The sequence below is a fragment of the Clavelina lepadiformis genome, chromosome 5 (assembly GCF_947623445.1).
Source record: "Clavelina lepadiformis chromosome 5, kaClaLepa1.1, whole genome shotgun sequence".
NCBI classification, from domain to species: Eukaryota; Metazoa; Chordata; class Ascidiacea; order Aplousobranchia; family Clavelinidae; genus Clavelina; species Clavelina lepadiformis.
The window spans coordinates 23236836-23381014 of NC_135244.1; the positions used below are offsets into that span (position 1 = coordinate 23236836).

A 144179-nucleotide genomic window follows, 5' to 3' on the forward strand; every position below is an offset into this window, starting at 1 on the left:
GCATCACAATAGGCCTTCCCTGCTGGTGATAAATCTCAATAAGCTTTTGTATTGTCCCATCACAATAGGCAATTAAGCAAATGTTCAAGCCTATTTCAAAAAGCAATGATAAACAGCAAAAATTTTTTTAAAACTCGTACTTTATGTTGCAAATTTCGAAGTTCTCACGGACCAACTGAAAACGTTTCGCGGACCACCAGGGGTCCGCGGACCACCGGTTGAGAACCAGTGAGTAGACTTTGTATTTGTGGTACTATTTAAAATAGTAGCGGTAAGGGAGCCGCTACAACAAGTTCGAAAAAATCGCTTGATAATTTCATAAACCCATAAAACTTTTTGAGACCTAATATAAAGCAAACGATCGCATTTATAAGTAAAATTGACTGTCTGTTTTGAGATTTATAGTTTCGGTCAGAATGTTAAAATATTTTCCACCCTGACCGCGATGTGCGATGTTTACCCTCTTTATGCATTGACCCTATGGACTTGGCGTTACGCCAACAAAAGTTTACACTACCCATAATGACATCACACAGATGTGACGTCCAACACAACAGAGAAGCGACGCTTTAATTGCCGTGAAAAATACTTTATGGCGGGAACAACTTTGTGCTCGGCTGTTGTGTTTTTATTCACAGTTGGGAGACAAACAATTGTTTGATGTTAGACTAATACTGTATGTGCGAAGTTACAAAATAATATATTTAAGCTTAATAAATAATATAAAATAATATATTGTCGATCAAAGCATGGTCAGATCGTCAATATAATCTTTGAACTGTGGTGGTATCAATTACATCGCACGTCACTAAACATCACACACCTGAACAACAAAAGTGTACCACTAACACACTCACACCACACCACTAACCTCACACACCTGAATAGCGAAGATATTAGTTCATCTAGGGACGACAATGGCGTGACGAAGGCATCTTTTGTAAACGAAATATGTTCTATTCTTTATCACGGTCTGTTGTAATCAGTTTCTGAGGCTGTAGGTTGTCTACGGATGTAGATTTTCTTGTAAATATTTGAAACATCAAACTATTTCCTTTTGTTTGTTTGTCTCGTAAGTTTTAGACATTTACAGCCTAGATTTTAATATCTGTTTTTTCTTGCTCAGCTTGTTAAATTGACTACGTCATCGCAACAACATGGCATCACCATCGGTAAGTGAAATCATGACGTCAATTATATTTGCGAAGTGTGGATGTATTTCTTAATTTGATGATGTCACAAAGATTGATATGGCTTCGCGAAATTTGTAATCTTCAAATTGTGAATAGGTGTGAAATTAGTTACTTATAAATCATTTTAATTTTTTGTTAATTGTTTGTCACTTGTTAATTTGTTTGTTTGATTATTATTGTTTGTTATTACTGTACTATTTAGTTATTGTTGATTATTATTGATTGACCATTTACTATGGCAGTTTTAACTTTTAAACTTTGACCAACTTTAATTTAACCACGTTTATTAACTGCTGCTGATATATTCAAGAAATGTCGAACACAACACACAAATGCTTTCATGATTCTCAGTAAATTGCAATCGGGATTAAAGCAGAGATTTTTTTAGTTTATTTCCTGAAATTGATTTCAACACCAGGCATCAGATCATAGCGAGGTAGATGGATTGTCCTTTATAAAAGATTTCCTGTTATTGTGTCCGTGTGTCCGCTTCTATTCGGCACCGGTTCAACTTACACAGCTTAACTAATTTCTATTGTTTACATCTTTTTTTGATTCTGTTCATTCAAAAGTTCGACAGTTTTTTACGAGTCACTTCGTTGTGACGTATGAATTCCTCTTGTACTTTTGTGAATCATTTGGTCGGTTAAGACTTCAATGAATTGTCAAGATCATTAAGATCTTTAGTAAATGATTTCGATCAATCTTTTGTGGTTCGGTGAGAAATGCGGTCAAACCCTCTTGATTCGCATATTATTGTGAGGATTTGGTTGTTTATAACCTTCATATTGTCTATGCAACATCATATCACAAACTTTTACGTTTGTTTGCTTAGTTATTTCGTGACGTAGCCTACACGAACCTTCAACCCAAGCAAGAAAAAATTAAGAAACATCTCCTTACATAAGCATTGGGTTGTCATTGGGAATAGCGTTAAAATTTGATTTTCTTTGTAGTAGAAATCTTGTCTTTGTAGACTTCCAGCCCAAGCAAGCACATCATGATCAGCTACAACTGGAGTGACTCGAAGGAGTTGGCGCATAAGGTGGGTTGTGCCCAGTTATGTTGCGATGTCTTGAAAATTTATATCAACTGTTGCTCGATGAATCTTCCTCGAGGGGGAGTCATATTTATTTAACCAATTGCGTGGAATCGTTTTGCTTTTTTATACATTCGATTATTATCATTGCCCAGTGACCAAGTTTAATTAAGTGGGGGCAAATCCAAAAACAAACTTGTATTAAATCAAGTATTAGTTGTGATTAAATATACTGGTGAAAGGATTTGTGCTGATATACTGTAGTGATTAAGCAGTTATTGCCACAAATCAATGGTAAACGCCGCCTAGTTCTTGCTTATTGTGACGTAGATGGCGGCCATTATAGTATTACGTCACAATAAAAAAATCAACGGGTATAACTGAGATATTTAAATCAAGTATCAACAGAATATTTTATGTTACTGACAAACAAAATAAGGCATCATAATAGATTGCTTTGTAACAGGAATGTTTTTCGTGATATAAGGCGAAGCGAACTTACAGCTTAATCTTCATTTTTGTTGCTACCCTAGTCCAGTAGCGATAACTGTGGTGTGGTCACATTATGATGTGATCAGCGAAACATGCGACGTGAAATGCGTAAACGTTTGCGTGGTATCTGCGCAACATTACAAAAGGAATTTTAACTTTCATTTCAAAAAAATGTAAAATACGAGACCAGTAGTAAATATAAACTGAATCGCTTTTTACACGCGCCACAGATAACATGCAAACATTTACTCATTTGACGTCGCACGCTTCGCTGATCATGCAGACGTCATATCGAACTAGCCCAGTGCGTAGGATTTAAAGCATAAAAACATACAAACTGGGAAAACGTTTTTCAATACTTTCGGCACGACCTGCTTCACAGAACGCTTGTACACTTGTATAAAAAGAATAAAAGCAGCAGGACAATTAGCATTGTTACGTAAACGCCATTGAAAACAAATTTACATTCAAACCTTAACTCGGTGAGAGTCTGGTCCGTTCAATACGCTTTAGCTAGCCTAGCACTACTATAGTATACCACACTTAATTCAAACCCTATTCATGGAGCATACATCTGCCTTCTCCATCATACCAGTAGGCCGACATTGCGACATAAATTTGGCAATAACTGCTCAACTACTACGTATTATTGAACATTCTTTCTGCAGCATTCTTACTGACAACTATTCACCCTTTCCCAAATACCGTCGAAGAGGCAAAATATTTTCGATCGCTTATACTTAACAATGAAAATTATCAACTCGCTTTGATTCATTTTTAAGTTGTAAGCGTTTTTGTATTCGGACTGTAAAGATTAAGCCGCCCAGTTGGGCAGCATATGCATTCATATACAGGACGAAAAAAATATTGAAAAGATGCTGTTCAGTTTTTATTTCACAGTAATTTAAATCTTACGTACTGTACTGGGCAAGTTCGATACGAAGTCACGTTACGTGGTCAGCAAAGCACGTGAAGTGAATACGTAAGAGATTTGTTGCTTCATCAACTTGACATGGATTGTTCTAGATCCATGATCGTTTGTCTGATGCTGGGTACCAGGTTTGGATCAACAAGGGACAGATGAAAGGAAATATCTATGAGAAAATGGGGCAAGCAGTTGAGAATGCTCACGTGGTTCTGATGTTCCTTTCTCCTAACTACGAGACCAGCGAAAATTGTATAAGGGAATCTTCGCTCACAACTGATTTGGCAAAAAGGATCGTCCCAATTCGAGTCCTTCCTGATGAATACCAGCTTTCAACCAGGCTTCGTGAGTATGATATTCTACGATATATGTAGATCTATAATCTATGATAATCTATAGGAATATCATCAATCGTAATAAGCTGCCTGAACCTGTCCATCTAAGCAATAAATTCTTGCCTTTTTTTCCACATAACTAAAGATGGCGTTTAATTGTTCTAATAGTTTTATTTTGTTCCCTTGTTGACCTCATTTCTGAGGAGAAATTAATGTGGTCGCCTTTAATTAGGAGTTAGTTATCCCTAAAGTTTTTGGTCAGCTTTTTCTTGTTAGTTTTATGAGTGCAACGTTGCCATAAGTTGCTCATTTCAACATTTTGCTGTTATACCAATGTTGATAATTGCAGGTTTGCTGACACAAGGCTTGACCTACTACAACTTCAACAATGGATCCTTTGATGACAATTTCAACCAACTTCTTCATGAGATAGGTGGGTTTCGCCTTGAAATATTACTTTCTTCAAATTTCCCAGATACTTTGTCCATATTGCCAACTGAAAACCCCAACTTCTTGTGGATTTATTTAAATTGTATATGGAGGACACTACGACCTAAACTGTAAATTGTCGTTGTAGATTAATCAATCATCGACTCGGTATAGATGTTGATAATAGCAGAATAATAATATTTGTGCATGTGTATACTATTATTTGATGATCAGTGGATGACTACTTCTATCAGTATATGCTTGAAAATATACATCAACTACTTTGGTTAAGGTTTGTTTTTATTTTTTGTTTTGTTTTAGAATCCATTCCTGGTATAGAAATGACAAGAAAAGTGGAAACTAAACTTCGTAAAATGAAAATTGCAGAAGTTCCCGGTAATAAGTTATTTTTTAACATGGTAACAACATTTTTAAGTTATTACTTCTGTTAACAACTAAATAACTAAAACTCAAACTGATTCACCAACAAATAGAAACAAAATCCTTTATTGTTTGTGAATAAATTTCATTGATATCTCAAATCAAAGGTGAATACTTACTCTACATCTTAATTGCTGTCCCCAGAGAGTGAAATCTAAATCATCATGTACAAAATTTTCAATCAAGATAACAAAGTTCGACAAAAAGCGACTAAACTAATCCAGACTTTTTTCTAAAACGGTTTAATGTCGATTGCTTGTTTAGGCTGCATTAGTGTTCATTAAAAAACAGTTCTATCGAACTCTTTTTTTGTTTTTGTGTTTACTTAAATTGAATTATTTCGGTTTCCTTTCAACTTCAACCACTACACAGACACTGGCTGTTGTATATTAGATTGTTAACTTTATGCAAGATTTTTTTACCTTTGTTACGAATCAGGAATAACAAATCAATCAAGAAGCTGTAAAAGAAAATGTGCTATTTAATCTCCCTCCTTATTGTCAAGCATTATGTTGATGACGCAATAAAGGATGCTAGATTTGACGCAAATATCGATTTGATAAAATAATCTTTCCTTCCCGTGTTCTGAAAAATCATTCGCGTATCGACTTTATGATAAAAGTTTCATATGCGCCTGTGTTAAACTCACTAATGCTGCAAAGGTGGAAACCATGAGGAGATATTTAATGAAAACTCCAACCGTGGTTATAATATTTGGTCACAACCAATGCCATCACGTCACTATTGGGAACATATTGACCGCGTTCTTGACGTTGATAATGACAAGAGGAAAAATAAGCTTATTCTACACAGTACTTCGAGTTAAACAAATTTAAGTTCGTGACCTAGTGAGATCCGAGTTAATGATCTTTCAGTGTTTGCTGTAATTTCTTTAACAGATCAGTCTGATGAGATACTTGTCATTGGTAGATCGGGTTGTCCACAAAGTGTTGTCAAGTTCAACACCAAGACAAAGCAGTGGAGTAAAATGCCGGTATGTTTGCGTTTTAAATGCTTTGGTTTACAACAAGCGAAGTCTTTATACTGTCATAGACATACGTCCTTTTTTCACAGCATTGTGGCACTTACAAAAAAGTTAAATGCCAACAATGTTCATCTGTTTGGTCATGACCAATTCTAACCTTAGAATAGGTGGCGTCTTTTTATCAAAAACACCTGGCACAGAAAGATGTCACCAACAAGAATTAAAACTAAAATAAACCAGTTTTCCAAAAGTTTGAAAAATGGCGAGAATTCTCGAATTTGAATGCAAAGTTCCAAGTGAAGCGACTGTGTGGAGGAAAACCCATGTTGCTGTTTGTAGCAGATCCATTGACCCCAACATGCCACTCAGGCATTTCCACTTTAAATTTACGTTTTGTTGCGTGTTTGATTTTATCGCTGCATCAAGACATGTTTTCTTTTCAACTTTGCTATTTTATTATCTTTACCATTTCACTTATTACTAGGTCACCTATGTCCAACCCAAATACCTTAGTGGAATTAATTAAAAAACAAAACCAAAATGGAAAACCGTCGAAATGGCTCAGAGAAAGCAAAACTCCACCTCGCTCCACTCTGCTCGTCTTGCTCTTGCCATTGTGAGAAATGGAGCAAAGTCTAAGATCATTTATTTGTCACAATGTCTTTTGTTACAAATAAATGTAAATGACATTTGGTGACCGGCAAGATGCTCATGCACCTTCAAATTTTGCCTCCTTACTCGAGTATGAACTTAATTGGGGCAAAATAGAATTGCCGAAACAACAATAATATACGTTACCACGTTAAAGTGTTTTAATTATCGCGAATAACCATTTTATTTTAAAAGCACAAAATTCATTTATGAGTTGGCAAGCTGCTAAGAAGAGTGGATGTTAAAGTTATGAGCTAACAAACATTCTTTGCGGTCGTGGAATGTCGTGGATTGTTGTTTCTTGCTCGAATCGATTGTTATGAATTGTCGCCTGCAGAAAGTTTATACCTGTGTTGTTATGTGCCACTGTACAATCCCCTCAACCACATAACTTTATTGACCATGTCCATTGGCCATCATTTATTCATGTTGTGTTGTTACCTGCAGATAGTTTTTGTACCAAGCCATCTCCACTAATAACATCATATCCAGTATTTAGTTGATATTGTTAGTAAATTCACTTCAGTTGATGTTGACTTTATGCAATAATGTTTCATCATACAGGATACAAACACTGCTCGGAGATATCCATCTGCTGTAAATTACAATCAACAAATTATATTGATGGCTGGTGGTAAAGGAATGATTAGTACTTACTACAACTCTGTTGAGATGTTGGACTTGAATGATGAGAATCCAAAGTGGGATAGCAACTTGCCTGCTATGGGAAAAAAGCGATGTAACTTTGCATCAGCTTTATTGAATGGTAAGTTATTAAACTATCATAACAATAATATAGTTAATAAGTTATTATGGCGTGCAAGTTCAAGTTCCTGGAAGTTATAGACAGTGATGGTGGGCAACCTCTCTTGTCTCTCACGCTCTCCCTCGCTGAAAAAAGGCTTTTATTCGCGCTTATCTTCTTTTATAAAGAAAAGAACTCGTTTTGTCGCTCACGTTTCCGCTCTTTTTGGCGATTAAAAATATTTTCACTCCGGCTCGTTTCAAGACACCAATCGCATTCGTATGTTGCAAACATCGTATTTGCTTTGTAAAATGTGTGTCCAACTGCAGCTGTAATTGCCTATCATTTATTTGTTGTAAATGGCCTAGGAAATTTGATGGAATCACATGCTGAAGAGTTTTCGGGCACACTTGCCGTAAATGATTAATAGACGATTTGAGTTTTAAGACGCTTCAACGATTGTAGATGCCGATGTTTAACAAATTAACCTTCTACACTTTCAAACAGTGTTGCGCTTAATTGACAATAAGTAAAACACTTATGTAATTACGTAACGGAGCTGCTGTTACGAACGTTTGTTACATGTTATTAAATTTCGTTAATACGCGAGGAATTAGGCGAGGATCCGTCGTCTTCCTCCAGTCACTCAGCTTGTCTTTTTACGTTTGCTGATTAATTTGTTTTAAATTTTAAATTTTATTTTTATTTGGTCTGGATTTGAAATTGATCACCAGAACCACTGAACAGGAGCAAGCTTACTTAAATGCCTTGCCCAAGGAGATTACTATGGTAGGATAGCGCCATCGAGTGTCGAACCAGGCGCATAATTGCGATTCTGTGCTCCACCACTCACTAATCTTGTGAGATAATCAACAAAGTTTTTGACAAAATACTTCAGTTTAGACTTCATTGGTTCAATAATTATGATGTCATAGAAGGATGTAACAAAAACCTTCTCGTATAGATATTCACCTGATTGTGTCTTGTAGGTCTTGTTTATTGTGCTGGTGGTTGGAATGACACTGGTCGTCTATCATCATGTGAAAGTTACAATCCTGAAGAGAGGAAATGGTCTTCGATAAGGAACATGAATATAAAGCGAAGTTGGCTTGCGTTGGTCAGTGCACGAGGTGAGTTTATGATTTTGATGTTTCAGGTAAAGTAAAGTGTTTAAAGTAAACTTTTGTCAAAGTTGTCGAAGTAAATTGAGAGATCACCAATGGTTCGTTTCCACATTGATAAAACTATACCGGCACCTGCCCGGTGATCGCAGTATACGTGAAACAGATACTCACGTTCTTATTCGCACATTTTTTTTGATATCGTTCATTTTTACGATACAGGTCCACTTAAAAACGCAAAAAGGTGCACATAGTTGCTGTTTTCTTATTCTCATTCGTGTTCATGTCCGTGTTGTAACTCCTTGATATTCGTTCTTACGAGAACATGGCCCTCAGAGGAATCCAGACATTTGGATATACTCCTAAAAGTTTAACTAAACATAGCTACTTGGCGTTCATCATCACCATCAAATAGTTTGGTGGCAATAACACTTTTTACTTCTTAGCGCTGTTAAGCGAGTTCAACTCGTTTCATGAGCGCACTTCTCTCAAGTGTTTCCAACTCGGGTTTTCCCCAACCCGAAACCCGGATTTTTCTACCCTTTTCTACGACACGAAACCTGGGTTTCAAAATGTAAACATCCGGACTTTTAGACAAATCCAGGAAAACTTTGGCGTTCACAATTTTCAAACAAAATGGCGTCGCTGTATACTATTTACGCAATTTATTGTTTGGTATTAGGCAATTGTTTCATCACAATATTTAGTTTGCGCAATATTTGTACTGGTTACCTTGATATTAATTTGTAAATAATAATTTGATGCATTGATCGAGAAAGTTTTCTCATGTCTTTAGGATGCTGAGGTTACGCAAAGTTCATGAGAAAATTGGACAACCAAAATGATTGTTGTAAAATAAAATTGCCGAACTAATGAAATTACGTAAAGCCGATATAACCGAAAATGAAAACATGAAAATATTCACAGTTCTGCCGGGATCAACAAAAATGTATTAATGAATTGAACGGATACGAATTACAAAAATTCGACTGTATTACAATAATGTTGATTTTACCTTAATATTGAGTTAGTTTTCACAAAAACATCCGCTTTTCTCAAAACCTTAAAAAACAACCAGGTTTGTCACTTACACCGGGAACCCGGGTTTTGAAATTTCGTCCCTAATTTGAAAAACTACTTTTCTCTCGTTTAAAACGTTTTAACAAAAAAAAAATTCAAAGCGAGTTCACGCTGCCTGGTCGTGTCAAGTGAACTCGTTGACGAGCTTGGAAACCTGTTGAGACATTTTATGCCAATACCACAAAATATTAATATCTCGATTGGTTTTATGGAAACGGAAAATTCATGCATAGGCTTAATCACTTACTTGAGATAGTATTTTAAAAAGATTTAAATAAGTTGCCCTAACCCAGTAGCCTTCATATCGCATTGCGTGTACTCATTTTTGCGTAGGTCGTTGTTCTGACACGCGTCGCTGACTTAGCTCAACTCACTTAGGCTTACTCATGTAAAAAGGTTGATGACGTGTCACAAAGAAAAGCGCAGAAACAAACGATGTGGTCTTTTGTGTTCAAGAGTTTAATCGATGCAAAATTCAGCTCAGAGTTTAATCGCAGCTCAGAGAATAGAAAATCAAGCTGTTGGTCACGTGTTAAATGTTGTATGATTTCAAATGACAGTCTGTGTGACGTCACAGATACCGTGCTTTCCAGAAATTTCTAAATTTGGCGTCTGGAATCATATTCCATGTATTTTGAAACAAATTTATAAAAATCAACAAAAGATAAAATAATTGAGCAACGGAAATTGGTCCTAGAAAATTTCACAACTGCGAAGGATTTGACTTTCCTTCATAAAGTGCTGGAGCAATAATGCTCGAATTTCAAGCACAAGTGACGTGTTTAATTGATAGATGGTTGATTTTGAAAGGTTTGCTTTATGCGCTTGGGGGATGGGATGGTAATACAACAAACACAGCAGAATGTTATGATCCACGAAACGGAAAGTGGGAATATATTCCACCGATGAAAACCTGCATATATGGATTAACTGCTGTTGTATTAAACAACGAAATATACGCGATAGGTGAGTCTTGCTGCAAGTGCAAATATCTTTCAAATTTTAAGGATATTTATGACTTGTCATGTTCTTTAAATGAATTAAATCAGGTGGATATGACGGTTCAAATCGTCTCTCTTCTGTTGAAAAATACAACCTGGACACGAAAACTTGGATTGATGTTCCATCTATGACTGAGGAAAGATGTGGTGGATCAGCTTGTGTAGTGGCTGGCCTTATATGGGTGTTTGGAGGGTGAGTAATTATAGGTATACATAATCACATTATTTTAAATTTATATCATTTAATTTATATATTATAATACCATATTATAATGTCTGCTGCAGTAATTGCCTACCTGGAGTCTATGAACCACTAGACTAGATGAAGGTGAATGTCATGATGAGTTTTGGGAAATGAATTTAAAAAATTTGTTTCATTAATATGCTCAGTTAATCTATGGCTCGAACAATGACAGTTTAAAATTCCAGTGATAATTTTCTCAGTAACAATTTCTTAATGTAAATTACAACTGGTGGGGCCGCTCAATTACCAGTGTTTTAAAATACGGTTTCAACAGTGAAATAATTATCACATAAAAAGTGATAACTAAAATTGTCAATTGTTAGCTGATAATGAGATTGATTTTATAAAAGTTTGTAATAGCACTCCAGCATGCAGAACAGATCATTCGTAGTTAGAGACATGGAGAGTGACAGTTCTTCAAGCAGCGAGGAAGAATGTTTAGCGGTAATAGCTGTTGCTCTGACATACAGACAAATAAAGCACAGAGTGTGGGTTAGAAATGTGTTGAATAAAAAAGATATCAGCAGCTACAAGTTTATTGAAGAACTCGCTATTGGGTATAGAGAAACGTACATTAGATATATGAGAAGGACCTTTAGTCGTTCTAGTTATCTAGTTTTTAGAAAAAAAACCAGCACCAATACGAATTTTTAAATCTTTACCGAAAAATCCAGTGATAGTTATAAATTACTACCTGTGGAGCCATAACTTTATAGTGGCAATAGCAGGCTTCGGAAATGTTTTAATTGGTCACAAAGCCGATCTTGTGAAATGTTTTTTGGTCATTATGACATCATAAAGCATATTAACAATTGTATTATTGCTTTACCAGCAAATGCAAACTTCGCATAACAAGCGAAGGGGTTTTTACCTTGGCAGACGTAGCTTGTAATTGTCTGATTGTGAATAGTTAGACAGTCTGGTATGATTCGGCAGAAGATTTGCTGTAGTAGCTTTTCACCAATTTGGTTTCTAACTTAATCTCAGCCCCAGAATAATTCAAATTACGTGATAAAAAAACTAACTAAACATTATTGGCCCGATGAGATTGTGTGTCGTTTCTTTTATACGATTGTTTTGCGTTTATGTCAAATGTTTGAGTTCTGCAGAAATTGTAACTATAGACACCGATAAAAAATTGGATACGATAAATGGTCACAGTGATTGACCTAAACTTCGGTGGCAGCTGGTGGCGAGGTATCAAGTTGGCGTGAAGCCTGGATCACATTGTTTTGTAATCGTCTATTCCGAAGTGGATTACGTAATTTATTTATTATGATTAGTATATTCGGGATAACATGCTTCCAATTATTAACCTATATACAACCTGGTTCAGCTTTAATTTTGATTGACTCATCGTTTGTAATTTGTGTACATTTTGTGTTTTAAAGAGTTTACTTTATATATTTTATAGGTGTGATGGCAAAACAGTTGAGTTCTATGATCCAGCCACCAACAAATGGCAAGTATCGACCAACATGGACAGACAACGATGGTGTCCTTGCGTCCTTTCCATCTGAAGTTGATACTAAATGATCAATCAATGTTTTCTAATTTGTATAGAAGTACAATGCAATAGTTCATAAAGATATTTCCTTTCAATTAAATGTTGAGAAAATTATCAAGTTTATGAATTCATGGAATGTACGTAATGTTACCGGCCTTTTCTTATGCTGGTTCGAATAGACCTGCAGTTAAACTGTAGAATTGTATTTGATAAAATAAAGGGTAAAAACAGGCACGTCTGCTCACAGCTCAGGCAACGGTAAAACTGACACGTTCGCCAACTATCAAGGCGCAATTACAAACATCAGCGCCTCCGGCCGAAGGCAGAAACACAAGGCACAAACACGTCAACCGAGCATAACACACGTAACACTCCTCCCCCTCCAATAAATTTCTCTTCGACATTAGCATAACTGGCTATAAGCTAATATATGGAAAATAAAACGACAAATTGCAATATAATCACGAAGCAACCTCTATACTTCTGTTACCCAGATAATGTGTTAATCTTGAAGAAAATTGTCGACCACGTATGCCACAGTGGGCCACAAAAAAAAACTTTACAAAAACGATTCCTCAAACACAGCAAAACGGTGCAGTAGCGAAAAAATTATGATTATCACACCAATAAAAACAAACGGAAATCAAGGTAAAGCATTTCTATGTAAATAATATAAATACAAACATTACATTGAAAACCACAGCAAAATTTTAAATAACTTGTCATAAAAGAAATTCAAACATTTTTTGACTATACCAAAACAATAGTACAAACACAATAAAGGTGGGTTACAAATAATCCTTCATGCCAATAACACAACAAAAGGTATAAAAACGTGAGATTGATAGCTAAATTAGACGATATATAACAGATCCGAAATAAAATACCATCATACTTGGTATATGTGAAACTGTGGTATATATAAAACACAAATCATAGGAAAGTAGTCAACAACATAGCATCAAGCATCACACAATAAACAATTAATACGTTTCGACGTCTGGGTAATGAATAGTGCGACGTGGGCTTCGGCGAAGTCGACCGTTATTTCGGGAGTTGCAAACGTTATTAAAATTGTTACTCTCGTGATGATTTGCATTTGATCGGTTAGGCCTATTAAAAAAGTAAGCTCCAGTCAAGGGCATGTCTAGTTGCTGGGGGACATCTTCTGGGCAACTAGCTTGATTATAGGAAGGCATCCCTGTATGATGGTCTCCTCTGCTTAGCTTTAGCCTGTTAAAATGTACTCTTAACGTACGTTCGTGGTTGCGAATCAGATAATTTACCGGCGGAAAAGTCTCAACAATTTCGTAGGGTCCTGAATAAGGGAGGTGAAACTTTCGCTTTTCATCTTTTGATATGACAGTGTTTCGCAGCATGACCTTATCTCCTACTTGAAACTCAGCTTGTCTCGATACCGACTTGTCGTAACGTTCTTTCATGGATTGCCGACGTTGGTCGAGTCTCGTTTTCACGACTTCGTGGACAAGTCGCATACGGTCTTGTAAATCGAACATTGCCGATGATGATGGACGACTTGAAGGCTGTCCAGTCATCAAATCTGCTGGTAATCTCAATTCTCGTCCAGTCAGAAGGAAATGTGGAGAAACACCTGTCTCTTCGTGTCGACTGGCGTTATAGGTTGCACAAATTGAGGAGAGGGATTTATCCCAGGATAGTGGATCGCGCTGGACATAATTCTTCATGATGGAAAGGATGGTTCTGTTGGCTCTTTCAACCGCTCCGTTTCCAGAAGGGTGGTATGCTGTAGTTCTTGACTTCTTGCAGCCGAGAAGATCAATAAGCTCTTTAAACAACTGGCTCTCAAAGTTTCCTCCTCGGTCGCTGTGAATCCGCTCCGGAACACCATGAATCGTCATCCAGTTATGATAGAGAACAAATGCTGTTTCTTGGGCTGTCTGTGATGGCATAGACCAAGCCTGCATATATTTAGTGTACATATCAGTGGCTACCAGTATGTAACGATTTCCTGAATGTGTCACAGGAAGTCCTCCAAGGACGTCAATCTCTATTCTTTGCATCGGCTCCAACTCCTCGGAAGGTACCAAGGGCGCTCTTGGTGTTTTAGAAGGAGCTTTACGTAAATCACAGAGTGTGCAACGCTCACAATACTCACGGACATCCGTTTTCCAGCGTGGCCAGTAAAATCGTCTTGAAACTCTTTCAGCTGTTCTATCAACACCCATGTGTCCTCCTCCATGTGATGCGTCATGTAACTCTTTCAGGACTCTCGGACGCATTTCTTTAGGAACCAGTAGCTGAAGACGTTTTCCTTCCAGTGTGTCTTCCAGACTGCGGTACAAGCACTGGTGTACTAAAAAAAACTCTCCAAACAAAGACCAGTAATGTCGAACCTCACTGCTCAACTTCTTAATTTTCTTAAAAGGGGGTCTTGCACCGGATCTAATCCAACCTAGTACTACGAAAAGATGTTCGTCGGACATTTGAGCTTGTGAAATTTGATCAGGAGTCCAACCGAAACCCTCACGAAGATCAATACTTAAAACACTTTCCGTTGAGGTCTTACAGGTTTCAAAGTTTTCTTCAAATTCAAACGGATACCTCTCAGGATTCACTTCGACGCTATTAGAATCACTTGTTTTGCTGCTCTGTGGCCTTCTGCTAAGTGCGTCTGCATTGGAGTGCTTTGATCCAGAGCGATGTATTAATTTAAAATCAAAATCAGCCAATATTTCAAACCAGCGCGCACATTGACCGTATGTCTCTTTTGCTGTCCACAGCCACCATAACGAAGCGTGGTCCGTGCGAAGAAGAAAAGGTGTGCCAAGATAACAACGAAATTTCTGCACCCCATAAACAATTGCCAGAAGTTCCTTCCTCGTGGTGGAATAATTTCTTTCTGCTTTCGTTAAAGACCTACTTGCGTATGAAACTGGGTGCTCTTCACCATCTACAATCTGTGACAAAACACAGCCGAGCGAAAAATTTGAAGCATCTGTATCGAGGATGAACTGCTGCGTAAAGTCCGGGTATCTCAATACTGGGTTTGTCACGAGTGCGTCTTTCAACAAGTTGAATGAGTGTAAACATTTATCATTCCAGCCGAACTGTTTTTGAGGCTTCGTCAAATCGTACAGTGGGGCCGCAATTTTGGAAAAATCTCTGACAAACTTGCGATAGTATGATGCGAGTCCCAAAAACTGCCTTACATCCTTTATCGACGAGGGCACAGGCCAATTGGAAACCGCAGAGATTTTCTCCGGATCGCAGGATACACCAGATTTTGAAACTACATGACCCAAGAATCTAACTTCTTCTTTGAACAAATTGCATTTAGTCGGTTTAAGTTTGAGGCCACCTGCAACTAATCGGGAAAGCACGTCGTCCAAGTTGCGCAGATGATCTTGAAAGGTGCGTGCATATATAATGATGTCATCCAGGTAAGCCAATGCACCATTCCATTCAACCCCATCGAGCACAATCCGCATCAAGTGCTGAAACGTGGCAGGTGCGTTTGCTAGTCCGAACGGCATAACATTAAAATCGAATAAACCTCGATGACAAGTAAACGCTGTTTTTTCACGGTCGCCTTCACTCATCGGTATTTGCCAGTAACCAGATTTAAGGTCTAGTGTGGTGAAATATTTGCACTCCGAGAGTTGATCCAAACTGTCATCGATCCGTGGCAAAGGAAAACTATGCTTCTTAGTGCAATTATTGACAGCCCTGTAGTCAATGCAAAACCTCGTATTACCGTCCTTCTTTTTTACCAACACAACTGGGCTAGACCAAGGCGATTGTGAGTGACTAATAACGTTATCATTTAACATGTCCTTTAGCAACTCATCTACCTTTCGTTTGTTTTCTTCTGACATTCTTCTCGGGTGTTGGCGTATGGGTGCAGCGTCTCCCGTGTCGATACTGTGAGTAAGAATATTGGTTTTGCCAAGATCACGTTTAGAGAGTGAAAACGCAGCTTTCCGTCTTCGAATTACTTCGATTACAGCTTCCCGCTCAACATCGGACAAATTAAGATCATTTAGATGCAGTTGTTCAACGAGAGACGACACGTCATCATCGGTCGCTGGCTTGTCAACCTCTTCCGATATACAACATAATGAGTAGGCATTAATGTACGAAACATTTTCGCCAACAATTGGTATTAAATCTGCAACAGTTGTCCCAGCCGGAATGCATTTGCTTTTATTCGTAAAATTGGCAAGTCTAACTGGCACCAAATTTTCCTTAGTTTTTGTTACGTAGTTTGCGCCTAAGATTTCGTATTTGTCTAGTAGGCTTTCAGATCTCTGTATAAAAACGTTGTTAGACTTGGACTTTGTCGGGCGTTTAACACTACAGGGCAGCACAACCTCAGTAAACGCGGGGATAAGCAGTGACTCAATTAATGCAATCGATGAACTGTGCAAAATACCTGGTTCTCTCAATAGTGGTAATGTTCCTCCACCAGCCTTGAGTGTCATCACATCATAGTCAACGATGCAACCATGGTCTTGAAGAAAATCCAAACCCAGAATGCAAGACTCCGACAAGTTTTCCGCAACAAAAACGTCGCGAGTGGCCTCTATTCCGGCAACGGTGAAGTTTAGCTTTGCTTTTCCTGCCATCGCGATAACGGTTCCGCTTGCGCCAATAAATCGAACATTTGAAGGGCAGTCATTTAAATCTTGAGCGGAACATTGTTGGAAAGCCAAATGGGATATGACGGTAATTGATGCACCAGTGTCAACAAGCGCAAACAAGGGCTTACCATTAATGATAACGTTAACGTACCTATGTTGTTCTGCAGAGACGGTATGTAGGTTGTAAGTGACCAATTCTCGTTCTGGCTGTGGTGATGGATTCAGGGGCGGACACCTGTGCCCGCCCCGTTGGCGTTTCCCTGGCGGTTGCGTTGAAGACAATATCGACTGATGTGTCCTCTTTCTCCGCATGTAAAACACGTGCGTGATTCCCGGGGGCGAAAGGGATGATTGTGGTTAAGACGAGACCTCCGCGATATCTCCGATAGTGATTCACGCAAGGTGTCAACTTCCTGCCGCAGACCCTGGATCATTTGCTTCATTTCCTCGCAAGCTGATGGGACCTGCTCGATTGGCTGTATTTTGGAAACGTGTTGTTGCACATGCGCTGGTTCCATCATCAATAGCTTTTTGACAGCATCTAAAAACTTTGGACACTGCACCTCCATGTTGCACGTGACCAGCCTTTCTGCTTCATGTTTGTTACGCAGTCCAGCTATTAAAGCGTTATACAAGACGTCATTCTTCGTACCTTCATCTTCCGGTTTCGGGTATGCAATTGCTCCGAAATTGACAAGGGCGTTGACGTAACTTCGATTAGTTTCGCCGAGAGCTTGGGCTCTTTGTATAAGCTGCTGTTTAGCCTTGTTACGTCGAAGCGAGCAACAAGTAACTTCCTCAGCTTTGGACTTTAGTTCTTCATAGTTCATGGTGCCTAACCGTGCACCGTTGCATATCATTTCCAGCTTAACATCTTCAGGTAAACTCACCATAAAAGCATGTTTTCGAGCAGCTGCTGTTGCGTCCACACTGTCGCAGAAACTTTCAAACGTTGATAAAAACGAGATAAAACTTTCTCCAAGTTCAAACTTCGAAGGAGAGCAAAAAAAATTCATCTTGGATAAAACTCGGTCACCCTCTTGCTTCACGTTTTTTAACTGCAGGTCCTGCCGTGCTCGCCAAATGTTACCGGCCTTTTCTTATGCTGGTTCGAATAGACCTGCAGTTAAACTGTAAAATTGTATTTGATAAAATAAAGGGTAAAAACAGGCACGTCTGCTCACAGCTCAGGCAACGGTAAAACTGACACGTTCGCCAACTATCAAGGCGCAATTACAAACATCAGCGCCTCCGGCCGAAGGCAGAAACGCAAGGCACAAACACGTCAACCGAGCATAACACACGTAACACGTAATTCAGGAAGCTTGAATAAACATATGAAATGAGTGACTGTTAAGAGATTTTGTATCATAATTAAATGACAGGTTTTATTCCTAAATAAGTTGGAAGATTTTTTAAGGTTTGAAAGAAAACTGCAGGAAATTTTTCAAAGCATCTCTCAATGGAGAAAATTGCTTGAAAATTCGATCTTATTCAAATCGATACAACATGGGTGATCTTGTTCAAGCAGCTGAAACTTTCATTTCTAAAAATCTCGGAGCAGTTTTAAAAAGTGCAGATTTTCTTGAGCTTGGAGTTGATGATGTCAAGGCTATGTTGAAGTTGGAAAGTGATGAAGAAAACTTAGAATTGGAATGTTTTTGACTTATAATGATTTTTATGCAGTATCTAAATCAAACAATTTGTTTTGATAGTTTTTACATCATTGTGTGAAATGCGGTGATTGCAAGAAGCTAATTGTAATGCACACTTTCATGTTAGAAATGTTACACTGCGGTATATTATTTACATTTCCAGAAATTGTGCATTACCCTGTGCTCTATTTATAAATGAAAGTGAAGAGGCATTGCTAAAGTTGTCTGTTTTTAGACAAAGCATAAGATGTAGACTGGCTCATATATGCATGAATGGCCTTGAATGTTTGTTACAAGATTTTGCAAGACACTTCTTATCTCGAATAAACTAACGAGATTTAAATTTTCAAATATTTTTGGCAGTTAATATAATTTCGCTATTAAGTTAAGACAATAAATCAAAATATTAAATGGCGTTGTTCAAACTATCTGCAATGTTTCATTTCTTCAACCAATTTTTGACCATTCTTAGCTTTAACAAAGATCATATCATATATTTGAGATAATATAATAGTACATATGATGTCACCCTAACCTTGATTAAATTTCAGGATTCGATCGATGAGGACAAGTACAGGAGTGTAGTTGCTTGGGCACTTCATGATTTCGATGAAAGACGGAAAAACTTCAGTGATTTGTTTCATCTCATTCAACTGGAAAATTTGTCGAAAGATTTTTTGATAAAAGTTGCTCAAAAGGAGGTACCTTGCATAATTTTTTGCACACATTGCTTATTTCTTTGCATCATCATGCATCATGCACCAAGTTTTGTGTTAATTTTTGAAAGAAATTAAAAATTGTTATAGGGTTGACGTGTAGTACTGCTACTTTATGTTACGAGTCAATGTTGAAAAATTTAAGTTTAAAAATGTTTTTGTTTGCAAAAAGGCGCACATGGCGACAAAGTATATTTTCGTAATATGTAAAGTACTTACATGGTTCAATTTTAATTATTTAGAAATTGGTTTGCAACTCCACGGATTGCATGCAACTTCTTGTGAAATCACTCGTTTCTCGACTTTCTGAAGCTCCACCTTGTAAAGCAAAACCTGGTGAGAGAGCGGTTAATCACTTAAATTGTTTTGACATGCGTCCAGTTTTTTGTCAGTGGTTGTCCAGGCTTCTCTGTACATATTGGTTTTCTTAAAATAAAATTTGTTTGTATCTAACCCTGTATAATGTTTCATGGTTTTGACAGTGCATAAAATTATAAGGCTTTGATGAAAGCTTTGAAATAAGCTGTACATTAATATAAGTTAACTCTTTGCTAAACAAAATTATGGCAATATTGAGCTGTTGAACCAATAATATTTAATATACTGGACCAGGATGGTAATGATTAAGCGATTAGTGGTAGTAGCAACAGCAGCAGTAGATTTAACAACTGAATTTCTTTGTTGTAACAATGCTTGAAACCAAATACTACTAATCGAATACATTTTTCTAGGTCAGTCTGATGAGATACTTATGATTGGTGGCTTGAACTGCCCACAAAGTGTTGTCAAGTTCAACACTAAGACAAACCAGTGGAGTAACATGCCGGTATGTTTGCTTTATAAATGAATTTGTTTCAATTAAGAAGTGTGATTGTGATGTCATATACATATATGCTTGTTGTCACAGTATTGTGACACTTTGCAATGAGTTGAAAGCATAATTTGTTCCTCTGTGTCTGTGTGTTCATGGCCAAGTGTGACTCAAGATAAGATCGTTATGTTTTCTGTCAGTAACAATTGGATCGGGCAGATTTCTCTCATAAGTAAATATAAAATAAACTTTTATTCAAGAGATAAACAGATGAAGTTCGAACTGAAATATTTTTTCAATTTGTTGTGGTTGCAGAGCAAAGTCATCAAAGCAATTAATTAATGCAATTATTAGAACAATTAAAACAAAGCAATTATTATGCAAATGATTAAAAACGTGAAAAGCGGCGAGAATGATCGAATTTAGAAAAGTGTCCAAGTGAAACAACTGCTTTGAGAAAAAACCATGTTGCTGCTTGCACTAGATCAGCGGTTTCCAATCTTTTTACACCACAGACCTGTTTCATGCAAACTAATCGTTGCGCGGATCGACAAAGCTAGTTTAAACATATAACAATGAGACGGGCACAAATTTGTTGATACGCAAACTCAAGTACACCCTTATACGGTGTTATTTCGAATTTACCTGAAAATTTTTTCTGTCTAATATAACTGTCTACTTTTAACAACGTGCTTTGCCTTCTTAACAAACACTCAGGTTTTTGTTGAAAAACACAGCATTGGAAACCACCGAAATGCGCTCCGAAAAGGCAAAACTCCATCCATGCTGCTCGTCTTGCTCCTGCCATTGTGAGTAATCGAGCAAAGTTTAAGATCATTGTTTTGTCACATTGTCTATTGTTAAAAATAAATGTAAATGACGTTTGTTGCCCGGCGAGTTGCTCATGCACGTTCAAATTTTACCTCTTTAAGCGAGTGTTAACTTAATTTGGATAAAATAGTGTTACCGGCTTTTTCCTAGTACTGGTTCGAAGAAACCTGCAGTTAACTATAGGATTGTATTTCAAAAACGATGAAAACTAGGCACGTCTACACAACCGTACCCGTATCGGTAGAATCTCATCATCACTCGTTGTAGCAACAGACAAGGCGCAGACAAATCGACAAGCGCTTTCATCCGGAGGCAGACAAGACTGCGGAATGACAAATCAAGCGTAAAACAACGTAACAATAACTAGTGCCAATAGATAGTAACAAGTAGTAACAAGGTAGACAAGTAACAACGTAACAATAGAATTGACGGAGAAGCAAGAATATATTGAAATGTTAAAGTGTTTTAATTATCGCGAAAAACTATTTTATGTTCAAAACCCAATAATCATTTTGAATTGACAAGCTGCTAAGAAGAGTGAATGTTAAAGTTACGAGCTAACAAACATTCCTTGCGTTCGTGGAATGCCGTAGATTGTTGTTTCTTGATCGAATCAATTGTTATGAATTGTCGCTTGCAGAAAGTTTATACCTGTGTTGTTATGTGCCACTGTACAATCCTCTCAACCACAAAACTTTATTGACCATGTCCATGGGCCATGACTTATTCATATTGTATTGTTACCTGCAGATAGTTTTTATACTTAAGTCTGGCCAGTCCATCTCCATTAATAACATCATATCCAGTATTTAGTTGACATTTTTAGTAAATTCACTTCAGTTGATGTTGACTTTATGCAATGATGTTTCATCATACAGGATACAAAAATTGATCGGGGATTTCCATCTGCTGTAAATTACAATCAACAAATTTTATTGATGGGTGGTTGGCCACTGCTTGGTCCTTACTACAACTCTGTAGAGATGTTGGACTTGAATGATGAGAATCCAAAGTGGGATAGCAACTTGCCTTCTATGGGAGAAAAGCGAGGTGTATTTGCATCAGCTTTATTGAATGGTAAGTTATTATGACGTGCAAGTTCAAGTTCATGCTAATTATAGACAGTGATGGTGGGCAACCTCTCTTGTCGCTCACGCTCTCGCTCATCGATGAAAAAAGCCGTTATTCGTGCTATATTCGTGTAGGCCTATACCTTCTTTTATAAAGAAAAGAACTCGTTTTGTCGCTCACATTTCCGCTCTTTTTGGCGATTAAAAATATTTTCACTCCAGCTCGTTTCAGGACACCAATCGCATTCGCATGTTGCAAACATCGTATTTGCGTTGTAAAAGCTGTGTCGAACTGTAACTGGAATTTCTTATCATTTATTTGTTGTAAATGTCATAGGAAATTTGATGGAATCACATGCTCTAGAGTTTTGTTTCCGGCACACTTGCCATAACTGATTAATAGATAAATAGAATATTAAGAACCTTCTACTAATATTCACCTGATGACTTGTAGGTCTTGTTTATTGTTCCGGTGGTTTTAATGACACTGGTCATCTATCATCATGTGAAAGTTACAATCCTGAAGAGAGGAAATAGTCTTCGATAAGAAATATGAATAACAAGCGAACTTACCATGCATTGGACAGTGCACGAGGTGAGTTTATTATTTTGATGTTTGAAGTAAACTTTTGTCAAAGTTGGCAAAGTAAATTGAGAGTTGCCAATCACCAATCGTTCGTTTCCACATTGATAAAACCATACCGGCACCTGCCCGGTGATCGCGGTTTACGTGAAGCAGATACTCGCGTTCTTATTCGCTTATTTTGCTTGATATCGGTCCTTGTTACGTCACAGGTCCACTTTAAAGCACAATAAACCGCACAAGGTTGCTATTTTCTTACTCTCATTCGTGTTCATGTCTTTGTTGTAACTCCTTGATATGAGTTCTTACGAGCACATGGTCCTCAGAGCAATCCAGACACTTAGATATACTCCTAAAAGTTTAACTAAACATAGCTGCTTGGCGTTCATCATCACCATCAAATAGTTTGGTGGCAATAACACTTGTTACTTCTTAGCGCTTTAAGCCAGTTCAACTCGTTTCATGAGCGCACTTCTCTCCCGAACCCGAAACACGGATTTTTCTGTCCTTTTCTATTTCTCGAAACCTGGGTTTCAAAATGTTAACATCCAGATTTTTGGACAAATCCAGGAAAACGTTGGCCTTCACAATTTTCAAACATAGCAGAGTCGCTGTATAGTATTTACGCAATTTATTGTTTGATATTTGGTGATTATTTCATCACAATAGTTAGTTTGCGCAATATTTTTACTGGCAACCTGGGTATTAATTTGTATTGCGTCATAAGCAGGAAAAAAAGAAACTTTGTTAATTTGATTAACAAGCAGAATATAACTTGGCACTTCAGACCTTTTATTTACTTAACACGAGCTTTCGCAAGCTTGAGCTCACATGATCAGGTGGACTATAAGTTATGAATTGCGAAATATGCAAACAAGTAATAACACACTGGCACACACAGTGTATTCTCTGTAGGGCTTACAAACAACATAAAAACACCATCAACTAAACATTTAAATTACATTTATTGTACAAACTCACACATTCATACAATTAAAATGCGTTGATCGCGTAAGTTCTCTCATGTCGTTGAGTCTTTATGCTGAGGTTTACGCAAAGTTCATGACAATATTTGACAACCAAAATGATTGCTGGAGTAAAAGAAAATTGCCGAACTAGTCGAATTTGGCAAAACCGAATTGAACGAACCAGAAAATTTGAAAATATTCACAATTTTGCCAGGATCGACAAAAATGAATTTATAAATTAAACGGAGACGAATTGTGCAAATTTCACTATATTACAATGATGTTGATTTTACCTTAATTTTGAGTTGATTTTCGCAAAAAGTTCGTTTTTCTCAAAACTCAAAAACCGGGTTCATCACTTATACCCGGAACCCGGTTTTTGAAATTTCGTCCCGAATTGGAAACTACTTTTCTCTCGTTTAAAAAAGTGAAAAATGAAAACGATTTCCGCGACTGTCTGGTCGCTTTCTTGAGAAAAAATTGTGGCGTTTAGGAATTTTAGAAATTTATTTTACTTCAGGTCCAGACGATGGTCCAGTGTTGTTGCTGAACTTTGAAAAACGTTTCAACTTACCAGGAATTAACTCATGTAAATAAATATCAAAACGAGTAGAAATATTTACCCGCACGTGACACGCGTTGCTGGCTTGACTCGACTCACTTAGGCTTACTCATGTAAAAAGGTTGATGACGTGTCACAACAAAAAGCGCAGAAACAAACGACGTGGTCTTTTGTGTCCAAGAGTTTAATCGATGCAAAACGCAGCTCAGAGAATAGAAGATCAACCCGCGGGTCACGTGTTAAATGTTCTATGATTTGAAATAACAGTCTGTGTGACGTCATAGATATCATGTTTCCAACAATTTTAAATTTGGCGCCTAAAATCATATTCCGTGTATTTTGAAACAAATTTACAAAAATCAGCAAAAGATAAAATAAGCAACGGAAATGGTCAAAGAAAATCTCACCACTGCAAAGGATTTGACTTTTCCTTCATAAAGTGCTGGAGCAATTATGCTCGAACTTCAAGCACAAATGACGTGATTGATTGATTGATGGTTTATTTTGAAAGGTTTGCTTTATGCGCTTGGAGGAAGGGTTAGCAACTATGCAACAAACACAGCAGAATGTTATGATCCACGAAATGGAAAGTGGGAATATATTCCACCGATGAAAACCTGCAGATCTGGATTAACTGCTGTTGTATTAAACAACGAAATATACGCGATAGGTGAGTCTTGCTGCAAGTGTAAATATCTTTCAAATGTTTAAGGAGATTTATGACATGTCATTTTCTTTAAATGAATTAAATCAGGTGGATATGGTCTCTCTTCTGTTGAAAAATACAACCTGGACACAAAAACTTGGATTGATGTTCCATCTATGAATGAGGAAAGATGGGATGGATCAGCTTGTGTAGTGGATGGCCTTATTTGGGTGTTTGGAGGGTGAGTATTTGTATGTATACGTAATTATTATACGTAACCTTATTGTTTAATTTATATATTATGATTTCATAAATGTACTTTTACTAAGAGCTAAATGTCTGAGGTCCATGAACCACTAGACTAGATGAAGGGAAAGTCATGATGAGTTTTGGGAAATCAATTAAAAACATTTCATTTCATCACAGAAATAATTATCACATAAAAAGTGATAACTATAATTGTCAATTGTTAGCTCTGAAAAGGTTGATTTGATCAACTGTCGGTTCGATAAAGTGTCGTTCGATAAACTGTCTTTCGATTAAGTGTCGCGTCACGATATGAGAATGACCTCTATGACAATTTAATCATCACCGGTTGTGTCACAACTAGCAATTTTAAATTGTCACTGAGTGAAATTGTCAGCGATCAGTGCGTTTCAGTACCAATACGAATTTTTAAATCTTTACCGAAAAATCCAGTGATAATTTTAAATTACTATACCGGTGGAGCCACAGCATTATAGTGGCAATAGCAGACCTCAGAAATGTTTGAATTGGTCATAAAGCCAATATTGTTAAATGTTTCTAGGTCATTATGACATCATCGAGCAAAACAATTATGTTATCTAGCCAAATGCATTCTTCACATAACTAGCGAAGGAGTTTTACTTTGTGGAAGTAGCTTGTGACTGTCTGATTGTGAATGGTTAGGCAGTCTGGTATGATTCGGCAGAAGATTTGCTGCAGTAGTTTATAACCAAGTTGGTACCTAATTTAATCTCAGTTCCAGAGTATTTCAAATAACGCGATAAAAATCGTTTTTGGTTCGCTTTTCTGTTTATTATGGTTAATATATTCTGGATAACATGCTTTCCAATAATTAACTTATATACAACCAGGTACAGTAATTATTTTGATGGACTTATCTATCATTTTGCCAACATTTTGTGTTTAATAGTTTACTTTATATATTTTATAGGTGTGATGGCAAAACAGTTGAGTTCTATGATCTAGCCACCAACAAATGGCAAGTATCAACCAACATGGACAGAATACGACGATACCCTTGCGTCCTTTCCATCTGAAGTTTTGTTGGATTTTGATTTCTTTATCTGGATGTGTTTGACAGTTCATTTAATTTATTTAGTGATTCGTCGAAATCTTTTTTATCTTCATTGTTTTATTTGCTAATTTTGATCAGTAATCATTTGGCATTTAATTTTGACGTCATAAGAGCGATCATTCTGAAATTTGATGTTTTGTGCTTGGGAATTCTTTTACGTCGTTTCCGTCAGCTTAAAATTTTTTAATCAAATTTGTCGTCTTAAACTACTTTGTTTGTACAAACGAATATTTGATTTCAATTAAATGTATTTCCTGCTTTTATTGTCTGTCCTTTAAATTTATAAAATTTATTCCAGTATATCTTTATATTTCCATCTATACAATGTCTCTCTACCTTGGATGTCTCAAAAAATGAAATTGATCTAAATATGGGCTCATTTCCTGTTGATATTGATCGAATATTTTAATTTTAACCCGATGTTTATTTCCTTTTCGTTTTTTAACCCTTATTATAAATTTTCTCAAACGTTTGTCTGTTGTTGGTTGTTTTCCTCACATGACGTTATTATCATTAGTTTAATTATTTCGATTCTATGTGGGTTGTTTGATTATTGTAGCTAGATTGTGATTTTTTTAAATTCATTTTAGCATCGACCTTATTAATAAAATGATAATTTATGCCTGGAAATCATACACTTCAGCAATGACAGTAGTAATAATACAAGCGCCAGATGATACTTGATACACTTTAAACAGTAGTTCAGCACTTTCAAACATTTGCCTTTTCATAATAAGTTAATCAATAAGTCAAAAGTTATAATTAACCAATGTACTACAGTATCCATGCATGTGGAGGCATCTGCTTTATAATAAAAACCGATTACTTGCTGGGCAGTGAAGTGAACATTCCGTTTTGAAATTAAAACATTGTTAATGTTAAAAGCTGTACTTCGCTCATGCTCACCACTATTAGTCAGCTATAGCAGGTGCAACTACAATTATCTCTGTCCTCAAATAACAATCGCCTAAACGTCGCATTTTCTGTAACGAATTAAAAACAGTTATAAATTAAAATCATCTTAGTTAAAATAAAAGGAAATTGAAAGAAAAACTTTCTAGGAAAAATCAAAAAGTTTACAAAATTTCGCCACCTCCAGAAACAAGGCAAACGAACCCCAAGTTGATTTTTAGCATCTCCTTGGAAAGTTTCCCAATACTTTATTTTCTTGATTAAAAGCAGCTCTTGAATAGAAACCACCCTTGAATAGAAGCTAGTTACTCTTAACCTCGGGCAAATCATTTTTAAAAGATTTTCATCGCTTGTCTTGACACACCCAAGTTTTGGTGAACGAGTTAACAATATGGAAGATTCGCTTTGACCACCTTACATGTTGGGTCATTATAGCCCAGACGGTCAAATTTAATACAACTGAAAATTAAAATGTGTTTATCTGATCGTATACAAGTCATTGTTAGGACAGCTTCTAACCAGCAATAATCTACCCCTTAAGATGAGATTCGTCAATATCGAGAAATAGCCGCGAATTATCATCAACTTCACTGATTACCTCGCTCGATTCGGAATGACAGTCGCAAGTCGGCAAGTAACATTGACGGATTGCTCTGCTATACGTCCAGTAGCGTAGTGGATTTGCATATGATAAGATAAACACATATTAATTTCCAGTTGTTTTATTAAATTTGAAAGTCTGAGCTATAATGACCCGACATGTAAGGTGGTCAAAGTGAATCTTCCATATTGTTAACTCGTTCAACAAAACTTAGGTGTGTCAAGACAAGCGATAAAATCTTTTAAAAATAATTTGCCTGAGGGTAAGGGTAACTAGTGACGTAAGTCTACGGTATGCAACCAAATACGGGGATGTTAACAAAGGAAAGGTAATCACCGTGACATTTACGTCACATTGGCTTTACTACTATATTGACTAGGTTCTGCCGTAACCGAACAACAACTACACTAGATGAATGTTAAAAACTAAATGCTATAGTGTCAGCAACAGCATCTTAAGGGATCACTTCCCATTAGGAAAACAATTTTCAGCCGGCAACACGGCGATTGTGACGATGTCGCGTCATATTAAAAATAGAAATAAATTTTCCGGTTTAAAGCGCACGTGACATCGATGTAGGTTTGTTATGGTTTTGGCGATAGCTGGTTGCAGGTCCAAGTTAAGTAGTAAATTTGCTTTGCGTAGGAAATTTTGTTTTTTTTTGGAGTATTTGTCCTAAAATTTCAAGCTCAAAACTTGCTGTAAAGTTGAGGCGGTTGTTGTAGATCTCTTTGGACAAGGATTCTGTCCAAACTAAGACTGTAGGCAGTTCTAGCCCGAATCTCGTTGTAAGCCAAAATTCATAGTAGGTTTATGATGTGGTTTTACGATAGTAGCTTCTTGATTTAATATACTTTGCATTGAAAAGCCTATCTGTTTAAATTGGGTCATGACCCTTTAAGCCTTACGCACACGTTGCTGCGTATACTGTGTATGGGTAAAAGCGGATAGAAACAAGTCATCCGTTTTTGTGCGCTACTAGTGAATGAACTTGTACGTAAATACCGTGATACTGATGCTGATACTGTGTAAAACCACCTTCAAACCTTTCAGGTACACTGCACAGCTCTCAGTGTTTTCAACAAAAATAGGAAAAAATCACTAAAAATATTAACTATTTTTTAGTGTTATAAAAAGTCCGAGGATAAAAACTACGATATCATACCACACCAGCAATTTTTATGGCGCTCACTTAGGCTAACCATAGGCCTGTGTCTTGTATGGGAGACTTGCATTTAAACACAGGGAGTTTTACTCCGAAAACATTAGAGTCTATGTTTTACGCCACGTCAGTTTTGAAAACCTAATTAATTATTTTTCCGCCACAGCTAGTTCTTATTTCAATAAATGGAGTCGATTCTATTCCACATTCGTTTGCCTGCTCGTCCGTGTCACTGTCAAGTTACAACTGTCAAGAGATAAAACTAAAGGGTATTTGACTGCGCTTGCAATCTTTGTTTGCGCGTTTCTTTTCTTATGACATGATTTTATGACGCCACGCCAGAAAAGTCTAAGCTGATATTTACGCCAGTAGCGTAACGATATTTGCTCAATCGCCAGAGCGTCAGAGCAAAAGATTCGCCGTCAGTGAAAACCAAGAAATTGACGGCGCTCGAAGAGAAAGAAAGAAACAAAAACGAGAGTAAAGGAAGGAGAGAGAGGACAAAGTCTTGTACCGAAACTAGGATTTAAAACGCGAACTGACATCACTGATAAATAATTTATCGGTAAGTACAATTATGGCAAGGAGATGGGGGCATGTTGCACTTTCATCTATGAATGAACACAATAGACTTTGTATTTGTGGTACTTTTTAAACTAGTAGCGGTAAGGGACCCGCTACAATAAGTTCGAAAAATTCGTTTGATAATTTCATAAACCCATAAAACATTTAGAGACCAAATATAAAGCAAATGATCGCATTTATAAGTGAAATTGATTGTTTGTTTTGAGATATAAAGTTCTGACCAGAAAGTTAAACTATTTTCCACCATGACCGCGAGTGCGATGTTTACGTTTTTTTTGTATTGACCCTGTGGCGGTTGGCGTTACGCCATCAAAAGTGGCGCATAGCATTTATAAAAGGTTTATAAATGAATTATTCTCACTACTATTGTACATAGTTTACTAAAATGATGGCAAACATGATAACACAAGATGGGCTTCAGGCAGTATTTATTACCAACGAGCTTGATATTTCGATTGCCGACGTCAGAATTGGTGTAACTTGTTAACGATGTCTACTGCGCTTCTGGACGTATAGCAGAGCAATCCGTCAATGTTACTTGCCGACTTGCGGCTGTCATTCCGAATCTAGCGAGGTAACCAGTGAAATTGATGCTATTTCGCGACTATTTCTCGATATTGACGAATCTCATTTTAAGGCGTAGATTATTGCAGGTTAGTAGCTGTCCTAACAATGACTTTCATACGTTCAAATAAATACACGTTAATTTTCAGTTGTTTTATTAAATTTGACCGTCTGGGCTGTAGTGGCCCAACATGTCAGGTGGTTAAAGCGAATTTTCCATATTGTTAACTCGTTCACCATAACTTGAGTGTGTCAAGACAAGCGATAAAATCTTTTAAAAAATAATTTGCCCGAGGGTAAGGGTAACTAGTGACGTAAGTCTACGGTATGCAACCAAATAAGGGCATGGTAACGAAGCAAAGCTAATCACCGTGACGATTACGTCACATTGGCTTAACTACTATAATGACTAGGTTCTGTCGTAACCGAAAAACAACTAGATGAATGTTGAAAACTAAATGCCGTAGTGTCAGCAACAACATCTTAAGGGGCCAGTTTCCATTAGGAAGACAATTTTAAGCCAGCAACACGGCGATTGTGACGATGTGGCGTCATACAAAAAAATAGGAAATTTTCCGGTCCAAAGCGCATGTGACGTCGTTGTGGGTATGTTACGGTTTTGACGATAGCTGGCTGCAGGTCCAGGTTAAGTTGTAAATTTGCTGTGTGTTGGAAATTTTGTTTTTTGAAGTATTTGTCCTAAAGTGTTAAGCTCAAAACTTGCTATAAAGTTGAGGTGGTTGTTGTAGAATTTTTAGGAAAAGGATTCTGTCCAAACTAAGACTGTAGGCAGTTCTAGCCCAGAACTCGTTGCAAGCTAAAATTCAGGGAAGGTTTATGATGTGGTTTTGGGATACTAACTTCTTGATTTATTGTACTTTGCATTGAAAAGCCTATCTCTTTAAATTAGGTCATGACCCCTTAAGCCTTACACACACGTTGCTGGGTATATACTGTGTATGGGTAAAGCGGATAAAAACAAGTCATCCGTTTTTGTGCGCTACAAGTTAATGAAGTTGTACGTATATATTAGGGATGTGCCGCGAGGAAGATTATTCGAGTTCGCACGAACCCGAATATCATGAAGGTTGACACGAACGAATCTCGAATCTATTCGTATTAGAACCACACAATAAAATTTCCTCCAAAAGTTGTCAAGTCTTGTTTCTAAAAAACATGATCGATAAACAAATCGCTTTCTTTCGAAAAATAGTGTTAAAAAAACGATTGAAAAAGCAAAATCATTTGGAAAACGACCTTCATTGTAAGTACTGCTGACTCTAGTGAAGCTTTGTCGGGAAACTAGATCATCATTTTTTACGAAAGACAATAAATTTATAAGTAATATTGTATTCGGGTTCGCCATTGTTGGTATTCGTGTTCGCCCGAATCTTCCATAAAGGCGATATTCGGCGAATCTATTCGGGTTTGGGTTCGTATCGGCCCATCCCCAGTATATATGCGTATACGTTTTGCGTACAAAAGCGAATTGTTGATACTGTGTAAAACCACCTTCAAACCTTTCAGGTACACTGCACAGCTCTCAGTGTTTTCAACAAAAATAAGAAAAAAGCACTAAAAATATTAACTGTTAGATTAACTATAAATATAATGAAGTCGATTCTATACGGCATTCGTTTCCCTGCTCATCCGTGTCACTGCCACTGACAAGTTACAACTGGATAAAACTAAAGGGTATTTGACTGCGTTTGCAATCTTTGTATGCGCGTGTTTCTTTTCTTGTGACATGATTTTATGACTTCACGTCAGAAAAGTCTAAGCTGATATTTACGCCACTAGCATAACGATATTTACTCCTTCGACAAGTGTTAGATCAAAACGTTTGCCATCAGTGAAAACCAAGAAAATGACGCCGCGCGAAGAGAAAGAAAGAAACATAAACGAGAGCAGAGACAGGAGGGAATGAAAAAGTCTTGTGCGATGTTTATGCTCTTTATGCATTGACCCTATGGGTTGGCGTTAAGCCACCAAAAGATTACACTAACAATTATGACATAACACGGATGTGACGTCCAACGCAACAGAGAAGCGACGTTTTAGTTGCCGTGAAAAACACCTTTTGACGGGATCAACTTTGTGCTGGGCTGTTGTCTTTTTATTCACAGTAGGCAGAGAAACAATTGTTTGATGTTAGACTAGTACTGTATGTGCGAAGTTACAAAATAATATATTTAGGCTGAAGTCAGATTGCTACAAAGTCTAACTCTTACACCGAAACCCCACTGGCGATCCCGAAACACGTGATCCAGTAGCAAGCCTACCTCACATTAGTGACCACGACTCGCTACGAACTTTACAAACTTCACTCTGCTAATGCTCAAGTAAAGTCGCTTCTTGATTTCTTGTAGTCTTTTATGAGATATTTGCTTTGTTATACTTTCTAGCATGGACACATTTATGAAGTTTAGCGAACCATGATACAGTACCTAGTCGGTCAAAGGTATTAGTTCATCTAGTTACGACAATGGCGTGACGAAGGCATCTTTTTTATTTGAAATATGTTCTATTCTTTATCATGGTCTGTTGTAATCAGTTGTTGAGGCTGTAGGTTGTCTACGGATGAAGGTTTTATTGTAAATAATTGAAACATCAAACTATTTCAAGTTGAACTATTTGTTTGTTTGTCTCATCAGTTTTAGACGTTTATAGCCTAGATTTAACTCAGTTTTTTCCTGCTCAATTGTTAAATTGACTACGTCATCGCAACAACATGACATCACCAAACGTAAGTGAAATAATGACGTGATTAACATTGTCATAGTGCGTAGGATTAATTAATTTGATGATGTCACGAAGATTGATGTGTCTTCGCGAAATTTGTATTGACGAAATTGTGAATAAGTGTGAATTTAGTTACTTCTAAATCAGTTTAACTTTTTATTAATTGTTTGTCACTTTATTACTGTACTACTTATGACCATTATTTTTAAATTTTCGACAACTTTAACAACGTTTATTAACTGCTGCTGATGTATTCAAGAAATGTCGAGCACAACACACAAATACTTTTGTGCTTCTGAGTAAATTGCAATCGGGTTTATAGCAGAGATTTTGTTTTATTTTATTTCCTGAAATCGGTTTTAACACCAGGCATCAGATCATAGTGGGGTAGATGGATTGTCCTTTATAAAAGATTTTCGGTCATTGTGGCTGTGTGTCCGGTTCAATTCGGCATCGGTTCAACTGACGCAGCTGAAATAATTTCTATTATTTGGCTTTTAATTTGTGGACAAATTTTTTCCGTTCATTGAAAGTTCGACATTTTCTTTACGAGTCACTTCGTTGTGACGTAAGAATTCCTCTTGTAATTTTGTGAATCACCTGGTCGGTTAAGACTTCAATGAATTGTCAAGATGATTAAAATTTTTAGTAAATGACTTCGATAAATCTTTGGTGGCTATGTGAGAATTCGGTAAAACCCTCTTGACTCGCATATTATTGTGAGCATTTGGTTGTTCAATAACCTTCATATTTTCTATGCAACATCATATCACAAACTTTTATGTTTGTTTACTCAGTTAGTTTGGGACGTACACGAACTTTTAACCCAAGCAAGAAAAAATTAAGAAACATCTCCATACGTAGGCATTGGGTTGTCATTGGGAATAGCGTTAAAATTTCATTTTGTTTTTAGTAGAAATCTTGTCTTTGTAGACTTCCAGCCCAAGCAAGCACATCATGATCAGCTACAACTGGAGTGACTCGAAGGAGCTGGCGCATAAGGTGGGTTGTGCCCAGTTATGTTGCGATGTCTTGAAAATTTATATTAACTGTTGCTTGATGAATCTTTTTTCGAGTGTGAGCCATATTTTTTTTAATTATCTGCGTGGAATGGCTGTGCTTTTTTATACATTTGATTATTATCATTGCCCAGTGACCCAGTTTATTTAAATGGGAGTAAATCCAAAAATAAATTTGTCTTAAATCAAACAACAGGTGTCAGATAAATCAGTGCCAAAAAATCTAAATCATTGCTTATTATGACGTAAATGGCGGCCATTACAGTGTTACGTCACAATATAAAATCAACGGGTATAACTAAGGTATCAAGATCAAGTATGAATGGAATATTTTGTGTGGTCAACAAGCAATAAGCATAATTAAAGTTCACTTTATAACAAGAATGTTTTGTTCAGCTCAGTTTTTGCCGTTGGTGCTAACCTTGTTTGGTCCCGGTAACTGCTGTAAAGACAACAGATTCTTTTCTGAATTACAGCGGCCATTTTGTTTTTGAAGGCAAAATATGTTTGATCGCTGATACTTCACAATAGAAAATGTCGACCCACTTTGATTCTTTTTTAAATTGCAAACGTTCTAGACATCGACCTGTAAATATTTCGCTCAGGTCGGTAGCTTGTAACATTTTTCACATAGTATGTTTACATAAAAAAGATAAAAACATTTGAAAAAAGTTGCCTGGATTTTTGTTTACAGTGGTTTGTATTCTACTCATTGGCTTTGCTCGACATGAGGTCACGTTACGTGGTCAACGTGGTATGTGACGTGAAACACGTAATAATAGGTTACAAATAGGTTACAAACCGGTGTAAAATAAGAACTAGGCAAATCTTTTTTCAATGTCTTTTCATCACTGTATAGAAAAATTCCCTTCATTCGTGAATTGTTGCTTCATCAACACGACGTGGTTTATTCTAGATCAATGATCGTTTGTCTGATGCTGGGTACCAGGTTTGGATCGACAAGGAACAGATGAAAGGAGATATGTACGAAATGATGGGCCGAGCTGTTAACAACGCTCACGTGGTTCTGATGTTCACTTCTTCCAACTACGAGAGAAGTGCTAATTGCCAGAGTGAAGCGAACTATGCAAAAGACCTGAAGAAGAAAATTATCCCAATTCGTGTCCAGAAAGAATACGAACCAAACCCCAAAATTGGTAACAAATTAAAACTTAGTAATTACAGTAATTAGGTTGGGGAAACGCAAAAAATTTTCGGCTCGTGGCAAGCCGAGCTTTCGACTATAACCTTCGTGAGTGCCCGAGACGAGCTCGTATGACGTCATATTAAAAGATGTTTAAATCCGAGCAAAATACCGTTATAGTGTTGGCTTCATCGAGAATGTATACGTCACGTTTATCTCACGTTTGATGCTTGCTTCACATTTGCTTTAGCATTTGACAAACACAAACTGTGAGATCGATATGTTAAGAACACAAATTAGTTGTAAGTTACATCGTGCACACACTCGCGCATAGAAAATACTAAAGTCGTAGTTTTTTGAAACAGAAAACGCTTAAAATTGGTTGGGGCTCGTGCTCGTCGCATCCTTGAAATAATGTAAAAAGATCGAGATAAAACTTAAATACCCAGAATAACAATTTTGAAAGAGTTGTCTTGTTTTTATTCCATAAAACTTGTATAACTGCGTGATGATGTTCTTAGGCATGATGACAGCAGGCTTGCTCTACTACAACTTCAGCAAAGGATCCTTCGATGACAACTTCAAAGAACTTCTTCATGAGATAGGTGAGTTTATCTTTCAAGCTTTACTCTTGTTTCTCAGATATTTGGTCAAATCAAAATTGCAACTTATTGTAAATTTATTAATTTAATTTTAATTTATTAAGTGATAGTTGTAAACGGGCCTTATATTGTAAACCCAAAGTCGGCCCGAATCCAAAATTTATTTAAAGCTCCAATTAAGCCCGACAGTTAACTTTACTAAACGAGCCGAAGTCATCTTTTGATGTCACTCTTTTACTTTTATCCTTTTCTAAGTACACAAGTGTGCATGCGGGCATACTGTCAAAAACCTGCCGCAGTGAACAAACTCAACTAAGAAAAGGATAAAAGTCAAAGTGTGACATCAAAAGATGACTTTGGTTCTCTGCACTGTAGAGAAAGTGAAACTACGACGTAAATGTGGCAGAGTGTGAGTATGAATTCGAGCTCGAATCTGGCCCGAAATTGGTTTCAAACTTAAGCCCAAACCCGACCTGAGAATCCAGGTCCGACTTACAAATCCGGTTTGAGTTGATAATAATCTGGGTCGGTAGATGTTGATAATTGCAGAATAATAATATTTGTACATGTGTATACTATTATTTGATGATGACAGGATGACTACTGCAATCAGTATATGCTTGTGTTACATTTGTTTTGCCCTGTATCTGTTACATTTCTCTATTGCGGCCGATTGCGAAAATATCGTCTAAATAAGCAATCGCACCGTTCCACTCAACGCCATTAAGCACCACTCTCATCAAGTGCTGGAAGGTAGACGGTGCATTACAGAGTCCAAATGGCATAACATTAAATTCATAGAGTCCTTTATAACACGTAAAGGCCGTTTTTGGTTTATCGGAGGGTTTCATTTTAATTTGCCAGTAGCCCGAACGAAGGTCTAAAGTTGAAAAGTAACGGCAACCAGACAATTGGTCTAAGCTCTCATCAATTCGAGGTAATGGATAACTATATTTTTTTGTTCAGTCATTCAGCTTACGGTAATCGATGCAAAAACGCATATCACCGTCTTTTTTGCGAACTAATACAATTGGACTAGCCCAGAGTGATTGAGAAGGTTGAATAATTTCTTTGTCACACATATCCTCAACTAGTTCATTTACCTTTTGCTTTTGGGGTTCAGACAAGCGTCTTGGGTGCTGGCGTACAAGGAGCGATCTCCAGTTTCGATTTAGTGTTCGACCAGTTCTGTTTGTCCAATATCGTACGGGTGCAACGAAAATACATCACGATAGGAAGAGATTACGGAAAACAGCTTTTGGCGTTCAACTTTTGACAGTTCCAATTTATCCAAACATAACTCATCGTGCAGTGCCGACAACTCATTGTTGGACAACTTGTTCTCTGTAATAGGAAGAATTGAGTAAGCGTTTGTATATTGAATTTTGCTTTCACCTGCAATTGGAACAACTCTTGCAACGGAAGACTCGCTTGGAATTACAACTTCGACGTTTGATGGATTTGCCAAGCGTAACTGGACTAAATTGGCTTGAGTAGAGGTAACATACTCCGCGACTGCAACATTCCACTTCTCTTGGACGTTGTTAAGGCGTTCGATCAAAACTTCCACATCTGGCATGTTTGGTTGGCCGTCAAATGTTCCAGGGAGTAGCAGTTCGGTAAAGGGAGGAATACGTGCAAAATCTAACAACTTAACAACATGACTATTTGCTAGGCCTGGAAATTTCAGTAGGGGGATGGTACCACCTCCCGCTTTTAAAAACATTTTTTCATAATCCACGATACACCGGTTATGTTGCAAATAATCAATTCCCAAGATGCAATGATCAGCGATAGAGTCGCAGACATAAACGTCGCAAGTTTCTATACAACCGGCGACTGAGATTTTAACCTTACTTCTGCCCAACATATTTATAGGCTTACCTCCAGCACCCACAAAACCAATTCCGGTTGGGCATTTTGTTAATGTTGTTTGTAGCGTATCATACAAACTTTTACTTATAACTGTAACGGTAGCCCAAGTGTCAATCAAAGCAAACACTGAACTCTCATTAATGTTTATGTTTACATACCTATGCAAGTCCGGATCCATAGTTTGAACCTGGTAGATTTCCCGTGGTGGATTGCTGTGAGTTCCGTGTATGTCAGAAGCACGTCGAAAGTTTCTTGCACGTTGCCTGTGACAGCGTCGAGCAATGTGACCATATTCCCCACAGTTAAAACACTGAAGTCTTCTTCTCTCTTCACGACGTTCTCTTGCTGTCTTCATTTCTTTTCGCAGCTGGAAAAGTTCTTCCTGAAGTTTTTCGACAGTTCTTTTTAATTGGGATACGTCCTGATGATTTCCTGTAACCGCTGCTGCTTCTTCTGACGTCATTATACGTGGTTCATGATGCGTCCGTTCTGCGTTTTCAATAATGTTCTTTGCTGTGGCGTAAAAATCCGGTTGTGCATTTTTAGAGTTATCGCGTAAGATTTGAGAGGCTTGTTGACGATCTCTCAGTCCTCGAACGAGTATAGGTTATACAGCACACTGCTGCGCATTTCATGCTGTTCGTCGTTTGGATAAGCCATTTTTCCCAATTGAGCTATAGATTCAAGAGGATTCGTCAAAACCTTGAGTTCGCTGAAAGAGTTGTTGCATGGCATGCTTTTGTGAAGATAGTCCTGAAACCGTGTCTTTTGCTTTTTGAATTAGTTTGGCATAACTAAGCTCGTAGAGTTCTTTACGACCATCGGTCATGGAGAATCTAATGTCTTCCGGCAAGCTTTGTAGAAATGCATGTTTCTTCGCCGCATCCGATGCATTAACGCTATCGCAGAAGGATTCGAATTCTTTGAGAAAAGACGAAAAACTATTGCCACGCTGGTAACGAGGCGGAAAGTAAAAAAATTCATACTTCAGTAAAACTTGATAAAATCTTCTGTACTTCTAAGAGGTCGTGCCGTGCTCGCCAGTGTTACGTTTTGCTGTTCTCACTCTTAGAATTACAGGGACATGTTTTATTTAAAAGCAGTTAAGTAAAGTTTGTCTTCACACAGCTCATCTCAGGAGCTCCAATACAAAACTGTCAGTGCAACTACTTGTCGGACACACGTCGATAAAAAGACACATGTGCTTAATTAACCACGGAAACGCGCAATCGGCCGCAAGGGAGAAATGTAACATATACAGGACAAAACAAATGTAACACTTGGAAATATTCTTTAACTACTTTGGTTAGGATTTGAAAAATGGAAACTAAACTTCATAAAATGAAAATTGCAAAAGCTCCCGGTAGTAATTTATTTTTTAACCTGGTTAATATTAAATATTTTTAAATTAATACTTCTGTTTATAACTAAAACTCAAAACTCATGTATTTCAAGTTTACACCGAATAACTAAAACAGTTAAACACTGAACACACCAATTTACACTGAATATGTAAAAGTTTAAGTTTGAGTATATTTCTCTGCCTGCACGTCACAGTAATAAGAATGATAAATAAAAGTATTAACGTGATGTAATTATTATTAAGGATTCGCTGGACACGTAATAATTGAACTGAAAGCAATGGCAGTTATATCAGAATTAACACTGCATCTAAAAGTCTAATTTTACTTCTCATCCGAACAAAAAAGGTCGGTTCTTAATTTAGAACTACTAAGCTTCAATTTCGTCATTTCCATTATTTAGTTTTCGTAAAAAATCTAGACCGTGTCTGCAGAACCATAATAGCTCGACGAACAGACTGAGTTACAGTCACAGATGCAGACAGGCTAAGAAACGGCACACACTCATGCTCAAAGAAACATTTTTCATTTATGGTCTTTCTAAGATTTAATTTCTGTCGGTACCTATCAACTGTATATCATTATTTGATGATGTCAGGATGATTACTTCAATCAGCATACGCTTGAAAATATTCTTTAACTACTTTGGTTAGAATTTGTTTTATTTTTGTTTTATTTCAGAATCCATTCCTGGTATCGAAATGACGAGAAAAGTGGAAACTAAACTTCATAAAATGAAAATTGCAGAAGCTCCCGGTAATAATTTATTTTTGAACCTGGTTAATATTAAATACTTTAAAATTAATTCTTCTGTTTATAACTAAAACTCATGTATTTCAAGTTTACACCGAACAATTAAAACAATTAAACGAACAATAAAACGCCTAATTTACACTGAATATGTAGAGATCACTTGAGAGAGTTCAAGTTTGAGATCATTTTCGTTCCTGCACATCAGAGTAGCGATAATGGTAAACGTGATGAAATTATTATCAGAAATTCGCCAATGACGTAATAATTGAACTGAAGGGACGGAAGTTTTATCAGAATTTGCACTGAATCACTTAAGGTCTTAATTTTACTGCTCATCTGGACAAAAATGATCGGTTCTTATTTTCAAACACTAAGCTTCAATTTCGTTATTTCCATTATTTAGTTTTCGCAAAAAATCTACACAGTGTATGCCGAACCAAAATATCTCAACGCTTTTATCGTTTTTCTTAAATTCTAATTTCTGTCTGTAATTACCAACTGTATACTATTATTTTATGAAGACAGCATGACTACTTCAATCACCATACGCTTGAAAATATTCTTTAACTACTTTGGTTAAGATTTGTTTTATTTTTGTTTTATTTCAGAATCCATTCCCGGTATCGAAATGACAAGAAAAGTGGAAACTAAACTTCAAAAAATGAAAATTGCAGAAGCTCCCGGTAATAAGATATTTTTAGCTTAGTGACTACATTGTTAAATTAATACTTCTGTTAACAACTAAATAACTAAACTTCAAACTGATTCACCAAGAATTATAAACAAAATCCTTTATCACTTGTGAATAAATTTCATTGATATCTCAAGTCAAAGGTGAATATTTGTTCTACATCTTAATTGCTGTCCTCAGAGAGTAAAGTCTAAATCATCATACACCAAACTTTTCGATCAAGATAACAAAGTTCGACAAAAAACGACTAAACTACTTCCAGAGTTTTTTCTAAAACCAAACTTTTGATTTAAGTTGAATTATTTCGGCTTCCGTTCAACTTCAACCACTACACAGATGCTGGTTTTTGTTTAATAGATTGTTAACTTTGTGCAAGATTTTTGTTTAACTTTGTTACGAATCAGGAATAATGAATCGATCAAGAATCTATAAAAGGAAATGTGCTGTTTAATCTCCCTCCTTCTTGTCAAGCATTTTGTTGATGACGCAGTAAACGAAGTTTGATTTGACGCAAATATCGCTTTGATTAAAATAATCTTTCCGTCCTTCGCGTCATCGTATCGTCTTTCGTTCTTAAAATCTTAAGTCTTAAAATCATTCGCGTATCGACTTTATGACAAAAGTTTCACATGCGCCTGTGTTAAACGTATTCATGCTGCAAAAGTGAAAACTAAGAGGAGATATTTTAATTAATAGTTGCAACTCTAATCGTGGTTATAGAATTTTGTCACAATCAATACTATCACGTCACTACTGGGCACCAACAAACCGCGTCTTATAGGCTGATTATGACAAGAAAGAAAAATACGCTTATCTTACACAGTACTTCGAGTTAATCAAATTCGAGTTCGTGTCCTGGTGACATCCGAGTTACTGATCTTTCAGCGTTTGCTGTAATTTCTTTAACAGGTCAGTCTGATGAGATACTTATCATTGGTGGATTGGGTTGTCAACAAAGTGTTGTAAAGTTCAACACCAAGACAAAGCGGTAGAGTGACATGCCGGTAAGTTTGTGTTTTAAATTATTTAGTTTAGAACAAGAGAAGTTTTTATACTGTTATACACTATACATACGTCCTCTTGTCACAGCATTGCGGCACTTACAAAAAACTTAAAAGCCAGCAATGTTCATCGGTTTGGTCATGACCAATTCTAACCTTATAATAGTCACATATATTTGTGAAAAACATCTGGCACAGACAGACGTCCCCAACAGGAATTGACACTAAAAAAATACAGTTTTCCAGGGATGAATTAATAAAGTGTGAAATAAATATGTCTGAATTATTTGCGGTTGTAGAACAAAGCAGTAAATTCCACAACTGATTAAAAAGTGGTGAGAATTGTCGAAATTAAAAGCAAAGGTTCCAAGTGAAACGACAGTGTGGAGGCAAACCCATGTTGCTGTTTGCAGTAGATCCATTGACCCCCACGTGTCACTCAGGCATATCCGCTTCAATTTTACGTTTTGTTGCGTGTTTGATTTTATCGCTGCTTTAAGACATGATTTCCCTTCAATTTCGTCATTTCATTATCATCACCATTTTACTTCTTACTAGATTAGTTATGTCCAACCGAAGTACCTTAGTGGACCCAAAAATTACGTCACTAGTTCAATTGGACACCATGAATAACTTACACTTCTAATCACACAAACACAGCACTAATAACACGCACAATAACGGACGTTAAGACGCTCAAGCAAATTGTACATAAATAAAACAATAATCTACGGCACACTTTCATACACATATACATATACACTATGTCATACCTATGTCATACCTATGTCATACCTATGTCATACCTATGTCATACCTATGTCATACCTATGTCATACCTATGTCATACAAATTCACTTTACGAATAACAGAACAATACCAACGCTAGGGCAGCACATAACTTTCGGGTGGGACATTGCTGTACTTGCTGTTTTTTTCAATGCAAATTTTAATTGCTTCTGATTGCGTTCAATGAATGCCGGTTTGTTTCTCTTTTAAATGAAAGGATTTGAAACGAACAATGTGATATAATAATGTCATAGTCATATGCTTATTGCCACACTTTAGCGACTCTCAAAAATGAGCTAAAGGAAAATTGGTTTTCTCGTGTATTCATGGCCCGCTGAGCACTCAGTGGGACTCCACAAAATATAGTCATGCGTTTCGTCAGTAAAAGTAAGATCAACTTTTATTCTAGAGATGAATAGATGAAGTTCGAAATGAAATGTTTTTTCATTTTGTTGTGGTTGCAGAGCAAAGTAATCCAAGCAATTAATTAATGTAATTATTAAAACAATTTAAGCAAAGCAATTGTTACGCAAATGATTAAAAACGTGAAATGTGGCGATAATGGCCGAATTTAAAAGAAAATGTCCAAATAAATCGACTGTTTTGAGACAAAACCACGTTGGTGCTTGCACTAAATCAGTGGTCTCCAATCTTTTTACACCACTGACTGGTTTCATGGAAACCAATCGTTGCGCGGATCGACAAAGCTGGTTTAAACATATAACAATGAGACAGGCACGAATTTCTTGTTATGCAAATTCAAGTCCATCCTTATACGGTGTTATTTCGAATTTACCCGAAAACTTATCACCCGACGTAACTGTCTACTGTTAAGAACGTGCTTTGTCTTCATAACGAACGCTCAGGGTTTTGTTGAAAAATCGCCGCATCGGAAACCACCGAAATACGCTCAGATAAAGCAAAACTTCATCAAGGCTGTTGGCCTTGCTCTTGCCATTATGAGAAATGAAGCAAATTTTAAGATCATTGTTTAGTTACAATGCCTTTTGTAACGTTTATACCTGTGTTGTTACGTGCCTCTGTACAATCCTCTCAACCTCAAAACTTTATTGAACATGTCCATGGGCCATGATTTATTCATATTGTATTGTTACCTGCAGATAGTTTTCTTACCTAAGTCTGGCCAGCCCATCTCCATTAATAACATCATATCCATTATTTAGTTGATATTGTTAGTAAATTCACTTTGTTTGATGTTGACTTTATGCAATGATGTTTCATCACACAGGATACAAATATTGCTCGGAAATGTCCATCTGCTGTAAATTACAATCAACAAATTTTATTGATGGGTGGTGCTAAACAACCGACGGGTACTCGCTACAACTCTGTTGAGATGTTGGACTTGAATGATGAGAATCCAAAGTGGGATAGCAACTTGCCTTCTATGGGAGAAAAGCGATATGGAACTGCATCAGCTTTATTGAATGGTAAGTTGTGATGACGTGCAAGTTCAAGTTCATGCAAATTATAGACAGTGATGTTGGGCAACCTCTCTTGTCGCTCACGCTCTCGCTCATCAATGAAAAAAGCCGTTATTCCTGCTTACCTTGTTGGCGATTAAAAACATTTTCACTCCGGCTCGTTTCAAGACATCAATCGCATTCGTATGTTGCAAACGTCATATGTTTGTTGTAATACCTCTCTCCAACTGCAGCTATAATTGCTGGTCATTTATTTGTTGCAAAAAGCATAGGAAATTTAATGAAATCACATCCTGAAGAGTTTTGTTTCGTACATACTTGCCACAAATGATTAATAGACGAGTAGAGAATTAAGAAGCTTCTACGATTGCAGATACCGTTGTTTAACAATTTAAAATTTTCTACTTTCAAACAGTGTTGCACGTAATTGACAATAAGTAAAACACTTATGTAATTACGTAACGGAGCTGCTGTTATGAACGTTTGGTAAATATTATTATATTACGTTATTATCCAACCTACTTTTTGGTATGTTTTGTCCACGAAACATCGATAACTAATTTTTAATTTGTATGCACTCTCTATGTAAACGCAATTGAAATGCGTGCGATATCTGCACTCGACTCCTGGCCCACATTGCCGTTTTACGAAACTGGGCAATAGCAATTTAAATGGTGACGTAATAACCGTCCTTTGATAACTATTGTTACAACATAAATCAAGTATTGAACATATGGCATTGACATTGCTAAACTGTTGAAATGGTGTCACGCTGCGCAAAGTCCAGGAGAAATATCGCTTTTGCATCTCGTGCAAAAGTAGATCACACGCTACGTCGATAAAGTTACGATAAGCAATTAAGTTTGGGAAAATGTTTGTAAAAAAAATAAGTGAGATTAATAACGACCATAATAAATAACCTTTAATTACATTTTAACTTGCCTGTAACATAAAGAAGACAAAAAGACAATTCTTCTGGTGACAGCCATCGAAAATAAATGCCAATTTTGCGAAATTGAAACTCAATATTAAGCAATTAATTGTCATATAAATCTGCAACACTAATTTCAAAGCATATATCGATAAGGTGATAAAATATACGTAACATGAAACAAATTACGACACCAAGTTGAAAACCCGGCCCATTGGCTCGGCTCACAACACGAGCGAATAACTAAAAAGGAGCAAGCTCGTGGTTCGGTTCCGACGTTGAAAAAAGAGCGACGTTCCCAAGATAGCTCCTAAAAAATAAGACACAGGGCTCACACTTTAAATTTTAGGCATTAACATCAGCGTAGTTGTAACTACATCGCTCGATTTAACATCGGTTTATGATGCAGCAGAATCCAGCAACGTTGTGTTTTCATGTAATATGGACCAGGCGTGTGAATAAATATGTTTATTTTCATAATTGTGGGCGTTAATTTATAATCATAGTTCTGTAACTACTGGTGTTTTATATCATTTTTTGATTAATGTTATTTATTTAGTTAGTATATTTAGTTAATAATTTTGTTTGATTTTCAATTTTAAAATTATGTTTGATTTTGCCCGGACTTGGAATTGATCACCAGAACCACTTTACAGGAGCAAGCTTAGTTAAATATCTTGCCCAAGGACATTACTATGGCAAGATAGCGCCATCGAGTGTCGAACCCATCTAGCATCTTGCGAGTTTGTGCTTTAACCACTCACTAATGTTGTGACGTAATCAACAAAATGTTTGAAACAAAAAACACAGCACGTCACAATAAGCTCCGTTTAGATTTCGTTGATCCAATAATCATGAAGTCACTTTAGGATATAACAAAAATCTTCTTGTATAAATATTCATCTGATTATGCCTCGTAGGTCTTGTTTATTGTGCCGGTGGTTTTAATGACACTGGTCGTCTATCATCATGTGAAAGTTACAATCCTGAAGAGAGGAAATGGTCTTCGATAAGAAACATGAATAACAACCGGTACTTACATGCGTTGGTCAGTGCACGAGGTGAGTTTTTTATTTTGATGTTTGATGTAAACTTTTGTCAAAGTTATGGATGTAAATTGAGACATGTCAATCACCAATCGTTCGTTTCCACATTGATAAAACCATACCGGCACCTGTCCGGGGGCCGCAGTATATGTGAAGCTGATACTCGCGTTCTTATTCGCATATTTTGCTTGAAATCGTTCATTATCACGTCACTTAGTTGTAACTCCTTGATATGGGGTCTTACGAGAATATGATATCAAGAGAAATCCAGACACTTAGATATACTGCTAACAGTTTAACTAAACATAGCTGCTTGGCGTTCATCATCACCACCAAATAGTTTGGTGGCAATAACACTTTTTACTTATTAGCGCTTTAAGCCAGTTCAACTCGTTTCATGAGCGCACTGCTCTCCCGAACCCGAAACCCGGATTTTTCTGTCCTTTTCTATTTCTCGAAACCTGGAATTTAAAATGTAAACATCCATATTTTTGGGAGAATCCAGGAAAACTTTGGCGTTCACAATTTTCAAACATAGCAGAGTCGCTGTATACTAATTACGCAATTTATTGTTTGATATTAGGTGATTATTTTATCACAATATTGAGTTTGCGCAATATTTTTACTGGCAACTTGGGTGTTAATTTGTATTGCGTCATAAGCAAGAAAACAAAGAAACTTTCTAAACTTGATTACGAAGTAAAATATAACTTGGCACTTCATACCTTTTATTTACTTAACACGAGCTTTTGCAAGCTTGAACTCACATGATCAGGTGGACTATAGGTTATGAATTGCGCAATATGCAAACAAGTAATAACACACGGGCACAGACAGTGCATTCTCTCCAGCGCTTCCACACAACATAAAATCACCATCAATTACACTTTTAAAATAGATTTACTTTAAAAACTCACACATTCATTCAATTAAAATGCGTTGATGTCGGAAGTTCTCTCAAGTCATTGGGTATTTCTGCACAGGTTTAAGCAAAGATCATGAAAACATTTGACTACCAAAATATATGTTGGGGTAAAAGAAAAGAGCAGGACTAATGGAATTGCGCAAAACCGAATTAAACGAACCTGAAAACATGAAAATATTCACAATTCTGCCGGGATCGAAAAGGAAAAATTAAAGAATTAAACGGAGACGAAATGCGCAAATTCCACCATTTTGCAATAATGTTGATTTTCAAAATAAGCGTTTCCAATTACCAGGAATTAACTCATGTAATTAAATATCAAAACGAGTAGAAATATTTACTCTCACGTGATACGCGTCGCTGGCTTGACTCGACTCACTTAGCCTCACTCATGTAAAAAGGTTGATGACGTGTCACAACAAAAAGCGCAGAAACAAACGATGTGGTCTTTTGTGTCCAAGAGTTTAATAGATGCAAAACTCAGTGCAGAGAATAGAAGATTAAGCCGCGGGTCACGTCTTAAATTTTCTATGATTTGAAATGACAGTTTGTGTGACGTCACACATATCATGCTTTCTAACAATTTCTAATTTTGGCTCCTGGAATTATGTTCCTTGTATTTTGAAACAAATTTATAAAAATCAGCAGAAGATAAAAGAAGCAACGAGAAATGGTCAAAGAAAATCCAACCACTGCAAAGGATTTGACTTTTCCTTCATAATGTGCTGGAGCAATAATGCTCGAATTTCAAGCACAAATGACGCGTTTGATTGATTGATGGTTTATTTTGAAAGGTTTGCTTTATGCACTTGGAGGAAGCCATGACAAACGTACAACAAACTTAGCAGAATGTTATGATCCAAAAACCGGAAAGTGGGAATATATTCCACCGATGAAAACCTGCAGATATGGATTAACTGCTGTTGTATTAAACAACGAAATATACGCGATAGGTGAGTCTTGCTGCAAGTGTAAATATCTTTCAAATGTTTAAGGAAATTTATGACTTGTCATGTTATTTAAATGAATTAAATCAGGTGGCTATAATATCCCTTCTGTTGAAAAATACAACCTGGACACAAAAACTTGGACTGATGTTCCATCTATGAATGAAAAAAGACAGATTGGTTCAGCTTGTGTGGTGGATGGCCTTATATGGGTGTTTGGAGGGTGAGAAATTATAAGTAACTATTATATGTAACCAAGTTGTTTAATTTTTATATTATACTATCAGAAATTTACCAATATTAAGAGCTTAATGTCTGATGCTGTGATTGCCAACCTGGGGTCCATGAACCGTTAGATTAGATGAAGGTGAAGGTCATGATGAGTTTTGGGAAATCAATTAAAAATACTTCATTTAATATCAGCACCGAAATAATTATTACATAAGAAGTGATAACTAAAATTGTCAATTGTTAGCTCATAATGATATTGATTTTATAAAAGTTCGCAACAGTACTCCAGCATGCAGAATTAATCATTCGTAGTTAGAGACATGGAGAGTGACAGTTCTTCAAGCAGCGAGGAAGAATGTTTAGCGATAATAGCCTTTGCTCTGACATACAGTCAAAGAAAGCACAGAGTGTGGATTTGAAATGCGTTTAAGAAAAAGATATTAGCAGCTACAAGCTTATTGAAGAACTCGTTATTCAAGATACAGTAGAGAAGTACTTTCGATATGAGAATGACCTTTCGTCGCTTGGAGCCCTTGCTTTTCTTGGTTGCCACTCAAATAACAAATCAGTATAAACAAATCAGTTTACAAACTACAGAAACTACAGGAAGATAAGGTTGACGTGATGCTTTTGTAATCGTCTATTGCAAAGTGGGTTGCGTAGTTTATTTATTATGGTTAATATATTCTGGATAACTTGCTTTCCAATAAATAACTTACTTATAACTTGGTAAAGCTTTAATTTTGATTTACTCATCGTCTATCGTTTGCAAACATTTTGTGTTTAAAAGTTTCTTTTTAAATTTTATAGGAAAGGTGCCAAAACAGTTGAGTTCTATGATCCAGCCACCAACAAATGGCAAGTATCGACCAACATGGACAGACAACGTTGGTGTCCTTGCGTCCTTTCCATCTGAAGTTTTTTTGGATGGTGATTTCTTTATCTGGACATGTTTTACAGGTCCTTTAATTTATTTCTTGATTCGTCGAAATCTTTTTATCTTCATTGTTTTATTTGCCACTTTTGATCAATAATCGTTTGGCATTTAATTTTGACGTCATAAAGTCGATCGTTTCCAAATGTGATGTTTTGTGCTTGGGAATTCTTTTATGTCGTTTCCGTAAGCTTAAAATTTTTTGATCAAATTCCTCATCTTAAACTAAACTTGTACAAACGAATATTTCATTTAAATTCATTGAAAATATTTCCTGCTCTTATCGTCCTTCGTTTCAATTTATAAATTTTCTTTCAGTGTATCTTTGTATTTCAAACTATACAATGGCCGTTTACCTTGGTTATCTAAAACGATAAAATTCTTTTAAATATGGGTTCATTTCACGTTGACATTGATCGAATATTTCCATTTTAAGCCAAAGATTATTTCATTTTCTTTTTTTAACCCATAGTATAATTTTCTCAAACGTTGACCTGTTATTGTATGTTTTTCTCACGTGACTTTATTCTCATTAGTTTAATTATTTCGATTCTGTGTTGGTTGTTTGATTTTTGTATCATGTGATTGTCACTTTTCCTAATTGATTTTAGAAACAAATTCATTAATAAAATGATAATTTACGCTTGCACATTACACACCTTATAGCTTTACACATCAAAAATTATAATTAACCAATATACTACAGTATCCATGCATGTGGAGGCATCTGCTTTATAATAAAAACCGATTAGTTGCTGGGCAGTGAAGTGAACATTCTTCCTTTCAAAATCCTTGACTTTTCTCCACAAGCGCCAGATAAAAATAATCTCATGGTTTGCATTCAGTCGTGACGTCACTCGGAATTAGGCGAGCCAACATTGGTTGGTGTTGAAATGATTAAGATTTCTTCTTATGTGCGCCATTGCAGTATTTCTTAGCTGCAAGTTTGTTACCATGCATGCACTGTGTTGCCTTCATGCTCTGAGTGCGCGAACATGCTTAAGTGGTGCTTGAGCTTTGATGATGATTTAATAACAAGTTTTCTGCGGAAAACAAAATTAGCAATTAATTAGCAATTAATTAGCAATAATTAGCAATTAGCAATAATTAGCAATGTCCTTAATTGCTCCCACATGACTATAAAGTATCATATTTGCACCTAGTTCGGTATTGATAAATCAATATCGGCACCTGCCCTGCGACCGCAGTATAGCTTGATCCGACATTCGCGTTCTTATTTGTATTTTTGATTTGAAATTGTCCATTGTCACGACAAAATTTTCTCAACAAACAATCAACAATCAAGTGTGACGTAGATTCTCATTGTCAATTGAACAAAAAATTCTTTATCGTCATACTGTACTAAGGAATATTAATATAGTATGACGTATAGAGGTATGACAAATTGCAAATCGACAGTGAAACAAACATTAAGTAGAATTATGTGTCGTCAGTAACTATATTTATATTAGGCCTGCTCACAGGATATGAAATTCTCAGAAATTGTTGTAATTTTTAAGCAGCTTGTAATTCTATCGAATGTTTGTGTTTATCCTATCGAAACGTTTACGCCCAATATAACTCATTTTACTAAAGCTCAGTCGAGAAGAGTTTGTTATTTTGCTCTGTCAACTCAATGTAATTTTTCATCATGTTTAACTAATGAAGGATCAATATAACCAGGTTTAATCAATGTGGACATTTGTGCTTATTGATGTCAAGTCAATTAGAGAGCAACTAGCGACAGGTGGATAAGAATCAACATGAAATCAATCGTGTAAGTGGTCGAGCTTACATAGGCAGTGAAATGACAAACAATTTAATCTGAAGTGACTGCTTAGTAATGTCTGCGATCAGATGATAATAAATTAGCACGAACAATCAGACATTCTGGTTGTGAAAATTTTACACGACCTTGAAGACTCATAATCAATAGATGAGCAATTAATCAACCACTTGCTGCAATTTTGAAGCCTGATGGTGCGATCGTCTAGTCAAGTAAATGGTTACAAGTTCTAACACAACAATGTTATTTTGTTAAAGATTCTGTAGTGTTGTGATAGTGTGTAATAATAGACAATAAATATTTTAAACAACGCTAATAAGTATCCTTAGTCGCATCAGTTGCTTTGTTGTTTTCTGGCAAATGTTGTAATATATGATATAATGCACATGATGAGTGATGTGAAAGTAAAGTTATAATAACATAGCATAACTACATAACACCGAGCTTCATTGATTATGCGGTGTAGTTAGGACAATGTTTTTCTATAAAACTTAGACTGACATGCAAAAAACAGATAATTGAATTCTTGTATTTAAGAGATATATAAGGTACAATAACATTAATGAGAACAGGCTATATCAGGTATATAGCATATAGTATATCAGACACACAGTTTAAATATAGCTGAAGGAGGCTTAGCATTTCATTTATTTATTGCATATTTAGCTCATAAAGCCGGTTCAAAAGGTGACTGAATAGTCGAATACTGGTTAAGCAAAGGTACGGATAATCAAGGAACTACTGTAGTATTACTTATACAGTGCATGCATGCTGTAACTAGTAGTATACAGTATATAACTGTTTGGCAACACTAGTAAAACTACAAGAAGATTACGAGAATATTTGTAGTATTTTGATGTAGCAAAAGGAATAAACTGAGCACAGCATCAAGAATAGCTTCGAAATAGATGAATAAAGTTTTCAATTGTTTTTCAATGTTTGGACCATTTTTTGTTGGTAACATTTTTGTACAGTGCTTCCCAGGTATTTTTTAAGAAATTATTGTACTTTTTAGCAACAAAATTGGAAAACCTTAACTTGTAAGTTAGAATAAAAGTTTTAAAATAATAAGTTGAAGTGTATTTTTATGCAGATTGTAAAAATGTTCTAATAGCAGGTGATCCATGCAAAACAAACTATTTCCAAAGTACAGTCTGGTTAAGCTTAAACAGTGTTCTAGCACGCATGTAGAAACCAAATTTATCTGAAATGTGTAAACACAGGCATAGGTGGAATTATAATGTATTCTACCTTGAGCTTTGCACAAAAATATTATTTAATCCTATTGTTAAAAATACATCTACCACGAACCAGGCAGGTAACATTACTTACTGCAAGCTAATGTTTTACCTTGATATAATGTTTGCTGAGCTTGTTATGAATGCTAACTTTCCATTGTTGCAGCACCACTGTAATTTGCGTTTTAAGTCCCAGGATTTAGCCGCTTTTTCCCATTCATTGATTGTTTGTGATCATATTCTTGTTTGACCAGTCTACAACGAGGTTAGCAATATACATTTCGCTTCCCACATTCGACGGCAAAACATAAACGATCTGATGTGATTCTTTTATTTTGTTACTACCTTATTGTTATTTGTACAAGATGATAATTTCTAGATAGTGTGGTAGATAATGGCTGAGTTTTATGACTAAATTATGTTTTAAACGGTTGCAGAATTTTAAACAAAAAGTTTTGGGCTCATGTAAATTATTGTTTGTTTCTTAAATTGAACTAGAAAAGATGGAATTCAGCAACAATCACGCCACTGAAATACTCAGCAATTTGAATGAGTAAGTTGTTAATTTTAAGAAATACTCATCTGTACAAGTATATTTGATACCTTCCTCATAAAAATGTCATTTTTAAACATCATAATTATGGCTGATATGATACGCGATCTCTGTGCATTCCTTGACCACCCCATGCCTGTGCATCCAAAACCAAATGCCTGCACATTTCGTTTTACACAAATGTGCTGCTGACAATTAACATCAACAGCACGCCTGTGTCCTTCTGTCCTGCTTTCAATTACCTTAGAGTTACCTTGGACGGATTGCTCACGTATCGCCGACACTTAGAGTCGTTACACAACAAACTTACATCCCATGCTGCCTTTGATAGGACAACTGGTGATCTCAGGCCTGGCTACTACGATTTGTACATCAGCTCGTTTTCTATTTTACTTCACTGCTGAGGACTGCGAACCTGTCTGGTGTGGCAGTACACACACTCACCAAATCGACAAGCGTCATAACCTGCGCCTTGCCTACTGTGACTGGATGTCTGCGTCCCCACATCAGTCCCTGTGGAATACATTGACCTGCGAGTTTCGAATGAAAGCATGACCAAGTGGTTGCTTGACTATGGTTCGGGTGGCTAGCTCATACGAATCTCACATTTAGGAATATTTCAGCTTGCTACTCACAGACTTAAGCAGATCCAGGATTTTAAATCTTATGCCTATGATCACTACACACTGCCTACCATAACAAAGTCTCTACTCTACTGTAATGTGATGAAGTGCTGATATGTCATTAATTGTGATTACTGTAATGGTTGATATCTGTCAAAAATTTTCTACTTTATTTGCCAAAACAAAAAATTGTTTTGTGTTTCATGATCTATATGTCACAAAGGGAAAGAAAAACAACAAAGGACTTCTGTGATTTTACAATAAAAGCTGGAGGAAAACAATTCCCTGTTCACAAATGTGTGGTTGGTAGCTTCTCAGAATATTTCAAGAAAATGTTCACTACAAAGGTGAACTGGGTTAAATTCTTACTAATTTACTATTTTACAAAAACTTTTAAGTATTTACTTTTTATTCTTTATAGATGAGTGAAAGTAATTTGAATGAAGGAAGTGTTGAAGAAGTTAGTGGTCCAACAATGGCGTCGATTCTAAAGTTTATATACACTTCACGCATAATCCTCACTAATGACAATGTATATGATGTACTGGAAGCAGCAGAATATCTATGGATTACAAGTAATTATAATGTTATTGTAGCTGATTCTGTTATACTTGTTGTATTTATTGATATAACGCTGTGCATAAAGGTTGCTGGTTTTTTAGTATCATACAAAAGTAACTTAAACTGTCAACTCTTGCAACTGTGCAAAGTTTGGATTTTTATCCACTTAAAAAGTATTTTTAAGTAGATTTTGGTTAATGCAATCAGAACCTCCAACATTTATCACTCACAACCAATCGGATGTAATAAGCAGTGGTTGTAATAACTTGTTTTCCTAAAACTGCAAATGAACGATTCTTTATGGCATCAAAATCCAATCAATGTGTTGTACAGCAATCACTCAACTTGTAGGCGGAAACAGTCTGTTTATGATTAGATGTTCCTGATATTCGAGTGGTTTAGGCTCTGGGCTCACCCATAATCTGTGATCTGTGTTCGATACCTAGTGACGCTACCTATATAATGCTATTTCGCAAGGCATTAAACAATGCTTGCTCTTGTGTAGTGGTCCTGGTAAACAGTTCTGAATTTGGGAAATAATATATAAAAATCGATGTAAAATAAAATATTCGACATTAAAACCAAGAAAACCAAACCAAAGAATATAGTTTAACAATTGGAACTTGGACAATGGCAAGCTTGGTAACTGGAGCACAAGCGATGAGAGCTCATCGCTGGGTTAAAGTTGTGGAAAGATTTTCCTCTCTCCCAGGATAAAGGTTATCATACCACACCATTTGTCCATAATCGGCCATTGTTTCTTCTCAGAAAACAGCTCCATTTACCCACACAGCTTGTTCAATTAACATTTTATTCATTACCATAACCATAGGCCATTATTTGAACACAGTAAAGAATAACTTCCCTTCATGAGGAATCAAAAGTGGATGTATTAAACGGGCCTTTTATGATGGAGGAAGAATACAAAAATTTTGTTCCCAGCAACTTAGATGTAATAAAGCGTTTGGTTGTGTTAACTGGATTTAACTGTAAATTTGTGATCTAATACTGGATTGTCTAAATGAGCAATCTATATTTTCTAATTTGTATAGAAGTACAATGCAATAGTTCATAAAGATATTTCCTTTCAAAAAAATGTTGAGAAAATTATCAAGTTTATGAATTCATCGAATGTACGTAATTCAGGAAGCTTGAATAAACATATGAAATGAATGACTGTTAAGAGATTTTGTATCATAAGTAAATGACAGGTTTTATCGATAAATGAATAGGAAGATTTTTTAAGGTTTGAAGGAAAACTGCAGGAAATTTTTCAAAGCATCTCTCAATGAAGAAAATTGTTTGAAAATTCGATCTTATTCAAACCGATACAACATGGGTGATCTTGTTCAAGCAGCTGAAACTTTCATTTCTAAAAATCTCGGAGCAGTTATAAAAAGTGCAGATTTTCTTCAGCTTGGTGTTGATGATGTCAAGGCTACGCTGAAGTTGGAAAGTGATGAAGTAAACTTAGAATTGGAATGTTTTTGTTTCATAATGATTTTTATACACTATCTAAATTAAAAATTTTGTTTTGATAGCTCTTAAATCGTTGTGTGAAATGCGGTAATTGCAAGAAGCTAATTGTAATCCATACTTTCATGTTAGAATTGTAACACGGCAGTGTATTAGTTACACTTCCAGAAATTGTGCATTACCCTGTGCTCCATTTATAAGTGAAAGTGAAGAGGCAAAACTAAAGTTATCTGTTTTCAGACAAAGCATATGACGTAGGCTGGCTCATTTATGCATGAATGGCCTTGAATGTTTGTTGCCAGGTTTTGCAAGACATTTCTTATCTCGAATAAGATTACGCGATTTAAATTTTCAAATATTGCCCGCAGTTAATATAATTTCGCTGTTAAGTTAAGACAATAAATCAAAGTATTAAATGGCATTGTTCAAACTATCTGCAATGTTTCATTTCTTCAACCATTTTTTAATCATTCTTAGCTTTAACAAAGATCATATCATATATTTGAGATAATATAAAAGTATCTATGATGTCACCCTAACCTTGATTAAATTTCAGGATTCGATCGATGAGGAAAAGTACAGGAGTGCAGTCGCTTGGACACTTTTTGATTTCGATGAAAGACAAAATAACTTCAGTGATTTGTTTCATCTCATTCAACTAGAAAATTTGACTAAAGATTTTTTGATAAAAGTTGTTCAAAAGGAGGTACCTTGCATGAAGTTTTGCACGCATTGCTTATTTCTTTGCATCATCATGCAACGCCAGGTTTTGTGTCAACTTTTGAAAGAAATTAAAAATTGTGTGAGGGTTAACATGTAGTACTGCTACTTTATGTTATGAGTCAATGTTGAAAAATTTAAGTTTAAAAATGTTTTGTTTGCAAATAGGCGTACATGGTGACAAAATACATTTTTGTAATATGTAAAGTACTTACATGATTCAATTTTAATTATTTAGAAACTGGTTTGCAACTTCACAGATTGCATGCAACTTCTTGTGAAATCACTCGTTTCTCGAATATCTGAAGCTCCAGCTTGTAAAGCAAAACCTGGTGAGAGAGCGGTTAATCACTCAAATTGTTTTGACATGCGTTCATTTTTTGTCAGTGGCTGTCGAGGCTTCTCCGTACATGTTGGTTTTGTTAAAATAAATTTTGCTTGTAACTAACCCTGTATGACGTTTCATGGTTTTCATACTGCTTAAAATTGTAAGGTTATGATGAAAGCTTTGAATTCAGCTTTATATTAATATAAGTTAACTCTTTGCTAAACAGAATTATGGCAATATTGAGCTGTTGAACCAATAATATTTAATATATTGGACCAGGATGGTAATGATTAAGCGACTAGTGGTAGTAGCAACAGCAGCAGTAGATTTAACAACTGAATTTCTTTGTTGTAACAATGCTTGAAACCAAATACTACAAATCGAACATATTTTTCTAGGTCAGTCTGATGAGATACTTATGATTGGAGGATTGAACTGCCCACAAAGTGTTGTCAAGTTCAACACCAAGACAAACCAGTGGAGTAACATGCCGGTATGTTTGCTTTATAAATGAGTTTGTTTCAAAAAAGAATTGTGATTATGATGTCATAGACATATACTTATTGTGACAGTATTGTGACACTTGGAAATGAGTTGAAAGCATCATTTGTTCCTCTATGTCTGTGTGGGCATGACCCAGTGTGACCCAAGATAAAATCGTTATGTTTTCTGTCGGTAACAATTGGATCGGGTAGACTTCTATCATAAGTAAAAATAAAATAAACTTTTATTCAAGAAATGAAGAGATGAAGTTTGAACTGAAATATTTTTTCAATTTGTTGCGGTTGCAGAGCAAAGTAATTAAAGCAATTAATTATTGCACTTATTAAAACAATTAAAACAAAGCAATTATTACGCAAATGATTAAAAACGTGAACAGTGGCGAGAATGATCGAATTTAAAGGAAAAGTTTCCAAGTGAAACAACTGTGTTGAGACAAAACCATGTTGGTGCTTGCACTAGATCAGCGGTCTCCTATCTTTTTATACGGCATTCAATCAGAAGCGAAAATGTTGTCTCCAGTTTGTATGATTTTGATTTCGGTTTGGGCATGAGCTTGCTTGTCGACCTGACTTCTTGGGTAAAAAGCTCTTCTTAAGGCCTACTCTAAGATAAATTTAAGTTGATGTATTTACAAACATGCTTTAAATATGTTTAGTAGGTCGACCTAAGAGAAGTCCAAGTAACCTACCTTGCTGGTATTTTAAATATTTTAAACAAGTCAAGGTGACAAGCAAGCTCGTGCTCAAACTGAAATCAAAATCACACAAACTGACAACAATATTTTGGTTGCTACTACGTAGCTAAGGACAAGATAAATCAACCGATCAGAAGCAGTTTTGGTTAAATGCCGTATGGCGTATACCTCGGACCGGTTTCATGCAAACTAATTGTTGCGCGGACCAGGCAAAGCTGGTTTAAACATTTAACAATGAGACAGGCACAAATTTGTTGATACGCCAACTCAAGTCCACCCTTATACGGTGTTATTTCGAATTTACTTGAAAATTTTCATCTGACGTAACTGTCTACTTTTAACAACGTTCTTTGCCTTCATAACAAACAATCAGGTTTTTGTTGAAAAAGGCTGAATCGAAAAACCGCCAAAATCCACTCAGAGCAAGCAAAACTCCATCAAGACTGCTCGTCTTGCTCTTGCTATTGTGAGAAATGGACCATTGTTTTGGACATTTATTTGTCACAATGTCTTTTGTTACAAATAAATGTAAATGACATTTGGTGCCCGGCAAGCTGCTCATACACCTTCAAATTTTACCTCTTTACTCGAGTATGAACTTAATTGGGGCAAAATAGAATTGACAGAGAAGCAACAATATATTGCCATGTTAAAGTGTTTTAATTATCGCGACTAACCATTTTATTTTAAAAGCACAAAATTCATTTTGAATTGACAAGCTGCTAAGAAGAATAAATGTTAAAGTTATGAGCTAACAAACATTCCTTGCGGTTGTGGAATGCCGTAGATTGTTGTTTCTTGATTGAATCAATTGTTATGAATTGTCGCTTGCAGAAAGTTTATACCGGTGTTGTTAAGTGTTACTGTACAATCCCCTCAACCACAAAACTTTATTGACCATGTACATGGGCCATGATTTATTCATATTGTGTTGTTACCTGCAGATAGTTTTTATAACTGATTCTGGCCAGTCCATCTCCATTAATAACATCGTATCCAGTGTTTAGTTGATATTGTTAGTAAATTCACTTCAGTTGATGTTGACTTTATGCAATGATGTTTCATCACACAGGATACAAACATTGCTCGGAGGTACCCATCTGCTGTGAATTACGATCAACAAATTTTATTGATGGGTGGTTGGCCACGGCTTGGTCCTTACTACAACTCTGTTGAGATGTTGGACTTGAATGATGAGAATCCAAAGTGGGATAGCAACTTGCCTTCTATGGGAGAAAAGCGATATATCTATGCATCAGCTTTATTGAATGGTAAGTTATTATGATGAGCAAGTTCAAGTTCCTGGAAGTTATAGACAGTGATTGTGGGCAACCGCTCTTGTAACAATAGCGTCGCTCTCACTCATCAATATAAAAAAACGTTATTCGTGTTTACCTTCTTATATAAAGAATAGAACTCGTTTTGTCGCTCACGTTCCGCTCTTTTTGGCGATTAAAAATATTTTCACTCCGGCTCGTTTCAGGACACCAATCGCATTCGTGTGTTGCAAACGTCATATTTGCGTTGTAAAAGCTGTGTCGAACTGTAACTGGAATTGCTTATCGTTTGTTTGTTGTAAATCGCATAGGAAATTTAATGGAATAACATGCCGAAGAGTTTTGATTCGGACATACTTGCCACAAACGATTAATAGATGATTTGAATATTAACAAGCTTCTAAAATTGCAGATGCCGATGCAATTTAACATTCTTCACTTTCAAACAGTGTTGCACTTAATCGACAATAAGGAAAATGCTTATGTAATTACGTAATGGTGTTGCTGTTACGAACGTTTTGTACATATTATTTCATTTCGTTATTAAGCAACCTACTTTTTGGTATGGTTTGCACACAAAACATCGATATCCACTTTTTAATCTGCATGTACTGTCTGTGTAAACGCAATTGAAGTGCGTGCGATATCTGCACTCGGGCAATAACAGATTGTATTGTGACGTAATCACCGTCCTTCGATAACTATTGTTATGACATAAATCGAGTATGGAAAGTATGGCAGTGACATTGCTAAACTGTTCAAATTGTATCACACTGCGCAAAGCCCAGGAGAAATATCGCTTTTGCATCTCGAGAAAAAGTAGATCACCACACGCTACGTCGATAAAGTTACGATAAGCAATTACGTTTGGGAAAATGTTTGTAAGAAAATAAGTGAGATTAATAACGACCACAATAAATAACCTTTATTTACATTTCAAATTGCCTGTAACATAAAGTAGACAAAAGACAATTTTTCTGGTGACAGCTATCGAAAAAAAAGCAAATTTTACAAGATTGAAAGTAAATATTAAGCAATTAGTTGTGATATAAACCTGATTGGCCAATAAACAACAATGATATCACAATATTATACAATGAAACAACGCGCGCGGTAGCAGGAAAAATTACGTAGTTACTTACGGTCAAGTAAATCACGAAATTAAATGTTCGAGTTATGTGCAACACTACTTTCAAAGCATGTATCGATTAAATTATAAAAATTATACAACATTATAGAATAATAGGAACGCGCTAGTGCCCACCTCTGACAGACAGTAATGATGGTCGTGATGACTGTTAGACCATACAGAGCTCGCACTTTAGATTTTAGACACTAACATCAGCGTAGTTGTAACTACGTCGCTCGATTTAACATCGGTTTATGATGCAGCAGAATCCAACTACGTTGAGTTTTCATGTAATATGGACCAGGCGAGCGCATAAATATGTTTGTTTTCGTAATTGTGAGTGTTAGTTCATAATCGTAGTTCTGTAATTAACCTTGGGTAATTTTCAAATGAAAGTGACTATTTTGTCATAAGTAGGTCACACAACCCGTTGTTAAAGATAGTCGGTTAGGTTAGGACATTGCTTTTCAGTCCCTGGATCGTAACCGCCAGTCATTTGGCTGAGTCACCATACAAGATTTGTAAGTCGTGTTTCATGGGGTAGATTTAGCAGAAGCATCATATACGTTAAGTAAAACTGAAAAACTGCTTAACAGTTAAACAGAAAAGCGCCGGCATTTGCCTTTCCTTGATTTCGTTATTATATAGTTTAGTTATTAGTTATTACCTAACAGTAGGAATTGTCACACGCAGTAATCGTTGGACACTTGCCAACTAAAAAGCGAAGTAATTTGTGGGAAACACAGCAAAGAAATAATAGCACGCTGTCAAATTCCAGATTTGCTATCTCTATTCTTGAAACCATTAGGATTCTACTTTGACCAAGCCGAGTTAGGAAAATGGATATTTTAGTTATTTAGCAATTACTTGAGGATAGACGTAGGTTTCAATTTTATACATTTAAGTTAGATTAGCAGAAAACTTTAAAAATAACTTCTAACATACGATTGTTTCCGATGAAACAGTGAAAGCCATTTTAAATTATCGCCCATCTTTAGTCTCTTTCCCGTTTATGACATCACAATAGCAAGGTAGATTTAAATTAGGCGAGGATCCGTCACTGCTCTTGTCTCAGTCACTAAGCTTGTCTTTTTACGTTTTACGTTAATTTGAAATTTTATTTTTATTTGGTCTGGAATGGAAATTGATCACCAGAACCACAGAACAGGAGCAAGCTTACTTAAATGCCTTGCACAAGGAGATTGTAAGGATAGGATAGCGCCATCGAGTGTCGAACCCAGGCGCATAATTGCGAGTCTGTGCTCAACCACTCACTAATCTTATGAGATAATCAACAAAGTGTTTGAAAAAATACACCACGTCACCATAAGCTCCGTTTACACTTGATTGGTTTAATAATTGTGATGTCATAGAAGGATATAACAAAAACCTTCTCGTATAGATATTCACCTGATTGTGTCTTGTAGGTCTTGTTTATTGTGCTGGTGGTAGGAATGACACTGGTCGTCTGTCATCATGTGAAAGTTACAATCCTGAAGAGAGGAAATGGTCTTCGATAAGAAACATGAATAAAAAGCGATGTGCGCATACGTTGGTCAGTGCACGAGGTGAGTTTTTTATTTTCATGTTTAAAGTAAACTTTTGTCAAAGTTTTGGAAGTAAATTGAGAGATGCCAATCACCAATCGTTCGTTTCCACATTGATAAAATAATACCGGCACCTGCCCGTCGACCGCAGTATATGTGAAGCTGATAGTCGCGTTCTTATTCGCATATTTTATTTGATATCATTCATTGCTACGTCACAGGTCCACTTTAAAACGCAATAAGGTGCACATAGTTGCGGTTTTTTTATTCTCATTCGTGTTCATATCTTTGTTGTATCTCCTTGATATTCGTTCTTACGAGCACATGGTCTTCAAAGAAATCCAGACACTTAGATATACTTTTAAAAGTTTAACTAGGTACTTGGCGTTCATCATCACAATCAAATAGTTTGATGGCAATAACACTTTTAACTTCTTAGCGCTTTTAAGCAAGTTCAACTCGTTTTCATGAGCGCACTTCTCTCTAGTGTTTCCAACCCGGGTTTTCCCCAACCCGAAACACGGGTTTTCTGCCGTTTTCTACGACTCGAAACCTGGGTTTTAAAATGTAAACGTCTGGATTTTTGGAAGAATCCAGGAAATCTTTGGCGTTCACAATTTTCACACAAAATGGTGTCGCTGTATACTATTTACGCAATTTATTGTTTGATATTAGGTGATTATTTCATCACAATAGTTAGTGTGCGCAATGTTTTTACTGGTAACCTGGGTATTAATGTTTATTGCGTCATAAGTAGGAAAACAAAGAAACTTTCTAAACTTAATTAACAAGCAGAATATAACTTGGCACTTCAGACCATTTATTTACTTAACAGGAGCTTTCGCAAGCTTGAGCTCGCATGATCAGGTGGACTATAGGTTATGAATTGCGCAATATGCAAACAAGTAATAACACATGGGCGCACACAGTGCATTCCCTCCAGAGCTTACAAACAACATAAGAACACCATTAATTACACATTTAAAATGTACTTACTATACAAACTCACACATTCATTCAATGAAAATGCGTTGATCGTGGAAGTTCTCTCATGTCCTTGAGTATTTATGCTGAGGTTTAAGCAAAGTTTATGACAAAATTTGACAACCAAAATGATTGTTGTAAAAATAAATTGCCGAACTAATCGAATCACGCAAAACCGAATTAAACGAACAAGAAAACATGAAAATATTCACAGTTTTGCCAGGATCGAAATAAATGAATGAATCATTTAAACGGATACGAATTATGCAAATTCCACCGTATTGCAATAATGTTGATTTTACTTTAATATTGAGTTAGTTTGCACAATTAAATTCTTTTTTTTTGAAAACCCAAAAACCGTGTTTGACACTTATACCCGGAACCTTGGCTTTGAAATTTCGTCGCAAATTGGAAACACTATTTTTCTCTCGTTTAAAAAGTAAAAACTTAAAGCGAGTTTAGCTGGCGTCTGTCTGGTATCATATATCAGACGGTGATGAGCTTGGAAGCAGGTTGAGACTGTTTACAAAATAATTTTCACAATACCACAAAGTGCTGACGACTTGATTGATTTCTATGGAAACGAAAAATCCATGCACAAGCTTAGACACTTACTTGAGATATTTTCTGTTAAAGATTTGAATAAGTTGCTCTAACCCAGTAGCCTTGATATCGCGTTGCGGGTAAGCTCATTTGTGCGTAGGTCGTTGGTTTATAAATCAGCTGCACCGCACTGAACCGCATATCGCTTGTTTGCTTCTTAAAGCGCAGTCATTAACTAAAAAGGAAAAAACATGAATATTTGGATAATAATATCAATAAAACATTAATATTAAGTTCTTTATTATATTAATTATATTATATTGTTATTAATTATTATATATTAATTATATTATTTATTTATTTGTTGTATAAATATAATATTAGTTAATTAACATTAATAATAATAAAATTATGAAAAATTTTAGTTAATTTACTGAAACATTTAAAAGTGGTCAATAGTGTTTCAAGAATTTAATTTTACAAGTGACGTGTTTGATTGATTCATGGTTTATTTTGAAAGGTTTGCTTTATGCGTTTGGAGGAGTTAATGGAACAAACACAGCAGAATGTTATGATCCACGAAGGGGAAAGTGGGAATGTATTCCACCGATGAAAACCTGCAGATTTGGATTAACTGCTGTTGTATTAAACAACGAAATATACGCGATAGGTGAGTCTTGCTGCAAGTGAAAATATCTTTCAAAAGTTTAAGGAGATTTATGACTTGTCATGTTATTTAAATAAACTAAATCAGGTGGATTTGACGGTTCAAATCGTCTCTCTTCTGTTGAAAAATACAACCTGGACACAAAAGCTTGGATTGATGTTCCATCTATGAATGAGGAAAGATGTGGTGGATCAGCTTGTCTAGTTGATGGCTTTATATGGGTGTTTGGAGGGTGAGTAATTATATGTACAGTATACATAGCAATGGTACATAATTATCTTATTTTAAATACATATTATTTAATTTATATATTATATTACCATAAATTTACCTTTACTAAGAGCTTAATGTCTGATGCATTGATTGCCAACCTTGGGTCCATGAACCACTAGACCAGATGAAGGTGAAGGTCATGATGAGTTTTGGGAAATCAATCAAAAACATTTCATTTCATTAATTTACTCAGTTAAGCTATGGCTCTATCAATGACAATTTTATTGACAATTTAAAATTGTCACTTCCAGTGGTAATTTCCTCGTTAACAAATTCCACCTAAACAAAGACTTTCTCTGACACTTCGTCATCTAGCTACTGGTGGGTCTCACATGTCTTTGTGCTTGCAGTATAGAATTGGCCGTCAAACTATATCCACAATCATTCAGGAGACTCGTAAGGCCATCTACAATGTTCTAGCTCCTACTTATGCAAATATACCTGCATAACCTGGAGATTGGCTAACTTTCTCAAAACAGTTTGAAGAGAATTGTAACTTGCCACACGTTATTGAGGCGCAAGATGGGAAGCATGTACCCATTCGCTGTACAACGAAAAGTGAGAGTTTGTATGACAATTATAAAGCGTTTTTAAGTTTGGTTCTTCTTGCTGTTTGTGACGCCGACTACAACTTTGTTTTGTTTGAATTCGGGCAATATTGGCAGTAACAACGACAATGGCTTATTACTTAAAAGTGATATAGAAAACTAGTTGACTCATTATAAATTGAATATTCTTGATGGCAGCACTGTCGAAGTATGTCTTTACGATTCTTTGCCATAGTTTTTGTCGGTGATGAAATAAAGTAAAACTTCGAAACATGTATTAATAACTTAACAATCAGCACCATGCTGAAAGGAAATGTATACAACTAGTATGTTTATTACGAGTTGAAAAAAGTTGAAAAAGGTGTTCTACATGTTGGTTTCCATAACACATTCTTGAACTTGGTACATCCCGAAACAAGTCGATGATTTGCTTTGAGACGTCTTTTTGCTGTGTTGATGCAGCTATTCTATGATATCTATACAACAAGTCAGATATTTCATGCTTGGCAACACACCTTGTTTCTTCTCAAAGGATCTTCAACTCTGCAGCAACCATCTTGCCAAGGATATCATCCTCTGTATCGCTTTGCTTTGGCGTATTACTACTTTTGTATTTTGGAAATGATGTTATTTCGTGAAGAACTTCATCTTTTTTTTTCGACGTTTCTTTGTACTGGTCTTTCCTACACTTTCTATGTTTAAATGACTTGATGCGCAATTATTCTCGCCACCCCTGGAAGAGCCTTTTCGGTTTCGTTTTCCTCTAAAAGCAAAATTTCGTAAGAATGGGCATCAACCTGGAAAGATGGAATGTCAACTGGTTCTACATTAGTTTTGGAAACTTTTTGAAGAATGTAAGGATTATACCTAGGGCTTCCATACCGTCCTTATTTCTAAGATTTCTCCTTAATTATTTTGAAAGTCTACATTGTAGAAAATATTATTGTCCTTATTTCTGAGAACGGTTGGTTGGTTGAACCACGGTTGGTTAGCATTATATTTTCCCTTCCGGTCAGTAATTCATTTGTAGAGAGGGTATTCTCACTTGTTTCGGCTCAGTGGACAACAGAAAGGAACAATCTTAGAGAAAAGACAGTGAAATCATTGTTACAAGTCAAAGTAAATCTTGATCTGAGCAGCCATGAGATGCACGAGTTTGTTTCAAAGAACAGGAAGTTGTTGGAGCAGATCGTTTCTGGTGATAAATAAAAGCAATGATTTGACACTTCTCGTTTTAATTCAAAGATTTTTTCTCAAAAAATGGTAATTCCTTTTTTGGTAGAAAAATCGTATTTTTTCCACTCGTCCTTATTTTGGGTTCCAAATCGATAGAAGCCCTGATTATACCACTGCGCAAATTTTTATTCATTCAAACTTTTTTCAGCTTTCGCAACTTGATCTGCACTAGACCCTGACACACCGCAGGACTTCAGCTGCATTTGTTCAATAACTCTGCCCAGTCATGAACAGAAGTGCCAGGTTGTTTCTCACGCGTTTCATCCATCGTGTTCCAAGCGTTCAGCTTGCCTAATTTATCCTTGTAGCCCGAATCATTCTTATCAAATATACAGGGATACTTTCGAACTTCTTCCGCCAGTTTTTCAACATCCTCAATGCTGCACTGATTAGTTTTGACGATGGCTATAACTAAGTTGATGTGACCACAAATCATTTTAAATGCTGAATGACTGTCTTGCCTCTTAAACGAAACTCGAAAACGATCAATAGAGTAATGAGCCTTGCTTATGTTACGTAATAAACGATAATTGTCATTTTTATTTAATTTTCCCAGAGTTAAATCATCACCAGCTGTTCCACCACTAACAAATTTACATTGTCACTCGGTAATAATTTCCAGTGGTAATTTCATCTCTACCGGTAACAATTTTAAAATTGGTACCTTATAAATTGTCAACGATCAGTGAATATCAGTACCAGTTCGAATTTTTAAATCTTTACCGAAAAATGCAGTGATAATTTTAAATTACTACCGGTGTAGCCATAGCTTTATAATTGCAATGGCAGGCCTCGGACATGTTTTAATTGGTCACAGATCCAATATGGTTTGATGCTTCTTGGTCATTATGACATCATAGAACAAAACAATTGTTATTGTCTTGCCAAATGCAGTCTTCACATAACAAGCGAAGGGGTTTTAGTTTGCAGACGTAGCTTGTGACTGTCTGATTGTGAATGGTTAGGCAGTCTGCTATGAGTCGGCAGAATATTTGCTGTATTAGCTTATAACCAATTTGGTTCCTAACTTAATCTCAGCCCCAGAATGTTTCAAATTATGTAATAAAATAGTTTTCGGCCCGATGAGATCGTGTGTCGTTTCCCTTATACGATTGTTTTGTGTTTATGTAAAACCTGAACCTCGGTTGCAACTGGTGGCGAGGGATCAAGTTGGCGTGAAATCTGGACCACATTGTTTTGTAATCGTCTATTGCGAAGTGGATTACGTAGTTTATTTATTATGGTTAATATATCCTGGATAACATGCTTTCTAATAGTTAACTTGCTTATAACCTGGTACAGTTAATATTTTGATGGACTTGTTGTCTATCATTTGCAAACATTTTGTGTTTAAGAGTTTACTTTATATATGTTATAGGCTTGGTGCCGAAACAGTTGAGTTCTATGATCCAGCCGCCAACAAATGGCAAGTATCGACCAACATGGACAGAGAACGAGAGTTTCCTTGCGTCCTTTCCATCTGAAGTTTTGTTGGAATTTGATTTCCTCATCTGGATATGTTTGACAATTCATTTAATTTGTTTCGTGATTCGTCGAAATATTTTTATCTTTATTGTTTTATTTGATCATTTCGATCAGTAATCGTTTGAAATTTGATTTCGACGTCATAGAAGCGATTATTTTCAAATTTGATGTTTTGTGCTTGGGATTTCTTTTACATCGTTTCCGTCAGCTTAAAATTTTTTCTTTATTTTTCACATCTTAAACTAATTATTTTGTACAAACGAATATTTGATTTCAATTAAATGTATTTTCTGCTCTTATCGTCTGTCGTTTCAATTTATAAATTTTATTCCTGTATATCTTTGTATTTCCATCTATACAATGGCCCTCTACCTTGATTGTCTCAAAAATGAAATTGATTTAAATATGGGCTCATTTCTTGTTGACAATGAACGAATATTTTCACTTTAACCCGAAGATTATTTAATTTTCTTTTTTTAACACTTATTATAAATTTCTCAAACTTTTGCCTATTATGATTGCCTATGATGTTATGGTGACTGTTATGATAATTCTGTGTGGGTTGTTATTTTTTTGTAGCGTGTGATCGTTACTTCTTTTTTAATTCACTTTTGCATCGACCTTATTAATAAAAATACAATTTATGCCTGGGCATCATACAATTTAGCGGTAGTTCAGCACTTAAAAACATTTCCAATTTCATGTTAAGTTGATTAACCAAAATACTACAGTAACCATGCATGTGGATATATCTGCTTTATAATAAAAACCGATTAGTTTCTGGGCAGTGAAGTGAAAAATCCTCTTTTCAAAATTTATGTCTTTTCTCTACACGCACCAGATGAAAAGAATCTCGTGGTTTGCGTTCAGTAGTGACGTCACTCGGTATTAGACGAGCCAACATTGGTTGGTTTTGAAATGATGAAAATTGCTTCTCATGTGCGCCATTTTGTTTGTTTCTTGTCTTGCTGTAAGTTTGTCACCATGCATGCCCTATGTTGCCTTCATGCTCTACGTGCTAGAACATTATTTAAGTGGTGCTTGAGTTTTGATGATGATTTAATAACAGATTTTCTTCAGACAACGAAAACTTATATCGCCAGTGATATTAGCAACGCCCTTAATTGCTCTCACATGACTATAAAGTGTCATATTTGCACCTAGTTCCGTATTGATAGTAATTCCATATCGGCACCTGCAAGCGACTGCAGTATACCTGGAGCCGATATTCGAGTTCTTATTTGCATTTTCTACTTGAAATCGTCCTATGTCACGACACAAGTTTCTCAACAAGCAATCAACAATCAAGTGTGACGTAGATTCTCACCGTCAATTAAACAAACAACCTTTTCTCGTCATACTATATTTATTGATATTAATATAGTATGACGTATAGAGGTATGACAAATTGCAAATCGACAGTGAAAAAAGACTAAGTAGAATTATGTGACGTCAGTAACTATGTTGGCATTAGGCCTGCTCACAGGATACAAATTTCTCAAAAACTGGTCTAATTTCTACGCAGCTTGCAATCCTATCGAATGTGTATGTTTATCCTATTGAAGCGTTTACTCCCGATGTAACTCATTTTGCTAAATCGCAATCGAGAAGAGGCTGTTATTTTGGGCTCGGGTTCCAAATAGCGACTGTCAATAGAGCGACCACACGACAGCGATTCATTTAAAACAGCGACTGTCAATAGAGCGACTACACGACAGCGATTCATCAAAAACAGCGACTGCCACAACAGCGACCTCACTTCTTTTATTAAATCCAAGGCTTTCGCGCACACGCACTCTTTCACCCCCTCCACACATACCTTCCATCCCCCACACCTCTCTACACACGTATGCACGCACAAACAGGCAAACACTGCGTAGTGAAAGATTGAAACCAAAAGGGACTTTAAAACAACCAAAAGTCTTGCAATAAAAATCAAGCCACGTTTATTTCTAAATTGTCCCGTTTTAGCCGGGACAGTCCCGCTTTTAAAGGCTTTGTCCCGGCGTCCCGATCAGTCAACTAAAAGTCCCGCTTTGGCATTTACTGAGCCAGCATTGCCCCACACTACACGAATATTAGCATGATGTGATTGGTTTGTTTAGCCAATTTGCTGAAAAGCAATACCCGATGCGTGTTGTTGTTTCGTTGTGTTAAATGTGAAAGTAATTGTTACATCATTGTAGCGGGTAATTGGTCCAGTGGTGAGTTGATTGTTAGCGCATTCGCTTGTTCACTGTTCAGTAATAGTAGGCTAGGAGGAGGAGGAGATGATCTTTTTGCAGTTAGGTTATTGAAAGAACTTATTTCGTACGGTTCCGGTACTTGTTTGCATTTTCTTCCGCTTTTCAATCAAAAAAATATGGTAAGCCTAGTTAAGTCGCTATCATAACAGTCGCTGTTTTAATGCGGTCGGCATTTATACAATCGCCGTTTGGAATGTCGCTCACTTGATTACGTCGCTATTATGAAGTCGCCATTATGACAGTCGCTGTTTTGACAGTCGCTATCCGGCCTGGATGCCGTTATTTTGCTGTGTGGACTCCATGTAATGATGTGTTCTTATATTTAAGAGATAAATAAGGTGCAATAACACTAATGAGAACAGGCTGTATCTGGTATATGGCACAGAGTATATCAGACGCACATTTTTAGTATATAACTGGGAAAGGCTTCGCGTTTAATTTTCTTTATTGCATTTTACGTCATTAAGTCGCTTTTAAACGTGACTGAATAATCGAATACTGGTAAAACGAGGTACGGATAATCAAGGAACTACTGCAGTAACACTAATGCAGTTTATGTATGCTGTAACGTGTAGTATACAGTATATAGCAACACTAATAAGTATTTCAAAAAAATGATCACTGCAAAGGTGGAATGGATTAAATTCTTACTAACTTACTATTTCCCAAAAAGTTTTAAGTCTTTACTTTTTTTTCTTTGTTGTTGAGAGAAAGTAATTTGAGTAAAGAAAGCGTTAAAAAAGTCAGTGGTCCAAAAATGGCATCGATTATAAACTTCATATACACTTCACGCATAATTCTCACTCATGAAAATGTCTATGATGTACTGGAAGCAGCAGAATATCTATGGATAATAATAAGTAATTAATATATTCTTAACCCTGATTCGATGATACTTGTTGTGTTTATTGATATAACGCTGTGCATAAAGGTTGCTGGTTTTGAGTATCATGTACAAGTAACTTAAACTGTCAGCTCTTATGTGCAACTGTGCAAAGTTTGGATTTTTAGGCCTTTGAAAATACTTTTAAGTAGAATTCGGTTAATTGATTCAGAACCCGGGACATTTAACCTTTGCAACCAACCTATTTTCCGATGTAACTTTTTCTATGATCTGATTTATTCAACTTGTAGGCATAACCAGTCCGATAATGAAAAGATGTTCCTGATATTCGGGCGGTTTAGGCTCAGGGCTTACCCATAATGCGATCTGTGTTCGATACCTAGTGACGCTACCTTTATAAATCTATTTCGCAAAGCATTAAACAAAGCTTGCTCTTGTGCAGTGGTCTTGGTGAACAGTTTTGCGTTTGGGAAATCATATATAAAAATAGATGTAAAAATAAAACATTCGACATTAAAATCAATAAAGCAAACCGAAGAAAATAGTTTTGCAAATGGAACTAGGACAATGGCAAGCTTAGTAACTGGAGCTCAAGCGACGAGGGCTCATCGCTGGGTTAAAGTTGTGGAAAGATTTTCCTCCCTCCGAGGATAAAGGTTATCATAGCACACCACTTGTCCATAATCGGCCCTTGTTTCTTCTCGGTAAACAGCTCCACACAACTTGTTCAATAAACATTTGGTCATTACCATAATCATAGGCAATTGTATGAACACAGTAAAGAATAATTTGTATCCTTGAGGAATCGAAAGTAGAAGTTTTAAATCGGGTTTTTATAATAGATGATGAATACGAAAATTTCGTTCCCAGAAATTTGGATGTAATAATCAGTTGGTTTTGTGAACCGTGGATGTATTCACTGGATTTAATTGTAATTGCATGAGGTTTTGATGTAAAACTGCGTTGTACTTCTATATAAATGAGCAATCAATGTTTTTTAATTTATATAGAAGTACAATGCAGTATTTCATAGAGATATATAAAATGTTGAGAAACCGGTAAAAATTGGAAATTTATCGAATATATGTAATTCAAGGAACTTGAATAAACATTAGAAATGAGTGGCTGTTAATAGATTTTATGTGGTCATTAAATGATAGATTTCACTCTTAATTGAATCGGAAGATTTTTTAAGGTTTGAAGCAATTCTGCATCGAATTCCACAATTGTTTGAAAATTTGATCTTATTCAAACCGCTACAAATATATTTAATTCAATAAGCTCAAATAAGTGAAAAATTGAGTGATAGATTTCACTCTTAATTGAATCGGAAGATTTTTCAAGGTTTGAAGGAATACTGCAGGACATTTTTCAAAACATCTTTCAATGGAGAAAATTGTTTGAAAATTCGATCTTATTCAAACCGCTACAACATGGATGATCTTCTCCAAGCAGCTGAAACATTTGTTTCTAAAAATCTCGGAGCAGTTTTAAAAAGTTCAGATTTTCTTCAGTTTGGTGTTGATGATGTCAAGGCTATACTGAAGTTGGATAGTGATGAAGTAAACTAAGAAAGTTTTTTTTTGTAATGATTTTTATCCAATATATCATTTTAACGTTTTTGTTTAGATAGTTGTTAAATCATTGAGTGAAATTTTGTAATTGCAAGAAGATAATTGTAATTTATCTAAAATTTCATGTTATAATTGTTACACTGCGGTATAATAGTTACATGTCTAGAAGTTGTACATTACCCTGCGCTCTATTTATAAGTGAAAGTGAAGAGGCGTTGCTAAAGTTGTCTGTTTTTAAACAAATATATGATGTAGGCTGGCTCATATATGCTTTAAATGTTTTTTGCCAGATTTTGCAAGATACTTCTTATCTCGAATAAGATAACGCGATTTAAATTTTCAAATATTGCTAGCAGTTAACATACTTTCGCTATTAAATTAAGACATTAAATCAAAAAATTAAATGTCGTTGTTCATACCATCTGCAGTGTTTTGTTTCTTTCACCATTTTTTGACCATTCTTAGCTTCAGCATTCGTCATATCTTGTAATTAGACGTATATAAAGGTTCCTATGATATCACCCTAGCCTTGATTAAATTTCAGGATTCGATCGATGAGGACAAGTACAGAAGTGCAGTTGCTTGGGCACTTCAGGATTTGGATGAAAGACGGAAAAACTTCAGTGATTTGTTTCATCTCATTCAACTGGATAACTGGCCAAGTTTGGAATAATTTTTTGAAATAATTTAAAAAGATTGTGGAGATTTTTCTTTTATCAATGTTAATGGCAATAACATAAACAAACAGAAGAATTTTTCAATAAAATGTAATTGTTCTGTGTGGCAGCAAAAGTTTTGCCATTTTGCTCCAGGAGTAAAACTAATTTTGAAATCACTTTGATGACGTAGCTCATAAAGCTGATAGTGTAACATATTTGCAACTAGCTGTTGTTTTATTTTTTCCTTAAACTAATTTTATACTAAATATATATTTCTTATATTTCGCTATTTCAAATATTTAGAAACTGGTTTTCAACTCCACGGATTGCATGCAACTTCTTGTGACATCACTCCTTTCTCGAATATGTGAAGCTCCAGCGTATGGGTCAAAACAAGGTGAGAGAGCGGTTAATAACTTTAATTGTTTTGACATGTGATCATTTTTTATCAGTTGCCGTCAAAGCTATTCATCATAAATCTATGCATTTTGAAACCAACACTAAACATAATTTTGCTTGTAACTAATAACTCTACTTAATGTTTCATGGTTTTGACTCTGCATAATATAATAAGGTAATGATGAAAGTTTTAAAATCAGCTTTGAATTAATTTAAGTTAATTCTTTACTAAACAGAATTATGGCAATATCGAGAATAATGATGAGAATAATGAGAATAATGGCAATATCGACATTTAATATACAAAACTATATGGACCACGATGGTAATGATTAAGCGACTAGCGATAGCAGCAACAACAGCAGTAGATTTGACAATTCGCTTTTCTCCATAAACCAAAACTCCTGCCTTCTGACAACTAACACCAAAATGAACTTTTCATGTAACTAACTTTGTATGCTGTTAAGTAGACCAGGATGATAATGCCCAAGTGCCTCATGGTATTAATAGCAACAGCGGTAGTAGTAGCTTCGACCAATAACTTTCTGTGATGTAACAATGCTAACAACAACATGAAATAAAACAGTGGACAAGAGAAATCATGATAACAAACACTATAAAAGCTAACTGATAACTAACAAAAATAAAGCGTGGAAAAACACACGAAAAGCAAATAAACAATTGCGCGAATTATTATTTTGCCACACAGCCAAAAAGCTAGCTTGCCACAATAGTTGTCCACAGGCTGCAATCGGCCTGTATTTGCTTCATGCTGGTTCTAAGAAAATGGAATATTTTTCCAGGTCAGTCTGATGAGATACTAATCATTGGTGGATGGGACTGCCAACAAAGTGTTGTCACCTTCAACACCAAGACAACGCTGTGGAGTGACCTACCGGTATTTTTGCTTTATGAATAAAATTGTTTTAAGTAAGATCTGTGTTTATGATGTCTTGAACAAATTATAATGTGTACTGCCTATCCGAAGCCCTATCTAAAACAATGCAAAGTACCATATTTCAATTTGAATTTGCTTCTAAACAAGCCCGGTCACCTGGCTGAGTTTTTGTATCCGCCGAGATGTAGGACAAAAGGACATAAGAATAAACTGTTTTCTTATCGGAAGCAAACAACTTTTGAAAAATTGTTGACCAGTGTTTTCAACGCAAGGCCGCTGATAAGAAATTGCGTAAAAGTTTGCAAAGAAACTTGGATACTCCGACCAAGGAATTTTTTCAAAGATTCATGCAAGATAGGAAGTCAACGACTCGGAAGGCGTAAAGCATATTTCGTCTCCATCGATTTTAAAAGAAACCCGTAAATTTTATAATAAACTTTACTCGAAAGAAGAAACGTCTGAAGAGAAACAACGATTTTTCTTGAAACATTTAAATGCTCATTTATCGCCCACCGAAAGGGAGACGTTAGACGTTGAACTTAGCAATCAAGAAATATTCACCGCATTAACACAAATGGGAAAAGGCAAAACACCTGGCCCAGATGGTCTCAGCATTGAGTTTTACGTCCAATATTGGGACATCATAGGAGGTGGCTTCCTTGAAGTAATCCAAACGTGGTTTAGGGACGCAAGTACGACTAAAGAAAACTATTTCTCTAATCTATAGCTATTTCTCCAGTTTGAGTTGTTGGTTTATTTCAGCAATTCTTCTCTCAATTTCTGGCTTTTTTCTCAACTTTATCAGTTGCTCGACGTTCAGTTGAGCTCCGGTCTGGGACTCTTGGTCGAGTTTGTTGATCTGTACATTTAAAGCAAATTGCTCATTTATACTAAACAAGGCTTTCGAAAGTTAGTATGTATATTGTCTATGTGGGCTTGTTATGCATTAACTTCTGTAACAAAACGTGGGTTCATATTCATTTTGACGGAAATTTAATGGCAACAAATCTGTCGAATCATTTTGACTAATTTTCTTTTTCCTTTGCAAGTGCTTTTTCTCTGGACGACTGACTGTCTGTTTGATGAAAAAAGTAAAAAAAATCTTTGACATTGTTTTGCTTACAACGGTTTTAATGTAACGACATTTTCCAATAGGCTACAGCGATTTTAGCATGGCACGTCGCCACTGGCCAGTACACGTGCACGGTAAAACTGGAAAAAGTAACACTTCCCATAACGGCAACTACTAAATTCCTAATTAGACACATTGCATTAAACACATGAACTTTCCGGTATCCGATATCGAAACGGCCCGCGTTTCGGCTTCCAATAATCGTTTCTCTCCTCAGCCACTTCACGGGTGGCAACAATCACATCTCATGGTCTATTTTTGCTGAAAAGTTTTTTCAGGATTGGAACAAAAGTAAACTGTATTTTAAACAAATGTAGCAAACTGCACAACCCTAAAAAGTTCATTTACGTTTTGGTTGATGGGATGGTCTGGTAGCTGGTTCAGTTGGTTTGACTGAAAAGTTGTCGGCAAGCGACTTCATGGTCGTCGGCTCACGAGACCTTAATTGACTGTATGTTAAATGAAATGCTGAAATCATGCTGTACGATAAAAATCATGCACATAGTGACCCTTCGTAATAATCATAAAGACCTGTTGTCCTTGGACAGCTTTTGTTCGGGCCGATTTAAGTTTCTTCCCCTGGCCATACTCACAAATCCTGAACTAAGCTGAGGCTCAGTCAGGGGTCTTCTTTCCATGGGGAAGGGCTGCAAAGTTTGAGATGGACGAAGCTCAGAGGGAGTGGCTTGCAATCTGTTGTCAAAGAAAATTGCATTTTTTAAGTGTAAGTGAAGTGAACAATTTTTTGCCAGATTCATTGCAGACTTAGCATCAATTGCTAGGCCGATCTATGACGTGGCAAAGAAAGAAACAAAGTTTATATGGGGCAGGAAACAACATGATGCTTTCGAGAAGCTCAAGACGCTAATAACAAAAGCTGAAACTTTGGTATACTTCAGGAATAATTGCAAGACAAGAGTTATAGCAGATGCATCGCCAGTGGGTTTAGGATCAGTGTTAACGCAAGAGCAAGATGGTGAATGGAGAAACATATCGTATGCATCCGGGAATTTGTCAGACATGGAACGTCGATACAGTCAAACTGAGAAAGAAGCCTTAGATTTAGTATGGGTTTGCGAACGATTTAACTTGTACAATTTTGGAAAAGAGTTTGAACTGGAAACTGACCATAAGCCATTGGACTACATATTCTCCGGGAAATCCAAGACGTCAGCACGGGTAGAAAGATGGGTGCTAAGACTTGAAGGATATGATTTCAACGTCGTGTATAGGCCAGGGAAAACAAAAATTGCAGGTGCTTTGTCAAGATTGAACTCGAGGGTATGCAGAGACAAAGGAGACTCGTATGATTTTGTGAGATCAGTGGTGATCAACAGAACACCAACTGCTTTGATACCTAAATAGAAGAAGAGTCTGCCAATAACTTGAAACTTGCTGAAATAAGAAGAAACGTCAGACGAGGAGATTGGTCCAGGTCCAAACAAGTGTTGAATTTGGCTCATGAAGAACATCAGGGAATCGTGAAAACCAAAAACAGACTTCGCACAAAAGTTTGGTGGCCAAAGATTGATAAAGAAGCCGAAGAGCTGTGTAAGAAATGTCATGAATGCCAAGTGACAACTAGAACAAGCAAACCAGAAGCTATTGCTAGAACCTTCCCTCGAAGTGGACCTTGACAAGATTGTGCCCTGATATACTAGCACCATTGCCTAGTGGAGAGAATATTCTAGTGGTCGTGGACTGCTACAGTAGGTATTATGAAATTACTGTGATGAAAACAATTACAAGTTCAAAGGTAATTGAAGCTATGATACCAATGTTTTCGAGATTCGGGTATCCATTTTCATTGCGGGACAACGGACCACATTTTGTTTCAGAAGAATTTGAAAATTTTCGGATAGAGTATGGAATCAATCATGTGAAGACTACACCATTGTGGCCTCAAGCAAACAGAGGTGGAACGACAGAACCACACACTGATGAAATCAATCCGTATTGCACAACTGGAGAAAAAGGACCGGAAGTTAGAGATCAGTGTTTTACAGCTCACCGGTCAACGACACAGTCAAACATAAATGTATTTTTCTAGCTAGATATTTTGAACACAAGTAGTTTGATTACTCATTTCTACAAATTTCATTGCGATGTGTCCCTTGAAATAACTTTGTTCTAGCTATTTTTACTTAAACATGTTAAATATATATTGTAGAAAAATAAACTTTCAATTAATTTTATGTGAGATAACCTTGTAGAAGGTTAAAAGTAGGAAGTAATTGCTCACCGTATTTAACACAAATACTGATGGGACCCAAGTTCCAGATACCGAGCATAGAGGATACCAGTCCTTCTATTTAAGGTTTCTATGAATACAATACTCCATTCTTATAACTACCTCTGTTTTCCAGTGATGTTGAAAACCTTAATGCTTGACAAGAAGCATCTTGATAATGCCACCAGGGAAACACAAATAAACCTGTTCCTATTGGCTTCGATGACACAACTGGGCTGTGCAAAAAAATACAATAAGCAAAAAACAAAAGGTAATCGTCTTCATTGGTAGGCACACTTAAACGTTTTCAAATTTCAACCAAGATGATATACACTTCACCAGATATTTACACAAAATGTCTGTTCGCCAATTAACAACTCACACTCCAACACTCACCTTTCCACAAGGTAGTCAACAAAGTTACTTAAACCTGCCAAAGGCGACCAAGGTACAATCCAACCTTTCAAAAGCGTTAATAAATATCTTTCCAACTGGATTCCAATCGTGCCGACCAGCAGCCAACAATGGAGGAAAGTTGTGAAACATATTCAATTTAATATCGCCAACATGGCAGCAAACCAGTATGCTGTGACCTGGATTTAAAACTATGTAAAACCTTCTAGTCAATAGCGATTGCAATATCTGTAATCGATATTTGCAATGTATTGCATACAAGAGATATGGAATTTAAAAGCATGATCTATTCTACATGATTGATTTGTGGAAAATACCCATGCTGTCTCATCCCGGGATTAACACTAGGCAAGGCTTCTGATAAAACTCGTGTGCATCAATGTTTGATCACAAAATGAAAGTGATAAAATTCTCTGCTATTGCATACGAGGTATACAATGCGAATCAATGTGCGTGCATGATTGTTAACGTAAATAAATGTACGTCAGTTTTTGACGAAAATTTCAGTGTCATGAAGTTCACTGCTATTGCAGTTCAGGTAAAGTTTGTGTGTTCATTTTAATAGAAGGATAAGCTACAACTATTTTCAATAGCTTGGATGAGTGTATTAGTGGATGATTTATTTAGAGCACAAAACACTTAAATAATTAGAAGTTATTGTAACAAAGTTACTGTCATTGAAGGTAAAGTCAAAAAGCCAAGCTACAATTTCAGCTGGCAAGAAACAAACACCGCCAAGGAACGCAAAAAAAACAATTAGTAATTAGAATAACTGTTTTTTCAGCCTTGATCAAGTGATAGGAGCTAAATACACTTTTTGTAATGTGGTTCGAGTTACCCAAGACTTGATAAAAGAGACTATCGTGAACACTTCGCTGAATATTTCAAGACAGCGACGAAATGGGGAACTGAGAAGTATCTCGTGTTGGAATATAAAAGCTTCCGTTTCAGGAAGAAGCATTCGTTTGAAATTGACGTTTCAAAGAATAGGATGGGACTCGTTCGAACTAAATTTCGGATCCTTAAGCCTGACGTTCTTCCTACTTTAGAAGCTAGTTAGTGCTATACCAGCCAAGTACCGATTATGGCTGCGAAGAAGCAAGATGTTATCAAACTGAAAACATGCTTCCGCCAAAAAACAAAATAAATGATAGACCAACTCGTTACAACGGAAGATGCATTATTTCATGGAAAAAACTCAAGACTACGAAAACTAAAGAGACACATTTTACACAAACTGCTTTTACCTTACGCAAGGAACTGAAAAATTGATTTTACTGTACATAACAAAAGTCTCAGATTTCTTTCATGATGTTGTTTCATGATGTTGTTTGTTTCAGGTTTCTTTCATGATTTCACTAAAAACTTGTTTTTCAAAACAAAAAAGTCTTCCACCTCGTGAGGGGGCCCTTAAACGTGGGGCTCTTTAGGTGCGGGCCCCTGCAGCGACTGCAGGTATTGCAAGGGGGGTTCCTACGCCAGTGGGCAAGGTGCTATCTATCAATTTATCCAAGCAAAGCGCAGTGCATTAGGCTACAAATTTGTGAGGTCCTGAATATAAGAAGGGCCCAAATCCAGTGAGTTGGACGATCTGCACCGCATAAAGTATAACGCACAGCAACACACAATATAGCTTTTGTGTTTTCCCATGAGTAACTACCCACATTAACCAGGCTTTGATAACTTTAACAACAAAAAATTGTGAAGTTTTTTTTTTATTTTCTCGAAATAGTATCACTTGGAGTTTCAAGTATTCAATTGGTTGGAAGCCGGTAGCAATTCCTATCAAGGGTAACTACGATGAAGGTGATTTGTCTGCCTTAACCCAGTTTTTAACATGATAGGAACTAAATGCTGCTTTTGTGATGTTGTCTAACATGGTTTCAGATTTTAGCAATTACTGTAACTAGGTTGCTGTAACAAAATGGCCAGTGAGGCGAACGAAAACAATGTCAAAAAACAGCAACATGGTGTAAACTCATCCCTTTTATGACGACAATTGTTTCCAACCAAGAAATACTCTTCGACAAGGTAGAAACAAAAAATGTAAATGTCTGTTTTGAATGAACGCCAATTAATTAACGTACTCCGACACGCCATTCCACAAAGTATTGAACAAAACATAAGCCTGCCGAAGGCGACCAAGGTACAATCCAAGCAAGGAAAACGTTAAAAATATGTTTTCAACCGGTTTCCAATCCTGCCGACCGGCAGCCATCAATGGAGAAAAGTTAAAAGAAAATCAAACTCTCTCCGACAACATGACAAACCAGTAAGCCTACTATGAGCTGGATTAAAAACTGTGACGTCCGCCAAGCAGGATTATAAGCTGATTTAAAACCATGTAAACCTCTCCAGCCAATAGCGATGCCAATAGCGCTGGGTGGGTTTTACAGGATCCGGATGAAGCCACAATTTTTTCACACATTTCTGCTTCGTTACCCTCTCGTGTATCCAGACGTCAATGTACAAACTGAGATTTCTTTACAAAATTGCCCGGACTCAAATGCATGAAATAAAGGAGCGGAACGATTTGAAACCGTGGCTACTTACAGCCGTGATTCCAATCAACTAAAAAGCGCAGCAACGAGGCACACTATAAGTTAGATTACGTCATAATTACGATGGCGCGTGCGTTTTTAAAGGTGATTGTCCATAAACATAAATTAGTTAGGCATAGCTGCAATGTCGCAGCTACAATTTCACTTTATGTTAACTGGTTAATGTTAGAACCTAAGAATAGGACACAATAGGTTGATTGGGTAATTGGGCCTACCGCTATTGATTTTATGATTATTATATATTAGCCGACCTCTACCAGAGCTCAATAAGGTTATATTTTGGTAGTTGTCGTTGTTGCCTAATTCAAAAAATCATGAGAAGCACATAAAGACAACAAACACCTGTATAACAAAGATTATAACATATCGCACAATACAGTAGCTCGGAAGTTTATTTGAATACTTGCAACAGAAGAATAATCAAAAATATCCCAGTCAAAACCGCTCTTATTCAGCAGCCTCAGTTTAATTTTAGCAAGTCTAATAGTACGGCACCTTTCAATATGGCCAAAATTTCTAATGCAATTTCTAATTTTAACTTTCAAATGCATGGTTTCGTTTACATGTTGTTCTGCAATAAAGAATTCACACATGTTCCGGGATCGCTCAGCAGAACGACGTAAAACACTTGATAAGTACGGCATTTTTTAGGTTTTGGAGTAATTATCGCTGTCGCGTTTTTGTAAATTTTGGAACTTTTCGTTCTATATGGATCCATTTCAAGGTCACCATCGTGAAGAGGAGGAATTCTTTTTTAAGATTCTGATAAGGTCTTTTTTTCTTATGTCCATTTTTACGTCATACATTCAAATTGTTTTTAATTGTGACGAAGCAGTACAAGTGTACAAATTTCATAACTCTTAAAACTCGTTTTGTGAGTATACTTTGTTGCTTTTGTGTTTTTTTTTTGTTCTGTTACAAGCATTATTTTAAAATGCTTTTTGAAAATGCTTTTTTTGGCTGATTGGAAACGTTAAACTTTTTTTTTTTGATAAAAAGCTCCTTTAGTTTGTTTTTGAAAATTTGGAGTCGGAAAACTTTTGTTCGTTTGGGTAGTATGATTTTGCAAGGATTTTGCCACAATGACAGTGGTTTAAATACGGTGTCATTGTCGATTTGGTGGGAGTTGGTTCGAGTAATCTCATGACGTCATGTCTTGAATTAATCGCAAGATTGCTTGAGGATGCGCCACTCGAAAATTCAATTTAAACACAAGCTATGAACTCACAGTTATAACTCGGCTCAGTTACTTGCCTTATTAGGTCGCTTTTGTTCCGCCTTCTTCCAGCTTTGAAGCCATTGCCCTTATTTAAATGTCATTTCTATTCTGACACAGTTGGCCATCATCAACGAAATTATTGTGAATGAATGACTTGAACGGCGAGAGACAGTCAAGGTTCTTTCAAAACAAGCTCGAGTACCTCGACGATAAACAAGATGGCCGGAAGTGGAGGAAAGTCGTAACGTCATTTGCCAGGGTCAACTAAAAGGAAGCAGAGGAACGGTAGGTCAACCAAGTCAAATCTTACGAAGGAATTTTTACGCATAAGCTGAAATTTAAGCGCACGAAGCTATTCTACATTTAAAATACTCTATCGTAAATTTCCCACGATTATGGATAACGGATGGGTTTTCATAATATTTATTGTGTATCACAGAAACTTCATGTTTTCTTGTTTGACTTGGCCCTTGTTTTAACCGGAATAATCTATAGTTTAAAGTAGGCTAGACTTTGTAGTAAAAAAACTGTAATCTTAACTAAAATGTTTTGGCAATTGACAATTTTTTAGTCTTTATTAAACAGTATTGCTCAATACAAATGCCCAAACTCTCAAATTTTTCCTAAAAGTTTGAATCCATCGACAAGTTTCTATTTTTAACTGCCTTGTTTTACGGTCTTATGTTTCTATGGTGTAGGTATATCGATGTGTTTCCGTTATGAAATGATGCCAATACAACTGCAGTTTTGTTGTTGTTTAAGCTAACTAGGCCTGCCTTGCTTTTGCTTAGCCAACATAAGAATCTTCTGACCGCAAGTAATTCATGGAATTGTCTCACCTTATAAATAATATTTATGTAAGTTGGATATTGATACCTAAACGAAAAAATAGCCTATTCTTTCTATTTAAATGAAGAATTTTTGAATTCTAAAGGCCAGTGCTTTCAGATGATCTATTTCCGAAGAAAACAATGAATTCAGTCGGTTTCAATGTTTCAAATTTCTTCAATGTTTTTCTTCAGCACTACTGTATAAAACAAGTTTCCAGTAGGCAGCTGGAAGCAGCAGCTACTAAATGTGCAGCTGAATCTGTGAACATTCAATCGGAAATGTAAACGAACTCAAGAAATATTTACTCGCATTTCATCTGATATCACTGTTTTGCGATAAACCTGTGCAATGATCGTGACAAGCGATTATTATAGATAAATCATATATTCATTAGGTTGCTGGAGACTTATCGCGTACTTCGGTAAAAAACAGCAGTGGCAAGTTTTCAACATTTGAAGTTTTGGTTTCCTTGGTTATTGACGAAATCTATTGTTTGACTTATGTGCTGTGTTATTGTGTGGTTTATACACACTTCGGCTTTTGATGTATTTTTATAATTGGCTGCTGAAGAAAGGGTGCGCATTTTTATTTTGAATCGAAAAGAGCTCACGAAAGTAAATAAAACAAGACTTGGTCATTACAGTGAAATGTGACAAAGCTGCACCAAAATAATTAAACGTACCCATTGAGACGTAAAAGCAACATGGGGGGCGACGTGAAGACAATGAAAAACGCAAAAAAGCTGTAATAAAAATGTAGATAAAAGTCGCACTTGCTTTTACGCAAAGTCACAGGAGCGTACCGGTTTATACTTAACACAATGTACAGCGTGGACAGCTTTCACATGGTAAAAGAGTTTGTCGACGGCCTTCATACCCTGAGCTGTGCGTGACGACAATGCCCTGGAACTTCCGTTAAGTGAGCGGTGTGCAAAAATATAATAAATAAACAAAGAAATAAATAAAACAAATAAAAAATGATAACAGAGAAATGAAAAACTGCACAACAAATGCACAATAACTGCGTTACTGGAAACGCGTTAAGGTGCTCTTAACTTACATTGTTTACTTCTTCTTCCTGTTTGTTTGTTCTTTTTCGGCCTCTTGTTTTGTTTTTGTTGTCTTGTTGTTTGTTGTTTTTAAGCGTTTGTTCTTTTTCTTTTAGAAGGGAATCCCTCCGTTTGGCCTAGGAAGTAAAACAAAGCTAAAGTTTGAAACCACAACTCAACACGTCTCGTGTTGAAAGCTTAAGCAATTTGAGCTTGAGTTAAAGGTTAACCAACTTTTCTCTCAACGTCCTCAGCTGAAGCTACACTTTTGCACGAAGTAGTTGATTTCGTTTTTCGACTTGCTTTCGAAATCGGATTTTCGTTAAAGTCATAGTCTAAGTTAAAGAAATTTGTAAATGAAGCTGAGAGCTGGTGAAAGTTATTTTCTAACACTGACTTTACTATGGACGATCATTAAAAATTAGGGCGCGATTTAGTTTTGTTGATAAACAAGGAGGTGGTAAAAAAATCGTCGAAAGACTGGTGTAACCAATGGTTTGATAAGCACCTAAATTTTCGTTTTGAAACAAGTAATGTACACAATAACAAATAGTAACTAGTGACATCATCTGCTACAAATGAAAAATAGCTAACAAATAGTACTGTAATTAATTATCAATGTCAAACCTTCGATTATATCAGACGGTAGAAGAGTAGGAGGGTTTGCTGCTCTGTTTTTTCTTGGAGTTTTCTTTACCACCCTCTGTAAACATAAAAACGGTGTCGGTAGCCATCAAGAGTGTCTCGTGCGATGTTGCCCACGTTTACAACTGGGACACAAGTTACATTAAAAAAAAAACAAATCATAAGACAGAAGTATGAGAGATTGTCTGTTGCATTTCATAAGCAATTGCTTAAGACATTTTTTGATTCATAAACCTCTTGTCGTAGTTTTTGTATTTCTTTTTTTTTGTTCTTAATCTTGTGACGGAGATCAGCCGAGTTCTGCATCTCCTCCGCAAGCTTGTCCTGCATATCTTTTAATTCGCTGTCACGTTCTCGAAGACCTTCTGCGAGTTTTTCATTTTGGCCTTCTAGATCTTTTTTCTTCTCAGATAATTGTATGTTTTCTGCCTCCAATTTCTAAGAAGATGTATCTAACGATGTTAAAAGCTTTGGGAAATAAAGTTTTTCATAGTATACCAAGAGTACTATTTAAGTTGTAAATTGCCTGCAAATAATAACCTGCATCCTTTTGCTCTACCAGTTTCTTAGCTTGATCAAGCTTGCTTTCAACGTTCGAAAGTATCTCTTTTTTTAAAGCTTCTTGCAAAAGATTGATGAAACCAACCACCTAGATCAGCGTAACGATAAAATATTTATTTTCAGGTCTCAGTAAAATATTTAAATGCAAAGAGTTGCATGGACATCATATAGAAGATAGGAAAGGTGTTGCCAACTTTTTTGAATATCTTACCTCCCTTTTGTTCCAGGAAGCATCATGATGCTCTTTATCACTACTGTCTTCTTCCTGATATGAATTGTCAGCAGATTCTTTATCAGATTCTTCTACAAGAACCTGCTCACAACCAATTGCTCTTCGAGCTTTTGTTGCTTTCTTAGCCATAATGGCATCTAGCAGTTCTTGTGACCTTCGCAATTTAGGAACCTTCACCTGCCATTTTATTACAGTAACTTTGTTACAATAACTTTTAATTTAAAAACACAAAACACTTAAAGAGAGCTTGCATGATAATTAACGTTAATCAATGTGCATTAACGTTTAATGAAACAATGCACGCAGTGAAATTCTCTGCAATGACAACCAAAGTAAAATTTGTGTGTTAGTTTTTTTGTAATTTTTATTATTTTAATAGATGGGTAAGTCATAAATATTTTCAATAACTTGAATGAATGTAGTAGTGGACGATTTATTTAGAGCACAAAACACATAATAAAAGTTATTGTAACAAAGTTACTATAATTGAAGGTGAAGTCGCAAAGCCAAGCCATGTTTTCATTCGGGAAGCCACAAAAACTGGCCAAGAATGCCACCAAAACAATTGGTAATTACAATAACTGTTTTTAGCCTTTATCAAGTGATAGGAGCTTAATTAAAAGTTATTGTAACAAAGTTACTGTAACAAAACGGCAGGTGCGGGCTCCTGAAAGGATGAACGCCTAGTGCTACCTTATATGCAAAAGAAAAGTCCAAATCCACGCTTTAAAACAAGTTATCGAAGGCAAATAAATTTGTTGTATGATTAACAGAATGGTACTAGAACTAGTACTTGTCATCAGAGGTCAGTGTCAGACGCGGTACTATGACACTTTATCGAAAGACACTTTATCGAACGACAGTTAATCGAACCAACTCTTTATCGAACGACAGTTAATCGAACCGACAGTTGATCGAATGACACTTTATCGAACCGACAGTTGATCGAACGACACTTTATCGAACCGACAGTTCAAGCAAGATTTTTACGTGTTTCTCAAACATTGAGACAATAAGCCATTGTGATGTGCGGTCTTTGTAATGGTGTACATTAATGAATTATGGTGTATGTACCGCTGGTGCTCTCCCTAAAGCAACATAATTAAAGCGGATGATACAGCGAAAGCGCGTATGTCCAGAAGGAAACGACTTCATGGATGAACTCCGCGTGACACCGAGGGGAGAAGCCTCCGTTGTCGAGGAAGACGATGAGAATGAATTCTATATGTTTGCGTCTCAAAAGAATCTGGATATACTGAACAACTGCGCTAATTGGTTTTGTGACGGTACATTTGATGTTGCCCCACTTGGATACCAGCTGTACACGATACACGTGCTGGTCGATGAAAATCGCACGGTGCCACTCGTATACACCGTTACCGAGAACTTCGCATAAAATGCTTCCAGGCACTGGCATTCGTTCCGCCTGAAGACGTTGTACAACGGTTCGAGGACTTCCTGGCCACGTTCATTGACGACGATGAGCAGCACTTGTCTGAATACATTGACTATTTCGAAACTACTTGGATTGGACGATTGTATCGCAGGAATCGTCGTCAACCTCTATTTCCTATCCGGTTTTGGAATATCTTCCACCGGGTTCAAGATGACCTTCCACGAACGAATAATAGTATTGAAGGATGGCACAATGCGTTCAGCAAGCGTGTCTCAATATCCCATCCGATGCTTCGCAGACTCGTCAAAAAATTTAAGCGGGAACAAGGTTCCAACGAAATGTTAATTGAGCAATTGAGTGCTGGAATTGCTGACCCACCTCGGAAGAAGCGCTACGACGCTGTCAACCAACGGCTGAAGAGCATAGTCGAAAATTATGACTCAACAAATATTGACATAAAAAGTTATCTTCGAGCAATTGCACACAACTTGTAATTAAATGAATGCGATTGAAATGTGCACTTCGTCAGTTGTCGTGCTTTTAACAGTGCATATCTTCAGTTGTTTCGATAAATTGTGGATCTTTTAACCCTATCCTAACCAGGCCCGCGAGTTTATTAAAAAAACTAGGTGTGGCCAACCCCGCACACACATTTGCAATCGTTAATTACTAGAAAACTATGCGTCGTAGACTGATGAGATTTTTACAGGTTAGTAGAAACATCATCTGGCTTCCTGTATACATCATAATTGTAAAACTAAAGAACGTGAATTTAGTGTAAATTAGGTATTCCTAAAAGTGACACATTTCTAGAAATTCTTCTTGTTACGCCGCGCCCCCGCTGTGAGAAGAAAACGAAAGAGAATAGTTAGCCAAGTTATTGGTGCGTAAATGAGTAAACGAAAACGTTACGCTTCAATGCGGAGAGAGCAAAATTATATAAATATCACAATATCTCAAAAATTACAAAATCCAACTTTATCAAACAAACATGGACAGATAGCTGAACATTTTTTATGAAAAGTCACTAAATTTTAATTCTCTACAGCAAACAATGCAATTGTACGCCACGTTTTGCTATGACTGTGTGCGGGAGAAGCAACAGTCGATTCGATCAACTGTTGCTTTGATCAGTTGACGGTTCGATAAAGTGTCGTTTGATCAACTGTCGGTTCGATAAAGTGTCGTTCGATCAACTGTCGTTTCGATCAACTGTCGTTTCGATCAGCTGTCGTTCGATTAAGTGTCGTTCGATAAAGTGTCTTTCGATTAGGTGTCGCGTCACGGTCAGACGCATGAATATATCGTTTTTGGAAAAGTACTTTCCAGATGAATACCTTCAGGTTCAAGCTGGTGAAACTTCTGGCTTATGATTTGTTTTTTTTTTCAATGTAACTTGTGTCCCAGTTGTAAACGTGGGTAACATCGCACGAGACGCTCTTGATGGCTACCGACACCGTTTTTATGTTTACAGAGGGTGGTAAAGAAAACTTAAAGAAAAAACAGAGCAGCAAACCCTCCTACTCTTCTACCGTCTGATATAAGCGAAGGTTTGACATTGATAACTACAGTACTATTTGTTAGCTATTTTTCATTTGTAGCAGATGATGTCACTAGTTAACATTTGTTATTGTGTACATTACTTGTTTTAAAACGTATATTTAGGTGCTTATCAAACCGTTGGTTACACTAGTAAAAAACAAAAAGACAGCAAAAACAAAACAAGAGGCCGAAAATGGGAGGAAGAAATTGAAAAAGTCATTTGTAGAGAGTAAGCTATATCAACTTCTTCTGATTAAGTCATTGTTAAAAGTTTTCATATGGTTACCCAAAGGGTTCTCAACTTTATTAACGTGTCCCAATTTTTTATGATTTTGGATGCTTGTTACCCAAATTTTAAAACCTATGTATATCTTATTTAGGTGTTTTTCAGCGTACTGTTCACAAACACTGGCCCAGTATCTATTGGACAGAGAACTGTTTCACAAGTTTTGGCCGGCTGTAGAGACTAAGATGGGGGAAGAAATGAAAGACGAAGTAAATCCAGTAATTCTGGTGGAAGCGCTGAACCGTGTCTTCAGAGTCTTCGTCAGAAAATACCACTCGGATTTACACAAGGCCGGTCAACTTTGCAAACATACGCCAGGTATATATCATGGACGTTTCATGGGCGATTATCTTAGGGCCAGCTTAGAAACTTCTTGGGCATCTATATCTGGCCGGTCAACTTTGCAAACATAAGCCAGATATATATCTAGGGCGTTTCATTGGCATTTATCTTGGGGCCTAACTTGGACCCATGATAAATTAAATTATCTATGGCTAACGAAAATTTTTCTGACTGGGTAGTTAATATATTGCTTTTGTGTACATTACTTGTTCAAAACGTATATTTAGGTGATTGTCAAACCATTGTTTACACCAGTCTTTCGATGATTTTTTTACTACCTTCTTGTTTATCAACAAAACTAAATCGCACCCTAATTTTTAATGATCGTCTATAGTATAGTCAGTGTTGGAAAATAACTTTCACCAGCTCTCAGCTTCATTTACAAATTTCTTTAATTTAGACTATGTTTAGAAAATCCGATTTCGAAAGCAACTCGAAAAACAAAGCCAACTACTTCGTGCAAAAATGTAGCTTCAGCTGAGGACTTTCAACACGAGACGAGACGTGTTGAGTTGTGGTTTCAAACTTTAGCTTTGTTTTACTTCCTAGGCCAAACCGAGGGATTCCCTTCTAAAAGAAAAAGAACGATCGCCTAAAAGAGGCCGAAAAAGAACGAAAAAACAGGAAAAAGAAGTAAACAGTGTAAGTTAAGAGCACCTTAACGCGTTTCCAGTTACGCAGTTTTTGTGCATTTGTTGTGCAGTTTTTCATTTCTCTGTTATCATTGCTTATGAAATGCAACAGACAATCTCTCATCGTGCAAAAGTGTAGCTTCAGCTGAGGACGTCGAGAGAAAAGTTGGTTAACCTTTAACTCAAGCCCAAATTGCTTAACCTTTCAACACGAGACGAGACGAGTTGAGTTGTGGTTTCAAACTTTAGCTTTGTTTTACTTCCTAGGCCAAACCGAGGGATTCCCTTCTAAAAGAAAAAGAACGAACGCTTAAAAACAACAAACAACAAGACAACAAAAACAAAAACCTGTTTCCTTTCATGCTTTTGTCTAAATTTACTTGTTGTGTTGCAGCTTAGCTAAGTTCTTGCTTATTAAAGCTATTTAATTAAAGGATACAACAATTATTTGTAATTGTCTGTTCAATTCATACGTTGCAAGATTTGTTCTATGAACCCCAGCACATGGTGGATAGATTCCAAGTGCAGATTAAAAAATATAGTAGTCGATTTCACAAAAGAACCCCATGCTTAAAGAAAAAAGTATGAAGAATGCTTGTTGACTAATTTTAAATCCGCTGAAATTCGACTTTGTGATAACTCGGCGCACTACCATGAGTACGTTGAAGCCAAACGAGCATTAAGAAACTATAGAAGAGAACAAATTTATGCAACTATTTCAAAAAATAGAAAAAGTTAGGAAAAGATCGGCTCACGTGAAATTTTTGCGTATTTTTAACAAAAAACGATCGCAAACTTTCAGTGAAGATGTATATCACGAAAACGCTTTACCCATTAGCATACCAAAAGAAATGCTGCAGGCTACCAAAAATTACTGCGCCAAATTTAACTCGTCTATGAAGACAGATGTAAAAACACAACTTGTTCATATCGAGTAACCTGCAAATCTGCAACATGTTTGACAGGAAAATACCTTAAAGTTGGATTGTGAGATAAGCAATGATGAAATCAAAAATGTTGCGCAGAATCTCGCAAAGGGTAAATCTCCTGGGCCAGACGGAATAAGAGGAGAATTTTACATGTCGGAGTATCATACGCAAAATGAGTGAAGTTTTTAAACATTGGTTTAATGCCCAAAAATCTGCAAAGAAATAAAAAAAGGCGCCATCACCCTGATCTATAAGAAACACAATGATGCAGATTTAGATAATTAACGAGCAATTACTCTTTCAAGATTACAAATTTACACAAAGACACTGGCTAAAACAGCAAGGGAAACCCTGAATGAAGTCATACACAAGCATTATTACGCCACAAAAGGCAAGCAAGTCTAGTACTATTAGAACAACCAATCGTATAACAGGAAAGATATTAATGTAACGAAATTATGTCACGCGTTATTCACTGTACTTTGTATTTTACCGTTTTTGTGAGTTTGTTCTCTAGTGCGTTGACTGGTTGCAATTACCGTTATTTGTCTCACGTTTTGAGCACTTTTATATTATCAATAATTTGGCGCCTTGCCTTTTGTGCCCTATAAAAGCTGTTCGTTAGGTAATTTGAAAAGGTCGGTTTTCGTTTTGGGTCGTAGAGGCTGTTGAATAAAATGAGTTGATTTCTAGGGTTTTACTGGTGGTGTCACGGTTCACCGTGAATGGGGAAATTGAGCCTGGCTACACGAAAAAAAAAGTTCTGTTAAACATTAACAGGTTAGAAACAAACTTTTAAAATTATGTCTGAAACAATTAAACACAACCAGCAATGCAATGTATGTTATGGCTAAATTTGTTGCAAATAATAGATTTGGATAACTTCTTGTATTACCATACATAATAGTATTGAATCTAGCAAATTACACACATGACCAGCTTAAATTCTCTCAATGATGGCGCAAGGGCATATAAAGAACATCACACCACCTTTTTCAATGGTTTTGCATTGCGTCTTCCTACGAATATAAATAGACTTTCTTAAAGGCAAACACATGGCTTATTTATTAACAAGACAGATCACAAGAACGGCTTTCCAACCTACGAAGTAGCCTAACACTGAAAAAGCGTTTCTTGGAATGACCTATAACACCAGATAGCAGACAAATAAAATTGTTTTTTGACCAACTGTTTTTAGTTAGTGAGGGAAGCTACAGACCAGCCTAAAGTTAAAGTGGCATTTTTTCTTGTTTTTTTTCTTATTGACTGGGAAGATTTTATTTTGTATTAATGAGATTTTATCTTTCGTATTGTAGACATGGTCGGTAATCGCGAAATGTTGAGGGTTTATTGTGCACTTTTGCACTTACAACAAACAAATTTTAACTGTTGCAATACATTGTGGTTATCGTGGATTTGAGGCCTTGATATTAGGACTTAATTAAATCCAGACCCGTAGTTGCAGAAAGCTTTGGGTTGTAACATGTTGCTACAATAAGTATGATAACAAGGAGTTATCTCAGAATGAGTCCTTGTATCACACACCAGGAAAAAATGCTTATTAAAAAGTGTAAGCATATTAAAAGTGGTAATGTTTTACCTACAGTTTGTAGCGGGAAGTTACAGGTGAATCTTCGTTATTTCATCTACTTGAGAATTTGGAGCGTATATTCATTATTGTTTTGGATTGCTAGAAATTTAATCATTTCCAATTTTCTATTAACACCTTTATCTAATTATTTTCAACTTGCTGAGTGGAGGTGAAAAACAGAACCATAAAAATTGCAAAGACTTAAGCACAAACTCAATTTTATGTCTAGACCAAGTGGAACACAGGAAAAGCTTGCGATAATAAACAATACATATGAATTAGAATGGTCATAAAAAGACTTACATGATACAATGTTTTTCTAATTTTTTTTTAGACAGTTTTTTTCATTTGACTTTTTCTCTTTGGTTTTTTTACAACTTTCATATTTTTTCCTTTTTTTTTAAACATTGCCACAAAAGAAGAAAAGAAAATTTGACCAGCATCTCGTTAAGTACAGTGTACAATAGTTTGACAAATTTAATTGACAGGATAAGAGATATAAATAAAATAACATCTCAGGCATGTGTACAACAGAGAAATTGCAACAATATGAAAATCCATGATCTCAGTACGTGTCAATGGCAATGGCTTCAAATTGAAACTTGGCCAATAATCATATCGAAGAACAACAACTGGAACACTTGGCCTTTGACTCAGTGAAATTTCACCGTTTCAAGTTCTAAAAATATTGCTTGCTTTCCATTGGAGGCATTTTTCAAGCTGGGGTGGTTATGGATTTGAACATCAATAGTTTAAATCACATCAAGACATTTGAGGGGTAAATGAACCTTTCAAGTCCGCTCTTGAAAGGGGCTTCATGGACAATGATTGGTTCAAGAGTTGGTTTTGTAAGTTGTTCCGGGAGGGGGGAGGGTTATCTACTATCTAGTGATCTAGTGCAGGCTTTTCTTATGTTTACTCATAGTCGAAATGCCTCATTCATAGTTGTCATTTAGTGCAAGGTTTGGGCTTTTTTCGACGTTCATTCATGGTTGAGTTGCATCATAGGCAGATAACCGGTTGTTAGTTATTTATTGAAGGTTAGCAGTGATGTGATTGAGTGTGGGACAACGTTGTCATTTGTGTCTTGTACTTCACTAACAATGGTAAGAATGCAATTGATCTTTACACAATGACAGTTGAAGATGTTTGTGTTCTAATGGATTTGAAATGATCATGTCTTGTACGACAACGCCACCCACGTCTTTTATCTATTTAGCCAAAGAAACTGAAGAGATTTGTAAAGTATTCACTTTATACAAGTTGAAAATAAACCATCTGAATGCATCTGAGCTGATGCATTTTAGAAATCAGCAGAGATTTATGTTGAAGCTGACTTGATGAAATACAGGAGTTGTATGGTATTAAAGAGTGAAGAGAGAATTCGAGACAGTAAACATACATAGAATCTGAACAATGGTATACTAAGAAAAACAAATTAACAAAACAGAAAATGTATATTATTTTTTAAATTGTCAATCACATGCACAAGACAGAATTAGCATACACAGGTAAGCATCACAGGAAGTGATGTTTTTATGAAATGATAATCACAAATAGAAAATCATAGACCTGTGTCCCACTCAGAAGTGCATGCTGCAACTTGTGTTTTGGTTACTTTGTGCTTTCACTTAAGTTTTGAAAAACTGCACACATTTTAAGGCTCTAGCATTAGACCTCCCTCATGCAAGTTTTTCAAACCTATTCAAAAAAACTTAATGGAAGTAAAAAATTATCATCCACAATAGTCACATGTCTAATAGTAACCTTGGAAATTGGGATTCCTATAAACATGGATGGGTTGAACGCGAAACTCTCAGTTTTGGGTCCTATTAAAGGCCTACATTTAGGAGCTGCAAAAATCTCTTTCGTTGTTAAAGCCATTATAGGTTGCAGCATTTTTGTTCGTGTAAATTGCACAAAAGTTTTGTTAAGGAATGCCAAGCGGCAGGATTTGCTATTTAGGGACTTTTTGTCTGATTGAACTGTTAATGGTTATACAGGTTTTTATTCACTTACATAAGACAAAGATCTTAAATGTCTTAGGGATGCAACAACATGACAAGTATCCCAAAACCTGCTCTAACTACTTCTGGAATGAATTTATTTCTAAGCACGTTCGTCTGTTAAGTTGAAGACTTACTGCTCAATGGCAAGCACTGGTTAGTTTATTTGTATTAATGTTTTTAAGGTATTGCAAAATTTGCTGCATTAAACTTGACAAACCTTGAACTAATGCTGATGAATCAAAGCTGTGAGCATCAGAAGGTAATTTACCTAATTCAGGGGACATTTTTATGTCATTATTTAACTAGTTGTTATAGGTCAACCAAGTAACGAAAGAAATATTAGTTTTCATTAAAAGTCTAACTATGCTTTTTCCAAACAAATCAAAGAACAGGGTCATCCTGATGCCAACTGGATTGTGTGCCTGGTGATAAATACAGTAGCATAATAATAGTAGTTACAAATGCACCTAATGCCAAACATTTATGCATCTGCAACTACCGAAGTATCGTAACTGCCATTCATACCAGGATATTATACCGGTGGTGTGGGCGGGTGTAGAATTGTAGATATGCTAGATTCAATATTTTGACTGTTCAATGCTAATGTCAACCACCAAGCAATGTTTGAGCCTGATTTTGATTTTGGTAGGCAATTAATTGCACACAAGTGTAATGAACGCATGCTTGGATTAACCAAGGGCTATATGTTAGTACACGAACGTAGCATTAAGTTCTAAGCACACACCAATTATCATATTCTATGCACGTAGTAGTCTTTGCAGGATATAAATTAAACATTAGAAACCAAATAGTCATATTTAATGTCACTTACAACACATTAACTGAAAAGTGTGGTTAAATGAATCAGAAAACATTCAAACCCATTCAGGTTTGAAATTTTGATAATGCCTCAAAAAGCTGTAAAAAAGTGGAAAAGATACAATAAATTAAATGAAACAAGATAAAACTAGAGAAATTTTTCTTGATTTGTACCATTGACAGTTCGACACAGGAGTTGACAAATATTAACACAGTTTGACAAACATTAATGGCTTGACATTGATATTCACAAAAATTAACGAGATTTTTTATACTGCAGCAAAACACAGTCACACACCATCATACTGAAAAAGCCCATACAAGATTTCAACATTTTTCAAGTCGAGGCCTATTAGCCTAGCCAAACCAATTGCCGAACCTTGACGCAAACCATCACAAAATGTCTCCTTTCCTAAAATTTTATTTCTAATACATAAGTAAAAACCAATGGCTACCTTGGCTCTGCAAATCTTTGCACTATGTTTTGTCGTTCAGCACGAGTTCATTGAGTACTAACCGCAAATTGTTATAAATTACGCGACAGTTTCTGCTTATCAGCGAGGTGTGTTGTTACAAAAGTGAAAATAGCACCATTGAGTGTAATAGTTCCAAGTGTGTTCTTTGTAATGTTCTTAAAAATTTGGCGCATTCAATCTATTATATTATATAATATGGTAGTTCTCGTATATGAAAGTTTACCGCAAAGTTCCAGTTTGTAGGAACTAATAGACCACATGAGAAGGGCCGGCGATGTGGGTTACGCCGAGGTATACCGTGACGAAATTGGTCTGGTTGAATACATCCATCAGGACGATATGGAATTTGCATTGTGCCGATTGCATCAGACAAGTTTTACATCTCATGAGGTGAGTCAACCATATGGCGGTAGGCTGGTAGCTTTTACAAATTAGTCTATGCTTTGATCTTGATGCATATGGAATAGGTGTGTGGTAATTTGTTGTTTACTGATTCTTGTTAATTGCATAGAGATTGAGATGATGCGATAAGGAGGCATAATGTATACCAACTAAAAGTAGCAAGGCCACGTCCGGCAGCAGAAAAATGTACTTACGTGCGAGGGAGACCTGGCACTCATTGACGCATACTCAGTACAGAATAGCTGTCGAAGGTAGAAGATAGGTAGGTAGGTCGAAGAAAACAATGATTTTGAAGGCTAATAGATAAATATGTTGTGCCTCTGTTAAAACATTTTGTACAGTTTTGAACCATACTTCTGGGGTGTGGCGCTCGCGTATTCAATCTATTCACAAATAAATATGGTAGTTCTCGTATAAGCAGGTTTATATTTAAAAGCAGGATATTTAGTGGTGTAATTTAGTGGGATATCAGTATCTCTTGGGATGTTATCAGAATGATCACTGAAAATGAGACAATTTGGAGTGTTGGATTTAGTGAAACATTAGGATTCAATATGATTGTAGCGGTAGTTGATGACGCAGATATGTTTGTCATATTTCTGCAAACTATGTACATTAATAGTGGTCATTCTCAGTAACTTAGACTTAAAAGAAACAAATGGGTAAGAAATGAATCTGCTTTGATACTATTGATTGCAATATAATAATCTGCTGTATACTGATTCTTGTTAATTGCATAGAGATGCGGAAGATGCCATAAAGTGGCGCAACAATTACAGAGTGGGTTCAAAAAAAATCAAAGTTGACAGGCCAGATCGTTCAGCGACAGTAGCCACATGCCAGTATTTTCCAGGGAGGCCTGGTACCAAATCACAGCGTACTGAAAGTAGTTGTGGAAGGTAAGAACTTCAAAAGAAATTTTCAACAAATCTCGATAATGTTTTTAGTTTTGGGTTATGCTCATGTATACAGCGACGGAACTGGTGTTGTTGAATACGTCCATCAGGACGATATGGGATTTGCACTGTGCCGGTTGCGTCAGACAAAATTTAAATGTGACGGAGCAGAACGTGACGGAAGTGGTGTCGTTATGGTTGGTTACCAGTAAAATTATATTTATTAGTTAATTATTGTTTTACTTATTATTATTATATTTTTATAATTACTATTAGATTTTTAATTTTGAAATTATACAATAATTATTATAATGATTGTAAATTATTATTACTTAATAAATAGTTACATTTATTAATTATTCATTGTGGGGTATAAGAACCAAGACGATTACAGATTTGTAAATGGGTAATGTTTATTAGCTGGTTCAATTATCACCAGCAAAATTATATTTATACAATCACCATTCATGTGTAGAAGGTTTGTGAGTCTCCCATGTGCATTAGGATATGCTTCTTATGGAATAACACTGTTTTTCGCCACAATACAAAAATAACAACCCCTGTATATACATATATATATATAATCATTAGAAATCAGCCATCTAGTTTAAAAAAAGTATGTTACTTGATTTTCCATGCATTTGTAGCGGCCTGGGTGGCATTTTTAATACCATTTATATCATTCTTGGGAAAGTGTTTGCCAGTTATTGATTGAAGTTTCGTTACTCCTTTTAGTACGTTACCAGGTGATTTTAAAACGCTCTAGTTTTAACTGAATGTAATCCCCATTGCCAACGCTTTATTTTTATCGTTCGCACGTTCTGAAATGTTCGTGTATTTTATGTCGGATATTTCCGCTCACACCGCTCCACGTTGTTATAAGCGCGAACTTCTACGCGAGTAAACGTTAGACGGAGAGATGCAGAGTTGTACGAACGTATTACTTTCGTCGTGTAAATTGCAATTCATTAGACCTGTTTTAATGGTGATTTTACTGACTTTGTGATTATGCGTAATATTCGGAACATGTACAGTACCTACAATAAAAAGACTTTTTCATGTAAACAGTATCTGTAATAACGTAAGAGCTTTCGGCTGACAAGAGGTTCGAGAATTCTAACCGCACGCAACTACAGAGTCAGATCATTAATTCGGCAGGTAAATTAAGTCAAAATAATAAGTTAGACAAATAAGCTGTGCATATGCTGCATTAGCCTCTGCACATTGTATTCAGAAGCAAAAACCGTCTCAGGTGTATAACTACATCAATAGCACACTGTTCAAGAGCATTTAATAACTTTGACAAAAAATTCAAAACTTAAACTGAAACTAATGCTTACACTCGATGAAAAGGGACCATTGATTGCCAAGCTTGTGCTTCACAACAGAGCACCGTTTAATATTCAACCCAGTTTAAATATCTATCTGTGCAACATTTATTTTGCACTTTGTCTTGGTATCGATATTTTGTTGGGTTTGATACAAGTAAGACACTACTAATGACGTATGCTGCCATCTCTTAAACATAAAGTACAACAGAAAAAGCAATAACATTGTTCATAAGCTTAACAAATGCCTCCCACATGGGAGAAAAACAAAATGGGTAATAGATTAAAAAAGGCCACACAGTTCTTTGTGGAATCAAAAGTGAACTCCTAGACTTACATTTATTTTTAACAACTGCAGCGCAATATCTTATTTGTGGATTAGATAAGACAAGAACATGTCTTACAAAGAGATTTTATAAGACGAATATACCGGGTAAAGTGCTAAAATGTAAATCACAGCTTCTTATCCGTGCTGCCGTCACTTGAGCAAATGATTATGAACGAAGTGTTCCCTAATAATATGAAAACATTTCATACTTCCAGGTAAAGTCCTTTACTCATAAGCATCTCTGTTGTGTTAAGCATTTCAAGCCAAATACAAGAGAAACTACTTAAAAATAGAAACGCCCATGAACAAAAGGACTTTAGAAGCCAAAGTACAAGAAATTTACACAAGTAGTCAGACTCGTTACTAAACACCAATGCACACAACCATTGCTTAAAATATATGCATTCTAGAATGGTTCAGTTACAATTTAGTAAGCAAGAAATTGTCACTTATCTCATTTGAAATCCTGTTTACGAGTTCCCATCCACTAACTGGCACCATTGTTATCACTGCCAAGTAACAATATTGTCTCGAAGGTGTCATTATGAAACTCACTGCAACCAGCTGATAGTAAAACACAATCCTATGGTATTTTTATTGCCCAATAGCCTACACATAGAAAAAGTTGTTTCAGTAAATAGCCTGCTATACTATTCATACCTAGAAATAACCTCTTAAACGTTCAAATACTTTCTGATGCAACTCTCCATAGTATCAATCAATCAGCACAAAAGAAAACAATATTTAAAATTCCGTGACTAAATTGTAGGAGTTTCCCTGCTAAGCCTTAAGTCTGGACATTCATAAATGAATGCAAGCGCCGAATTTTACAAAGTGTAAGGTGTTCACTGTGTAAGGTGTAAGGTGTAAGGTGTAAAGTGTAAGGTGTTCTTCACATTTTACGGCATTATCTTAACGCAACGCTTAAATGAAACTAAAACAGTGCAAATGTTAATGTCTGTGTATTGACAGCCACGTGTTAATGGTTAAATTGAGAATCGTTGGTTTGACTGTTTCGTAACAAAGCGCAGTACAAGTCACAAAGCTTACGCATTGCGTGTGCGCTGCCAGTGCGCGTTGTTTTTAATTTTATCTTTTAAAAACTTTTGAATAATCGAATAAATCGCCGTCATTTTTTGTTCAATTAAGCGGCTTATGCAATAAACCGTTATGCGATAAACCGCAGTAATAATTAAATTATCTTTACAAATGATAAGACTACGGTTTGGGACTTGCGCCCTTTATGCAATAAAACAAATTAAGCGATTATCCAGTTCGGCGCCCGTATTTAATGAATTTAACGCATTAAATTACGTATTAAATGCGCAACATATTAAACCGAAGTTGTATCTGACTTCATCATAATCTGACCTATACAGAGAGTAGGCCAATACACTGCAAAATGATGCTTATTTTACAAAATAATGCTTTTAAGTGCAATTTGCAGTAAGGTGAATGAACATCTAGCTTGTTTCATACGATTTTCCATCCCACGGAAATGGGAAGCATGCGCTTGAAACATAGTCTAAGCTTAAAAGACAATGACCTTCAACAAACCGCCTAGCTATCCTAGTTGACCTGCTGCACTCGATCTGCTCTCAACAATGCGCATGCTAAGGAGTCAAGAGACCAACTAGATCGCCCCGAGACAATCAGCAGAAAACACAATCCACCTGGAATGGAATGCGGCAGATTTTAAAATTTCTCTCTCTTTAAATCTTCTCTTTTCTCTGCGTTTTGAGGCGAACTTGCTTCGTGTGGAATGAACGGATATTTTGCCGGATTCCTGTTGGCTGGAATGCATGACGTCAAGAAACAATGTTAATTGTGAAATCGTCCTTGCTTGAGTGCGAAAAAATGCCTTTCATAGAAACACTGGAACTGAAATGCTGAAACTCTAGAATGATGACGTCATTATTGTCATGCTATCATAGTATGTCAAGCATGACGAATACAGGGATGAAGAAATAAAAGTCAAGAGTAAAGCATAAAATTAAATTTCCATAATGTAAATTTCTTATTAAATGTCATGACTTATCGCTTCTTTAAGCTGCCGGCAAACAATTTCTTGTCGGACGTTTTCTAACGACTGCGCTTCGTGTCACTTAATTGTATCTTTATTTCTTTGTGACGTGTTATAACTTATAGCTTATAAGCCCCATGTAGTATAATGAAGTATCAGTGAATCTAATGTCATTGCCCAATACATATTCGACATAAACTCGCCGATGAGTCGTTATCCATTAACAAACACCTTTTTGATTTATTTTTATTTTTGATATCGTATTGCCCTAATATGGAACTATCCACTAAGAAATAGATTATGCATTACATTTGCGGCTTTTTTCGGTTCGTTGATTGTGCATATTGCACGTTGTTCGAGCATATATTCGTTCTGCTAGTATAGCAACTAGTTCACATAGTAATAGTTAGCGTAATAGTATAGTTACTATAGTGACAGAATAATAATTAGTCTATCTTGTATTGGGGACGACGGAAAATGACGGCAGGAGAAATGACGGTACTGGCAAATTACGGAAATCAGTGTTTCCTTCCCAAACTGTAAAATATATGTATAAATAAGGGGCCGTATAAGGTTGCCGACCCCTGCCCTAGCTACTCAAATCATGACGTCATCTGGTTGTGCGCGTTTGCGCTAGACCCGGTATTTGTGCAAGCAAAATAAATTAATAACGTTTCTTGGCTCTGTACTGGCCACGACCAAGCTTAAGTATAGGCTTGCTTATACACATTTGAATTCTATATGAGCCATATTGGTGAAAGATAGCCCATATTTAATATTTTAAAAACTTAATTTCCGGTGCTGTAGGATTGCGATTTAAAGGTACCTGTATATAGGCCTACCATATTTTCATCGCCTAAAAAGAGGACAATTTCGCCAGCTAGTACAATGCAAATAGAGTTTTACGTTTAAAGAATTTATCACATGTTTTTTGATAACTATACGCATATGCACAAGTAATGCATTCAGCTTCAACATCATTACGTCCTTTTCTGAAACAAGGATACTTTTGCCACAGTTCATCAGAAAACACAGTATATTTCTTTGGCGTTATTGCTTAGCTTTATTTAGCTTTTATGGTTGTCTAAATCAAAACAATGATAACAAAAATGGTTAGACCTCATGCTGTCGCCGAAATGTCACTTGACTTAGGCCTCATGCCAAAAAGTCGGGATCACGTCAATTGACCGTGAACAAATTCACCGGCGACAATTGGTCGTGGTCAACTGGCCGGCGACAAATTGGCCGGCGACACAAATCAAACGCTACGCATTTTATTTTTAATTTTTACGCATATTAGCATTGTTGTTTATTCAAATTATATGATTAAAGTAATAATATGATTTAAGGTCAGTTAGTTCTAGGTAAATTTACGTCACGGTCAGTTGTCCCCCGGTCAGTTGTCCTCGGTGAGTTTGTTCGCGGTCAATTTCCCACGGTTAATTGTCGTTTAACCCAAAAAGTCACATAAAAATATAATTGTGTTGAAAATATAAGCAAGAAAGCACAAAATGCAAAAAAGAGGACATTTTGACATTTTTCAGTAGGCTATACTTTGAGCACACTTCATTTTTCTTTAGAAAAGAGGATATATAGTAATCCCTAAGTAACACTAATAGTAGGCTAGGCCTACAAAACTCACACCTTTGCTTTATTAATGGGCCTTTTTACATGTGAGGTTCTGTTGCAATTTTTCTGGCGCAAGTTTGAACTTAACAGACCCCAAGTTTGAACTTAACTCAACATACGCGCATGTAAAACCACGAACTTGTCGAGACGACTAGCGGTACTTTCTTTACGGTCTGTTAAGTTCGAACTCGTGCCATAAAAATTGCGACAGATCCTCGCATGTTAAAAGGCCCGAATGTTACAGAGAACGTTGAACAATGTTTGCAATAACAATCAAGAAGGTAGGGCTGGTAGGGCAATTTGTTGGAAAACATTTTTTAAACCAGCAATTCATCTGTTTCATGGCTACAGTAATTTTTTGGAAATAAATACAACGTCTCGCCTAAAAGTTTTGTTGAAAGTATAAGCAACTAACTCGAAATGCGAAAAAAGAGGACATTTGGGCATTTTTGAGCGTCCTCGGAGGACCATTCACTTTTCTTTAAAAAAGAGGACAAATCCTCCTAAAAGAGGACGTATGGTAGGCCTACCTGTATATGTATCATACATCATGGATTTGTTTAGTGCTGTTGTTGCTTTTTCATGGCTGGTACATTTCTGGGAAACCTACTTGTCAAAACGACAGGTTAGTCAGTAAGATTTGTTTCTTACCATGTATAAGTTAAATGTTTCTTGTTGAATTTAAAAAAGAAGCGTGGGAATTGGTGAAAACAATCATTAAATAATGTGGAAAGTTAATAAACTTTCAAGTAAAAAACTGGTTAGGCACAAAACGGGTGAAGTATGTATCGGCTTATGTTTGGAGTTTTTTGCCTGGATTAACGAAGCATAACGATCATGGTATTCTCATAATTGTTGCACCAGCGCTGACAATAAAATTTGCACAAAGCTGGTGATATATTCTGTATATAACGTTTTGGAGCGATTTGTAACTTCGCATATTTATGTCAGGATAACATCTACCATCAAGTCAAAGAAGTTCCAACAGAATTGAAATCCGTCATTGATGAAAAGACTTTTACCAAATCACGCACTTATGCTATTGATAAGAGTAGATATGGATTCTGGCATGGTTTATACTCATAGATAGAAACCACAGTAAGTGAATATAATGGTAAAATTAAATTTAATACAAAAAATTGTTTTATTTCTGATATTTTTTAACACTTGTTTATGTGTAGTTATAAATTAACTAAATAAAAACTAAAGTTTCTAATCTCAAAATTTATATATTTTGCCATTTTGAAAGAAAACATTGATTGCCTTCATTTTCCAGTGCTCCCACTTTCCTTTCCGACATTTTCCATCGCCCCTTTTATACATTAGGTGACGCGCTACTTTGACGACACAATTATGGGAATCCCCCAATGTTTTCTTACAAATTGGCGGGAATCGACGTGAGGTAGCTGTCGTTGTCTCTTGCCTTGGCCCTCGTGGTCAGGCAACGTGTAGAGGCATAATTAGCGGATAGATTTGGAGGGGGATGCTATTTAAATTGTGGAAAGATTACAATATGTCATTTTAAGTTAAAATTAGCATATATTTCAATTCACAAACTATCCTAATTGCGTTTAGCATATTGGTTAATTCGGTAAACAGCGGCCGATAAATGAGCCTACCGGTATTATAGTCTAAGTGTCTGCCGATGCACGCCGGACTGCGGGGGAGCCTAGGTCTCTGGCAGTTTTCGCCGAGATCTCGGGGTTGCAGACGAAAAATTCCGTTGTGCAGGTATACCAGAAAACGACGAAAAAAGTAGGCTTAGTGTCTCCGCTTTTTCGAGACATCGCTCTTCTTTTGGTGAGCAATAACGTTTCGGCTGAAAAATCTCGATGTAATTTGTGGCAAGTTGTGATTGCCTGATTTGCGATGCCGAATTTTTCCTTAAGTTTCAATTGTCTTAAATGTATTCACACCAGATCAAAAGTTTTTGCATGAAGGCTCTTGATTTGACCAACTGGAAATATGTGATTGATGAACTTGTAATGAAATGATTGTTTATCGTTCCTTAGCCTGTAAGGGCGACCACTTCAATTACAAAGTTTGTCTGTTGAATTGTTTAATGTCCTCGAAGTGAATGAGTCTCAGGTCGTTGTTTCGCTTTATCAACCCTAGACTCGTCTGTTCAGCCACAAGCTGATTGTCTTGTGTTGCCAACAACTAAAGTTGTCCAACTTGACACTGAGCCGCTCTAGTTCGCACTCATGAGTAGATTTCACAAGAATGTTAATTGTATAAACTGATTATATTGTTTCTTCTTTATACGATTACAAATTGACAGAACATAGGCACATCAACAGCATTTCATTCAACAGTTAATGTATTAGCATTTTGGCTTAGCTATATTCAACTGTATTAAATTGCTGATTGCTGATTATTCCCAAACTTGTTACTTCGTTCTGGCATACGCTAACAAACTTATTTTTGGCAAACTGAACGCATGCGAGAAAGGCACAAATATTACGTCACAACAATGGTACAGGAAATGATTGTGGCTCGTGTTACTCTTTGCTAAAACGACACATAAGTACTAGAATTGTAAATCCTACACAATTTGTATATTACCTTTGGTTATTATTACAATATTATCACAACCTCGTTAAGCCAACTGTCCAAATAACAAAGTTTGTTATTTATGGGTGAGAAATCCTCCGCTTAACAAGAGCTATTATATGTGCAATTAATTTAATCCTTCGCCCACTTTTCAATCGAACCACCAGTTGCACGGAAAAAACCAACTTGTTTTATTCCAGATGTCCGCTACAGAAACTTGCCAATGAATGGAATTTAATATATAATGTTAGTTCAGTTGGCTGTCACTACTTTATACCATTCTGAAGTTGTTTAGCAGAATCATAACTATAATTGTATGTTGCCCAAAATTTCTGCATTTGTAATGAGAAATGAATTATTGTGAAGATCTTTATTGGCCTATTTTATTGTTAGGATGACTAGATTTCATGTACATAGTTGTCTGAGATACTTCGAACAAGTCGGACAAAAATAACTATAATAAAATATAGTTAAATTTATCAGCTTCTGGTAACTATTGCAATATATGTAACAAAACTAACGATATTTGTCAAAACAACTTTGTATTATCCAGGATTTCAGTGTTTTCTGCATTTAATTATCTTCATATATTGCATTGAATTAGAAAAGGAGCATTGGTTTCATTCATGCTCTGGAGTAGTCAATCGTGGAAAATTTCTTTGGGTAGGTTATCTCATCATCAACGGATCTGTTTCCTTGTTTGCAGAGGGCATTGTTTGTGAAAGCAAAGCTCAGAAAAAGCAATGAGTTATCCTTCCAGCATTTAACAAAATGGTACCAGCATTTGGATTTAGGTCGACATGCCCTTTGACGTTGCATGAGTCCAAGCCAATAAATGGCACTTTTATAATCCAGTGGTAAGATGGTGCATTGGTGCTGAAACATAATGACAACGCAACGAATACTACAAAATCTTACAAGCATAGCTGCTTCAAATCAACCTTTTTGTAGAAGTAAAGTGGCAGAAATGAAGGAAAGATACGCAATAACTCACTGCAATTTCACGTTGACATCCAAACCAACCTTTCTTGCTCATCCAACTCCAATCTCAATACAGTGGTTACTCGGTTTATGTTGACGAAGACGCCACAAGGCCCAAGTAGAGAACAAAATGGATATAATGGTTCTTTGATTCTTTATCGTCTGTGGGGTCAGACTATCCTTCTGTTTGGAAAGTGTTCACATTTGCACATGATCCTGCCAGACACCGTGTCCTCTTGACCCTGGTAAAGACCTAAGGTGATATTCCTGATTGCTGACATCACAGAAGAAGCCACAAGTCAATACAAATTTTACTACATTAATAATAATGTATAATATCTCATCCCGCAAAGATTATTCTTAAGTAGTTTCGACACTAACAGTCTTGGACTCCTTTTAAAATCCTCTGTTACATCATAAGCATCTTTATCTCTTTGTAGTCAAGTTTGTTGGGAAAAATCAAGAAGTTTGAAGCCAACATAGATGGACCCCTTTCAAAATTCTTCTGTATTTTTTATTCCAAACTATTTTAGTTGCTATTGCTCACAACTGCACAGTGCCGTATCGGGCCGTGTTCTCATGAACCAGCTAACGGACAATAATAAGACGTCATAACTCATAATAACAACGACACTTAACTTTGTTGAAAGCTCTTGAGTTATAGAAGCTTTCGGTATCTCACCTTGCTGAGGCTGTCTTCCCAGCCATTGTTGGCATCAAGCCAGTAAAGACATTGCAAGGTCGAAGCAGAGAACACGGTCGATGTGATGGTTGATATCTTGGCCTACAAAGGTCAGGAATATTTTAACCTTTTCAACTCTGCTTCCATGACACCACGAGAATCTCCCTCAACATCTATGAAAGCAGATCCAATGGCGTCGCTTCTTTTGTTACATCATAAACATCCTTACCTCATTGTAGTCCAGTTTGTTGGGAAAAACCAACAACTTTGACGCAAGCAGCGAAGGCGCCCTTGTAAACTCACCCGTGCTTCTTTTATGACCCTGGGTCCAGACCACCCTTGTAACAGGGTAGTGACCACATTGGCACACAACCATGCCGGAAACCGTGTCCTCATGAGCCTGGTAAAGACATAAGATGATTTTAGCTGCTCATATCACAGAATAATCCATAAAGCATTCACTTAATTAAAAATGCTATATTCACAAATCACAAACATGTTCACTTTTCTGCCTTCAATATCCCACCTTGCAGAAGCTGTCATCCCAGCCATTGTTGGCATCAAACCAGTGAAGACACTGCAAGGCCCAAGTGGAGAACACGGTCGATGTGATGGTTCCGGCACGGTACTAGCCTGGACCCAGGTCAGCACAAATGGTAACATTGTAGGATCCAGATCCTACAAAGGGCGCCTTTGTCGTCCAGTGGTAGGAGGGAGCTGAAATTTAATGACAATATTTCAAGAACCATAGAGACTGAGAATAATATCTACTCCACAGTTACCTTTCTGCAGAAAAAAAGTGAAAGACAGTATGATGGAAACATGCACAGTAACTCACTGCAAATTCTCACAGACGCTCATACCAACCTTCCTTGTCAAACTCCTTTCTAGCCATGGTGATTTCTTGGCCTACAAGGGTCAGGAACATTTCAACCTTTTTAACTCTGCCTTCAATATTTCCAACTACAATATTGAGAATTGTCGCTTCCGTGATACCACGAGAATCTTCCTCAACATCTATGAAAGCAGATCCAACGGCCTCGCTTCTTTTGTTACATCATAAACATCTTTACCTCATTGTAGTCCAGTTTGTTTGGAAAAACCAACAACTTTGACACGAGCAGCGAAGGCGCCCTTGTAAACTCACCCGTGCTTCTTTTATGACCCTGGGTCCAAACCACCCTTGTAACAGGGAAGTGACCGCATTGGCACAGAACCATGCCGGAAACCGTGTCCTCATGAGCCTGGTAAAGTAATTTATCACCTTGCAGAGCCTGTCTTCCCAGCCATTTTTGGTATTAATTTTCATTTATTTTAATTTTTGTCTTCAATGTGGAAAAATTGTGCTGACGCAGGTGGTTGCAAGCATATTAATATTTATCGACATTTTCCACAAATTCGACGGGAAAATGTGACAAGGCCTCGAAGGCAGAAACGTGCATTAAGAACCAATCAGAGAATGTGAAAAAGTTATTAGCGTCAACGCGGCCACCAAACCCACTCAAGTTAAGACGCTGCAAGACGTAAGGAATGGTTCGATGGAACGGTTCCAGACTATTCTAGTTCTGGGGAACTTTCTAAAGCACCACCTTGTCCTCATGAGTCTGGTAAAGACATGAGGTGATGTTATTGGTTACTCATAGCAGAAAATAATCCACAGAACTTTTTAATTCGTAAACTTTTACAATTTTACTTTGTCCAATATCTCATCACCTTAGCAACCATGGTATGCATTGAACCAATGCAGTTCAGCTCATACTCGGAACAAAATTGTCCCGACTCAGGTTTGTATGAAGTTTGATGCTGCAGGATCCATAGAATGGTGCTTGAATCCTCCTTCATTACGAGAGAGTTGAAATGAAATGACAACATATCAAGTCACTACAGACTTTGCAAACCGGCTTCTGTGTTCCCATGAAACTGACATAGACAAAAACACTATTCTTGGCTGCAGAAAACAGAAACTAATCTGCAAAATAGTTTACTGAATTACCTGTTCTTAATGTACTAGAAATTTCTCTTTTGTGTGTTTAATTTCCCATCTTACGAAGGTTCTTTTAACAACAATGCATCTTTTGCGTAAAGGCATTATAACTCTAGATTAAGTAAATCATCAAATTAAAACTCAACTGGCTAAGTATTTTCATATTTTGCACCATGCTTTGCATTGTCTTCATTGTTTATTGTGCTTTTATGATGTAAGGAGATATTGAAACATGCTTATCGACAGTAAAACTTAGTGGCAAATAAACTCTTGTAATTGAAGAGTTGTATTGAGAATTATAAGTGACTTGCATATAATATCTTAATCAAGTATTTATTCCATTAGCTTCGTATGGATTTGCGCTTATTTCAATAAATGATATAACATACATAGCTCTATAATAATGCAACTTTTCACATGTGTTATTCCTTTCAATCTAAATTCGATTCCTAAGAGTCTAGTATTCAAGTTACTCTTTCGTGATGTTATTCTTGTCGTTTATTTGGAATAAATTATGAGGTGATTAAAATGAACATTTATATGGGCAAGTGTTGTCAGGTTGAATGCAAATGCTATTATATCCAGACTCTTGCAGCTGATTATTTCATGACAAATAGATTGAGACTGTCAGTGAAACCAGAACAACCAAGCTCTTATCTTGCAACAATTAATTGTTGTTGTTACCCAACACCATCTCAAATATGATGACACACAAACGTTCTTGACCTATTTAAAATAAAAACTAAGATGCGTGATGACACACTTATTCTTAATATCTTTACACAATTATTTCAGCATAGGAATGTAACAGGTGACAATATAAACTGCTAAGGCAATTTTTCGTTTTACCACAGCTAAAGGAACAGGACTAGGCTAAAGCCACCAACTAAGACTGAGCTATATACTGTAGGTTAGCATTTACGTCAACTAGTACAAATACCCAACGGTGGTGTAGGTTAATTTAACGCAAAGTGTTCCTGTTAGGCTAAACACCTAGTAAGCTTTTATTCACTTAAGTGCGTTATAATCAGTACTTTGGAGCCGGAGCCGTACATCTTCAACGGAGCTGGAGCCGGATCTCTAAGTGAAATTCAAACGGAGCAGGAGCTGGAGCCAGTTGTTTGAAAAATAGCTCCAGCTCCGATGTATTTCATCAGATGCTATGCTACTACTATTGGCTGAATTCACTAAATTTAACAGCAACCTTTCACAAAATTAAGAATTGCTGGGGATTTGATGGCAGAGCAGTGACATGTTCATAGCTGCAACCGATGGTACTGACCACTAGGGATTTGTCGCAAGGAAGATTATTTATTCGGGTTCGTGCGAACCCGAATATCTTGAAGGTCGACACGAACGAATCCCGAATCTATTCCTATTACCAGCAAACAATTAAATTTCCTCCAAAACTTGTCAAGTCTTGCTTCTAAAATGATGTAATCGATAAACAAATTGCTTTCTTTCGAAAATAGTGTTAAAAAAAACATTCGAAAAAGCAAAATTGTTAAGAAAACGACCTTCATTGTAGGTACTGCTGACTCTAGGCTAGTTTATCATTGTCGGGAAACTAGATCATCATTTTTTACGAAAGTCCAATGTTACAAGTAATATTGTATTCGAGTCTGCCCAAATCTTTCATAAAGGCCATATTTGGCGAATCAATTCGGGTTTGGGTTCGTATCGGCCCATCCCTACTGACCCATTGCGCAAGATATTCCAAATTGAGCGTTCATCCTAAAACTTCAGTTTTTGAAGTAATGGAACCGAAGCAGTGGTATCAATGAGCTCCGGAGCTGGAGCAATTAAACATTTAGGCCTACGCCTGCTCCAAATCCCAAGTTATACCTATTCTATTACTCTTTACTTGTTTTTCGCAAAAAACATTCTATTCATGCTTAAATAAAGCACCGATTGCCTTTGTCACTCACATTAATTTCAATTGTTTCTATTATTGTAGAACAGGGGTGGGCAACATACGGCCCGCGACGGTATTTTGAGCGGCCCGCAGACAGTTTAGCAGTTCAGTTTTGATTTCAGCAGCTATTGAAGTACATTATTCATTAATAAATTCATTAAATACTGTTTTTGGTCTCTATGCTTAAAACTTAAAGTTTACATTAAATACGATTTATTCCTTGCATAGGTGGATAAATACACAATTAATGTATCGATTCAGGAATCCGGCCCGCCAAGTACTTTATTTTCTAATATCAGGCCCGCCGACCGAAAAAGTTGCCCGCCCCTGTTGTAGAACAATGTAAGAGACCTGATTTAACCTTCTGTCAAACTGCACTTTTTAGAAATGTTTTGCAAACAAATTCCTAGGAGGGGAATTCCCTTCTGCGAGTCAAAAGAAAAATAATAAACAACGTTTTTTATAAGACTGGTTCGGACAAAACAATATCTCTCAGGTCGTCTGTTGTATTAAAATCTCAGTGATAAACCAGGTAAAGGAAATATATAAATGCCAGGCTACATATGGTGACTTGTATTTGCGTTGTTTAGGGACCGTTTAAAAGCTTTGGCCTATAGTGATATGAGATGTTTATGTTTGAATTGCAGAAAACCGTTAAAGAAATACAGAAACATAATTTCAAGAAGATATTTCTGACGCTAATCATCTGGGGCAGAGCAAAGAAATTTCCGAAGCAAAACGCGTTGTAAAAGATCGCATAGGTTTGACCGAAACTGAAAAATCAACTTTTAATTTTCTAGGTTAGTTGTTTTGAAATTCATAACATACAAGAACTTTAATCTCATGTTATCGATATGTTGTTGTTATGGTGGTTGTGCTTAGTGTTGCAGTAGCACTTGCTGTAGTCGCGATAATACTTGAACATACCGGTAACACAAATGCTCACAAAATAACTTTATTGGGTTATAATAATATAATGAACAAATGCTAATTTCCCAGAAGTCTATTCGACTTTTCTCTTGCTTCGTAGTTTTCTGAATCTCTCCGAAATTTCGTCACGGATCGTGAACACGGTCCTGTAAAACATGATGTCATAAAGCAGCTGTACGTTGGATACAAATAGAAGATTATAACGTCACAATACCTGATATGTTTTCTTCCGAAAGACATGAGGTGTTGGCGAGTTAAGCGCTCACGTCTGAGCAACTTCAACTCTCGGAAGGTGTTTTCCAAAACCGCAGCAAAAAAATTGACAAATATTTTTATGAAAATGAACAAAATTAACAGGAGGAAAATGCTTCCTCTGATTGGATAAGCACGAAGAAGGTTTGTTGAGGTAAACGCTTCCATGGAAAAGCCCACAACCTAAAATGACCTTGAGTTACTTCACAAACAATTAATACGTCATATTGAAGAAGTGTGACTCACAGATTGCATAGCTTTGCTCACACTGCTGAAATCTTTGCTTCTTCCAAAAAGCACCAACCCTGAAAATGATGATTTTCGATCAAATCTCTGATTCGCATAAAATTTGTGATTAATTATGACAACCATGAGCTTCAAACTCACCAACATGGCAGAAAGCGATGTAGAGGAAAAATATGTAGAGTGAAAGACCTAGGACTTCAAGCTTTGCTCTATGTATGGTGGCGTGCATGAGATCAAAAATTGGATGACCTTCCATGACCTGAATATGATGATGTCATAATAACATTTTATGACGGGTACAGATGTTGATGACGTCATATTCTTACCTTGACGGTGTACAGCATCGTGAAGAAAGTACAAATAGACAAAAGGCATTTTGTGAGGTAATCTGTGAAAGCAGCCATGTGGTAGTGATGGAAAGATTTCATGTTATTCCTGTAAGCTTGGAGCGCTTGGTCCGTGTAAGTCACTCTGTGTGAAAATAACATAATTTATAAAATCCCTGCTTGCATATAAATACCTCATGATTATGTCTAGCTCATCACCTGCTAAGATAAAGCCCCACCACCAATGTTGACGTCATCAGAATTATCAAGAGCAGAACATTCCACAAGTTCTTGAGAAAGCGGAAACCTTCTTCCAGGAAGCCGCTCGCTACCTCCACCAAGTGGTACAGCACCAGGACAAGAATGCCATATAAGGCAACCTGGACCGCCACGTCCCAAGCACGCCTTCACAGGAAATGACGACATAACTTCGTGCAGTTTACAACGTTGTTAGGTCATAATCTACTTACTCGACGTGGTGACTTCGCATGAACATCAGTTGTGGCTTGACGACATAGTTGCCAGTGTTTGATATTTCTATGGCGACCATAGTGACGCAATATATTCGATGGGGGACGTTGTATAGGACAGTCTCAAGCATGAGGAACCTTCAAGGAAATAGTTTGAGTGAAATTGACAAGATTTTGTAACAAATCTTTCCACAAACCTCGTGTATCCGTCAATCCAGCCGAAGCGTCTCAGATAATGAACTTGGTCACGTGTTTCGTTGGCTAATTTTGAAATTGTGACGTAATACCCGCCTGGATTGTAGAAGAGCGCGAGATCACCGATGTAACTACTCAACCATGACGTATTCGCCGTCGAATATTTCCAACAGCTGTGTTGTGACGTCATTAAAAATAAGCGTTAACTAAAGTAACTCCCACTTTGCAAAAGAATCTGCACCGCTGCGTTGCCATAGTTACCTTTCATAGACGTCATGTGAGGGCTTTGTTGCGTGTGTAGGAGGCCTGGACCAGGTGGGTCCATGATTCCTCTTTTCTTGGAACTGATTTTCGTAGTGAAGTTTACACTGGTTCGTGTCGGACAAACCGTATTTAAATGCTGAATCGCTGTGAACACAAGACGTACCTGCAAAGTAAAGCTTCAGGATTCAAAATCAGTCTAAAGCGTTTCCACATAAATTATTTATCAACAAAATACAATTCTTGTGGGAACAAACCTTTAATTACTCGCTTCTGACGTAATGTTGGGGGCGTCAGAATCAACAATTGGTTGTCAGGGAAATGCGTCAGGCGACCACTCGAGAACTTGTCAGCCAATGAAAACTCGACCCAGTTATATACGTCATTAGCCGACGACATCTGAGAACATATTGTCACGAAATGTGGTATTTGGAACAAACACGTCATAATTGATGTAATTATGAGCTAATAATCAACCTCTCTGTGTCCATCCAACAACATATTCTGCACAGTTTTGCCAAATTGAAACGAATTCCTGTCCGTTTGTCCAAACGTCACAATAAACAAGAGCACCAAAAATATTAGGTGAAGCGATATGTTCTGTGACGTAACAATAGATTATATTGTCATAATCAGCTTCATTAGTTTATTCCATGACACTCACTTTTATCTTTCTTTTTGTTCTTATTTTTTCCTCGATATCCTGGAGCGTGATTTCAACTCTTAGCTGAGAAGGAGGACGATAAATCCGATTCTTTGACCGCTCCTCGTCCTGTCTCCTCTTTATTGCGTCACAATCACCGCTGTGAGATCTCGGGGTCACTTTATTAAAAAAAATAAATCATCAAAAAGAATAAAAATACTGCTAAATCATAGTTGTGGAATGAACCTGAAGGGGGCAAAGGTGGAATCCAGTCGCGAAGATCGAGTTTTGGGTTATTCACCACCTTGACGTAGGCAATCAAGACTTCTTTTAGAGGTTCCAGAATTATGACACTTTGAAGGAAAGCAACCGATACAGAAACCAACCTGGAAATCAAGTTTCAACAACTGTTATTATGTAGTCTTCATTTGACATTACGACGCAACAATGTCTTACCATTCTTTGCAAGTTTCTATGCCATATGACATTCCATACAAGGCGCAAAGCACAGTCGATGTGAGGACAGTTGCAACCAGTAATATCCAGGCAATGTATATGAAGAAGTGAGGAAGAACGCGGGAATCCCCTGTGTTGGGATCATTCTCGACGAAAGCAATCCCTCGATGAGGACCAGTACCTGACACTGCCACCCGCTGACCAGCAAAGTGCGACCTGGAAACACAAACAACTTAAATCTATGAACTAAGACAATTTTAACGTAAACAATTACCTGGCAGAAGGTGTCACTTGCTCAGCAACAAATGACGATGTAGATGGCTCTTGTGATGATGTAGATGGCTCTTGGGATGATGTAGATGGCTCTTGCGATGATGTAGATGGCTCTTGCGATGATGTCATGCCAACAAATGATGATGTAGATGGCTCTTGCGACGATGTCATACCAACAAATGATGATGTAGATGGCTCTTGCGATGATGTAGATGGCGACGTAGGTGGCTTTGACAACGATGTCACAAAAGCAGCTGACGATGTACTTGGCTGATCTTTGTTGCGAACGATAGATGATAAAAATATTTTCCTCATTGGAGGTTTCAAATCATCTGAACTTTTCTCTTCAAATCTAACTCTTCCACTGGAAGGTTGAGGCTGGGAGATGGCATCATGTTTACTGTGACCTTCACTTGAAACATGTCGTGCAGTTTTAGTGACGATAATGGAATCTTTATGACCAGGTTTCCCTGCTTGATGACTCTTCCGGCGAAAATCATCACTCTCACCCCGATGGTGTTTATTAAGAAACTCTTTCTTCAGCTTTCGTCTCTCTTTTTTATCCATCTTGTCATTCGCTTCTTTGCGTTGATGATGATACACTCGACGATCTTCACCCAAAACATATTGTGAATACTCAGCAACTTCAAAGGCAGGATTTTCACCATGCGGTTTTACTCCACGATGACTTTTGCTCTCACCACGATGTTGTTTCTTGGGAAATTCTTTCACCAACTTTTGTCTTGGTTTACGATCTATCTCATCACTTGCTTCTTTGCGTTGATGACGATATACTCGATGCTCTTCACTTTTTTGATCTAGTTCGTTGTTTGATTCTTTGTGTTGTTGATGATGTACTTGATGTTTTTCATTCAAAACACGTTGTGAAGTCCCAGCAACTTCAAAGGCAGAATTTTTACCATGAAGTTTCACTTTGTTGTGGATTTTATTCTCGTCATGATGCAGTTTTTTGGGAGATTCTTTCTTCAGCTTTCGTCTCTGTTTTTGATCCATATTGTCAGTTGATTCTTTGCATTGTTGATGATGAACTTGACCGTCTTCACTCAAAAGATGTCGTGAAGTATCAGCAACTTCAATGGCAAGATTTTCACCATGCGGTTTTACTCCTAGTTGACTTTTGCTCTCATCATGATGATATTTTTGGAGGAAGACTTCTTTCACCCACTTTAGTCTATCTTTTTGATCCAGCTCATCACTCGTTTCTTTGTTTTGATGATGTACTTGATGCTTTTCATTCAAAACACGCTGTGAAGTATGAGCAACTGTGTTGGCAGGAGTTTCACCATGCGGCTTTACACCACGATGACTTTTGCTCTCGCCACGATACAGTTTTTTGGGGGATTCTATCTTCCGCTTTCGTCTCTCTTTTTGATTCATATTGTCAGTTGCTTTTTCGCGTTGATGATGATAAACTCGACCGTCTTCACTCAAAAGATGTCGTGAAGTATCAGCAACTTCAATGGCAGGGTTTTCACCATGCGGCTTTACTCTCCGATGACTTTTGTTCTCATCATGATGGTCTTCATGGAGGAGGAGTTCTATCATCCACTTTAGTCTCTCTTTTTGATCCAGCTCATCATTCATTTCTTTGTTTTGATGATAAATTACTCGATGCTTTTCATTTAAAACACGCTGTGAAGTATCAGCAACTGTGTTGGCAGGAGTTTCACCATGCAGTTTTACACCCCGACGACTTTTGCTCTCGCCACGATGCTCTTTCTTGAGAGATTCTTTCTTCAAATTTCGTCTTTTTTTTTTATTCATATTGTCAGTTGCTTCTTTGTGTTGATGATGATGAACTCGACCGTCTTCACTCAAAAGATGTCGTGAATTATCAGCAACTTCAATGGCAGAGTTTCCACCATGAAGTTTTACTCCTAGTTCGCTTTTGCTTTCATCAAGATCTTGTTTTTGGAGGAAGAGTTCTTTTACCCACTTAAATCTATCTTTTTGATCCAGCTCAGCATTCGTTTCCTTGTTTTGATGATAAATTACTCGATGCTTTTCATTCAAAACACGCTGTGAAGTATCAGCAACTGTGTTGGCAGGAGTTTCACCATGCGGTTTTACACCCAGATTTTTGCTCTCTCCACGACGCTGTTTTTTGGAGGATTCTTTCTTCAGCTTTCGTCTCTTTTTTTGATCCATATTGTCAGTTGCTTTTTTACGTTGATGATGAAGAACTTGATGGTCTTCACTCATAACATGTTGTGAAGTATCAGCAACTTCAATAGCAGGATTTTCACCATGAGGTTTTACTCCCAGTTGACTTTTGCTCTCATCATGATGTTGATTTTGGAGGAAGAGTTCTTTCACCCACTTCAGTCTCTCTTTTTGATCCAGCTCATCACTCGTTTCTTTGTTTTGATCATGAATTACTCGATGCTTCTCATTCAAAACACGCTGTGAAGTATCAGCAACTGTGTTGGCAGGAGTTTCACCATGCAGTTTTACACCCCGATGACTTTTGCTCTCGCCACGATGATGTTTTTTGGAGGATTCTTTCTTCAGCTTTCGTCTCTGTTTTTGATCCATTTTATCAGTTGCCTCTTTGCGTTGATGATGAACAACTCGATGGTCTTCACTCATAACATGTTGTGAAGTATCAGCAACTTCAATAGCAGGGTTTTCACCATGAGGTTTTACTCCCAGTTGACTTTTGCTCTCATCATGATGTTGTTTTTGGAGGAAGAGTTCTTTCACCCACTTTAGTCTCTCTTTTTGATCCAGCTCATCACTCATTTCTTTGTTTTGATGATGATGTGCTCGATTTCCTTCACTCAAAACAAATTGTGAAGTCCCAGCAACTTCAAAGACAGGATTTTTACCATGATGTTTCACTCTGTGGTGGATTTTGCTCTCGTCATGATGCTGTTTCTTCGGAGATTCTTTCTTCAGCTTTCGTCTTTCATTTTGATCCATATTGTCAGTTGCTTTTTTGTGTTGATGATGATGCACTCGACGACGGTCTTCACTCATAACATGTTGTGAAGTCTCAGCAACTTCAACAACACAAGTTTCTCGATTAGGTTTTAGTCTGAGATGAGTTTTATTATCAACTGGAAGTTGTTTTTCCTCTTTGCTTTCATCTGCTACATTTGGATGATGTGAGACCAGATTTTGTTCATCATTCACATTACTTTCTTCGTCATCCACACTTTTTGAGTCTGTTAGCAATGATTTATGCGGCCGTTGCGATCGGCGAAACATTGTTGTTATGAGAAACGTTGCTGGAGATGACAACAGAGCACTCTCGATTCCTTTGTTACAAATCAAAAGAATACAACGATTAATAAATAACATTCTTAACCATCTCTGTCAAAACCGATGTCAACTGAACTCACCGACAGCCACGTGCCACCACTGAAAAGTGTAATTACCGACGGCTAAGAGCAGTCCCTGCTGCGTGTGGTTGTTCCCGTGGAACATTAACGCGGTGAGCATGATCATCAAGGTTATCATGAGACAACACGATAACATTTCTATTCTGCCCATCACATGACGTTGCCACGGGCGCATTCCATAGAATGCGTACCAAAGATATCTGCAATGTTGTGGAATTATATGTTAATAATCCGGTACAATTGTGAGATATAAATTATCTTAAACTTTACCTGTCTCTGAGGTGATTTTCCAACCTCAAGGGGAACAATGTCCTCGTGTTGTGCAGGTCTTTGGTTCGTGCAGCAGGGACCACGTGGTCTATGACATGCTTGAACCAGCGGTTGCAAAGGAAGAACCAGCAATGATTTTTCTCCAGGTCTCTTACCACAACCCTCTGGAGGAACCTAACGTAAAACTTACGTTTAATATTTCCAACACTTCCTGTTGAGCTGTTACTACTTCATACCACTCTGGGCTGTGTCCGCCATTATCGTGCCACAAGCGAATCGCAGTGATGTCTCCAAGACACTCTGACGTAGTGATAAGGAACGATTTCACACTTCCCCTGTTCAAAATCTTTGTGTGGTGCTGAGAAAAAATATTCATTATCACTTAATCAAATACATTTCTATATATTATGACGTCATAATACCTGAATGACATGAGCACTGCTGGTGGCCATTTTTCCAACAAGTCGGAGGCAGACTACAGCAGAAGTTCCAGAATTTCGTCGACTTCCGGTAAATACCGTCACGATGTAACGATATTTATCGAAAGGACTGTTGTCCGGAACTTCCACACACAAGTCCTTGAAAATATTTTTTTTAAACTTTGATGGATCACTTTCACATACGACAGTAGCACTGTTACACAAGTTACAAGTTACACTGTTACACAACAATAGACACGATGTTTAAAGAATCTCAAGCATATCTTCATATTCAACCGGACATATTAAATATTTTCACCTCTGCATCCACTTGCCGGTCTTTTGATCTCGCCCATATTAGTCCGAGCCCATACAAAGAATAGAGCACAAACAACATGGAGAAGACAATCGGATTTTCAAGGAACAGCTGCCACATGTTGGAAGAGATCTGAAGATGATTTCATCATTTAAAAGTGGCACATTCTGTTACATCATAAACTTCCTTACCTCATTGTAGTTCAGCTTGTTGGGGAAAACCAACAACTTTGACCCTAACAGGGATGGCCCGAGTTTAAAATCATCTGAGCTTCTTTTTCGGCCCTGAGCCCAGACTATTCTGGTGATGGGCAAGTGTCCACACTGGCACATCACCCTGCCGGACACCATGTCCTCGTGAGGCTGGTAAATGACATGAGGTGATATTACTGGTTCCTCATATTAAAGAATAATCCACATTTTACAACAATAGGTCATATAATAACATATAATATCTCACCTTGCAAAGGTTTTCCTGCCAACCATTGTAAGCATCCAACCAATGCAGGCAGTGTAACTGATACACAGAGAACACTGTGGATAGAATAGTTCCGACACGGTAATATCCTAGACCCAGGTCCGCTTGCACAGTGATGTTGCAAGTGACTGCCCCAAAGGATGGGGATTTTACAATCCATCTGTAGGAGGGGGCTGAAACATAATGACAACATGTCAAAAACCACAAACTCCTGCATTCCTAATCACTTGTGTGGGTCAAAGCGACAAAATCAAAATGGAAATGTTTATCTCACTGCAGACTGTCCTTGACACTCATACAGACCTTTCTCATCAAACTCTTTCTCTGAGACACTACGCTGGTGATTCAAAGGCGACAAGAAGATTTTTAGCTTTCTAATTTGCCATTCCATATTGCCAACTACAATATTGAGAATTGTCGCTTCTCTGACACCACTAAAATCTCCACCAACATCTATGAAGGCAGAGCCAATGGCAGTGCTACGACATGCTGAGCCGTCACATTCACTTTTAACCCTCAGCCATATCTTGCTCTTATCGGGCTGTTGAGGCAGGTTGAACTCTAACTTTAGATTCTTTGCTATTTCTTTACTGATGGGGAGCTCGTCCCTCCAACCTGTCGTTATGCTGACTGACGTTACAGAATCAACTTTTAGATCAAATGGGCTGAAGTTGGCTGAGGATGAGTTATAACGAAAAATCTAAAATTTTACAAAATATTCATATAAATATCATTGCAATGCAATGAGAGGCATTAAACAAAGCACAATTATTACCTCGATATTGATGACATCATCAGTTATAAGCGACTGCAAATTAGAAAGTTGTACGAACGAGGTGTTAGCATCAAAAGGATCTGAAAACATTTCATTGTGGTCATAATCAAAGTATTGGAACTTATATGAAGAGTTACACCTCATACATGAGAACGTTGCTACCACTGTGCACTGTATGTGTGTGAACAATATGTGTGCATCAGATGTACGTGGCTTATAAATTGAAACACTTCTTCCTTACTCGTGATATGATTGTTCAACTTGAGCAATCTTCCTTCGACAGATTCTGTTTCAAAGGATATCGCCTCCTCACCAGGAGTCAATGACGCCATGAGCAACTTTCCCAGACGATTCATTCGCAAATTTTCTTCATTCTTTGACAAAACTCAGTGTTAGTTGAATAACTAAATGCTACATTATTGAAAATGTTAACTTGGTTACCTTGAAAGGATAAAATCGAACAAGTCTCATCAATTGTGACGTCGTAGTCATACATGACCTCACAATCGAGTTTACGTCATTATATCGACTGGCAGAAAACGGAACATAGCTCTCTACTCGATCCAGGATATCCTGCACATCTTGCTGTAATACAAAGTAACTTACTTCTACTCAGTCTATATTACGGATAAATATGTGGACTCCAAATGCAAGTTTGTGTAATTTCAAACTTTACCAATTGAGTTTCTTCTAGGATTTTAGGATTGTTTGTTACGTGGCTTATTACATCGGCAATTTGTTTCACCGGCTCCAACGACAACATGGGATATTCTGCCATTTCGGAAATTATTTCCTTTCTCTGTTTAAACAAAAAGTTGTCTTCTAAATCTAAAACTTTGATAAAAAAGATAAAATAAATACGTCACAAACTGACCTTTGATTGGTTGAGTTTGTTGGTTGACGATAAGACGAGAACAAACTGAGCAATCTTCTGCAGATTGTTACTTAACAATGCTGCGTCCATTTCATTTATTACATCATCGTTGACGTCATTATTAGCAACCACAGCAACAGAGAGATTTTCCTCAACACATGATTGTTCGGGAGTGCATATTTCTATGACAATTGTGACGTCATTAGATGAACGTCCAGGTGGTAGTATGATGTCATAGAGAACTGGATCAAATCCATATTGTAAAAGATATCGATGGCCTGGGAAGGATTTATATTTCTTAGATGTAATTATGACTTTGTCGGAATTAATTCTGCTCTATTTCCACCTGATACTTTATTCACCTTTGTCTTGGAGGAAAAACTTGTACATCAGTTGGTATTTGCCTTTTATGTAACCAGCACATGTCACATTAAACTTGGTGGTATACGCACTTCCCATCCTAGGCAAAACAATGCAGCTACCACCACTATGAGAAGATAGAGCATTGAGGAAAATGGTCACTGAGGAGTTCTCTCCGTGAATATTGTAACCTGCACATGGAGGTCAGGTTTAAATTTGTGAATGAATTAGCACAATATAAAGGAGATTCACCTGTTCCTGTGACATTTGATGATGGAATAAGTAACGAAGCATTTAGTTTGCAAAACTCCTGATCATCACACAGTGGCAGTTGATGTCCAGGATTTGGCGACAATGTCCATTTACGACGGAAACAGTCATCACACTCTAATTGTAGAATGATTGACAGGTGAGGAGAAAAGTACTTCCCACAGTTGGACCAACATCTGCAATTTGATGGAAAGAAAAAATTAAATGAAATGTTTTTAGTTAGTTTGGGCAATTTTATCCAATGCTCACTTCAAATCAACAATCGGGGCTCGTCTTGGTTGAACAACAGCTTTCTGATCTGCATGTGTTGCATCGTAATGGGGTCCAGATATGATTAATCGAATGTAATAATGTTCACTTTGTCTGAGTTCATTCATGGATATTTCCATCACATGACCACTGGTCACCCAGAGAGTGTGCCAATCAAAGCAGGAATCTTAAACAAGACAAAAAAAATTAAATTTTGAACAAAATGATATTTGAAAAAAAAACTTTGAAACCTTTTCTCTGTATTTTCCCCATCACTGTCCTTGTCGGAAGCTCTTCTTGCTTGATGGAGCAAAACCAGTTGTAGCTGATGTGTCGATGATATTTGTTGTAATCAATCGAAGATTCAAATCTTAGGACTGTCATGTTGTTGTCTATGCACAGAAATCATAAGATATTAAAAATATGGTCCGATGTGGTCAACAATTAAAATTTAATTCATGAAAATATTTTATGAAGCCACATAGAAATCTGATAATAGCCCACTCACCAGTCTGAAGCACATTTCCGCCTAAGATCACAAAATGTAGCTTTTTCTTGGTAATTTCTATCAAAGTATAATCTTTGAGTTTTCCCTCCAACACATCACTTGTCACGTTCTCACTGGTAACTTTAACCTTTATGACATACAAGCCGGGTGACAATGTATCAGCTCTGATGATAAGTTCAGGTTCAAATGACTCCTTCTCATATTCAACTTCATATGTATATGTTGCCATGTCCATGTCTGTTGCCACTGGGAACACCAACCATTTATATCTGACCTCAGACATATTCTTGCACGTGAATTTAAAATCCACGCTGAAGGTCAAATAATTAAAGACCTTCAATGGTTTTTCAAACCCCCTTTGATAGCTACCATCACGAATTCTCAGATTCTCCAAGCACGATGACGTCTCCAACACGTCAACCCATCCCACGAAAGGAAATGATTGTTTCGAATTCCTGATAAAACCAGTGACCTGCTGCATTCCAATGTGGTATAAAACTCGTTCAACTTTGATCAGTTTGTAAAATTTTGCATCAAATGGGAGACTCGGCAGATCTTTGTGATCATATTCCAACTTGGAAATGGTGAAACTGTGGTTCTCTGGTCTACCTTGTAAGTATATCGTCATCACATAATCACCAATGTCACCTCTGACAAATGCATACACATAATTTCTGCTGTAGCTAGGGATAGGCTTCAGTGACGAAATATACACGTTGTATATCTGTGGTAATGCTTCTATGAGTGCCCATGACGATGATTGAGAGATTTTGTTTTCAACTGTTGCTTCAATTTTGTATATTCCAGGTTGTGTTAGATTTGTCTTTACCACCATCGAGTGACAATAATGTGGACAAAATAAAGAACCACTGAAGCGTGACAAGTTGCTTTCGATCGATTTGATTTGAATTGAAAGATTTATTGGTACTCCTTGACTCACCGTCGCATTTATGATGAAATAATGGGGATGAAAACCAACGTACTCTTTTACTGCAATATAAAAACCTTCGATTTCTTCATTAAAAATAACTGGTGTGGAATATATCATAGAAGAAACATTGTTTTGTAATAATAACATGACATCATGTAATCCTGGTCCACTTAACAGTTGCTTCGTTGAGTTTACTTTAAAACTGACTTCTTCAAACACCTTTAACAAAAATTTTGTCTCATCCAGAACTTGCTCTGTCTGTTTGTGTGCTATGATGACATCATCCAGCAATAGAGAATATGAAATAGGAAAACAATATTTGTGACGGAATACAACTTCAACCGGGTTCAAGAATGTCTTGTCCATATCTTTGTGGGATATTTCTAATGTTGAAGGTGATAAGCCACATTCCACGTAAAGATTAACGCGTTCTGTTCTAAAAAAAGCATTCTCCCTTAGAGTGTCACATCTTGCATATATTGAATAGGTTCCAGGGTATTGATACATATGTTGTGCTGTAAAGGTTGATGTTGAAAGATTCGTCTCCGTTTGAGTGGAATCTTGATTATAATGCTCCAGCAAACAATCAAGATGTCCCTTCAAGCTGTCCCCACCACGTAGTATTGAAACAAATTGAACAAGCTCCCCAGGCTGTACATGATTGCTGTTCATTGTAAGATGAAAGTCTGTAAAGTATGACAAATAAATGGTTTCGAAAGTACGATGCCATTAAAAATATCAATTATTGACTAAAAATTCCATTAGATCACCACTTCACAGTTTTCATTTGTATGATTTGTGAAAAAAAATGTTGTGCTTACTCACCAAATCGAAAATAATTAAAGGACATCTTAGCTAAACTACAGTTCTTGCCATATCTTTGCATAAAAACAAAAACTGTTTCTTTGAAAAGGTAGTTTCCAGGATTACCAGGTCCACAAATTCTTGCCTCTGGCTTACTTGTTTTAAGAATCAGTAATCCTCCAGAACAACTACATGAACACAATAACTATAAATACTAAATCAACAAAAGAAAGCAATTGCACTGCTAAACAGAATTAGAATAGGCATTTCATAACAATCAGAATTAAGAGATTCAGACTTCATTGTTCAGGTTTTCACAGAAGTGTGTCTAAGTAAAGCATAGGCCTACCAAAATGATCAAGTTTCTCTGCTTTTGTTCAATTGTTATAGTTTACCAAAGCAAGATTAAAACAATGCAAAAACACTTTTCACACATAACAATTGCTACATCATAATTATTACTTGATAAACGATTTCCCAAACCGCAAATATACAAATTCTCCCTCCCTCAGTGGAATTTCCCACTCCCTAGTACCAGGCAACACGGTGTTGTTATCACATTCCTCTGTGACTGTTCCACTTACATTTGTTAGAACCAAACTGCAGCCTGAAATGTACAGAGAAGGAAATTAGTAAAGTCAGCAGCAACAGTTAACGATAATAAGAAAAAAATTATCACTTAAAATGTTATATCTAAAAAAAACATTGTTAGAGCAAAGTTGGTTTTATTATTACTTTCTATTGTTGCCTTTTTATTTGCGGCATTGCCAAGCAACTGACAGCAAAGCTGGCAACTTATTAATGCGAGTTACCAGAAGTCTAAAAAACACACATTTAACCATGGAAATCTTTCAACATCTGCAAAACTATCAAAATCAACAAGTAGCAGCCAAAGAATTTGTTGAATTTACAACAAGCCTGAATAATTTTGGTGGTTCACAGGCTAGATTAGACAAAGGTAATGAACAAGTAAGCACAATGAGTATTTTTGCATTGCATTGAAAATCAAACTATCTATTTCTTCAGAATGTACAAGCATCTACGCAAGTGGTTCAACATCAAGTGGTATCTACCCAATATGGCTCAAGGAACGATTCCAGTTCACCTACGTCTACTGTGATATGGAGCTCGTTTCAACTAAGAAGGGCTGGACAACAATACAAAGAAGAATGAACGGGAAGATCAACTTTGAAAGGGGATGGGACGATTATGTCAAAGGGTTTGGAAATCCCAGCAGTGAACACTGGCTTGGACTGGAGAATATTTATCGCTTGTCGAGACAAACTGCTTATTCAGCCAACAACTTGGGAACGATCTACATAAAAACACCAGAAGTGGGATTTGATCTTGAAGACTGGGATGGTGTGAAAGGTTTTCTTCAATATAGTCATTTTCAGCTCGAATCAAAAAAAATAAAATACTGGTTAGATATAAACAGTTTGAGTGGGATTTTTAATGATAGTTACAGCACCGCACCAATAGCTAGCAGTTATTTCAGTACACCAGATGAAGACAATGACAATAATGATGAACAACATTGTGCCAGTAACTACAAGTCAGGTTGGTGGTTTTACGACTGTTTCGAAACTCACTTAAATGGTCCATATCCGAAGTACAAGCAAAAAATGAGAACAAACACTATTTTTTGGGGAGGTTGGCATGAATTTAATGATAAAAATACCGCTTTGCGCTTTATATCTATGAAGTTGCACCATGGCAAGCCGTAAGCATGTGTATATTAAATTACTGCAATGTGTGTTTTTTGAAATTTAAAAACTGTGCATATATTTATGAAGTAGGTTTGATAACATATTTTTTTGTGTTTTAGTAAAGAAGCACACAACCAAATGACATCACAATTTGGTTCGCAAAGTTCTAGCACACAAATACATCACGCGGCTGTGCATTTCTGTACTAGACAACTCTTTGCCTTGCAAAATAGTACTTTAATTATTGATAGGGGTAATAAGTTCGTTTTATAGGCTATAACTGTCACTAAATATTGTTTTTGTTACAGTGCTAACAGTGGTGATATGTGGCAAATATAAGACACTATTTAACAGAAGTGGTTCAACTATAAGCGCCCTCCGTTTTTAAGTATGATCTTGAGAGTGATGCTCTTTTTTCAATGTAGAAATGGAACCATTAGCATGCAACTTTTTAAAGGGTATTCGCTCGCTGCATTTTTTTGTACAAACAGTACTATGAATGCACAAAATGGATACAAATGATCAATTTAAAAATAATTTATTTCAACTGCTCTAAGACTATAATTTTATGTAGCGAATAAAAAATGACTGACTTTGAAATTTATTTCCCGCAAAATTTTCACTCTTTAAAGATAATTTAAAAAAATAAACAATAGGCTACAATACACAATAATAAGCACGTCAGAACCATGTCATGGCGGTTCAATATAATCGCTTTGTTTTTTAAGCTGGCAACAATGAGCCGAGTTGTCATCCTGGTGTTGTAATTTGTTTCACGTTGCCGTTACTTTTATAACATAACCAATAAAAGTGTGTCGGTTGGCATCAGGCCACTATAAACAATTGCGTGACTAATTATAACATCAAAGAAATGCGAAGTCTTAAGCTGCACACAGAGCGCGACAGCAGTTCGAAGAAGTACCTAAACTGGAAGGACCTACTTGCAAAGCTGAAAGACTTCTATTCTTGTCTATTATTTCTTGGTATATTAATGTATTCGTTCTGGTGGTACCGCTATTAAACAAAACTTGTTTTATTGTTAGAGTTTTCTGGTGTCCAATACAGGCCTGACCCTGTGTTACCTGGGAAGGACATGCCTTTTTAACTTCAGAATTGGAGCCAGGTTGTCCTATAATCAAGCTGCGACTAACGTTAGCTTAGTGTTAGTGTGCAGAAAGCATACCTATTAACCAGAAACCCCACATATGCTTTGAAAGTAGAAAATATTAAAATGTTGAACATTGGCATCTACAATCGTAGAAGCTTCTTAATACTCTTCTCGTCTATTAATCATTTGTGGCAGCTGTCTTCAAAACAAAACTCTTCAACATGGGATTTCAAAAAATTTTCTATAACGTTTACATCAAATAATGATAAGAATTTACAGTTGCAGTTGGACAAACGTTTTACAATGTAAACTTGCACCATATCAATGCAATTGGTGTTCAAAATGGCGCCGGAATAAAACCATTTCTAATTGCTTAAAAGAGGGTGAGCAGCAAAACAAGCGCCCTTTTCTTCATGGAAGAGCGTGTGACAATTACGTCACGAGTCATGGGTTGGTTTGTAAATGCTAAAATTTTATTTTGGGATCTTGCGATTTAATTGCTGACCAAGCTTAAATTCTCCTTAATGACGTTTAGATAAATTACCTCGCTTTAACTGGTGTGCCATATAAATACTATTGTAATGCTTGTAATCTCCCCCTTTTCTTTCTATCACTTGTTACGACTGCGCAATGCAACAGAAGTAAGCTTTGCCCAAAGGCGTAGGCCTTTGTAACTGACAATAAATAAATATGGGAACTTTATCATTTACTAATATGTATAGACAGAATTATGCAAATAACAGCATAGTCAGCATGCCGTTTGAGGAATGGGAACTCATACCATCGAAGCAGAAACAAAACAAGTTATCAACCATCAATCATCCTCACTCATATTCTAACAATAGCCGCCAGTGTACGCGGTCTTTATGACAGATGTGTTTGTTGTGTAATACTTCACAAAAGTAACAAGGCCAAAACTGTTGCATGCAAATTGAGTTTGACAACCGTTTTAGTTGCTTATTTGGGGAATACCCTGTTAAGCTTTCCACCAAAACAACTACATTGAAAAGCAGGGTACTTTACGCTGTATCAATAGACCACTGCCTACTTAGTAGTGGACCGTAGTATAAAAAAAACTTCTATAACAAAATTAAACTCTTTGAAAATTTTTAAACAAGAAAACTAACAGCCTAAACAAGAAAGTAACGAAATAGAACATTAAAATGGTGTAACGAAAGTAGGAGAAGCGGCGTTAGCTAGCCTAGACTTTAGTAGAAGTTTTAATTGAGCACATGCTAGAATTTTCTCAGGATGTCGCCGATTGCATCTTGCTGTTTCTTACAACCGTTGGTACAGTTCCTGCAATTGGTGATATCACATGGTTGATTAATGGTGTACAACCCAGCGATTCATGACGTCATGTAATTCAAATTGCTGATTAGTGATTTGAAGGGGCAGAGTCGTAAACGAAAGAAAAGGTGTTACTGTTGTACAGCAGCCTGCTGTTTTGAAATAGCACCCTGTAATTTTTTACTGCTCAGTAACTGATAACCTACTGTTGGTGAAGAACGGTAATGCAAAGCGTGACGTAATGAAAAACAGCTGGGTGCTATTCAAAAATTGTAGGGCTACTCGCTCTTTTGTTTACGACCCCGCCTCCTTGGCCTAGCGTAACTGAAATTTGTATTTTACGGCTACGCTAATTTTAAGATTAAATTCATTCATTGTAAATTTATCTTTAAAGATACTAACATGTCGCTACATACCTCCACCGATAAACCAAGAAATACCAGTTATCACCACAACAATATATATTAGAAACTTCATGATGCCACTTCTTTCAGTACAGTACACTGGTAGCGTAGAATATATCGATACCGTAGCCTATAGTTTTCTTGTCAAAGCCTATCTAAATAAACCAGCTGCTGTTTACTCAAGTTACAAGGTTTGATGTTAACTATTTTCCTTAAATAGCCTAAGCTAAGCCTATATCACCTAACACTCTCACTAAGTTTAAAACAAGCTTTTTCACTTAATTAACCGAAAATAAATTCAATTTTTTCTTTCAATATAAGCATTCTAGAATTAATAGTTACGTCAGTATGTGCCTTGTTAAAATTTAAAATACATTGGTGACGTATTGTTTGTAAACAAAGCTGTGTATATCACGTAAATCTGACATAGTACAGTAACTCATCGCATAACCTGGGCTTCATTTTTACTGTATTTATTTTCGTGACAAAATATCCAGTTTATCTGCGAACATACACACCAGCCAATATGCTTGTGTTTTTAATAAAATGTGAAACATGTCAAAAATTGAATACGGAGCTTAGGCCTATTACTTCAACTCAAAACAAATTTTAATTCGGTTAGTGTGGCTGTGATATATTCTTTTGTGATGAAGTGGTAAAGTTGTGTTTGTGTCGTCCACTGATTAAAAGCTACTTTTCCTTTGAAATATCGTTGTTTTATGAGACGCGAATTGCAATGAATTTTCGTGACGTTAAAAGCTGACCCGTGTGAAGCTGCTATTCAGCTATTGGTATTGCTCTTGGTTAATAGGTTATTTCAAAGAATAACGAACATTTTACGACCCAGTTAGTTTTTGTATTTGTTTCACTGTATACAGAACACAGATATACTGTTGGCACAAATATTACACACGGAGAACGGGACACATAAAATTTTACAGCTATGCTCGAGTGATTTCGAACGTATAGGCCGGCAAGCGAGGCAAGATGAAATAAGGTACCTGTACCGAATAAGGCCCAGTCCCTAATAAGGCCCATTGCTCATATTTCGCAAACCCGTGCAAATAAATGAAAGATTTTGTCCCTACATAAAAACTAATATAAATTCATGATGGTTTACCAGATTTCATCCTTGTCACTTGATCAACCGATTCGCTAGAGCACAACAAAAATTTGATATTTGCAGTTAAGGCGGTTTTGTTAATTTAGAAAAAAAGTAAGTGAGAATTTGGCCGGTTAAATGAACTGTTGTCAGCCGGCTGAAGTTTTCATGTAACAACCAACTTAGTATTGAAAAGGATAATGCACTTTTTTTTGCTAAAATTTTTCTGATGATAAAAATGTGACATTTTTTTCGTGGATGCCACATGCGCCTAATAAGGCCCATACAAGATGCTTGGCTAATTGATGTATAGACTTCAAGAGTGGTTCCAGTCATCAGTTGGCAAATTGTTGCAGTTACTTTGATGCGCCTAGTGGAATCTTTTTAAATGTTTGTACAACTTAAAATGTGAAATTTCTAATAATGTTATATGTTGTCTATTACTATGTTTTGAACCAAAATACTCACAAAATTGGTGGGCCTTATTAGGAGCCTATGCTCCTAATAAGGCCCATTTTTTGGAATTTTTAATTTCTTTATAAAAATTTTTTGGGGGGTTGTCAGGTATTGTGGTTTTAATATGTTGTAGTCATATACCCTCACTAATAGAATACGATTTTTCAGTCTATTCTCATTTATGGTTCTTGAGTTATTTTCAAAAAAGTGTTAGGTGGGCCTTATTCGGTACAGGTACCTTATTTTTTCACAATTTGGAAGAAAAAAGTCACTCTTTCATATTCTAATGGGTAAAAAAGCTCCTTCTTATTAATAAAGAATCTAAAAAACGATATAATCAAAGCCTGGTTTCAGTCCACATTTTCAAAGACTTTTATCACGGGATCCAGGCAATAGTTTTGTAAACACGACGAGCACACTACAAAGCACATTAAAGATTATAGTCATAGCTGTTTTTCAACATAAACTTTTGCTTAAATGTATTGAAAAAAGTTAAACTTCGTTAAGAATATGCTTTGGGTTAGTCTTGACTCTTGATTTGTTTTAGGATTGGAAAAATTTCGAAATTTTCTTGAAATATTTTTTAAAAATGTTTGTATCAGAAACAACAAACTTTTTTACTGCAATAATTAGAGTGGACCATTTTTTACAAAATTGTTAGACCCACGTGGCCATGCCACACAAAGAGGTGCAAGCCTTATCGCTTATCGGTCCATGCCCACGCTTAAGCGCACAAAAACCCTTAATTGTCCCTAGTAAAAAATGTACCAAACTCGCGATAAGAAACTATTTAAGCCTGCTGATAATATCGCTAGATTCTGTCAGAGCTTTAAACAAAAAAGACCTGAAGAATAAAATGTGGGCGTTTTATCCCCAACGCTCTTTGATTACACGAAGTATAACCAGCCCTTGTAATGACAACCTTTTTAAAAATAATTAGTTTTAATTGCCAGGGTTTAAACGACGCATCTAAAAACGACCATCTTAATTGTTCGAAACTTTCAAGAAACTTGCTGCGCACATAATCCTGTTACAGGAAACAAAATGCAATCCGAAAGACGTAAATAATTGGTCTAACGAATGGGATGTTGGCCCTTCCATATTTAACGCAGCCAATAGGAAAAAACACGCCAATGCAGGCACGGCGATATTGATAAACCATCCAGCAATTTCGTTTGCACAAACTAGGAGAGACGCCGAAGGTAGAGTTATTGCCGCAAATATAAAAATAGCGAATAAAATAATACAGATTATCAACGTATATGCCCCAAACGTTCAAGTAGGACACTACCTGAAAAATAATGAATTTTTTCATAAGCTTTATAGTTACGTCAACCCCAACGTCCCTTTAATAATAGGGGGCGATTTCAACATCGTGGACGATCCAGAGCGAGATCGTTTCCCTCCCCACAAAAAGCGAAGTAGTAGAACGAAAATAGAACTTCAAAACTTCACCGAAGCCTTTGATCTCAACGATCACTATGAACCCCCCCAACACGGCGATGTAGATTTTACTTGGCAAAGCGGTTCATCAAAATCTAGAATTGATCGCTTTTATGTTTCTCAACAAATAAAAGTTAACGGACTCCAAACGATGGAAAGTCCCCATTCTAACCACAAAATGTTACTGGCAAATTGCGTTTCTTTCACCCTAGGGAAAAGAGGCCGCGGAGTTTGGAAAAATAATGTAAACGTGTTTCAAAATGTAAAATTTCGCAAAGAACTTGAAGAAAGATGGCCCCACTGGCGCACCTTATATCCCTCACTCATTCCAAACTTATCCGCATGGTGGGTGGAAATTAAAAACAGGATTAAAGACCTGATAATCAAAATCACAGGAGAAATCGCGCAAGAAAATAGGGAAGAAGAAACTCGCCTCGAAAACGATTATAAATTGGTTTGTGAACGATTACCCCAAGCAAAATGTAATTACGACGATTACCTAGCCGCCAAAAAATCACTGGCTGAATTCCAACGCAAAGATGCTGATAAGAAATTGCATAAAAATTTGCAAAGAAACTTGGATACACCAACCAAGAAATTTTTTCAAAGATTCATGCAAGATAGGAAGTCAACCCGAATAACCGAGGTCATCGACTCGGGAGGCGTAAAGCACATTTCGTCCCCATCGATTTTAAAAGAAACCCGTAAATTTTACAATAATCTATACTCGAAAGAAGTAACGTCTGAGGAGAGACAACGCTCTTTTTTGAAACATTTAAACGCTCATTTATCGCCCTCCGAAAGAGAGACGTTAAACGCTGAACTTAGCGATCAAGAAATATTCACCGCAGTAACACAAATGAAAAAAGGCAAAACACCTGGCCCAGATGGTCTCAGCATTGAGTTTTACGTCCAATGTTGGGACATCATAGGAGGTGGCTTCTTCGAAGTAATCAAAACGTGGTTCAGGGACGCAAGTACGACTAAGGAAAACAAAGAAGGTGTTATAACCTTAATCCATAAGAAAGGACCTACGAATGACCTTACCAATTACCGCCCAATATCGCTGTTAAACTGCGATCTAAAAATGTACACGAAAATATTAACTAACCGTTTAAAAGGCAAACTAAACAGTATTACGCACCAGAACCAATTTGCAAAACCCCACAAATCGATTCACGACGCCATCATCAAGATTCGCGATCTGTATGAAAAAAGTAGAAATGAAGGCCAAAACCATTTGTTCATATCGATTGACTTCTTAAAAGCCTTCGATTCAATCAACCACGCATGTCTTTTTAAGGTGCTTGAACGAATGCATTTTCCTTCTCGCTTCTTACTTGCCGTTAAAAATTTGTATTCTGACGCGAAATCCAGGATAATCAACAACGGTGTTTTATCTAAGCCCTTTGATTTACCAAAAGGGGTCAGACAAGGAGACCCGCTAAGTTTATATTTCTTCATATTGGCAGTGGAACCGCTAATATGCGCAATTAATAGCTCGGTCGAAATAGACGGTTTGGGTCCCACCCCAAAGTACTGTACGAAATGCGTCGCGTATGCAGACGACACCACCTTCACCCTCAAAGATGCGTACTCCGCCGAAAAGACGTTTAACCTACTGGATGATTTCAGCGAAGCCTCTGGCCTAAAAATCAATATCTCAAAAACCAAAGGCATTACCCCAGAAATCAAACCAAATACCACGACGCAACTGCCACCAATACAGTGGACAAACTCTCACCTCCAACTATTAGGAACAACAATACGAAATTACGACCCTTCCATAAGTTGGTCACGGCCGTTAGAAAACCTGAAAAAAGAAGCGACTCGCCTTAAAAAAGTACATTCCACCTTTGATGCCAAGTGCATATTGGTTCGAAGTAAATTACTCCCTTTAATTTCATACAACGCCTTCAGCCAGCCCATAACGACCAAGACAGCCGAGACCATAAACAGGACAATTGAAAGGTACATTTTGACGAGTAATAATACGTTCGCAGACATCAAAGTTCTACAAAGACCCAGAGATTACGGCGGTTATGACATAATTAATATTCCTGTGTATGCGCATTTGTTTTATTTAAAACCTTTGACCCCATTTTGCAGGGACAAAATAGAAAACAAGGTTCTGTCGTTGGAAAACCGCACAATAGAAAACCAAATCGGTCACCAACTGTCCAACCTCCTCGGCGTCCAGATTGATAACTGTACACCGCATGTCACCTCCCCATCGATTTATTATGAGCATATGCTCGAAATAATCAGGAAGCACCGTATCTCACTGAAAGAGATCTTAAGCGGAAAGGTTAAAAAAATATACCAGCGTATCATACGCGAATGTGCCCCGCAGTTTTATTTGACTCCACCAGAGCGGTCGACATGGCCCAGAGTACACAACGCAATTCTCTCCAACGCCCAAAAAGCTTTCAACTACAGAGTAATACGGAATGATTTACCTACTCGAGGTGATATGACCAACTTTGTTCCCTACACGGAAACAGCATGTCGTTTTTGCGCCAACGGCCCCGACTCAGTGTTGTACACGACGGTAAAATGTAAAAAAATAAGCACTATTTGGGAATGTGCTTCCGGCGTTGCGCAAATTTTAACTGGTAGTGACGACATTAACTTCGAACCAACCACAATAACCAACTTCGATGGAATAGGTGGCCCAGATTTCGAGTCCGAAGACATGTTAACCTATTGGCTAACAGTGGTAAAACAAAAAATTTGGAAACATAGGAACGCGATTTTGTTTGAAAACCAAACTTTTAACCCTGACGAAATTATCCGGTCTAAGTTATTAAGAGGACCGTGTATGCTAGACGCACATGGGACCGGCGAAATGAAGGCCCCTATAAACAGCAAATTGAAAAACTGTGTGCAGCAATGCAAAAGTATTTCACGCCACCTCTATCATAGCTTTTGATGGAAAATGACCACGCTAGTCCCGTTGCTTGGACGTCATTATCAAACTGTTTATGAATTAGAACCTGTGTAAATTCTAGATAAACTTTGTTGTAATTGTTGCTTGCGATGTACAACCTTTATCGTACTTGCTACGTACGTTCTGCTTACAATTTACAGATGTGTCATTACTAAGATTTCGCGACCTGTGGTATTGTCATTTGTTTAAATCCATTACCATCACCGGCATGTTCAATTAAAGTATTTTGCAAGTCGATTTTGGAAAAGTTTTCCTTGTACATATTTTCTCTTTCTGTGCTATTTTCCCGCAATAAAATATCGCCTTTTACTAAAGATTTCCGTGTTTGGGAGCAATACAATGAGTTTAGTTTATTTTTCTACCTCGCTCAGGCGAGGCAATATTCTTCATTATCAAATTCTTAAGCTTTCCAGTATATCGTCGTATTGCGTTACAATGTCATTGATGGAATTTGCAAAGCATTGATGTTGTGCTGTAGCCTGTTTAGTAATGTCTTCATATACGACGCTTGCACGTATTTATCGAATGATGATGAATTGAGAAATTCTCCCCAAATTTGCACGTTTCCGATAATTATTGGACCGTGACTACAGCGGTTTCATCTCACTCAGACGGCGGTGACCAGCCCTGTGGGAGATTTTAATCTCAACTGGTTGATTGTTTCTTAGAACAATAAAAACAGTTTGTTGATTATTGGAGCTGTTGAACTAAGATATGCATTACACCTTACCCTAACGACGTCATCATATCACGAAATTTACGATGTGACAACATTATTAAACCTACGTCATGCGGGAAAGATGACTGTGATCATGCATGAGATGGTTGTATTTCGGGTCAGGTCTCACTCAAAACTGAACAACCACGTGCTGAGAGTTACAGGTTTTATGAGACATTTGCGTTTTGATCTTTATTATACAACTTTCCATCAAATTCGCAAAACATTACAACTATAATATCGAAAACTCTAGAACATAATTCGCTTCATATAATTCGCTTCATCTGCGGGCCGCATGTTCGTCATCTTTGATCTAAACTTTGTGAAGTCTTGTGTTTCGTCATTGTTTTGCTAATGATAACATCCTTGTACCAGGAAGAATCAAATTCAATAACAAAAAACTTGCTATATGGGTAACGTAGTTTTACATCTTCATTTTATGCATTAAGATTTTGGAAATGACATCAGTGAGCAAATTTAAATAATAACCTGCATCCTTTTGCTTTACCAGTTCCTGGGTTTCTTGAAGCTTGCTTTCAAGATTCGCAATTATTTGGTTTAGGTTTTGCACCTTCTCCGCATTTTCTTTGGAAGTAGTCTAGTGTATCAAAAACACTGGTTTGAAACCTAAAATTTCAGGAGTATAAAGTGTAACTGAAGACAATTAAGCCAAATTAACCGAAAATGCATTAGGTAGGAAAGGATCGATTCTTTTAAATAATTCTTCCTCTCCTGCCTCATTTCGTCTTGTGCTTCTTTCATGCTTTTAACAGTATGGTCAGTGTAAAAAAGTTAGTTTAATAAGTCAAATATTTTATACATACATTCATCAATTTCTCTATCTCCGCCTCCTTTTGTTTAAGTGCTTGTTTCATTTCTTCTAGTTGTTGAAGCTGTTCCTTTATTACTTCACGCCCTGAAATAATCAGTGAGAATTCAAGAAATTAACTCTGCAATACAGCAAAATAAAATTAGGTAGCACGAAGCAAACAGTAATAACACAATAAAAGACGCGGCCTATTTCACCCACCATCTTCATGTTCTTTGTGCAAAGTTTCGTATTTTCGCACTTTCAACAAACTGTCAGCTTTACTCTTTTCCAAATCTTTAATGTCTGCAAGTCGATAAAATATACTGATGTTTCAAGTAATGGTCATAATTGAAATTGTTTTACTTGTTTGTATGCTGCACTGTTTTCCGATTACAAAATTGAAATTGTAGCTGCTGAAGCATTCACTAACCGTTAAACTGTGATTAACTTTAAAAAGGAATGCCTGCACGAGTGAGACCAAACAAACTACGCAGCAAAAGTTAAAAGTTTAAAGTGAAGATGAGATTTCAATCTTGAGATCTAGTTAAAAACAATTTTGTTTGCTCTATAACGCTAGTTTCCCAAATACCAGAAAGTTATCTGTTCCGTTACTCATTAGTCATTACAAAACAGAATTCCAGAAAAGAAAGTATTCCAACATTAACTACATTAAGAACATGGACCATAGCTAATATAGCTTTACATGTAAAAAGACATGGAAATGAGATATATTTGCCATTAAAAACCGGTCCAGTAACGAATGACGGCAACGCCATGGTGCAGGCTTATTATTCTCAAAATGCGAAAAACACTGCATGGTGTGATATACGTTACTGTTAAAATAAAAATTTTGTCATTGTAAAACTTGTTTTGCTAATGGTAACATCATTTTCTTCCTTGTACCATGAAGAATCAAATTCAATAACAAAAAACTTGCTGTATGGGTAACGTAGATTTACATCTTCATTTTATAGATTAAGATTTTGGAAATGACATCAGTGAGCAAATTTAAATAATAACCTGCATCCTTTTGCTTTACCAGTTCCTGGGTTTCTTGAAGCTTGCTTTCAAGATTCGCAATTATTTGGTTTAGGTTTTGCACCTTCTCCGCATGTTCTTTGAAAGTAGTCTAGTGTATCAAAAAAACTGGTTTAAAACCTAAAATTTCAGGAGTATAAAGTGTAACTGAAGACAATTAAGCCAAATTAACCGAAAATACATTAGGTAGCAAAGAGTACAGCCATAAAGATGACATGCAAAAAAAATTTTTCTGGGAAGGACAAAAATAGGACGGTGATTTAGATATTCTGATTTCATCGATCGATAAGCCAACTCACTTGCAATTTTTCATCCAGCTCGTCTTCCTCAAGAGGAAGTTTGGTCGAGTATAAGTTCTGTAAAACATCTTGTCGACATTGCAATCTTGCCCTTAAACATAAAGAAATATGTTGATCCTATGTTAAACAAAATGGTAATCGCTTGGGTTGACGATAAATATAAGCCGATGTATTACTTACACCTTCCTTTCAATATTCACCACTTGATGATTCATCTGCTGTAACAGTTCACGCAGATTCGTCTCAGTTATTTAAACCTTTGCTTTTTCTTCTTTTAAAGAATTTTGCAAGTGATCGATGACACCAACCAATTTGTTCTGCATAAAGATAAAAATATTTTTAGGTCTCAGCAAAATAAATATTTAATTGCAAAGAGTTGCATGGACATCATATAGAAGATATGAAAGGTGTCGCCAGTTTTTTTAAATTTCTTACCTCCCTTTTTTTTCCAGGAAGCATAATCATGCTGTTTATCACTGGTGTCTTCTTCCTGATCAGAATCATAAGCAGATTCTACTACAAGAACAAGTAAACACAACAACTGCAGTGCAGACTTTCACATAACTACATCTGAAACTATAGCAGGAACGTCACAAAAAATGTATTTAGCTCCTATCACTTGATCAAGGCTAAAAAACAGTTATTCTAATAACCAATTGTTTAGGACACTTCACCTTCAATTACAGTAACTTTGTTACAATAACTTTTATTAAGCGTTTTGTGCTCTAAATAAATCATCCACTAATACACTCATTCAAGCTATTGAAAATAGTTGTAGCTTATCCTTCTATTAAAATAACAAAAATTACGTAAAAAATAACACACAAACTTTACCTCAACTGCAATAGCAGTGAATTTCATTACACTGAAATTTTCGTCAAAAACTGACGAACATTTATTCACGTTAACAATCATGCACGCTCTCCCATACCCCATCAAGAAGCTTTGAAATAACCAAGTCAAGCGTGAATCACGGTACGGCACAACACGAACATTGTCTGCAAATTAATTACAGAAAGGGAAACCATGTTTTTGTCAGTCATATTGCAATTCAAAACATTGAAGATATAAATGAGGAGATAAGACTAAGTTTTAAAAAGATGCTCATGTACCTGGGTGTTGCTGATTGTGACGCAGTGTCTCGATGCATTTTCCGAGTGTTAACAAGGACGTGTTAATTTTTCCAGCCTCCTTCAACCTCTCAACATAACCGTCGGTCTTTGCCCACCGTTCAGAGCCGGCAAAGTCACAAAATGACAAACTAAAAGAAGTTATCGAACAGTTACGTTTTTCCTGCATTTTACCTGTTGCTGGATTGCTGGACAATAATGAGATACTTACTGTGTAACTCTGGCTTGCTCAGGGTTGTCTGTTTCATTTATGCCGACTGTCTTTATGGAAAAGATGCAATGGCTAAAGAAATGCATTGGATTAAGTTGCCATATAGTTTCTTAATTATCTTAAATTTAGTTGAATATTTTCTTATACTACATTTCGCAAAAAATATAATCTTTTTAAAAATTGTTTCTATGTTCATGAAATACAGTAGAATTCGTCTTATTCGACACCTTTGGGAGATTAACCCTAGAATGCATGACAGAGGTCAGAATGACCCAAACGCTGCTACTCATGATTGCTTGACACATATTGGCAACTCCTGGATTTGCTTGACTTTACTTGGTGAGAAAATAGTCTCTGTAAAATTTTACCTGATAAGAAAAATGCATTTTCCTTAAATATCCCGGGAGTGCGTAACAGGGGTCATTTCGACCCCGCAGGAAAGTGACATAGAAAATATATTGTTTATGGCTGTGAAGTGCTGCTGCAATTTACGGAGTTATAATATTCGCATTTTAGCAGGTTTGATGAAAAATAATAGTAAAATAGTAAACACAATAATATCGCAAGTTTTTTGCATTCTAGGGTTAAGACAAAGTGTCGAATCAGTGAAACTATACCAAATTATGGAAACACATGATAATACACGTTCGTACATTTAAAACAAGTTCATGCATCCCTTGTACAGTATGAAAACATGTTCATTCACGCAATTAATATAACAATATAATAACAATAAAATATAATATAATAATAATAATAACAATGCTAATTTGCGTAAAAAATAAAAATAAAATGCGTAGCGGTTGATTTGTGTCGCCGGCCAATTTGTTGCCGGTTAGTTGACCACGACCAATTGTCGCCGGTGAATTTGTTCACGGTCAATTGACGTGATCTCAGACTAGTACTTGTCATCAGAGCTCAGTGTCAGACGCATGTATATATCGTTTTTGGAAAAGTACTTTCCAGATGAATACCTTCAGGTTCAAGCTGGGACAGAACCAGAATCTGTACAATGCCCTGTTAGACACAGGGCATACTTTAACTATTTTAAAGATATTTTTAACTACGGATTTGGAAGGCCACGATCTGATGTTGCGCGATACAAACTGAAAAACATCCAGCAACGCGAAGAAAATTCCAATCAGTTTTGACTCCACAAACTCAATGCTAAGTGTTTTTATGACAAGCTGAAAAGCTGACTCTGCTTCGGCGGAAGACGATCCAGAAACGGAGACACTAGCTATCGACTTTCAACAAAACATAACTTTTCCTCAGCTTCCTGTCGGAGAAATTTTTTACATGCTGCAAATTTGGCTGCATAACTGTTGTGTGTACAGTGCAAAAATGAAAACATCTACGATGTAAATGCGGCAAGAAACTGTTGCAAAGCGAGTAGTTTCGTGCCTTCATCATTATCCCCAAAATAAAGTTTTACCCGGAGTCAAGAAAGTAAACGTTTATTCTGACGGTTGCAGGGGCCAAAACCATAACCACACTACAGTTCAGGTTTTTCCTACACTGGTCAAAAACGGATATTTTGATGCTATTAATAATAATCTGCCAATTACACTGTGTTGCGTTTGAAAATTTTTTTTCATAGGTCAAAGATGTTTTAACTGTTTCTGAATCGAATTTTTGCGCTGAACTCAAAAATGCAACCAGTTTTTTTCAATCAGGTCAAGTTTTTTTTCTATCACATATTTAATTATGCTAGCTTCGGTCATTATTGTGCACAAAGAAACTAATTTCTGGGGTAGCTTAATTGGTCATGCATGTTGTCAATTTTCGCAAGATGGTATTTTTATTTGAATGTAAGGTTTTTGCAATGACAGCCATTTTAAATACTAAAAAAATATAATGACACAGTTGAAATAAAGGCACTTACAACTAACCAAGAAAGCTTCCTAACACATAATTTTGTTCAACGGCGCTCAACCTAAAAGTAGAAGTTAATATGTTACACTATAGACACGTAAACACTTAACATCACAAATGTGTTTTAAATGTGAAATACTTGCCAACATCAATGTGTGAAATAAAAACGAAGTGTTCAAAATAGCTTAACACAGAAAGCGTTGTGCGGCACATGATGATATTACAACGTTAAATGCAATAACAATATAAATGATTTATGCTGACAAAAAGTGTCGCTTCAAAGATTTTCTTCTATGTGTGGTATTGGGAAGATCTCATTTTAAGCACCAACAGTAATCTGCAAGCATGTTTACGTCCCAGTATCCTTGGTACCTTTCTTCCATATGGCGAAGGTCTTGGTGGAATCTCTCTCCCTGTTCTTCGCTGTAGTCACCACAGTTGTCAGCAAAGTAATCTAAATGCGAACTCAGAAAGTGCATTTTGTGCAGTCACAGTTTTCTGCCAAGTGACCGGCATTTTGCTACAACTTAGAAAATGAAGCGGCGGAGAGAGAAGATGGAATGGTGGGATGGATGGATCAACATGGTTGAAGAACAGTTTGAAGTGGTTCGAATTACCCAAGATTTGATAAAAGACAACATCGAAGCCGCAGAGTTGCTACTGACTCGGCACAACTTCATCTACGTTCTACCTGGTGTGTTTGTTGATGAGGCCCTTGAAAAGTTCTTTGGTCAAGCCAGACAACGCAGTGGAGGTAATTTCTATATTGACATTGTAGATATCTAGGCAGCTGCAAAAACCTCCATGCACTTTTAAAATAAAAGTCAACTGCGTGCGAGTCTCATGATGTGCCTTGCACCTCTAACATTTGCATTGATGATGATCAATTTGACATCACCATTGCTGACACTGAAGACCTAGTGCAATCTAATATCTTGCGTATCGAAACTCAAAATGACGACGACCATCGGATTAATTCGGAGTTTCTCACAAACTTAAATATAGGTGGACTAACTGTACCTCTACTCTCAACAGTACATTTCATACATTCAGCTTATAAACTGTTTGGTAAATGCAACTTGCATTGCTGCCGAGCTCATCTCAGTCATGCTTTGCGTCGTATCGATAGTTCAATGATTGTAATTCAAGGAGCATGTCTTACTTTATCAAACATTCTGTTGAAAGCATTTGTGCTTGACAACAGTGACAAAGAAAGACAGCTCAGCTCGGCTGTTTGAAAAGAAAAGAAAAACTCTCTACTAAAAACTGAACAAGTATCTTTAGTATGCCACAAGTAGTTTGGTTACTCATTTCTACAAATTTCATTGCGATGTGTCCCTTGAAATAACACTGTTCTAGCAATTTTTACTTAAACATGTTTAATATATATTGTAGAAAAATTAACTTTCAATTATCTTATTTCAAGAATAACTAAATTGTTCGTCTTAGACGTGTTTCTGTTGAACTATACAGGCTAAACGGTTCCACGACAATTAACCGTGGGAAATTGACCGCTAACAAACTCACCGGGGACAACTGACCATGACGTAAATTTACCTAGAACCAACTGACCTTGAATCATATAATTTGAATAAACAACAATGCTAATTTGCGTAAAAAATAAAAATAAAATGCGTAGCGGTTGATTTGTGTCGCCGGCCAATTTGTTGCCGGTTAGTTGACCACGACAAATTGTCGCCGGTGAATTTGTTCACGGTCAATTGACGTGATCCCAGGCTAAACTGTCCATGTATAAGGTTTTAATTCAGTTACAGGGGAACATACTGTGTGTTTCAGTTGTTTAAGTGAGAAAATATGCAGTATTTTGAGTGATTTTACGCTATTTTTATGTGAGATAACCTTGTAGAAGGTTAAAAGTAGGAAGTAATTCCTCACCCTTCAAAACACCCCAAAAGACACCAGAATGAAGGTTTACTATGTATTTAACACAAATTATGATGGGACCAAAGTTCCAGATACCGAGCATAGAGAATACCAGTCCTTCTATTTAAGGTTTCTATGAATAGAATACTCCATTCTTATAACTACCTCTGTTTTCCAGTGATGTTGAAAAGCTTAATGCTTGATAAGAAGCATCTTGATAATGCCACCAGGGAAACACAAATAAACCTGTTCCTATTGGCTTAGATGACAAGGAGTGCTACAACTGGGCTGTGCAAAAAAAGACAATAAGCAAAAAACAAAAGGTAATCGTCTTCATTGGTAGGCACACTTAAACGTTTCAAATTTCAACCAAGATGATATACACTTCACCAGATAGTTACACAAAATGTCTGTTCGCCAATTAACAACTCAACACTCCAACACTCACCTTTCCACAAGGTAGTCTACAAAGTTACTTAAACCTGCCAAAGGCGACCAAGGTACAATCCAACCGTTCAAAAACGTTACTTAAGTGTCATGAACTTCAGTGTCATGAAGTACACTGCTATTGCAGTTGAGGTAAAGTTAGTGTGTTAGTTTATACGTAATTTTTCTCATTTTAATAGAAGGATAAGCTACAACTATTTTCAATAGCTTGAATGAGTGTAGTAGTGGACGATTTATTTAGAGCACAAAACACTTAATAAAAGTTATTGTAACAAAGTTACTGTAATTGAATGGCAGGTGAAGTTTCCTAAATTGCGAAGGTCACAAGAACTGCAAGATGCCATTTTGGCTAAGAAAGAAAGAAAAGCTCGAACAGCAATTGGTTGTGAGCAGGTTCTTGTAGAAGAATCGGATAACCTCATTGAAGAATGGTCAACCAAGAAGTACGCTTACAGACAACCAAAAAAATGAGAAAAAGCGGCCAAGCCCTGAGAGTTTAAAACGTGTAGTATGAAAATTATGGTGGTGTTAGAACGATGGAAGGTTAGTACGACCACTAAACCAAAATTTTGTTTTCATGTTAAATTTTATTATTATAACGAAACTTTGTTGCAAAGAATTGAAGACCTAACTTTTGTTAGATGTTATTGTGGGCACCTTTTTGATCTCTTCATAAACATTTTCTTATATCAAAGTTAGTTTTGTTATTTCAAAACAAAAGTTTGTTTATTGACAAAGAAAAATGTAGCACTAATTATTGTATATTTATGAAATATTGGCAGCTTACAGCAAATGGTTTCAATGTTGTGGTTTTAAAATGTAGTCTTTTACGAAAACAGTTATGACTACACGATATTAAAGCTGTATAATTAAAGGATGCAATTATTTAAAATTGTCTGTTCAGTTCACTCGGCCCACTACCATGAGTACGTTGAAGCCAAACGAGTATTAAAAAACTATAGGAAGAAACAAATTTATACAACCATTTAATAAAATAGAGAAAATTAGGAAAAGATTGGCTCAGGGGAATTTTTCGCGTATCTTAACAAAAACGATCGCAAACTTATAGTGAAGAAGTATATGACGAAATCGCTTTACCCATTAGCATACCAAAAGAAATGCTGCAGGCTACCAAAAATTACTGCGCCAAATTTAACTCGTCTATGAAGAGAGATGTAAAAACACAACTTGTTCATATCGAGTAACCTGCAAATCTGCAACATGTTTGACAGGAAAATACCTTAAAATTGGATTGTGAGATAAGCAATGATGAAATCAAAAATGTTGTGCAGAATCTCGCAAAGGGTAAATCCCCTGGGCCAGACGGAATAAGAGGAGAATTTTACATGTCGGAGTATCATACGCAAAATGAGTGAAGTTTTTAAACATTGGTTTAATGCCAAAAAATCCGCAAGGAAATATAGAAAGGCGCCATCACCCTGATCTATAAGAAACGCGACGATGCAGATTTAGATAATTAACGGGCAATTACTCTGTTAAATCAAGATTACAATTTTACACAAAGACACTGGCTGATATAACAAGGGAAACCCTGAATGAAGTCATACACAAGCATTATTACGCCACAAAAGACAAGAAACTCTAGTGCTATTCCAACAACCAATCGTATAACAGGAAAGATATTAACAGGTTAGAAACAAACTTTTAAAATTATGCCTGAAACAATTAAACACAACCAGCAATGCAATGTAAGTTATGGCTAAATTTGTTGCAAACATTTTACTATACTTTATACTTTATTTTGTTACCATACATAATAGTATTGAATCTAGCGAATTTACACACATGACCAGCTTAAATTCTCTCAATGATGGCGCAAGGGCATATAAAGAACGTCACACAACCTTTTTCAATGGTTTTGCATTGCGTCTTGCTACGAATATAAATAGACTTTCTTAAAGGCAAACACATGGCTTATTTATCATCAAGACAGATCACAAGAACGGTTTTCCAACCTACGAAATAGCCTAACACTAAAAAAGTGTTTCTTGGAATGACCTATAACAACAGGTAGCAGACAAATAAAATTATTTTTTGACCAAATGTTTTTAGTTAGTGAGGGGAGCTACAGACCAGCTTAAAGTTAAATTGGGGTTTTTTCTTGTTTTTTTCTTATTGACTGGGAAGATTTTATTTTGTATTAATGAGATTTTATATTTTGTATTGTAGACATGGTCGGTAATCGTGAAATGTTAAGGGTTTATTGTGCACTTTTGCATTTACAACAAAAAAATTTTAACTGCTGCAATACATTGTGGTTATCGTGGATTTGAGGCCTTGATATTAGGACTTGATTAAATCCAGAGCCGTAGTTGCAGAAAGCTTTGGGTTGTAGCATGTTGCTACAATAAGTATGATAACAAGGAGTTATCTCAGAATGAGTCCTTGTATCACACACCAGGAAAAAATGCTTAATTGCAAGCTTCCAACCTATGGTTGCATTGTAATTGATAAGTGGTTATGTTTTACCTACAGTTCGTAGCGGGAAGTTACAGGTGAATCTTCGTTATTTCATCTACTTGAGAATTTGGAGCGTATGTTCATTATTATTTTGGATTGCTAGAAATTTAATCATTTCCAATTTTCTATTAACACCTTTATCTAATTATTTTCAACTTGCTGAGTGGAGGTGAAAATGTTTTTCTAATTTTTTTTAGACAGTTTTTTTCATTTGACTTTTTCTCTTTGGTTTTTTTACAACTTTCATATTTTTTCCTTTTTTTAAAACATTGCCACAAAAGAAGAAAAGAAAATTTGACCAGCATCTCGTTAAGTACAGTGTACAATATTTTGACAAATTTCATTGACAGGGTAAGAGATAGAAATAAAATAACATCTCCGGCATGTGTACAACAGAGAGATTGCAACAATATGAAAATCAATGGCATCTCGGTACGTGTCAATAGCAATCTGGCATTGGCTTCAAATTGAAACTTGGCCAATAATCAAAT

The 144179-nt window shown here is 36.6% G+C and overlaps 8 protein-coding genes and 1 long non-coding RNA gene across 17 annotated transcripts; 4 read left to right on the forward strand and 5 right to left on the reverse strand.

Annotated features, from left to right (window-relative positions):
- The first annotated feature begins 288 nt into the window (after positions 1–288).
- LOC143458856 (uncharacterized) lies at positions 289–43166 on the forward strand. Of its 2 annotated transcripts, none has more exons than XM_076955734.1 (8): positions 289–1172; positions 2170–2238; positions 34496–34736; positions 35245–35328; positions 39243–39317; positions 39923–39997; positions 40915–41009; positions 43045–43166. In XM_076955734.1, the coding sequence occupies exons 1-7, from the start codon at positions 1158–1160 to the stop codon at positions 40995–40997; spliced, it is 642 nt and encodes a 213-aa protein (XP_076811849.1). In that variant the 5' UTR covers positions 289–1157; the 3' UTR covers positions 40998–41009; positions 43045–43166. The 2 variants fall into 2 exon arrangements, with proteins under 2 accessions (XP_076811849.1, XP_076811850.1); XM_076955735.1 differs by lacking the exons at positions 289–1172; positions 2170–2238 and adding exons at positions 32472–32564; positions 33494–33562.
- LOC143458862 (uncharacterized) lies at positions 8230–12422 on the forward strand. The gene is made up of 4 exons (XM_076955742.1): positions 8230–8365; positions 10247–10402; positions 10486–10630; positions 12096–12422. Exons 1-4 carry the CDS (start codon positions 8323–8325, stop codon positions 12199–12201), a joined length of 450 nt encoding a protein of 149 aa, XP_076811857.1. The 5' UTR covers positions 8230–8322; the 3' UTR covers positions 12202–12422.
- Positions 16244–17826, reverse strand: LOC143458727 (uncharacterized). Its single transcript, XM_076955578.1, has 2 exons — positions 16962–17826; positions 16244–16854 (listed from the first exon to the last, which is right to left on the reverse strand). The coding sequence occupies exon 1, from the start codon at positions 17824–17826 to the stop codon at positions 17032–17034; it is 795 nt and encodes a 264-aa protein (XP_076811693.1). The 3' UTR covers positions 16244–16854; positions 16962–17031.
- Positions 43167–46600: 3434 nt separating the features above from the next.
- LOC143458866 (uncharacterized) lies at positions 46601–48901 on the forward strand. The gene is made up of 3 exons (XR_013117718.1): positions 46601–47095; positions 47180–47312; positions 48131–48901. It is a non-coding gene; the product is annotated as an uncharacterized LOC143458866 (long non-coding RNA).
- Positions 48902–54350: 5449 nt separating this feature from the next.
- On the forward strand, positions 54351–67138 carry LOC143459615 (kelch-like protein 12). The gene is made up of 9 exons (XM_076956831.1): positions 54351–54479; positions 55048–55197; positions 55450–55543; positions 55938–56032; positions 57810–58008; positions 60571–60711; positions 62738–62887; positions 62972–63116; positions 66320–67138. The coding sequence occupies exons 1-9, from the start codon at positions 54351–54353 to the stop codon at positions 66423–66425; spliced, it is 1209 nt and encodes a 402-aa protein (XP_076812946.1). The 3' UTR covers positions 66426–67138.
- Positions 67139–82002: 14864 nt separating this feature from the next.
- Positions 82003–86543, reverse strand: LOC143458857 (uncharacterized). 2 transcript variants are annotated; one of them, XM_076955737.1, is made up of 7 exons: positions 83899–86543; positions 83667–83775; positions 83361–83564; positions 83109–83184; positions 82716–82816; positions 82493–82618; positions 82003–82335 (listed from the first exon to the last, which is right to left on the reverse strand). In XM_076955737.1, exons 2-7 carry the CDS (start codon positions 83670–83672, stop codon positions 82246–82248), a joined length of 603 nt encoding a protein of 200 aa, XP_076811852.1. In that variant the 5' UTR covers positions 83673–83775; positions 83899–86543; the 3' UTR covers positions 82003–82245. The 2 variants fall into 2 exon arrangements, with proteins under 2 accessions (XP_076811852.1, XP_076811851.1); XM_076955736.1 differs by having other exon boundaries at positions 82003–82341.
- Positions 86544–103574: 17031 nt separating this feature from the next.
- LOC143458865 (uncharacterized) lies at positions 103575–109010 on the reverse strand. Of its 7 annotated transcripts, XM_076955753.1 has the most exons (7): positions 105631–109010; positions 105290–105480; positions 104993–105163; positions 104764–104865; positions 104463–104669; positions 104095–104323; positions 103575–103976 (listed from the first exon to the last, which is right to left on the reverse strand). In XM_076955753.1, exons 3-5 carry the CDS (start codon positions 105137–105139, stop codon positions 104625–104627), a joined length of 294 nt encoding a protein of 97 aa, XP_076811868.1. In that variant the 5' UTR covers positions 105140–105163; positions 105290–105480; positions 105631–109010; the 3' UTR covers positions 103575–103976; positions 104095–104323; positions 104463–104624. The 7 variants fall into 7 exon arrangements, with proteins under 7 accessions (XP_076811868.1, XP_076811866.1, XP_076811865.1 ...); XM_076955751.1 differs by lacking the exon at positions 104463–104669 and having other exon boundaries at positions 104124–104323; XM_076955750.1 differs by lacking the exon at positions 104463–104669.
- A 589-nt stretch (positions 109011–109599) lies between these two features.
- Positions 109600–122200, reverse strand: LOC143459616 (uncharacterized). The gene is made up of 33 exons (XM_076956832.1): positions 120598–122200; positions 120341–120481; positions 120090–120276; positions 119823–120016; positions 119573–119761; positions 119211–119488; positions 119013–119135; positions 118778–118921; positions 118578–118710; positions 118337–118416; positions 117865–118261; positions 117544–117734; positions 117276–117446; positions 117088–117216; positions 116772–116927; positions 116586–116707; positions 116350–116523; positions 116080–116279; positions 112716–115995; positions 112442–112657; positions 112232–112371; positions 112007–112164; positions 111820–111942; positions 111600–111741; positions 111343–111508; positions 111084–111254; positions 110887–111024; positions 110636–110821; positions 110417–110561; positions 110232–110349; positions 110091–110149; positions 109807–110027; positions 109600–109738 (listed from the first exon to the last, which is right to left on the reverse strand). Exons 1-33 carry the CDS (start codon positions 122198–122200, stop codon positions 109666–109668), a joined length of 9948 nt encoding a protein of 3315 aa, XP_076812947.1. The 3' UTR covers positions 109600–109665.
- An 11729-nt stretch (positions 122201–133929) lies between these two features.
- On the reverse strand, positions 133930–136635 carry LOC143458859 (uncharacterized). Its single transcript, XM_076955739.1, has 8 exons — positions 136495–136635; positions 136096–136176; positions 135841–135977; positions 135661–135751; positions 135344–135452; positions 134543–134626; positions 134337–134428; positions 133930–134110 (listed from the first exon to the last, which is right to left on the reverse strand). The coding sequence occupies exons 3-8, from the start codon at positions 135873–135875 to the stop codon at positions 133937–133939; spliced, it is 585 nt and encodes a 194-aa protein (XP_076811854.1). The 5' UTR covers positions 135876–135977; positions 136096–136176; positions 136495–136635; the 3' UTR covers positions 133930–133936.
- Between the last annotated feature and the right edge of the window lie 7544 nt (positions 136636–144179).

Coding starts and splice junctions, on each gene's coding strand:
- LOC143458862 (XM_076955742.1), top strand. CDS start 8,323: ATGAATATAAAGCGAAGTTGGCTTGCGTTGGTCAGTGCACGAG. Junction 8,366..10,246: donor TGCGTTGGTCAGTGCACGAG/GTGAGTTTATGA, acceptor TGATTTTGAAAG/GTTTGCTTTATGCGCTTGGG. Junction 10,403..10,485: donor CAACGAAATATACGCGATAG/GTGAGTCTTGCT, acceptor GAATTAAATCAG/GTGGATATGACGGTTCAAAT.
- LOC143458727 (XM_076955578.1), bottom strand. CDS start 17,826: ATGAATTTTTTTTGCTCTCCTTCGAAGTTTGAACTTGGAGAAAGTTTT.
- LOC143458857 (XM_076955736.1), bottom strand. Junction 82,817..83,108: donor ACCGTCTGATATAATCGAAG/GTTTGACATTGA, acceptor TCTTTAACTTAG/ACTATGACTTTAACGAAAAT. Junction 82,342..82,492: donor AGGAAGAAGAAGTAAACAAT/GTAAGTTAAGAG, acceptor ACTTAACGGAAG/TTCCAGGGCATTGTCGTCAC.
- LOC143458859 (XM_076955739.1), bottom strand. CDS start 135,875: ATGAATCATCAAGTGGTGAATATTGAAAGGAAGGT. Junction 135,752..135,840: donor GTGAATATTGAAAGGAAGGT/GTAAGTAATACA, acceptor TTTATGTTTAAG/GGCAAGATTGCAATGTCGAC. Junction 134,627..135,343: donor GGTAAAGCAAAAGGATGCAG/GTTATTATTTAA, acceptor ATCGACTTGCAG/ACATTAAAGATTTGGAAAAG.
- LOC143459615 (XM_076956831.1), top strand. CDS start 54,351: ATGGGTGATCTTGTTCAAGCAGCTGAAACTTTCATTTCTAAAAATCTC. Junction 55,544..55,937: donor AGCTTGTAAAGCAAAACCTG/GTGAGAGAGCGG, acceptor ATATTTTTCTAG/GTCAGTCTGATGAGATACTT. Junction 56,033..57,809: donor ACCAGTGGAGTAACATGCCG/GTATGTTTGCTT, acceptor TTCATCACACAG/GATACAAACATTGCTCGGAG.
- LOC143459616 (XM_076956832.1), bottom strand. CDS start 122,200: ATGAACAGCAATCATGTACAGCCTGGGGAGCTTGTTCAATTTGTTTCA. Junction 116,524..116,585: donor GGCGGACACAGCCCAGAGTG/GTATGAAGTAGT, acceptor GTTTTACGTTAG/GTTCCTCCAGAGGGTTGTGG. Junction 110,822..110,886: donor ATGCGAAGTCACCACGTCGA/GTAAGTAGATTA, acceptor TTTCCTGTGAAG/GCGTGCTTGGGACGTGGCGG.
- LOC143458856 (XM_076955734.1), top strand. Junction 2,239..34,495: donor CGAAGGAGTTGGCGCATAAG/GTGGGTTGTGCC, acceptor GGTTTATTCTAG/ATCAATGATCGTTTGTCTGA. Junction 34,737..35,244: donor CGAACCAAACCCCAAAATTG/GTAACAAATTAA, acceptor TGATGTTCTTAG/GCATGATGACAGCAGGCTTG.
- LOC143458865 (XM_076955748.1), bottom strand. CDS start 105,139: ATGGTTGTGTGCCAATGTGGTCACTACCCTGTTACAAGGGTGGTCTGG. Junction 104,866..104,992: donor ACAAACTGGACTACAATGAG/GTAAGGATGTTT, acceptor TGACCTTTGTAG/GCCAAGATATCAACCATCAC. Junction 104,335..104,763: donor GGGAAGACAGCCTCAGCAAG/GTGAGATACCGA, acceptor ATATCACCTTAG/GTCTTTACCAGGGTCAAGAG.